At 43.7% G+C, this 107,798-nt stretch overlaps 3 protein-coding genes across 4 annotated transcripts; 2 read left to right on the top strand and 1 right to left on the bottom strand.

Moving 5' to 3' along the window:
• Positions 1 to 4,347: 4,347 nt before the first annotated feature.
• Positions 4,348 to 13,732, bottom strand: PPP1R3D (protein phosphatase 1 regulatory subunit 3D). The gene has a single exon (XM_073309191.2). The coding sequence runs from the start codon at positions 12,782 to 12,784 to the stop codon at positions 11,861 to 11,863; it is 924 nt and encodes a 307-aa protein (XP_073165292.1). The 5' UTR covers positions 12,785 to 13,732; the 3' UTR covers positions 4,348 to 11,860.
• A 6,696-nt stretch (positions 13,733 to 20,428) lies between these two features.
• FAM217B (family with sequence similarity 217 member B) lies at positions 20,429 to 29,846 on the top strand. Of its 2 annotated transcripts, none has more exons than XM_073309254.2 (4): positions 20,429 to 20,853; positions 22,221 to 22,332; positions 22,442 to 22,527; positions 24,757 to 29,846. In XM_073309254.2, exons 1-4 carry the CDS (start codon positions 20,834 to 20,836, stop codon positions 25,958 to 25,960), a joined length of 1,422 nt encoding a protein of 473 aa, XP_073165355.1. In that variant the 5' UTR covers positions 20,429 to 20,833; the 3' UTR covers positions 25,961 to 29,846. The 2 variants fall into 2 exon arrangements, with proteins under 2 accessions (XP_073165355.1, XP_073165354.1); XM_073309253.2 differs by having other exon boundaries at positions 20,429 to 20,858.
• A 23,033-nt stretch (positions 29,847 to 52,879) lies between these two features.
• CDH26 (cadherin 26) lies at positions 52,880 to 88,377 on the top strand. Its single transcript, XM_073309521.2, has 17 exons — positions 52,880 to 52,912; positions 63,224 to 63,301; positions 63,980 to 64,102; positions 65,414 to 65,575; positions 67,773 to 67,920; positions 69,890 to 70,056; positions 70,230 to 70,358; positions 74,250 to 74,435; positions 74,622 to 74,890; positions 75,773 to 75,915; positions 77,355 to 77,588; positions 78,258 to 78,473; positions 81,852 to 81,982; positions 83,912 to 83,980; positions 84,608 to 84,661; positions 85,382 to 85,468; positions 86,207 to 88,377. Exons 1-17 carry the CDS (start codon positions 52,880 to 52,882, stop codon positions 86,396 to 86,398), a joined length of 2,421 nt encoding a protein of 806 aa, XP_073165622.1. The 3' UTR covers positions 86,399 to 88,377.
• Positions 88,378 to 107,798: the final 19,421 nt, after the last annotated feature.

Here is a 107,798-nt window from a genome sequence, read left to right as displayed (position 1 = left end):
CCGAGACTCCAGTGCTGCCCCTCTTCGTCTGCTTCCGCCCTCGCAGACTCCTGTCCGTGAACCCATACTCTGCATGTCCTAAGCCTCCAACGGCCAGAAGCAGCCGATTTAGATCCTTCCCTCCGAAGCATCTGGCACCACCCCACTAGGATGCTGGGCTAGACGACTCATTGGTCTGACCCAGTATGGCCGTTCTTACGTTCTTCACCCTCCCCTCCTCACAAGCCCCCTCCCATTACATCCCTCTTTGTGTCTCCCCCTCCCTCCTTTTCTTTTGTGCCTCCATGACACCCCTTCTAGTGTGATACCCCACCATGAACCCCCTTTCCTCCTGTACCCCGTGAACCTCCTCATATGCCGTTCCCCTACCACGAAACCCTTTCCTCTGGTGACTCCACCAGGACTCCCCCTACTTCACCTCCACATCACTGGTTTTTCCTTGTCATCTCTGAATCTAAAGGGCTTAATATGTTTTGCAGATGCCATTCCCCAAAATGTCAAAAATTATGCACCAATCTTGTTGCCCGTCCTAAAGACACTAGCAGGCATCTGTATGTAGAATAACTGCCTTCCCTCCTAGCATCCTGATACTGTCTTCCATTACAATGGACCCTTTACCTTACTGAAATATGTTTCTGCCTGCTGTGAGTGAAAAGTCAAATTAAGGTGGCGTTCTATGTAGCATGGATTAAGTGAGAGAATAAGTAGCATTAGAAGGCTATTTCAGCAGGACTCAAACCGGTTTGTAAGAAGCTGACTGGTCTCAGGTTGCTGACTCATTTCCCTTGTTTTCAGGTGTTAATTAGCAATAAAGATTGCTAAGATATATTAAATATTTCCTTAGTGTTTTCTATAGAAACAGCTGCTGTAATTGCTTCAGCAATGTTATGTGATTGTGAATGGGAAGAGAGGTGATCTACATGATTGCAAAGGAGAGGGAAAGTGCTCCATGGGATGATTTTATTAATGTTGCAGCACATACAAAAATTTTTTTTTAAAATGTGACTACACTTTTAGGCCTGTAGATTGTATAAAAATTTGAAGGATAATGTTAAGATCAAAAAAATTGTGAACAAAGTTTGACTGTTTGACAGTATAACAGAAAAACTTTTGCAAAACAAATCCTTATGCAAGTGTTGAGTTCTGAGTATAATACTGTGAAAAAAGGATTTGTAGATTTTGTTCTTCCTACTCTAGTACTTCATGATCTTAAATATTCTAATGAGGAGTCAGCTCTACTGATGTGGAAAGACCTTATGAAAGGGCAAAGGTGTCTATGCCAAAAAGGTCCAGTATCAGGTGTCATATTGAATTACCTTAACAGAAATAGTTGTGGGTCTGAGATCATAGGCAGAATAGCTAATCAGGGAAGAAGCTGGTTCTAACCTTAGACTTGTGTTGACAAGTTTAGCCTTGCCCTTTTTCGTCTTTGTTTTTAACAAGTGAAGCTGGAAAGTATGCATAGTAAGATAAGAGACCTGAGATACTGATTATGCTCTAAAATAAGTATGGATATAACTGCCTCTTTATGAATTATTACTAAAAGCTAACAATTTTATTTCTCTTTTAAAGAAAAATAAAGGCAAATAAAGACAACGGGTTGGTAATTCAACGTAAAAGAATAACAGAAATATGTTTAGAACTATAAAACTACCACTGAAATAAAGCAGAAGGCTAGATTTTTACTTTATTGAAACATGAAGTCAGTGACTTAGAAAAACAGCTAATCTTAATGTTCTTGATACCTTTATAGCTCATTAACTGGAGCTATAAAACAGTGAGGCAACATAAATAGCATGGATCAATTTTTCAGTAAAAATAGAGCACTAAGGGCTGCAAAGGGATTACAGTTATACACAATTAGCGTTTACATTGATCTTTCAGAGCCAAAATACAGAAGTAAATAGCTTCTCTCTGCTTAGACAGATATTGTCATTTTATCAGCAAAGCTATGCTGCCATTTTATCACTCCTTAACAGTATGATGTCCTAAGCAACAAAATTGATTAAACTTGTGACTGATTTTACCATTGCTTATTATTTCTGCAAAGTACTAGAATACATGTGAAAAGTGCTATATGAAATCTGTGGACAAAAATCTGTTGTCTGGAATCACTTCATGGATACTTCGTGGACTTTAATAGCATTACTTTAGCTTTACATTAGTGTAACAGTGCAGACATTGGCCATATGTATAAAAACTGTGGGTGATATATGTCTGTGCAACTACCACATCCAGTCCCATCTCATTTCATCCAATAGATTTGCAGTATGCACATAATTTAAAGGAGACCAGTAGAGGGAAAGGGGTAAAGTGCATTCTGGTTTCATGTGAGCACTAAATAATGAGTTGTTTTTAGGGTAGTAGCATAGGAAAAGGGGAAGAGGAGAGTCATACAGACAGCATTATAATACTATGTATTTCTAAAAGCACTCTACTTTACATCCCCCCACCTTCAATGCAAATTTTTGTATGACAATTGCAAAGTGAAACTGACATTCTTAAACAAACTAGAATAATGTAAATACTATCATTTATTTGGTCTGTCATTTGTAATGTTTTCTTCTCCAAATAAATTTGACAATGCAATGTCAGAGTTATTAATGCTGATTAAAATGTATATTGATGATATACATCACAATTAATTTCAGGTTGTTCTTTTGCATTGCAAGAAGCCCTGCAATTGATGGGTCAAATATTTAATTATATCTACATACACACCTGACATATCTGAAATAAGTGTTTGCTCAGTGTTGAGGAAAAGGCATTTCAGATACAAGATAAATCTGAATTTGCATTTAATAATTACTACAGTTTTAAAGTAATCACTGTGCATATTAAGAGTATCTTAACATACCCTAGGTGGACAGATATTGAAGAACCATGTGACAGAAAACAATATGCTATGAGATGAGAAATACTGTATTTTAACCAGGATAACGTTTTTAAGGGTTTCAGGCAAATTTGAACCCTCACGTGACCTTAAAAGATAAAAAAGCCAGTACACTAACCCTCCCAAAAGATTTTTTTTAAGATATAGTATAACTTCATAAAACTGATGTAAAATGTATGCAACTTACATGGGCCAAATTCTGTCCTCATTAACATCAGTTGCAAAACTCTCACTGGCTTCAATGGGACAGGGATTTAGCTCACTACATCTTGCTTCTATTATTTTACTGTTCTGCTTTATCACAGTGGGGGTAGTTCTGTTTATTAGTGTAGAAACAAGATTCCTCCATCTGTATAAGTTCTTATTCACAAACACTACATCAAATAATATTTAAGGCCTGGAATATAAACATATCATGGAAATTGTTAACGGCAGAATATCCTCTGATAGTTAGGCACAAAGAGTATACCAAGAGATAAATATTACACAAAAAATAATTGACATGCCTTCCCTGTTTTGTACAATAATATCCTCATAAACCTATACACTTCTCCCATAATACAGTGCAATTTTTCCTTAACTGAAATTAATGTAATTAGTATGTGTAATACGAACAGAACTTGAGATGATGTCTATTAAGGTAAAGCAGTTTAAGAAACCATAGTGCCACATTGAAATAAAAAAGATGTAAGCATATCCCAGATATCCCACAGCAGCTATTTATCTTTTTCTCATTGGCACCAATTGCCAACATAAACAGGCTGTACAAATGATGAAGAAGAGTGAGGTCGTGTCTACTTTCATAGACGTTAAGACTAGTCCTACAGCTGCTGTGTGTATGGAACTCTCAATTGTTTTTTGTGAGAAAGGGCTGACCTGTCTCAGGCACCCAACTCCAAGAGAGGGTTCCTGGCTGTGAATCCCAAATGGAAATAGGTGCCTCCCTCCAGCCCACTTAGGACCCTAGCTCCCTTTGAGAGGTGGAGCTTAGACACCAACCCTCTCCTACTGGCTAGCTTAGGCAGCTCCTCACTCAGCTTGCTGGCTGCTCTGAATCCCATGGTTAGGATCCTAACTCCCCTCATGCATTGAAAAGGGAACCTGGAAATCTAACTCAGAGCTGAAGATTCAGCAGGGTGCCTAAAATAAGACAACAGAGCAATGCCTAAGTCCCCTTTGTGGATCTTGTCCACTGTCTGAAATTTCCATCTTTATTTGAATTGGTTGAATCAACTAACACCATCTTATTTATTTTCTAAGTAACCTGAGTCTGTCACTCTTTTAATAACAAAATAGTGCTAAACTGCATATTGAGGTTTCTAAACACTGTGTATTTACATACAACAAAAGTATCATTGACCAATGACAACATAAAACAGTGAAAAAGGAATGCTTTGGAACCACAATTTTTATAGTAAAATTATAAATTTCAATTTATTTATTTTAAACGGATAGAGCATTTTACAGAATATGTGCTATACACAAAACATTATTACATATACCAAAGCATTTTTTAGTGCAGTGGTAAATTTGTGATCAATTTTATTCTGTACAGTATTATGAGACATTTTACTGATAATGACAATGCCTTTATTCTCTTCTCATTGACACATATTCCATATTTAATTTTAAAAAATGAATCTGAAACATTGTTGCAAGATGTAAACTAACAGACATTCAGTTACTATGTGAACATTTTAAATATACAGTAATTTGATTGTTTTTAAAGTGCATTATGTGGCAATCTGTCTGTAAAGAATTCACTCTTACAAAATTTATACCACGAGATGGGAAACACTGAATTTGAAGATACCACATGTAGACAAGTTTAGTTGTCCTGTGAATTTACAAAGGTGGTCACAAGTTTGCCTTCACAATGCAACGAGAGGTGCTATGTACCCACCATGTACAGATCTTGGACTGGATGGCTCAAAACCAGTTGATGATCAGAATATGTGTAAAGAAAAATGATATAAGTAGGAGTATGTCATATATCATATGCAGCGGTAGGAACCATTAGTAGTGTGTGAATATTTATTTACTTAAAAGCATCTCAAAGAAAAGCCACTTCATTAAAGCAAGACTGCTCTCAGTTCTACTTCATGCTGGGCCAACTCAACCCACGTAGTCAGCAATGTTATACAGATAATTTAATAAGAGTCACTTTTAGCTTTTATTTATCCAGCAGTGCAAGCTACGTAAACTAACAGGCAAAACTGGACTTGATATTAGTGGGCAAATACTGCGGTTTTGCATGTGTAAATTCCTTCAATGCTGCGGAAGGGAGGAGACATAAAACTACCGTATGTTGAAAGCCCATACAGCTTAGTCACTCAGTTCTACCCTCTCCTCCAGATATTGCAATATATATGACATAACCTTTAAACTGAGAGCCTCAATTTTGCATAATCTGGCAGCACTATTACTGTGCACTGCCTGCACTCACACTAAGATTTTTTTAAACATTTACCAACAAACACTTAGCAGAATTTCTACCAGTGGAAGCCAGCAGTATATTTCTACCATAAACCAATGGTAAACAATGGGGTTTAGTAGCATCCATGATAAATTGGTGTTTAATTCAATACTCAAAAAAGAAAGATTTCTAGTGATTTACCTAGAGGCAATTCAGTGCTTCTTACAAATGGAAGAAAAGCAGTTATGATCAGAAAAAATGACGATGTAAAAGTGGCACTTTCTTGCTCAACATAAGTACTTCCTGCGTGTATTCCATTTCATCTGCTTACTTTTCTGACAAAAAATAAAGGCCCAGTTGAATAGTTCTTACCCACGTTGGCAAACACTTATGTGAGTAGTCCCAATTACTTTAATGAGACTACTCAAGTGAGAAAGTGTTTTGCATCATAATGGGTACACAGTTGGGCTCAAAGTGAGCAGATGTAATCTGGAGCCACTGAGAGACAATATGTTTTAGGATTAGAATGTGCTCAGCCTTATGTGGATACCCCCAGAGCCTTCCACTCTTCCTGGCATCCCTGCACAAGGGCTATACACAATCTGTCCTTTTCCTTGCAGAGCACAAGAGGTGCCACAGATTGTGTTAAAACCCGACTCCTCCGGCCTATATCTGGAGGACAGGAAACGTGGTCGGAAGCATGCCGTACCCTTTCAAAGTGCATACATTTGCAATCCCAGGAGCACTATGCTTGCCTCTGTAAGTTCCTGGCTCTGTGCCTTAAAGACACAATTTATATGTAAACTTGGAACCTCACAGTGGCAGTTTTACAGAATCATTTTTCAACGTATTACTGCATTTCATTTTCTTCTAATACTGTACAGGACCTTTAAGGTTGTGCTATAATTAAGACTAATATAGAAATTATGATTAAGGCTATGATTCTGTCATGGAGCTCACAGATGCTGTGACTTTCTAGGACCTCCAGGACTTCTTCTGGGGCAGAGACGGAGCAGCTGTCAGCTCTGGGGCAGCTGGAGCAGCAGCCACCGGAACAGTTGGCCATCGACCAGCCCTGAGGTCACTGGAACAGCTGACCATCAGCCAGCCCCAGGGCGCTGGAACAGCTGATTGGCGGACAGCCCCGGGACGCCAGAGTAGCGGCTGGGGTTGGGTCAGCCCCCCCTTGGGCTGAAGCAGAAGCAGTCAGCCCCTGCCGAAGGAGCAGTGGCAGGGCCAGAGCAACTGCAAGCCCCGACAGCGCTCTGTTTCCACCCCTCCCCTCCACAGGGTATTTTTAGTAGAAGACAGGGACAGGTTGTAGGCTTCCATGAATTTTTGTTTATTGCCTGTGACCTGTCTCTGACATTTACTAAAAATACCAGCGACAGAATCTTAACCTTAATTATGTTTTTTACAATGGGAAGCTTGGTAGTTTAACTCAGCATCCTTGTAATTGGAAATAATTTACATACACAATTTATAGAAAACATTGCTAGTAGCTTGAAGTTATTTATAATGAAGAGCTACACTCAGGGCTGGCCTGACTTTCAGAAGAGATGAGTAATTACAACTCCAGCTGAATTCAGTGGGAGGACAGATGCTTGGCACTTCTGATAGTCAGACAGACCCCTCATTGTATAAAGTGCATATTGTACTGAATAATACAGTACATTAGCAGAAACATTAAGTCATATTACTCAAGTCTTAGATTTTTGTTTGTTTTTCTCTGTTCAAAAGAACAAAAGGCACATAAGCAGAGGCTTCAGTAGTAGCATTTGCCAAAGCAAACTATCTGAGAAGCAAATTCAAATTATAGTATCAAATGCAATGCAGGTGGAAAATTTTGGTGAATAATTGTTTTCAAAGAAATCCCTCTCTCTTCCCTACCAAAACAATTTGTAAGCATTCAATATGGGAATTTTAACTACTCTGTAAGCTTGCCTAAACACCATAATGTTAAATTCCATAAAACTAACACTGATCTGAGAAATGTGAATTTTGTTTTGAAATTCAGACTGATTTTACAGCTATGTTCATAGGATTGTAGGTTGCAAAACTCAAACATTTGGCAATTCAGAATATAAAGAACAATACAGTCAAATACATAGGCCCAATTTAATTGGCAATCATTTGGTTCTATTCTGCAAAGTGAACACAGTCAACTCCCATTAGCTTAAACTGGAGTTGAGTTTTCTCAGCACTTTGCAAGAGGTGCTCAACAACTTACAGGAGTGAGCTCCATGACTTTACACTGTGATTTTCAAAGGAACCTAAGGAATCTGGGCACCTGATTCCCTTATACTCCTTTGAAAATCCTAGTTTTAGTTGTTAAATAGTTTATTATGAGGACTTCCCCCACTGCTAATTCTAAATTATTTGACCAGTTTTAGGCTATCATGATGATTATGTTACCACTGTAAATCAAGATATAACAGAATTGTTATATCAAATAAAGAATCCAGAAAGTGTACACCTGTTTATATAGTAATATAGTTTCTGGGTTTGTATCAAAAACAAAAGCTATGTTAGCCAAGCTTGAATGGTTTATTATTACATGACATCTACGATGAAAATACTGACTTCTGTACAACTAGCTGTATATTATTAATAAAAAAAAAATTCCTTAAACTTTTCTAGGTTTTTTTCAACTGCTATGTAAACCCTGGAGCCTTTCCCCTTTCAGTTTTACATTTTAGCCTGCCAATCTAGGTTTTCAATAGCTCTTACTAGCAGCTGTATAGGCTTTTAACTTTCAGTTCTTGTAAAAAATAGGTTTGAGACTAAGCTTAGATATCATTTATTTTCCCATGAGGGTTTCTCATGTTCCATCTCTAGCTTTATTTTTTTTTAAACCAGCTGGACAAATACCAGGCCCAAAAATGTTTCAGTTCTTGACTCTGCAAAGGTTAACTGGCATAGCTGGAGGCTCAGCATTGTCAGAGCAGAAATTTGGCCAGAAGACTGAGGCAAATCCTCACTTTTACCAACCACCAGGGAATCTTTAATGTCTACAAAGAGCAGCCAGGACTTCAGTTTTGAAGGCTGTTTTCAAAAGCCCTACATACATTAAACTACACAGTACTTAATAAAACTGCCTCATGTAGAAGGGTGAATCAACCCTCCTATTTCCAACTCTGTAATTCCAGGTGGTTCAGCACTTTCAACACTTTAACTTAAGCTTGTAGGCCATTCCTTCTAGCATGACAGTGCATTGCATTACTATAATATCACTGAACCAGCCCTGGCAATCTTTTAAAAATAGAAAATGAAAGATAAAACCTGGTGCAGTTCAAAAGACACTGAGCAGTGTGGATGCCTGATTGATTTTAAAAGTTTTGCATAGTTTGCCATAGGAGAGCTAGGAAAATCAAAATGAGCAAAAGAGCTTAGGTTAGTTTTGAAAGCCCTTGGCCTGTTAACACCCTGTCAAATAGGTACCAGCAACTGTGTGCAAACTTTTATTATTTTCAGCTGTTAGCTGTCAGCTGAGAAATTGTTGATTTAAAAAAAAAATTACATCTATTAGGACAGCAGATTCCTAGGGATTCTCAATTCAGCAAGTTCCTTTCTAAACAGATGTAGCAATGCAAAGGGGCCTTAAAGAGAGCAGAAAATCCCTCCTTCCTATAGGGCCTACTCAGTCAATGAAGAGTTGTCATAACAGCTCTACTCTGGCTCTCCTCCCAAACCTGGAAGGGGTAGTGTTGGGTGTGTAGCCAAAGTGCATTACAACCGTTTTCTGTTTTTCAGGACTCATAGAAGCAGGGCCCCAGCAATACCAAAAATATAGGTAGTTCAAAGGTGGCCTAAACGCACCTTTGCCATCTTATAAAATTCTGCCTATGAAGTAACTGAGAACCAGACCCCTTAGGCTATGCTACCATATTATAAACTGGGGGGAAACATTTCATTAAAGAAATATGCTTTAAGATGTTTCCCCAATTGATCAGAATGTAATTTCATGAAAGAAAAATTGTCTATTAGGTCTGACCTGTGCAGTAATACTAGATATTTGATGGTTTCGAGCTTGCCAGCCAATTAAATATATTAACTTTAATAATCAACTCACGTTGAAAGGATAGACATTCGGTATGTGCTCTTATTATAGATTATAATGCAGTTATTATAGAGAGCACCTCCTATACAAGGATATCAAAACCATTATAAAAATGGGTATTATTCCCACTTTACATAAGAGAAACAGATCATGGAGATGTTGAATGACTTGCCCAAAGTCATACAGAAAACCATAGAAGAGTGGGGACAGCACCCGGATTTTCAGATTGCCACTCTCTGCTCTTTCCACCAGTCAAATCTCCTCCTAATGATACTAATTGGAATAGCTCCCCCTATAGGATTTTTATATTTGAAGATGTACTTAACATTTGGCAACCAGCAGAGGAGAGTGGGAAATGTCACTTGTCAATTTCAGCTGGTGGTTGACAGCTGAAACTTGAAAATGAGGAATTCCGAGAGTTACCTACAGACTTTAGGTACCAGACGGTACATTTAAAAGCGCAGTTTTAAAGTTCTTTGGTCTCCAAAACTTGCTGTATTGACCTATTATCCACTTTGTTAAAATCAATGTTAGGACAGGATGTTAAAAGTGCTTAATTAAAAAAACAAACAAAGCTGATTAAGGTTAGAATGACATTTCCAGTCCAATTATTTTATGCACTTTTAAAAAAGTAATTGTTTCTTATTTATTTAATGAACTTTTTTTAAATAAAAAGCATTAATACTTTAAGTTGCACAGTAGCTGGATACCAATCACTTCTTAGGTGTTTAATGACATAAGGCTGCACTGCATAACTCAGGTGTGTGCGTATTTGTACTAGTATACACCTGGCTGTGTGTGTTGCTTATGGCCTTAATTTTCAGAAGTGATTAGTGATTTTGGTGCTTGAATTTTTCATATCCAACTTGAGACACCTTAAAGGGGCTCTGATTTTCAGGAAGTACTGAGCACCTCTCTTCTGAAAATCAGTCCCCTTTAAGGTGCCTTTAGCTGAGCACTCCAAATTCAGGCACCCAAGATCACGAGTCATTTTTTAATACTTAGGCTGTATTAACAAGGTATCTAGCTATCTGAGAAGTTTTTTACATGTTTTCATATCTCCTATTTTCCAAACTGAAGACTGCATATATCACAAAATATATCACAAAAATTTTATAGGATCAAAGCCTCTTCAACAAAGAGGCAGAACAACAGGCTAAGTATGGAGAAGGCCATTCTCTCCAAGTGGTTGCTGTGTTCCCACGCCCATAGAGGGGAGACTTCTGCCTGTGGATCCAAGCAGACATGGATTTACCAGCCATGCCATTGTCCCTCCCTGAAGACCCCACTTTTTGCTAGAGAGGAGGGAGCCGATAACTTCTTGTTCCACTGGTCAGAAGAGATCAGAACTAACTAATTTTAGGATTCAAAATACTATGGTGATAGTTAGGGTACTGGAACGGAGGGCTAGCAATCACAACTCCTGTGCTCTGTTCCATGGTTCTGTAAACTGATTCACTGTGTGGCCTTGGCACTCAACCTCTTGTGTCTGTTTCCATTTGTAAATAGGCACAATTATCTGTCTCACACAGGGGCAGTGAGGCTTTTTTCATTAACATTTGTATTGGGCTTTGAGATCCTCAGGTGGAAGATGCAATTAAAAGTGCAAAACTGCTCTGGTTTTGTTTAGTGAAAATAATTATGCAAGAAAGGAACAAGCTTATATTTTAAAACTTTATCCAAAGAACGGCTTGAACCTCACCTTGAAAATATCAGGCCTTCCCCAAGGGGGCCAGCCTTATGGCTTAAGAAACACATCTTAGCAAGAATCACTCTGACTGTATCAATGGCAAGCACTGGAGATTAAAAATAAAAAGAGAAAGAAAAAGAATCAGGTTAAAACCTTATTTATGGGGACCCCATCAGGTAGTTTCAGATCAATAGTTAGATTTTGTTAAATAATAATAAAACCAAATATCAGTATCAATATTTTTGTGTTTAAATAGGAATACAAATAATTTGGATATAAACATTGCCCTGCAGTGTTTGCACCCCAGCGTTTGCAGCACTGGAATTATGCCCAAGAACCAGTGTAATACTACAAACGAAACTAACAAAAAAGTAAAGCTAACCTATTTTCCAGTGAGTTAAGTGCAAAAAATTAAACAGTATAAAATGGTGACAAAGAAGTTGGAATTTTAAACTTTTTTGTTTATGTAATCTAAAGTATTAATAATAACAAATAATTTTCCTTTTGATATATTTAGCCTGACACAGTGTCCCTTTGAGCCAGTTCTGCCCTGATTTCTGTTCTATGAAATCTCCTTGAATCCCATGAAGTCACCTGGCATGTAAATCTGTGCAGGTTTTGGCCCTTTATCCTTTCTGAGGCTCTTACAAAAAAGCTTCGTACAGATCACAAGTTGTTACTCTCTTATTTTGAAACATCTTTGCCTCTAGAAAGATTTCTGTGGTGTCAGAGAAGCAGAGAGGAACACCAAGGAAGAAAAGGCCACTGTAGCCATTCCATATCCATATATCTTCTTCTTGGTCAGATGAAGTGGATCCAGCTCTCCTCACATTCCCTAGGCATCTTGAGAAGGTGACGCCTGCAGGTGAAGCTGTAGTTCTTACCCTGGTTGTTATCCCAGTACTCCTGCCCATTGACACGATATCTCACTGCAAACTGGACTACAGAGCACAACTGGAGGAGGAAAGGAGGCATGGGGAGAAAGAAAGTGAAGACATCAGCTTGGCCCTTCCCATCCTCCTCAGGATTGCTGTTGTGCCAGTGAGCACACACTTCATGCACGCTCTTCCACTGGTTGAAGGTGTAGCGCACAGACACCTGCTTCTCAAAGGCCACATTGAGAACTTGGACCGTGCCACTGAGCCCCAGGTCTGAGCTGGTCACACATTCTAGACACACCAGCTGCTGATGAAGGTGGGTGGAGAAGTCCACACAGTCCACAGGCTGCTGGAAGTCAGGCACCAAGCACTGCATGGTGATCTCCATATCCATCTGGCTGCAGCAAAGGTCCGAGTTGATGGAAAGCCTGGAGAGGACATGCAAGGGGATGGATGGGTCCTCCCCAACCTGAAAGACTTTCACTTCAGCCAGCTCCAAGCCCAATGCATCAGCAAATCTCACCCGGTTTATGCGGCTTCTGCTGCACCCAGGAACACGGCATGGTGCTGCTGTATTTTTCAACCTCTCAGGGGAGGTGGGCAAAGACCTGGCTCGTCGGCGTATGATAGGCTGGAGATGTGGGTCACAGCTGACAGTAGTGCTGCTCTGAAGATGACTTGGTTGTGGCTCCCTCTTGGGTAGGGTGCTCAGACTGGCCCTGCTGCCACGCAGTGGCTGGTGCTCCTGCCGCCACCGTCCTGGACCCAATCCTTCTTCAGCCCTTAGCATGTTCTGATACAGATCGGAGAGGTAACTGGGGCTTTTCTGAGGGACAGGTAGCTCCATTGTTTCCTGAAGGCAAGGTGATGAAGTTGATGCCGCAGCTACTGAAAACTGCCTCTTTTGTGACAGGGAGGGGGCTCCGGGATGACAGCAGTCGCGGAGGCAGTGACGGAGTATTTGAGGTTATTGCACTGGATGGTGTAACTAGCGTTGATTGAAGTGGTACAGGCTGTTGCAATGGATGACAGGAATCTGGAAGCTATTGCGCTAGCTGGAAGAGAATCTGAAGCTAATGCACTGGATGGAAGGATATATGTTGTCTCACTGGTAGAGAATTCAAGGCTAAAAGGCTATTACACTGAATGGTGGAGTACTCAAAGCAGTTGCACAGGCTTAGGTGGGATCAAGGCTGTCACACTGGATACTGGTGGACTTGAGGCTGTCACGAAAGCTGGAGACAGTTGTGCTGGACGCTGGCAGATTCAAGGCTCTTGCACCAGTTGAGGGCGGACTGCAAGCTCCTGCAGTGGGCACTATGGGGTTCGAGGCTGTCACACAGACTCAAGGAGGATTGGAGGCTGTTATGATGGATCTGAGACTCCTGCCCTGACTGGAGCAGGATTCGAGACAGTCCCACTTGACGCTGGATGGTTCGAGACTCCTGCACAGGCTAGAGGGGACTTGGAGGTCACTGGGCTGCAAGGAGGCTGTTGCACAGGCTGGAGCAGGTTGGAGGCTGTCAGGATGCCTGGTGGAGGAATCGATGCTGTGTCACTGGCTGGACAGGGAGGAATCTAGGTCTGCGGGGGAAGAGGCGGCGCTGCAGCCCACCTCCAACCCCGCCCCTCCCACTACTCTCCCACGGCGCCCGTCTGCTCCGGGCTGGTAGCCAAGACTCAGCCCCGCCACAGGCCGAGCGCTGGAAGCCGCCCAGCAACCAGGTCCCCGGGCGCTCAGGGGTGCAGCCGCCCCGCGCATCAGCTGACAGATGGTTGCAATCCAAATCTCCCTTGCAGCAGTTTGCAACAGGGGCACGCAGGCCACGCCCCCCTCTGACGCTCCCGTGCAACGCCCCTCCCCCCGTCTCCTCCAGTATGGTAGCACCTCCTCCCATGCAGCCTTCCCTCAGTGACCAATCGTACCACCGGGCCGCCCGCCTCTCGGCGCATGCGCATTAGCAGAAAGGAAGCCGCTGCGGCTTGGGCGGTGCCTTTCGGTTTGCCCGTAGGCCTTGGTGGGATCTGCTTGCAAGAGCAGGAAGAGGCGGGCAGGCGGAGGCGGGGCAAAGGGGGGGGGGAGAGCGAGAGGAAAAAGGCGGGAGTATTGTAGTGCGGGAAACTGCTCCCTGTAGGGATTTGCTACTTGTGGGGCACTGAGCATGGTGTGGGGACAGTACCGCGTGGCGCCTTGGCTGGCTGGGGTGGGGGAGAGAAAAAGGGGGGGGGGTGATCCCGGTGTGTTTTTCGCTCCGCAGCGCATTTACTTTCTCAACGCTCCAGCCCCCCTTCACTTCAAGAAGCAGTGGGCTTGCATTGCAGCACGGGCAGGTTAGGTTGGACATTAGGAAAAATTTCCTAACTGTCAGGGTGGTTAAGCACTGGAGTAAATTGCTGAGGGAGATTGTGGACTCTCCATCATTGGGGATTTTTAAGAGCAGGTTGGATAAACACCTGTCAGGGATGGTCTAATATTTAGTCCTGCCTTGATGGCAGGGGACTGGACTAGATGACCTCTCAAGGTCCCTTCCAGTTCTATGATTCCCCCTCCCTGGAGCAGAGGCAGCTACTGGAGGGGAAGGGGGGAGAGAAGGAGTGGCTGCCCTTGGGACAAGGGTGCTGGACAAGGAGGACGATAGGTAGGAAGCCAAGGGGGCCGCGATTGTGCCAGCGTGCTCATAGGACTCCTGTTCTGTCTGCGGCCTGATAGGCAGAGCAAGCTGCAGGAGGAGACAGCTGCTGCGTGTGCAGAGCAGGGGCATTTCTGCAAGTGTAAGTCACACTTGGTAGTGTACAAATCAGAGCATGCAGGCTTGTACTGTATGGCTTGCACGTGGCATAGTGATTACTTCTCCCAGTTTTCCCCATAAGAGTTCATCTTGACTTTCTTTTATTCTTTTAAGATCCTTCTAATCGTGTGTCATTTCTTCATAATTAAAAAGACTATTTCATTGTCAGCATGATTGCCTGTCAGAAAACAATATGTATGCCTGGACAGCACTGATTCTGGCAGTTTTTTGCCATCCTTTTTGTGTACAGCTGTGTTTTCGAATAGTGGCCTCTGCCTTAGGGATGAGCACATGGGTGGCCACTGGGTCAAGGGTAATCTTATACCCTCTTCATGGGCATAGGCAACACCTGGGGAAAGAAGTCTGTGCAGCTCAGAAAATGGTCCTTTCCTCCAAGCCCTTATTGGGGAAAAATGCAGTAACACAACACTGATATTCTTAATTTATCTCCGTTATCTGCTGCTACCACTTTCCCACCTTTTCATCTCCAACCAAGTTATGCCAAACATACTGTATACAGAAATAGGAGCGTAACAGAGGTGATTGTCTTTTGAGGAGACAGGGGAGGGAATATGCTGTTGGTCATCATGACCAATGTCCTGTAAAATGCCAGTTCAGAACCGCATGACATCTTGGTGCATATAACTGTGTCACTTGCTATGAGTCTAGGTGGCATTAGCTTGTCACCACATGCCAGCTTCAGTTACACTGTGATGATATTGCAACTGAAAAGCTTCATGGTACTGTTGCAGTGAATGGCATGTTATGTTCCTGTAGAAATTACCATAAAACTTCTCTCGCTGGGGGGTAAGGGGGTTAATTTAGAAAGGAGAATACCAGAATAAAGGAGCAAGTGGTATGTATACTTTCCCCCTCAATCTCGGAGTCTCTGCCCCTGCAAGGTGAGAACCTGCTTGACAGAAGCCTCAATGGAGTGAATTGAGGCAAGAGGAAAAATCATAGGCCTGCTACTGTGCTCCACCTATGTGAGATGGGGTCAAATTTCTAACAGCTAGAAGGTTAAATGCACACTGGGACTCGGAGCGGTGTGTGGCGCGGGAGCTGAATGCTAAACTGGGACATCTGCAGCCTTGGATGCCTTTATACCATTCCACAGTTTGTCAGCTTTCTAAAATAAACTAGAGCTGTCAAGCGATTAAGCAGATTAATCCCATGATTAAACAATAATAGAATTTATTTATTTGAATATTTTGGATGTTTTCTACATTTTCAAATATATTAATTTAAATTACAACACAGAATACTAAGTATACAGTGCTCACTTTATATTTATTTTTTATTACAAATATTTTCACTATAAAAAAACCCCAAAGAAATAGTATTTTTCAATTTACCTGAAACAAGTTTTGTAGTGCAATCTCTTTATCATGAAAGTTGAACTTACAAATGTAGAATTATGTACAAGAAAGACTGCATTAAAAAATAAAACAATGTAAAATTGTAGAGCCTGCAAGTCCACTCAGTGCTACTTCTTGTTCAGCCAATCGCTCAGACAAACAATTTTGTTTACATTTGCAGGAGATAATGCTGCTGGCACATAAATACCTTGAAATGTCATCTACAAAAGTGTCTTGCAAATGCCTGTTCTCACTTTCTAGTGACATTGTAAATAAGAAGAGGGCAGCATTATCTCCCGTAAATGTAAACAAACTTGTTTGTCTTAGCGATTGGCTGAACAAGCAGTAGGCCTGGGTGGACTTGTAGGCTCTGAAGTTTTCTATTGTTTTGTTTCTGAGTGCAGTTAAGTAACAACAAAAATCTACATTTGTAAGTTGTACTTTCAGGACAGAGATTGCATTATAGTACATGTATGAAGTGAATTGAAAAATACTATTTCTTTTGTTTATTTTTACAGTGCAAATATTTGTAATAAAAAATAATATACACTTTGATTTCAATTACAACACAGAATACAATACTTATGAAAATGTAGAAAAACATCCAAAATAGTTAATAAATTTCAATTGGTATTCTGTTGTTTAACAGTGCGATTAAAACTGTGATTAATCGCGATAAATTTTTTTAATTGCAATTAATTTTTTTGAGTTAATCACGTGAGTTACCTGTGATTAATTGACAGCCCTAAAATATACTGATGCAGTGTTAGTAATGGGGTGAATAATGCTTCAGTCAAAAGTGTGTGTGTGTAGGAGGAAGGGGAGAGAACTTAATCTAAATGTTAAGTATATGAAATGTTCATTAAAATGAAAAATAAACCTCTTTCATATCTATCCCTCAACACACCATGAGAGAAGAGGCTAAGTAATAATGTCAGTGCAGTTAAGCCAGGTTAATTCTTTTCTTGTAATGCTCATGTGTGATAGGGTTTGTATGTGTGGGTAAACTACAATGGGTGATTCCTGAAACTTAAATTGTTACAATGCAAATGCTGTTTGACTAGAGCAAAAAAGGTTGGCTTTTTACTTTTAGCATGAACATCCTCCAGTAATAATAATTAATAAACTGGGTAACATCTTAATATCCCTTAACTTTTTCTCAAAGGGTGGCTGCCAACCCATATCTTTTTAGATCTCAGTCTTTCCTCACAGTTCACCTGCTTCCCTCACTTCTACTGCAAAGGCAGCATCCTGCTGTTAACCCATCAATCAGATTTAAAGAGGGTTTCCTAATGGAGGTTCTTCCTTGGGTTCTTTCAAGTATGGCAGATGTACTTGTTAGACAAGCAAGACTAGTATGAATAATAATGCTGTAAATAAAATATATTATGGTTTTTCATATTTTTAAATGTTTTAAATCTGCCCCAGTTTCATACAAAAAAAATCAATTGAAGCCCTGGTAGTTCATATGAGAAATGTGAAGGGTGAGATAGTGTGAAGTTTTCCTTTTAGTGGGAGCAGCACCTGGCTGGTGTTTTGGCCAGCTTTGGCTTTTGTTAGCTATTTTTACCCACCGTGTTTAATTTTGTATTTTTCTTTTGTAATTTAATTTTACGTGCACTTGTGTGTGTTCTTTTTGCCCTTGGGCTACCATTGCTGGTACCCTAGTGGTAGCTACCTCCACCTGCAACTTAAACTCTTAAATAAAACCTGTGCTCGGCAGCTGTGCGCTGTGTCAAAGATAACTCCTGTGTCGATTGCCTGTTTTTTTACAATTGTTCCCCTGGGCGGCCCACAAACACATTTGGCGCCGGGCCGACAAAAAGTTAATGCGACTCTGCACTGTGATAGCACCTGGGAGCCCCAGTCCTGGACCATTGTGCAAGGCAGTCTATAAACACAGCAAAAAGGCTGGCCTTGCCCTGCCTCTGAGAGTTTAGCATTTGTTCATTGACAGATTCTTCCAATAACCATTTCAAAGCTAGTAGAGGAACTTGGATATTGCTTTGCAGCCGTTTTTAAGTTAGGTACCTTCCCCTCACTGATTTGATAATCTGGAGATCTTGCCATTATTTATTAATATCTTCGGCTGGTGTCCAAAGGCTCCAATTAAATTTGGGGTGCCTTTTTTTTTAGATGCTGCACAAATACAAAATAATTCATAGTCCCTGCCCCCAAAGAGCTAACAACGGAATGTATTTAACACTTAAAAGTTGTGTATACATTTACTCTCACAAAACAATAAAAGATTGCAAACAAAAAACCATAATTTATTATTTGTATTAAGAGGACAGGTGTGCAAGGATCTTCACGTGGTTTCTGCCCTGAAGCACTTATAGTTTAGAAGTTTAAAATGACAACAAAGGATGGAGAGAACAAATTATAGCGGAAAGGGATGAAATAGACAAGTTTAAATCCACATGATCATGTAACTCACTTCATGCAAATTTTTAGCAAACTTTTTTTAAGTTTACATTTTTATAGTTCACTTCTTTCAAGCTTTGTGGCAAAAGTGAATTTTTGGGAGAGAGTTAGACCAAGTTTGTCAAAAGTGACTTGATTTTCCATGGCTCAGTTTTTTGTGGGGTCCAACTTAAGACTGATTTTCAGAGATGAGTTTTCAGCATTTTCTTAAAATCAGGCCTCTTTAAGGTGTCTCAAGTTGGGCATTCAAAAAGGGAAGCATCCCAAATCACTAGCCACTTAGGAAAATTTCCCCACAGTGACTTGAAAAATAGGTTGTAGGAGAGTGTTCCAGGCATATTTGTAGAGATGGTGCAGAGATGTTTGTGTGTGGGGATGAAGGGATGTTAATAGTGGTGTCACTGGTAGAGCAGAAGGGGTAGAGGGAATGTGACAGACTAGTTAAGGACATTATTGACTGCCAAAATAATTGGCATGAATTAACAAGGGGATGAACATCTGCAGTTACCATTGCTACACTGGCCTTATGCCCCTGGAAATTCTGTATCATACTAGGAGAATCCCCAGCTGGCCACTTAGATCATCTTGAAGGCTGCTTTGTTAGCTGGAACGGCACAAAGTACTCTTACTGGGAGCAAGGATCTGGTCCTAATTTTTTTGTAATGACAGTATTTCAGTTTTTCTGGTGGGACAGCTATGGGAAAGGGACAGACACATAGACAGAAATCAGGGTAGGAATATTACTTTTAACTGGGCATCCTTGCCAACAGAATGTTCATCATTATACCTTTATAGAGTACCATTTAAAAATTATTCCCATCTGGAATATAATTAGAATTATTGAAACATTCCAAGTAAAATGTAATATTTACTAAAAGTAACAAAAAATCATCACTTTTAAAGCAAACAAGTGATGCAAAATTCTCAAAAGGGTGAGAGACTTGTCAAAATCTGCTCCCCTGTGGAACAGGGCCAAGAATAGATGAGGTGCAAATTATGAGATGTTTCGCTCTATCAGAAATTGCATCCCTTGAGAGGGCTGAGGACAAGTGGTTGAAACAATTGCTGAAGGATGGCAGAGAAACACATCAGAAATCTCATCCCCCACGTGTCCTCTGTCCTGGTCCAAGGGATGAGATTTCTTATGGAGAGGAGCGAAATGTTTAAGAAACATGATCAGAACTAAGGACAGGTGAGGGGATGGAATTTTGGAATTGGTTGTCTGTCACCTGGAAATTACATCACCTCCCTCTCTTTATTCCTGGTCCAGAGAATGCAATTTCAAGGGAATAAGAGAGAGCATCCATAGACTGCTCCAGTCCAGGCATTTTCGATATAGAATTCAGACTTTACTTAGGATTTAATTTTGGAAGGAGGAGCCAAAAATGAAATGGATGTAGTGTTAAAATTTGCCAGTGTCTACAAATATATACAAGGTCTATGCATTTTTTTTTTTACTAAAGGCTAGCTCAAAGGGAAAGCACAGGTGGCTGATCACCTGTTCGTGTTACTGTAAAAGCAGAGAGTTTTTGGGAAATGATACTCAGCTCCACCCAATGCTTCTGTGCAAGAGGAAATTAAATCACGACGGAGCGTACGAAGGGTCACGGTTCCAGGGCTGCTGTGCATTTAAATGCAGCCCTCTACCTTTACAAGTTATCGTGCAGAGCCATGTTTGTCAACAGATTCCCAGGGGCACTCATGCTTTGGGATGGTACTAGCGCAGCCTCCCCTAATCCAGGGTATGGTAGGCAGGAGTGAATGACAGGCTGTGTCTGATAAATATTGCAGCAGCAGCCACTGAGCTTCCTCTAGAAAAGTATGCGTATCTCCCTGCTGTCCTTGACCCACAATGCTTTGCAATTCTAATGGCCAACCTATTCCTCAGGGAGGGTGGAGGGGCACGGTGCTGCTCTCCATTCAATAGCCCTGGTGGTGACAGCCCAACAAAGATCAAAGATGAATAATGCAGCTGCTCCTTCAGCAAGCTTTGGGGGAGGGAAATGTTGTTTTCCAGTGCAGCTGGCTAGCTGAGTATTTTTATCCTACTGTTATAAAACATTAAATCACGTGTGTGTGTGGGGGGGGGGGTGCATGGTGTTTGCTTACTGCATCCACAGGATGTGGTGATATTTGTATCCACTCCACTCTATCTTATAGGCAGAAAAGGTTGGAGTCCTTTGTTTAAGATTGTGGAAAATGATGTAAAAAAAAAAAAAGGTGCAACTTGCAAATACTCTTTAAAAAGAATAATAATGGGACCAGGCATTCAAGATTACCTCTTACTACTGCAGCGAGGGACGCTGAAAAAGGACAGCCAAATCCATGAAACCCACAAAGGAATGGTAATGTAAGGAAATTATTTTTTCTCTTTGCTAGGGAAATATGTAATTACTGCAGATTAGTAGCTAACTGATTGTGTGATTCAGTGGGGTAGCTAGGATGACCAGACAGCATATGTGAAAAATCGGGATGGGATGGTGGGGTGCGGGGGTAATAGGAGCCTATATAAGAAAAAGACCCCAAAATCGGGACTGTCCCTATAAAATCAGGACATCTGGTCACCCTAGGGCTAGCCAGGTTGTCATTTACTTCCTTTTCATGTATCTATTTGTTTATTCACAACAGCACAGATGATCAAATAGTTTATGTGCAGGTCACAAAGTTAGAGGTGATTGTTTCCATGCTGGAGGGCCTGGGACTTCCTTTTATTATTTTATAACCCATTAAAGTGACAAAACATCATTTTTCCAAACAAAACACACTGTACTGACTTCAACTAAAAATGAGTACTATGTACTGACAGAAGTGAATTTTACTGCAATCCATCTGAAAGCAGACAGAATATGGTTGCTGTTTTGAAGTGACATTTTCAAGCATTCTTTTTTAAAATAAGGTATATTTCTCATGTGCAATGCAGATGCAACTTTTCTTATTCTTAGAGAATACATTATTTTAAATGTTAAAATATTTTTTTTCTAATGTGGCCCCAGAAAGAGTGTCTCTGATTTATTTAAGGGACTACTCTCTGGTTTATAATGTCAAATTGTCCAGATCAGTAGTGCATATCATTCATTTTGAACGTGTGTGGGATTTTTTTGCTCTTGATTTAAGCACCAACCTGTAATCACACAAAACTGTGAATTTTGCTTTGTGCCACTGTTGTGAAATAGCTTCTATTACTATTGTAACAAACTGCACATTCTGAGCCAAATTCTGCTTACATCCTCATGAGTAATCCCTTGAGCATCACTGGCACTATGCATATAAACAAGGCAAGCAAGATTTGGCTTTCTATATTCTTACTACTGCATATTATTATCATTACTTAAGTTGTATTGTGGAACCACCTAGTCCCAGTCATGAACCAGCTCCTCAATGTACTATGCAAAACAATAGTAATATGGTTAATTACTGACGTTTGTAAATTGCTTTGAGATCCTCAGAAAGTGCTTTAAAAGTGTGAAGTATTACTGTTGAATTATCTATTTGTGAATTAAGCACTTATGTGGCATGTAAATTAAAAGGGACCACCAAATATGCATGAAAAAGTTTTAGTGAAGCATAAATGAGAAATCCCATAAATCTAAGGAACACTTAAGTATAATTGACTCCATCTTTCTCGCCCCCTTTTTAAAACGAATCTGTACTGAAGCTGTGATTGTCAAGTATATTGTTATTTAATGACAATATCCTGTTTGTTTATTGCTAGTTCCAGTGGTGGAAAGGGACATCCAAGTACCAAAGGACTAGAAAAACCACTTCCCCATGTGAGACCTTCTTCCAGCAGATTAGGCAAAAGTATTTTAAATACCACGAAAAAGGTACATCAATTCAAATCCTTTGCATATATATAAAAAAATGTGCTTACATTTTATGTCAGATTTTTCTTTATTACAGTTTTAGGTACATATATTTACATATGTTTTCTAGACTTTCCATTGTGCCCAGGATGATAGTCAACCAAGTTTTCTTTACAAGGAAAGAAACAAGCTAGGTGAGGCTCATCAGCAAAACAGGTAAACATTTTTATATTGTCTATCTGAGGTCCATAGATTTTTGAAAGCTGCACATAAAAGTCTTCAGGTGAAATACTGGCTTTGAATTCAATAGAAGTGTTGCCTTTGACTTAATTGGGGCCATGATATCACCCTTCATGTTCAGTTATTAGGAACACAGATTTTAGTTACCAATATTGGAATCTTGCTAGCCTGCCTCAAAGAGCTTTATAGTCAAAATCAGATTCAAATGAAACAGGAGACAGCAAGAGGGGAAAAAAGTCAGTTGTATGTGTTTATAAAGACAACATTCCCCAACAGGAGCCACATGCTTACCACCATTATTTCCTGTTCTAAGCATAGTTAAAAACTGATCTCTCCAGTTCACCTCATGATACCCGTGGGCAAATGGTAGCTAACATCTGAATTTACTGGTTTAGGAGCTAAGAGTAAAAGTTTTCTAGTTTTTAACCATTTAACCACACAGAGGGCTAGCTCCTCAGCTGGTATAAGTTAGCAAAGCTCAGTTGAAGTCAAGGGAGCTACATCAGTTTACATCAGTTGGTGATAGGGCCCGGAAAGCCTAGCTATTTTATTTCTGTCTCAGATCTTCTTGCAAGAGCCTGCCTTTTCCTGCAGATCCAAATTTGCTTTCCTATACCCTGCACTTTACATAAAACACATTCGCAAAAAGAAAAGGAGTACTTGTGGCACCTTAGAGACTAACCAATTTATCTGAGCATGAGCTTTCATGAGCTACAGCTCACTTCATCGGATGCATACCGTGGAAACTGCAGCAGACTTTATATACACACAGAGATCATGAAACAATACCTCCTCCCACCCCACTGTCCTGCTGGTAATAGCTTATCTAAAGTGATCATCAAGTTGGGCCATTTCCAGCACAAATTCAGGTTTTCTCACCCTCCAACCCCCCCCACACAAACTCACTCTCCTGCTGGTAATAGCCCATCCAAAGTGACAACTCTCTACACAATGTGCATGATAATCAAGGTGGGCCATTTCCTGCACAAATCCAGGTTCTCTCACCCCCTCACCCCCCTCCAAAAAACACACACACGAACTCACTATGCTGCTGGTAATAGCTCATCCAAAGTGACCACTCTCCCTACAATGTGCATAGTAATCAAGGTGGGCCTTCTCACCCCCCCCCCTTTTTTTCCTGGGGACACACACAAACACACAAACTCACTCTCCTGCTGGCAATAGCTCATCCAAACTGACCACTCTCCAAGTTTACATCCAAGTTTAACCAGAACGTCGGGGGGGGGGGGGGGGGAAAGGAAAAAACAAGGGGAAATAGGCTACCTTGCATAATGACTTAGCCACTCCCAGTCTCTATTTAAGCCTAAATTAATAGTATCCAATTTGCTAATTAATTCCAATTCAGCAGTTTCTCGCTGGAGTCTGGATTTGAAGTTTTTTTGTTTTAAGATAGCGACCTTCATGTCTGTGATTGCGTGACCAGAGAGATTGAAGTGTTCTCTGACTAGTTTATGAATGTTATAATTCTTGACATCTGATTTGTGTCCATTTATTCTTTTACGTAGAGACTGTCCAGTTTGACCAATGTAAATGGCAGAGGGGCATTGCTGGCACATAATGGCATATATCACATTGGTGGATGTGCAGGTGAACGAGCCTCTGATAGTGTGGCTGATGTTATTAGGCCCTGTGATGGTGTCCCCTGAATAGATATGTGGGCACAGTTGGCAACGGGCTTTGTTGCAAGGATAAGTTCCTGGGTTAGTGGTTCTGTTGTGTGGTATGTGGTTGTTGGTGAGTATTTGCTTCAGGTTGCGGGGCTGTCTGTAGGCAAGGACTGGCCTGTCTCCCAAGATTTGTGAGAGTGTTGGGTCATCCTTTAGGATAGGTTGTAGATCCTTAATAATGTGCCACACTAAGGTGCCACAAGTACTCCTTTTCTTTTTGCGAATACAGACTAACATGGCTGTTACTCTAAAACACATATTGTAAGTTATGTACATCAAAATGGTCAAACCATGAAATGGGACATTAGGCAAGGTTATTTCTGCCAGCAGATATTAATTTAATCTCATTCATAGATTCTCAAGTCATACCACTTCTCTTATCTTTCATTTTCAGCTTTGACTCAGCTTGTGGACACAACTGGGGATCTAGAGGCTATGGAGTTAGCAAGCCCTGGGGTAGTTGGAGTTCCAAAGGGGTTCAATGATCTAACTGTAAATGCTTTTTCTTTTCATATAGAATGATGAGTGTTTGCACATCACTGTACAAAGTACGAGGGGCAAAGAAGGACCTCAAGGAAAGAAAGCAAAGTGAATCTGGACTATACAGAACCCCTTCCAATTTGAAGGGGAATTCACAAGGTGACTCCAGTAGGGAAGAAGATGGACTGATGCAAAGATTTTATTCCAATCAAAAAGGAGAATCTCAAAGAAGTCTTGGAGAGCATGTGACTGAAGCTGTCCCTTGCACTTCTAAACATCCAGGGACCTCTGTGAATGAGATGCTTCTTGACTTTGAATCAGTGAGAATTATTCAAGAGAATGCTGCTGAGGACAGTGCCAGTGACCTTTCTGACTCAGAAAGAATTCCCATTCCCCCTTCCCCCTGCACACCGCCGGAACTCAACCTCCGAGCTGAAGAAATTGACCCAGCATGTTTTGAACACCTCTTTGATGCGAGGTATAAAGAATCAATGTATTATTATCCTGACTTCCTCCCACCCCCTTTCAACTCCTGGGACCTGCAGCAGCTGGCAATGTTTGTTAACACAGAGTGTAAATCAGAATCTCGACCACAGCCAGCAGGATTTCTTGAGAAATATATCGATCGGCTTTTGCAGCTGGAGTGGCTGCAGGTGCAAACTATACAGAATGAGAAAGGAAAGACAGCCAAGGCTAGGCCTCAGACGGCTCCTAGTATCATTCGGACCCTAAAAAGCCCTGGCAAAGGCAAATCATTGCATAGCCTTTTGCCTAACAAGCAGTTAACTCCCCAAGAAAGTGTTATAAAGCTCCCCACCAGCCTTTCAGGTCACAGAAGAGATGTACACTGTGAAGAAAATAGCCAGTTAAATGCATATCCAAGTCACTCAAAAGTTGCTGAGGTGATGGGTGGCATGTCATCCCCACAGAGACGTGCCTATGAAATGAGGAATGAGGTAAAAAAGAGGTCAACCACCAAGCAGCAACTTCTCAATATGCAGCCCTGTGCAAGCAGCTCTAAGATTCAGGATGTTGGTATTCAGGATGTTGGTAACATTAGACCCCTCAAACACTCCCCCAAGTTCCATAGTTCAGCTGCCCCCATCCAGGGGAGAAACACACAGGCATGTTCAAATCTGAAGAATGGAAATGCTAATAATTATGTTCCTTCCAAGAAACCAACAGGGGACCGGAAGTTAAAAACAAATGGTGTGAAGCAAACATCATGTGCATTTAAATAATGAAGAATCATTTATTAGTAATTTGGCAATGCAATGCTGACTGCTGGAGAGCGGAGGGGCCGTGGTTTTTCCATCAGGAAATCCTGTAGAAAATTGTTCTTGATGCAAATTTCTGCACATTGGATCTTAAACTGGGCCAACAGGTAATATTTTTCTCTGAAGGCAAATGTCTTCCACTGGTCTTTCCTCAAAGGGTTGACACTTGCGTATGTAAGAGGATTCTATCTATTAAGGTTAGGAAAACATAAAGTGTCTGATTTCTTGTCACACTGACACCCATGTAACTTCACTGACTTCAGTGGAGTTACTCCTGATTTACACTGGTGTATGTGAGAGAAGAATCAAATCCATACATTCTCCATTGAGCAGACACACATGTGTGTCATATAAGGGGAAACAGATTTGCTTTTCTTTCTGATGGAGAAGAGCTTAGTTGATTTTAAAAGATAATGGAACTGGCCAGGCTCATCTATGCAAAGTCAAAGTCTCTCATTCATGAGGGAAGAGCAGGAAATCGGACTGTGAGGAGCAGAGAGAAGAGAATGTTTTGAAGTAATCTTCCGAGTCAGAAGAGATTCTACTAGTTAAAATCATACCACTGCTAAAGGATTGACATCTGCTCATCTAGGTACAGGCAAAGAATATGGCCTGGATATTTTTATACAGCTACCTTTGTTGTAGTGTTAGACCATTTTCCTTAAAGTCCACCTTGTAGGTCTTGCTGTTTTGTGTCATTTAGAAGGTGACCCTCTTCACGTTTTGAACTATTACCACTCAAGAAAGAGATCTTGGAGTCATCCTGGTTAGTTCTCTGAAAACATCTGCTCAGTGTGCAGTGGCAGCCAAAAAAGCTAATAGAATGGTAGGAACTGTTTGGAGAAGGACAGATAAGACAGAAAATATCATAATGCCACTATATAAATCCCTGGTACTCCCACACCTGGAATACTGCAGTTCTGGTCACCTGTAAGTGAGTGCACTCACCTCTCGTCAGTGCCCCCTTGGCCAAGTGCACACACTTGCACACTCTCGCTTTCTGATAGTCCCTCCTCTGGGATAGAGCAGCACCCCAGGGCTCCCACCCTGGAGACAATGTCTTTGCCCTCTTGGGACTTCCTGGCTGCAGCTCTCCATCTGGGTCACTATAGTTCAGTTCCCCCTCTGGGGTGCCTCACTGTCCAGGCCACTTCCCCCCAGTGGCTGATGGGGGATGAGGTGGGGGGACCCAGGCCCACTCACTACTCCGGGTCCCAGCCCAGGGATCCTGTAGATCGCAGCCATCTGCTGTGTCCCTTTAACTATGTTGTATGGCTTCTATAATTCCCTGGGCCACTTCCCCATGCTGTCTTCACCTTTACCTCAGGGCCTTGTCCTAATGGAGTCCCAGCAACCAGCTCATAGCTCCTTCTCACTCTCCCCAACTTATGATAGCGCTGCCCTGTCCGGGGTTCTGTAGCTCTGTCAGCCCACCACATATCACCCACACTCCTACAACTCCAGCAAGGAACTGATCTCCCTCTGGCTCTGCAGCTCTTCTTATACAAGGCTGCTGGGCCCTGACTGGTTGTATCCCACACAGCCACTCTAGGCAGCTTGGAGGACCCTCTCCACTGCCCTTCTGTGGGGGCAGGGTGTGGCTGGGCCATGAGGCCTCCAACAGGGGACCACAGAGGGTTTGGTATATCCCGTCACATCATCCCATCTCAAAAAAATTATTTAGAATTGGAAAAAGTACAGAGAACGACAACAAAAATGATTCAGGGTATGGAACTACTTCCATATCAGAAGGACTATAAAGACTGGAACTGTTCAGCTTAGAAAAGAGATGACTAAGCGGGGGATATGATAAACTTCTCTAAAATCATGAATGGTGTGGAGAAAGTGCATAACGAAGTGTTATTTGCTCCTTCACAAACAAGAACCAGGGGTCACGCAGTGAAATTAATAGGCAGCAGATTTAAAATGAACATAAGGAAGTATTTCTTTCCACAGTGCACAGTCAGCCTGTGGATCTCGTTGCCAGGGGATGTTGTGAAGGCCAGAAGTATAACTGGGTTCAAAAAAGAATTAGATAAATTAATGGAGGATAGGCCCATCCATGGCCAGTAGCTAAGAACGTCAGGGACACAACCCTGTCCTCTGGGTGCCCTTAAGCTTCTGCCTGTCAGGAGCTGGGACTGGATGACAGGGGATGGATCCCGTGATAATTGGCCTGTTCTGTTCATTCCCTCTGAAGCTTCTGATACTGGCCACTGTCAAGAGACAGGATACTGGGCTAGATGGGACTACAGATCTGACCCTATATGGCCATTCTTCTGGCTAGATGGGCTGGCTAGATGGGACTACAGATCTGACCCTATATGGCCATTCTTCTGTTCACTCTCTTGTGATTGGGCCCTTTATCTTGAAAGCTCCTGTTCATTCTCAGCTCCTAGTGATGGCAATGGAGGCTGAAGTTATTGAATAGTTTGCAGGACTGGGCCCACAATGGTTTAGAGAAAAAATGCATCTCTTCCCTTTCCAGTAAAGATAAGTTTGTTGTAAGACAACAGCCTGGTCTTGTCTACATAAAATCACATTCTTACGTGTGACAATAATTGGATTCAAACAACCCTTGAAAATATTTCCGCCCCCCCAATACTGGAAGCAAAATTAGGCCCAGTGGAGTAATGTTACCATTTCCCAGGAGCAGGAATGAGTTAAAGCACAGCTATTCCAGACTTCTCACTTCAATCAGCTCCTCTTTCATAGCTTTAAAAAGCGGAAGTGACTGTCATGCTGGTGAGAGGTGAACTGACAGCCCTAGGGAATGAAGCTATTGGTCTACACAGCCTGGGCAGTGAGAGTGGCAGTCTTCCCCTTTCAGCCCTCCTCTCCAGGTCTGTCTCCACTGTGGTGATTCAGTGTTTCAGACCATTCTTCCCTCTCATTGCTGGGGCTGCCATTTGTGGTGGTGGCTTTCATGACATGGACACCTGTCCCTGGGAACTGGAGTCTGTCTTTTTCATATCTTTCTTTAGTGTGATTTCTCCTACCTGGTCAGCCGGGAGAGATGACAGTTGTCAGGAGCAAGGTAGCTGAAGAATTATGGTAATTACACATTTATTTCAATTTCTAGACCAAAGACACAGAAGTAACCATTGCCCTATACCTTTGAAGTTACTGTGTCTTGTGGCATTGCTTTCCCTAGCTCTAAAGAATTTCTTTGGCTAAAACAAAGTGATCAGTGGATAGAAACGATGGAGGGTTTGGTGTAGCATTTTTCTAGTCGATCTGGGACAGCTGTAGATTGATTTTATGGTTACTCCTTCCTTGTCCAGAATGTCCCACATAAAATGGCTGAGGAAACCTTCAGGCTCACATGTGTGGCATCTATAATGATCTCTTAAGCCTTTTGTGTTGCCTGAACCTTTCCCCCCCCTTTCCCAATCATTTATACTCAAGGCCCTTTTTCCAGCCTACTCGGAAAATGTCTGAGAACCGGACAACTGGCTTATGGCTCTGTTGCGATTTCCTTTCCCTCTTTACACAAACTTTCTAGATGAAACTTCTGTACTTTCTGATCAGTTCCACATCTCCTGCAAGGTTTGAAGAATAAGGAAAAATGATGGATCCCATTAGATTGTGGCCTGATTTTCAAATGTGCTGAGCTCTGCAGCTCCCGTTGAAAATCAGGCTACTGGGGAGAGGGTTTAACATGATGTGTTCTACATGCTTTCTGCTGAAGCACTGATACATCTTTAGCCCCTTTTCAATCGCTTACTTACATCTCCACCTGCAGTCCGTAGCACTGGCCTGCAGTCCACTCTACTTCACCTTTCAGAGTAGCAGCCGTGTTAGTCTGTATTCGCAAAAAGAAAAGGAGGACTTGTGGCACCTTAGAGACTAACCAATTTATTAGAGCATAAGCTTTCGTGAGCTACAGCTCACTTCATCAGATGCATATCGTGGAAATGCATATGCATCTGATGAAGTGAGCTGTAGCTCACGAAAGCTTATGCTCTAATAAATTGGTTAGTCTCTAAGGTGCCACAAGTACTCCTTTTCTTTCTACTTCACCTTGTTTGGGTTCCAATTTCAGGAGTGGGTGAAATGACTCCATATCATGAAATCTGCTGTAATGTGAATCTGCAAAAAGTAACTCTACAGCCAGGATTGTGCACTGTTTCAGGACCATATTTGGGCTGCAGTGTTTGTTTTGGGAGAGTGGAATTCTGTGAAAGACAGGAAAGTAGAGAGATTAGCGTAACAGCTACCAAAGAATTGTAGGATGAGATCATCAGCTGGTGTAATTCCAAGCCCAGGAAATGACACAGATTTACGGCAGCTGAGGATACAGCCCTGCCTTTTCAAAACAAAGGAAAAAAATCTGAAAAAAGTTTGATACTTATTTTTAAAGAAGAAAATATTTATATAGCAGATGCTAAACTTCTGCTCCAGGGACAAGCATCAGAGCTGTTACTTGACATGTGACTAAGTCATGACTCTTCAGTAGCTCTTGCCTATTATGGTTTACATTAAGAAGCTGTAAATACAAGAGAACAAATTAAGCTATTTAAATTATGTTGCTATTGGTTGAACTCGCTATCTAAAATGCTGAGTTGTTTCTTTTTCGACATTGTGTGTTGCCTGACTTCAGCTCTGTAAACTTTTATAGCATGTATTTATAAGTACTTTGGAAAGATGAATGTTCATAAAAGTAGTAATAAAATAGAATATTTTACGGTACATTCCAAATGAAGTCATATGCTCAGGAATAGTTTGAGTGATTTTTAATGTTGTCTTCCTAGTCAACTCTAGGCCAAACATGTGCATCTCTGATAGAAGAAAAATCACTTTAAGATATCATAGTCTTTCCATTTTTAATAATCAAGCCAGGTTGCAATTATTTTTAAAACTACTGTAGTTGCATGTCATGACTGCATGTAGTCAGCTAAGGTGAAGTTCAAGTGCCTGTGCCCAAAAATCAAATAAATTGGCTTTATTAGAGGGGGTACTACCAGCAAGCTGCAGTACAACCCTTTTATCTGCTGGTCCATCTTTTTTCAGAGAGAGCATGACATTCCGCCTTTTGGCTTAAAGGGTCTCGAGTCCAAAGGGTGAGTTTCATCCTTTGGGCCCAATCCTGTAAACGTTCATTTGTATGAGTACTCCTTTACTCACATGAGTAATTCCCTGGAAGTCAGTGAAAGTACTCAAGAGTAAGGATTACATACATGAGTGAAGGTGTGCAGGAGCAGGGCCATAATCATTAATACTTATTTTAAAAGCCAAATTCCAGTAAAACCAGGAATCTGTCTTTCAGTGAGTATTACGAGAAACAAGATTCTCCTCTGAAAAGTGACTATATAAACTGCACTTATTTGATCGTTTGCATACACAGTTACACAAGTTAAGTATCCAGATACAAGTTGGCACTGACATTTTTAAAAGAAAATTTGCTATTAAAGTCCTTAGCTTTTAGCATTGAGATCAGTGTGGCAGTCTACACCTCTAAGAACCATTTCAATCTGCTTTAAACAGAGCTATGGTAGTTTACGCTGGAAGGGCTGGAAAGCTTTGTTTTCAAATAAAAGCTTGTATTCCGTAGTATCTGAATCTGTCACAGGACGCCAAATAAATTCATCAAGCAGGTAAGAATGGTGATGCCACTGGTGTAAGTCATAACATTTGTTAAATTACTGAACACCAGTTTGGCCTAATAAACACAAAAGTCTGGTCTCCTGTTATTCCTAACAAAGCCTCCTTTCCCCATTTATAGAACTAAAGTGTTGTGTTTTCTCTAAACAACAATTCTTACATTATTTATTTTTAGCACCATGTAATGGATCCAGACCAAAACAAACTAACAAAGCAAATATCCCCTTTAAGAAGATCTCAGGGAAAGAAGCAATCTTAACAGAGTTCATAAGGTCCTTACCTCAGATCCCTGGTTCAGAGCCTCCAAAGTTAGTAAGGAAACAAAATCTCTGGTCTTGCCCAAGAGGAGGCATTGAGACCACAGCCTACATAGCTTCTAACCCCCTTCATCCTGTTCCAGTTCCTTTTCTTGTTTAAATAACTCAACCCCAGGGCAGGGGGACCTTGATTACACCCAAACTAGTTTGGTTGTAGGCTTCAGCCTGTTCCTTAAAGGCATAATGGTTCCTCCACAGACCAGCAGATGGTGAGATTTGGACTTTATTCTCCAGCCCTTACTTGAATTTGATATGGAAGCCATTTTTTGTTTTCCACCTCTACTTCCATTTTAGCTTGTGCACATGCTGGGCCTACGATGAATGCAATCATTTATGCACAGGCTCAAAGTACACACTTCACTCATTTTGTATACATTTTCCGGACTTTTCATTCAGGGATATAGCCTTCAGGATCACAAGTAGAAAAGGAACAGACCAGTTTTTATTGAACTGAATTTATTGTGTTTGATTTTAAAATCATTCCTGTTTTTTATTGTTGTTACATTATGCTTATGTTAATGTCAAGAACACCTTTTGCAGATAATCTTAAAATTCAAAGATTTTTTTGAACATCAAATTTATCATGATTTGGAATATTTTACTAAGGTGATTTATTACAAGTTTAGGGAACCCAAGGTTCTAGCTGTTTATTTCCTTCTGAAATGAATACTCTGAGGTTTCACTGTAAATGTAGGGGGAGATTCTGCTTCCAGGTAAACTGATATAAACCTACAATAACGTCATTATCTTAAATGGAGTTATTCTGAGTTCAAACTAAACAGAATTTGGGCCCCAAATATTTTTAAGCACAAACATTTCCTTATCTACATTACCAATAATACCTCAAATGATTAACATTTAAAAATGTAAAACCAATTTGCTTTTTTCTATTTGTACATGTGTTTTTTTTCTGCATTTCCCTCATCTTGCGCAATGAAATTAACTTTTGCTTGTGGTCAGTTTCCCATCAATTTAACATTGATGTTCCAGTCTAGTAGTCCCTGCTTTTTATTGTACTAGTGAATTCAAAGCCTAACCCCTTTATATAAGTATGATGGCACTGCTATCCCTCTCCCATCACATGGGCAAGCTAACCAGCCGTGGAGGTCCAAATCCCAATCTTCCAAAATTTAGCATACTCTGGGATTTGAAGTCCTCTAGAGTGTAATGGACATTGCAGGTTAGAGGGCACAGAGCTACATGGGAGTGGGCAGTGGCAGTGCTTACTATAGAGACTGGAGATTATCTTTAAAATTGTCAGAGAAGATTGATGCTGGTCGTGGGGCTAGGGAGAAGAGGAAATTGCTAACTGGCGCAATGGAACTATTTGCTACATGGGTACAGTTGCCCAAAAATGTTGGGAACCACTGACCTAGATCACAGCTAACAAGAATCACTTGTAACTCTGTATCCTGCCCCAGCCTTCACTCCCCTAATTACTCTCCACCACATAGAATAACTCTGTATGGGCTTGATCCAAAGCACATTGAAGTCAATGTAAAAAATCTTATTGGCTTGAATGGGGTTTGGATCAAGCCTTATATCATTAAGATTTCTTAGATATGGCCTCAGTCCTAGAAGATGTTGAATACCTGCTACAAGGTGCTGAGCGTCCTCCATTCTTGTTGGATTCAGAGGGACCTGAAGGTGCATAACCTCACCATATTGACCTTAAAAGCAGAAAAGTCACACCAGAGCATGTCAACGTGAAAAGGCCAGAACATCTCACAAGGATCTATATGCAAAGAAAATCCTCTATGTATGGATCTCCTCTTTCTCATGTGGAATGGAGGATGTCAGATGCCTTATCAGCACCCTTCCTCCACCTTCCCCCCCCCCAACCACACACACTTTCTAGGCTCCTGTACATCACACACACCTCGGCAGGAAATTGACCTGGAAGTCAATACAGCCTGGAGTTCAACTTCTGAATAAAGAATGTTCACACTGTAGAACCCCCACCCAAGAGCAGGGGTCACAAGGGAAGAGCACGGTACTGATAGAAGAGCAGTGAAGAATAGCATGGAGGAGGTGTAGAAGCAGAATGGAGTGGGAGCATCTGTGTGAATGTCCCCCTGCCTCCATCATGTTCAACATGGGACTCAAGGGATACATGCAGAGGCTTTGGAATAATCCCATCCTCCCGAGCAGAATGATCTCATTGATGTTTTCTTCCCTCTGACCCCATACTGTGGGAATTTCTGTTTTTATAAGATAGAGGAGTGACTTGGCTCATAAATAGTACTGCATATAGGATCTGATTTTAACTTTAATTCAACCTTGTGAGCTGGACCTGTCATATAAGAAAAATGGCCACAAAACAAGTACAGTAGCCCTTATATATATATCCTTCAATAACCTGGCTATTTTTGCCCACTTAACTTCATATTTCCTAAACTTTACCTTAAAAATCAAAACCCCTGCATGCTCCCTTTGTATGTGATGGTCACTGCTGTTTCTGGGGCAATTTACATCTTGACGCTGTTATTTCAAGGATCTAGTACTAGCTACAGAACTTTTTCATGGTGTTTTTGATGAGAGGGGTTTGTAATATTCAGTGTACAGTGCCTTTTTCTATGTCTGTAAAATAGATAAAATTTCTACGATGTCGTTTAATGGCGTGATTTTCAAAGGTTTCGAATATCTGCAGCTCCCGTAGACATCAGGGAGATGTGTGGGTGTTCAGGCTTCCTGAAAATCAGGCCATAAATGTGATGTATATGAAACAATAGTAATATGTTAACTTTCTGATAACTTTGTAGCCTAGCTTCCTGTGTTTAGTAGATGTTTGGTTTTGCTAGTAATAGGAAAATGATCTTGCTAATTCAATATATATACTGTCCATTTATTTACATAAAAGGTGTGATACTGTACCTTTGTCATTTTTATGTATTTTTTTCGTCAGCCACAAGGTGGCAACCACAAGTTAATCTTTGATTGCCTGTCCACCTGAAGATCCTCAAATCAGTAGGAGGAATTTAGTTTCAGTATTGTGAAAATGTGTTGATTGAACTTGAAAAATATACTACCCAATCCAATGGCCTTCACATGCTCTGTGATAGCTTCACAGATACTTAGGCCCTGATCTTGCAAGCAAGTGAAGTATAAGCGTTTGCAAGGCATTAAAAACAGTTTTTTGGAGCCGCTGCTAGGTGTGGACAAACTTGTTTTGCTTAATTTCAAACCCATTCAAGCATTGTGGGTTCAAAACTTCTGCTCAGAGTGTATATTATTTGGGAAAAAGAGAGGAAATTATAATGCAAAAAAATAAATCCACTGGGCCTGATTATTCTCTTATGCCAGTTTACAGTGTGGAGTTATTAGTGACATATGCCAGTGAATTGAAAGTAGAATCAGGCTCAGCAAGTATATAATTCTGTGGTTTATGCGAGCTTAGATTGCTTTGGGGGTGGGGGGTCATATAAAGCTCAAACTTCACCTAGGTAGCAAAAATGTTTTGTCTCTCAAAACTGAGTCATTGTTGAAGTGTGGGGAAAGCTTGAGGGTTAGAATTTGGGCTTGAAAAATGGTTGTAAACTCAAAACATTTTTTCACATTCCCAAAGCCATTTGAGCTGTTTGGAAAAGTCCACAATATTTAACCAATCCTTGTTCTTTGTACTGTTATAAGTAGAATGACCAAACATTTGTTTCCAGGTCAAAGCTCTTGTGCATATTACACTTGAACCCATTTTGATGGAAGCGTTGGGGAAGTGTGATTTTTAGTATGTTTTGCACAAGATTGTAAAACCAAATTGTGTGTGAGGGGTTAATAAGTGCTTACTGCGATATATCACCTTTTCTGACCCATATGCCTTGCAAACTGTCAGTCCCTTCCCGCCTGAACTGACAATGATGAGGTCAGATAGTGGGAGCTGCACCATACAATTTTTGGTCTGTTAGTAATATTTTTAATTAAGATGCAAAGCTCATTACTGTGAATCCTGGCAGAGTGTCTGCTGATTGCAACCCAGCATCGCCTGCTAGTGTCCAAAGAGAGGACAAACACCCAAAATGAGAGACACCAAAGAAACAGGAACATGTAAATGAGGTGGAATTAATTTAATATAAAGAACAATGGGCCAACATTTGTGCTCATTTACGTTCTATATTCTCCTACAGAAGTCACATATGCCAGGGCGCAGAAAAGGAGTTAGGTGTTGTGACTCTGAGTATCACAGCACCTTAATGTCTAGAAAATCCCTGCAATTCACAAAGCCTGAGTCAGGCACCTAGACTCATGTACAATGAATAGGGAGAGATAGGTGCCTTACGCTGCAATTCACAAAAGCCAGCACATTAGGCAGGGAGCTGTCTAAGGCAGCCAGTGAGATATGTCCAGTTCAAGTCCCCCTCCACTTGACAGGGAGAAAGGATGGACTTTATCCCCTGTCAGGTGAGTGCCTGAACAACTGGGCTATGGAACATCCTGATGGCAGTGTGTGTGTGCCCTGAATCTCTATTGACGCTGTTGCATTGTGGATAAATACTTGGTGTCATTTGGGCCAGGCACAGAGAGTGAGTGAGTGACAGCACACACATGAGACTGACTCTCTAACCTGGTTAGAGCATTCAACAGGATGGAGGAGATCCAGGATCCCTACTCCAGTGACTCTTTAAGTCTTTGTCTAGTGGAACAGTTTCAACAGGAGAGAGTGAGACAGCCCCACATCAGCCTTATCCCAGTGGATAGAGCACTCACCTGAGAGGTGGCAGATCCCTGTTCAAATCCTTTCTTCCCCTCAGGCATATCCCAGGTGACTACCCTAACCACTAGGCTAGAAGTTATGAGGGAGGGCCTACTGCTGCCATATTGTGTGACTTTGCCTGTGGGGCCTGATCCAGTAGGCATGCTTAGAGTGCAACTACTGGATCGGGTCCTGCAAACAACTTTGGCAGCTGAACGTCTGTCGTCCCCCAGTTTGTGAATCGCTCGGGACTTGGGTGGGAAATAAACCTACAGGCACCTAGTGGCAGCACTGCATCTGTCCACAGGCAGAAACATAGGTACCTAGGAACTTTTACTGCAAAAATGTAAGCACTAAGTGAGTTTAGATGCCTATAGGATTCAGCAGGAGTTTTGTGAATTGAAGTAGTCCCGAAACTGGAAGTTAGCCCCCTAAGTGCCACAGGGAAGTCACATCAAAGTCAATAGGGTAGTGTGACAGGTTTCAATCAGTCCACCGAGCCCCGAGGGGGCGATGGAGAGCTAGGGTCCCGCGGGCAGGCCTTAGTCACACATTTCAGGCGCTGGGGAATTAGCAGAAAAGGTGTGCCGGCCGGAGCCCGTAGCGCACCCCTCAAGCCCCGGGGCACGCTGGCGCGAGTCTGCTACCCAAGGCAGGTTGGCCGGGGTAGGGAAACGCAGGCCCACCCAACTCCACTGCGTTCCAGCCCAGGGCCCTGACAGCAGCGGGAGGCGAAGGTCCCGCCGCTGGGTCAGCGGGGGGCCATCTGCGCCCTGCTGACCAAATACACCCACCCCACGGTGCAGTTCTGCCCCTGGGCTACTTCCTACCTGGTCTCTCAAGCGGGCCTCTCTGGTTCCTCCAGCTCATCCGGGTATTCAGCTGCTGGCAGCTCCAGCTCCCCCTCTGTGTCAGGCTCACGCTGGCCTGGGTTACAGCCGGGCCCCTCCAGGTCCCCCGGGTACTCAGCGGCTGGCAGTCCTGGTCGCCACAGGCCTTCCTCCTGGTCAGGTTCCTCCTGGCCCCTCCCCTGGGTCGGCAGCAGGGTCTGGAGGGAGCAGCCTGTGTCTGTCTCCCTCCCTGGTGCTTCTCTCACTGGGCAAAGGGCCCCGCCCTTTGTACTTCCTGTCCCACCCTTCCCCTTCTGGGGATTGGCGTAAGCTTGGTCTGGCCCTGCCCACTCAGGCTGACAGGGTGGCTCTTTATCCTCTGGTTCGGAGGGAAGCCACCCTGGCTCCCTATAGGTAGCGTGGGTGTGAAATCAACAGGAAACCTGTCTATAACATCAGCCTCATGACTGGGTATTTGGGATGTAAATAATTGAATTGTAAAAGTGAAAAAATACCAGATTTGCATGAGGTTGAGAAAAATTAGGCCTAAAATGGACGTGCTTCCTAATGACAAGATGGGGTGACAATCCTACGGCAAAAAAATTCATAGTACTTGGGCAAGTTCTGACCTCATATCCATATAAATTCATTGACATCTGTGGTTTAATACTGGGGTACCAAAGGGCAAAAATCTGCTCTTTCTTCACGATCAAAGGATTTTCTTACAGTAATTTTACCCATGCTGAGCCAACTTCTGCAAGCAGGTGTGAGTATGGGGGGAGGTCCCAAGTCAGTGAGATATCTGAGAACAGCACCAGGCTCTGCATTGATCTGCTCTGCTCTTTCAGGATGGGATTTTCAAATAGGTCAAAGAAGTAGGCACCCAAACTCCCCTTTGAAAAATCATCCCCCCTTCAGCTTCATATTGAACCTCACTTTGCTAATTCCATAATCCCTAGAACGAGAGATGCAGCCCCTCTTTCCAGCAAACAGCGCTGCACTCAGATCTAAGACTCTGCCTTCATACTACTGATAGCTGTGTATAGTTCAGTACATCTTAGTATGTGGTGCTGATTTTTAAAATCTTGTTTGTTCACTTAACTCACTTAACAAAGGGACAAATCCAGATCCCTGCAGAAGGCCCCTATACCGGGAAGCTGGTACATTTGTGCAGGGACAGGATTGTCATTGGAACACTATGGGCCAGTTCCTATTCCCAGTTAAATCAGTGGCAAAATTTCCATTGATTCTGATGCAAGCAAGATCAGCCCTCATGCTGTTAAAGTGGCCCTTCCACAAATGATCCTGCTCTTTTGAATTCAATGGAAGTTTTTTCCATAGACATAAATGGCAACAGGATGAGGCCAATTGTTAGGGCTTAATCCTGCAAGCTGCTGAGCTATTCCTGGGAGGTGCAGGAGTTGAGTGTGCTCAGTACGTTTGGAGAAGCTGTCAGTACCTTGCAAGTTTGGGCCTTAATTTGGGGCTATGCACTGCATTCCCATAAGCCTGACTCCCACTGACGTTTTTATTCTTTGGCTGGAGTAAGGGCCAATTCTACCCATTCTTACTCATATAAAGTTGAAGAACTGTCTTATGCAAGTAAGGAATTGTAGAATCAGTCTCTAGGTTTGCAAAAGAAATGGCTTTTGTCAGGACAAGTTAGTAATAAGTTGCAGTAAGACAAATACATGGGGACTAGAGGTTCACCCACTTATGACCGTCTGTGTAACTGGACACTGACCAGCTTGCTGCTGAATAGGCAAACGGCATCTACTATATTTCAAAACTTTGTATACCATCCGGGCCATACGATGTTTCTGCATAATAGCAAAGCAGAAGAATTTCTATTTACTATTTGCCTGTCCCATAATTGTCTTGTCAAATGCAGGAAACAAACTTTGTCATGAGATTTCAGTTGAGAACTAGATGCTGAATACTGTAAATGTAAATTGAACACATTATCTTTCTCTCCAGGTGTACAAGTGCATTTCCTAAATTTACTCATTTATGTTGCAATGTTCTTCATTTACCGCATACAGCTATGTTGCTTAAATGGGTTTATCATAATAAACCCATTTCACATGAGCGTGACAAGATAAATACAAAGCTCTCTCTCTCTCCCTCTCCGTGCCCACAGCAATTGTGTGGTACAGAAAATACTGTTGATTTTGTCACAAAAGAAAGAAAAGCAAACAATAACCAGAACTGTGCTCTGGCAAGCCAGGACAAGTATTTGTGAGCTGGATTAATGGTTGTCTTAATGGAGTTTTAAGATTTTAGAAGACCTGAAAATCCAGCTACTGGCTGAAATACGTGTTTGGGAGCAGTTGGGCCCTTCAGAAGGGAACATTTGCTGGCTAAAGGGTAATACTTTTTAATTGCTGTAACTCTTTCACATTTTGTTTCCTGGACGGGCGTACCCCACCCACTCTTTTGGTCCCAACACTGATCTCATGTTCCAGCAAAACCCAGACACCAATTAATCTAACTGATGGCCACCCCAGGGCTTTTAGTTGTAATGATTCCTGGTAGCTGATCCTCCATCTATCTTTTCCCCCTGATTGAGACTTGATGTATATCCCCATCCCAGTGATGTCCTCCTTTTGAGTTTAAGAGAAAGTCAAACTGCTGAAGACTCCTTGTTATTTACTAATAAGTAGCTACTAATGGGAATTGTGTGATCATGGGAGACTTTAACTTTCCAGATATAGACTGGAGGACAAGTGCTAGTAATAATAATAGGGCTCAGATTTTCCTGGATGCGATAGCTGATGGATTCCTTCACCAAGTAGTTGCTGAACCAACAAGAGGGGATGCCATTTTAGATTTGGTTTTGGTGAGCAGTGAGGACCTCATAGAAAAAATGGTTGTAGGGGACAACCTTGGTTCGAGCGATCATGAGCTAATTCAGTTCAAACTAAATGGAAGGATAAGAGATCTGTGACTAGGGTTTTTGATTTCAAAAGGGCTAACTTTAAAAAATTAAGGAAATTAGTTAGGGAAGTGGATTGGTCTGAAGAACTTGTGGATCTAAAGGTGGAGGAGGCCTGGAATTACTTCAAGTCAAGGTTGCAGAAATTATCAGAAGCCTGCATCCCAAGAAAGGGGAAAAAACTCATAGGCAGGAGTTGTAGACCAAGCTGGATGAGCAAGCATCTCAGAGAGGTGATTAAGAAAAAGCAAAAAGCCTACAATGAGTGGAAGATGGGAGGGATCAGCAAGGAAAGCTACCTCATTGGGGTCAGAACACGTAGGGATAAAGTGTGAAAGGCCAAAAGCCATGTAGAGTTGGACCTTGCAAAGGGAATTAAAACCAAGAGTAAAAAGTTCTATAGCCATATAAATAAGAAGAAAACAAAGAAAGAAGAAGTGGGACTCCTAAACACTGAGGATGGAGTGGAGGTTAAGGATAATTTAGGCATGGCCCAATATCTAAACAAATACTTTGCCTCAGTCTTTAATGAGGCTAATGAGGAGCTCAGGGATAATGGTAGGATGACAAATGGGAATGAGGATATGAAGGTAGATATTACCACATCCGAGATAGAAGACGAACTTGAACAGCTTAATGGGACGAAATCGGGGGACCCAGATAATCTTCATCCAAGAATATTAAAGGAACTGGCACATGAAATTGCAAGCCCATTAGCAAGAATTTTTAATGAATCTGTAAACTCAGGGGTTGTACCGTATGACTGGAGAATTGCTAACATCGCTCCTATTTTTAAGAAAGGGGAAAAAAGTGATCCTGGTAACTACAGGCCTGTTAGTTTGACATCTGTAGTATGCAAGGTCTTGGAAAAAATTTTGAAGGAGAAAGTAGTTAAGGACATGGAGGTTAATGGTAATTGGGACAAAATACAACATGGTTTTACAGAAGGTAGATTGTGTCAAACCAACCTGATCTCCTTCTTTGAGAAGGTAACAGATTTTTTTAGACATAGGAAATGCAGTGGATCTAATTTACCTTCACTTCAGTAAGGCTTTTGATACGGTTCCATATGGAGAATTATTAGCTAAATTGGAAAAGATGGGGATCAATATGAAAATTGAAAGGTGGATAAGGAACTGGTTAAAGGGGAGACTACAACGGGTCATATTGAAAGGTGGATAAGGAAGGAGGTTACTAGTAGAGTTCCTCAGGGATCAGTTTTGGGACCAATCTTATTTAATCTTTTTATTACTAACCTTGGCACAAAAAGTGGGAATGTGCTAATAAAGTTTGCGGATGTCACGAAGCTGGGAGGTATTGCCAATACAGAGAGGGATATCACACAGGAAGATCTGGATGACCTTGTAAACTGGAGTAATAGTAATAGTGAAAAGTGCAAGGTCATGCATTTAAGGATTAATAACAAGAATTTCTGTTATAAACTGGGGACGCATCACTTGGAAGTAACAGAGGAGGAGAAGGACCTCGGAGTATTCGTTGATCACAGGATGACAATGAGCCGCCAATGTGATATGGCTGTGAAAAAAGCTAATGCGGTCTTGGGATGCATCAGGCGAGGTATTTCCAGTAGAGATAAGGATAATAGTACCATTATACAAGGCACTGGTGAGACCTCACCTGGACTACTGTGTGCAGTTCTGGTCTCCCATGTTTAAGAAGGATGAATTCAAACTGGTACAGGAACAGAGAAGGGCTACTAGGATGATCCAGGGAATGGAAAACCTGTCTTATGAAAGGAGACTCAAAGAGCTTGGCTCGTTTAGCCTAACCAAAAGAAGGCTGAGGGGAGATATGATTGCTCTCTATAAATATATCAGAGGGATAAATACCACAGAGGGAGAGGAATTATTTAAACTCAGTACCAATGTGGACACAAGAACAAATGGAAGTCAGGAAGTTTAGACTTGAAATTAGACAAAGGTTCCTAACCATCAGAGGAGGAAGTTCTGGAATAGCGTTCTAAGGGGAGCAGTGGAGGCAAAAGACATATCTGGCTTCAAGACTAAGATTGATAAGTTTATGGAGGGGATGGTCTGATGGGATAGCCTAATTTTGGCAATTAATTGATCTTTGACTCTTAGCGGTAAATATGCCCTATGGCCTGTGATGGGACACTAGATAGGGTGGGATCTGAGTTACTACAGAGAATTTTTTCCTGGGTGTCTGGCTGGTGAGTCTTGCCCACATGCTCAGAGTTTAGCTGATTGCCATATTTGGGGTCAGGAAGGAATTTTCCTCCAGGGCAGATTAACATAAGAACATAAGAATGGCCATACTGGGTCAGATCAAAGGTCCATCCAGCCCAGTATCCTGTCTACCGACAGTGGCCAGTGCCAGGTGCCCCAGAGTTAGTGAACCTAACAGGTAATGATCTAGTGATCTCTCTCCTGGCATCCATCTCCACCCTCTGACAAACAGAGGCTAGGGACACCATTCCTTACCAATCCTGGCTAATAGCCATTAATGGACTTAACCTCCATGAATTTATCCAGTTCTCTTTTAAACCCTGTTATAGTCTTAGCCTTCACAACCTCCTCAGGCAAGGAGTTCCACAGGTTGACTGGGTGCTGAGTGAAGAAGAACTTCCTTTTATTTGTTTTAAACCTGGTGCCCATTAATTTCATTTGGTGGTCCCTAGTTCTTATATTATGCGAACAAGTAAATAAATTTTCCTTATTCACTTTCTCCACACCACTCATGATTTTATATACCTCTATCTTATCCCCCCTTAGTCTCCTCTTTTCCAAGCTGAAAAATCCTAGCCTCTTTAATCTCTCCTCATATGGGACCCATTCCAAACCCCTAATCAGAGGCCCTGGGGGGTTTTTCACCTTCCTTTGCACCATGGGGCACAGGTCACTTGCTGGAGGATTCTCTGCACCTTGAAGTCTTTAAAGCACGAGTTGAGGACTTCAGTAGCTCAGACATAGGTCAAGGGTTTGTTACAGGAGTGGGTGGGTGAGATTCTGTGGCCTGTGTTGTGCAGGAGGTCAGACTCGATGATCATAATGGTCCCTTCTGACCTTAAAGTCTATGAGTCTACTGACTTCTGCTGAGGTAAGTATTAATATTTATTCATACAAGGAGTAAATAAAAATGTCAAGCATACCAAGATGAAGCTGAAGTCAATATTTACCTCAAGGAAAATGAATCCTGTTCTTCTGCTGAAACAAGAAGTCTCTTGAGGTTTTGTTAGAAATATCAGAAAAATTAGAAGTTGTTGAGATTAGAAAAAGCTTGCTAACACAGTCCCTCTATTACCAGTGATAAAAATGTAACAGGTTTTCCATGGAAATTGGAAATCTAAAGGGGACAGGAAGATCCAGAAATTCTATGATTTACCTGAGGGGTAGTGAAAAATCATTTTTACAGGGCACGTTGCAGTCAAGATGTTTTTAACCACATATATGACCTACTTTACCTTACATCTCAGTATTATTTGTATCAAGGAAGTAAACCACAGAAAAATGACGACTCCCTTTTCCAGGAAGAGAATATTTTTCTGAGTGTACACAGTGCCTAACACAGTGGAGCTCTAAACATTATTATGCCTAGTAAGCATTGTCACAATACAAATCATAGTTGTTTTCAATAAATCACATACCAAGATGTTTTCTTGCCTTACTCAGCCATCACATTTGAGTTTCTTTGGCAAAAATCGTAATGCACTGGAATAAATGTCAGGACAAATCATTATGTTTGTTAAAAATTCAAATATTATTGCTTGCATCTGAACTATTCAGTGCCTGTTTTATTTAGTTACTATTCAGATTGTCTCTTGTATTTTACATGATTGTGACAGAGTGCAGGGAGTGAGTAAGTGAGCCTGCACTCTGATCACTTAGATGCTAATTAGTGCCCCAGGAGAAGCTGATTGGGGGTAATAATCTGCTCAGGCTGGTGGGCTGGATGGGGGAAAAACTTAATTGGCCCCATCAGCACCAGGCTGATAAAAGAGGCACAGGAAGGAAGTGGGGAAGGGAAAGGAACAGAACAGGGCTAGCTGAGTCTAGAAAAACAGAGGGCTGAGAGTTAGGAGACCCCTATTCCCCTCAGGTCTTGTTGAGAGGGCCTAAAGGTCAGCAAATATTGTAAATAGGTGGGAACATGGGAGACTGTGGTGATACTGGTGAAGGGGAATTGAAATAAAATTTCACAGAGAGCACACCTAGGAGAGTCCGTGCAGTTTCTGCAGGGAAAAGGACATGAGCATAAAAGGGCCCCGTTACAGTGATGTTACAAAAATTGTTTTATTTCGTATTTCCCTATATTAACAGTTGAGTTAAAGTATTTCAGAAGTTGAAGCACCAAGGACTTTCTCATTGTTTTTATTGGTGCATTATTATGTTTCATTGAAGTGCAACACAATCCCAGTGTTGTTTATGGCTATGTTGCATTAATGTATGACTTAATCAGTCACTTGAGCAGATGAGGTAACCTTCCATGTGGGCAGATAAAAAAATAGTTCAAGGGAAACAACTTACTTAAAACTACCATAAAAACCCTGTGACATCAAGTCATGTTTGTCTATCTTTTACAAAACAATTACTGTGAAGTTGTTTGGAAAGCGAATTTCCAAAGAACTCTGTGGAGGAAGACACCTCTTTTTTTCTGTCACTCAAGCTTATGTACAAGGTGCAATGAAGTTACAAAACACTAGAGCTACCCACACTAGTAGTTGTGATTTGGTTTTTTATCCATTTTCATTTAACAGTATCTCAATCATTGTTCGTTGAATTCCTATTTGATAAGAAATCTGCCAAGTCAGAAATGTCTGCTCATTGCCCAAAACAGCTCTAACAACCACAGAACTGTGGTGAACTAGTTACTGAAGAACTACCTGCTCCTTATGAGCCATTGTGTGAACTTCTTGGGGACAGTCCAATCGCTATGTAACTGCTGAAGGCCCAAGTATGTGTCCCCTAGATTAGCACAGTATGGAATCCTCCATGCACAAGTCTCCCATTGTTCTGTGCAGAATGGACGCTCAAACACCTCGATGGCATCATTTCCCACAACCCTTTGTATCTCAGTGGAATCCAGGGCCTGCACTGGAGGGGAATGGAAAGGGGTGGCGAGCTGCCAACAGGAGATGGCAGCAGTAGAGGGCCCTCTCCAGCACCATGGAGATTCCTTGGGAAAGACAATACAGCCATTTTCCACAGCCTCCCCCATGTTTTGGGGTCAGTCATAACCACAGGAAGTCTCTGTTAATACAGCTCTAGTGAAGCCATACTGCCAGGGAGCTTTTTTAATTAAAAAACTATTTTTTGCCCATGGATTGGAGGAGCTGCCAATAGCCAGCACCGGAAGGCTGACAAATATCCTTTTGTGCTGAAATGCACAAGTGCTTATTTCAAATCACAGACACAGATTTTTGAAATCTTCTCTCAGCTGCGGTTCAGATGGCTTCTGTACTATTTTCCCTCCCTTTGATAACAGTCCTTTGCACTTACACAGTACCTTACACCTGAAGGCCTGAAAGTACGGTAGAAAGGGGTTTTTTTTTTAGCTGAGTGTTAAGTAACTGTATCTGCAAAATTACTAAATTTATGATCTATAGAAACAAGAAATGGTCAGGCCAAATCTTAATAACTGTCTGTCTTCATACCCAGTCAAGAATGCGACTCCCATTATTTTAGTCACATGGGGTTCTTGCCATGCCTTAGTGGACACCACAAGAAAAACAAGCAAAATAATCACAATTACAGTATTAACTAGGAAAAAGAACAGGAGTACTTGTGGCACCTTAGAGACTAACAAATTTATTAGAGCATAAGCTTTCATGGGCTACAGCCCACTTCATCGGATGCATAGAATGGAACATATAGTAAAAAGATATATATATATATACATACAGATAAGTTGGAAGTTGCCATACAAACTGTGAGAGGCTAATTAGTTAAGATGAGCTATTATCAGCAGGAGAAAAAAACTTGTGTAGTGATAATCAAGAAGGCCCATTTACACAGTTGACAAGAAGGTGTGAGGATACTTAACTTAGGGAAACAGATTCAGTATGTGTAATGACCCAGCCAGTCCCAGTCTCTATTCAAACCCAAGTTAATGGTATCTAGTTTGCATATTAATTTAAGCCCAGCAGTTTCTCATTGGAGTCTGTTTTTGAAGCTTTTCTGTTGCAAAATTGCCACCTTTAAATCTTTTACTGAGTGGCCAGAGAGGCTGAAGTGTTCTCCTACTGGTTATTGAATGTTATGATTCCTGATGTCAGATTTGTGTCCATTTATTCTTTTGCGTAGAGACTGTCCGGTTTGGCCAATGTACGTGGCAGAGGGGCATTGCTGGCACATGATGGCATATATCACATTGGTAGATCTGCAGGTGAACGAGCCCCTGATGGCACAGCTAATGTGATTAGGTCCTATGATGGTGTCACTTGAATAAATATGTGGACAGAGTTGGCATCGGGCTTTGTTGCAAGGATAGGTTCCTGGGTTAGTGTTTTTGTTGTGTGGTGTGTGGTTGCTGCAGAGTATTTGCTTCAAGTTGGGGGGCTGTCTGTAAGCGAGGTCTGGTCTGTCTCCCAAGATCTGTGAGCGTGAGGGATCATTTTTCAGGATAGGTTGTAAATCTGTGATGATGTGCTGGAGAGGTTTTAGTTGGGGGCTGAAGATGACAGCTAGTGGCGTTCTGTTATTTTCTTTGTTGGGCCTGTCCTGTAGTAGGTGACTTCTGGGTACCCTTCTGGCTCTGTCAATCTGTTTTTTCACTTCAGCAGGTGGGTATGGTAGTTTTAAGAATGCTTGATAGAGATCTTGTAGGTGTTTCCCTGTCTCTGTCTGAGGGATTGGAGCAAATGTGGTTGTATCTTAGAGCTTGGCTGCAGACAATGGATTGTGTGGTGTGTCCTGGATGGAAACTGGAGGCATGTAGGTAAGTATAGTGGTCAGTAGGTTTCCGGTATAGGGTGGTGTTTATGTGACCATCGCTTATTAGCACAGTAGTGACCAGGAAATGGACCGCTTGTGTGGATTGGTCTAGGCTGAGGTTGGTGGTGGGATGGAAATTGTTGAAATCATGGTGGAATTCCTCAAGGGCTTCTTTTCCATGGCTCCAGATGATGAAGATGTCATCAATGTAGCGCAAGTAGAGTTGGGGTGTTAGGGGACGAGAACTAAGGAAGCGTTGTTCCAAGTCAGCCATAAAAATGTTGGCATATTGTGGGGCCATGCAGGTACCCATAGCAGTGCCGCTGACTTGAGGGTATATACTGTCCCCAAATGTGAAATAGTTGTGGGTGAGGACAAAGTCACAAAGGTCAGCCACCAGGTTTGCCGTGACATTATCAGGGATACTGTTCCTGACAGCTTGTAGTCCATCTTTGTGTGGAATTTTGGTGTCTAGGAGTGACAAGGTGGGTGATGTAATATATTTTATTGGAACAAGCTTTTGAGCAACACAGTGCTCTTGTTCAGATCACAAAGCTCTGTATAGCTCAAAAGTCTGTCTCTTCCACCACAGAAGTTGGTCCAATACATTACCTCACCTGCCTTATCTCTGATTTTAATTGATTTTAATTAAGTCTTATGGAACTAGAGAAAGTATCTAAATTTAAATTCAATTACTTATAAGAAGTCATTCCAGGAACTGTCCTGCGACAGACATATTAATTAGCATTAAGAATCTTAATATTCTAATTAAATCCACTTTTCTCTCGGTTTACTGAGTTAGCTTATGTCTCCTTGTTAGGAATACAGTCTAAATCTTTTTGGTCTTAAAGAGAAGCTATTACTGTCTTAAATTACAATAGCATTTCAATGTCCCATTAAAATCATTACAAGAAAAAATTAAACCTAGTTCCTTGGCCATGCTTTGGCAAACTTCTTCTCACCCCTCACGTTGGGGTCTTGGTGACAACATTATGCTGCAGAAGTAGTGCTTCTGATGCAGTAAGTGGCTTCTTTGTCTTCTTGCTGTTGTTTGCTTAATTGAAGGAGATGAGATGAGCAGGCTGAGTTGAGCGTGTTGAGACATTCGTGATGTTGAAGTTGAGATGGGAGCAGTGTGCTGCTTTCTTAATTCAGAGAGGTTTATAATCTTATTTCATAATTCCACTGGAGGTGCAAGACTCCTCCTTTGGGGCATGGCTGGATTTCACCCTTTCATTGGTTGATGGATGGTACAGATAGCCTCTTTAGCTCATGAATATGCATTTTGTTAATGTAAATGCAACAAGAGTTGTAACTGTCTGTTTAGTAGAGGGAAATCTCAGAACATCTGTTAAATTTAGAGTTTTAATTCTTTCTCATATTCAGTCCATTTTCTGAAATACTCTTTAGTTTCATTAGGCTTTCATGAGAGTTGAGGTTTTGTTCATGTAAGTCCAAAACCCCTTGTATCATCTATAAAAGCAATTTATTAGCTTTCAAAATAGTTTCTTCAAACTTGAATAATTGTTAAATAAAGTCTTTTACACTTACACAATCAAATAAATTATTGTCCCTTCTCTTAATCTTTTGAGAGGGGGCTCTTGTCTTTTTAAGTTTGATAGGGAAGTTGCTTAAGCACTGCCAGATACATAATTAAATTCCCCAATTAACAACAATATTTTATATGCAAATGGCTTTTATATATTAGTAACCAGTGATAGGACCAAGTGACCTTGCTATATCTGTGCATAAAACATCTATCTATATTTATATAAACACAAAACTTTAGTAAATAAACATCTCAGAGCAGCTTAAGCTGTTTCTAAGCATTTAAGGAATAAATGATTTTCTACATTTCCCAACAATACCTGTTTTCCTTAAAGTTATGTAAAGATTTCAGAGTGTTTATAGAAGGAATCAATTTTTAATTAAAATATTCCTAGAATTCTTTGTATGAGTTTTAAACTGAAATTTTTCCTCTGTGAAGAGAGAAGGAGAAGAGAAGAGGCTCCAGCCTTGGTCTTTGTGGCATTGACCAACAAGGTGCTACACACCACTTCTCTCTCAAATCTGAGAAAAAGAACATCTTCATGTTTCTTGACAAGTGGGCGGTGCCTGGCTCTTTGACAGACATTCCTCATGGATGTTGCCCTGTTATCTAAATAGTTCCAAAAAGTGGGATCTACAATAACTTCACCCACAGTTCACAATTAAAAACTCCTATGCAACAAACTCTGCAAAAACAAAGCTGCTTGTGCCTGTCACTTATTGGGAGAAATCAGAGATTTCTTCTGTTTTTTTTTTAATTAGCCTGAACACTTTAACAAAACAATCAACTGAAAACATAAGTATATAAATTATTTTCTAAGCACCATGTGTATACAAGTACTTACAAATACTGCTATTTCTTCAAATTTAGTTAAGGTGTGGAAAAGTTTGTAACAACCTAACATGATATGAATAAATTATAACTTTAATAATAACCATTTTTGTGTCAATATTGACGTTTATCTCTCACAGTGGGTATTGCCCCTATTTTACCAGTGAGGAAACAGACAAAGGCCCAGATCCTCAAAGGTATTTAGGCACCTAACTCCCATTAGGTCTTTGTCTAAATCAGCGGCTCCCAACCTTTCCAGACTACTGTACCCCTTTCAGGAGTCTGATTTGCCTTGTGTACCGCCAAGTTTCACCTCACTTAAAAACTACTTGCTTACAAAATCTGATATAAAAATACAGAAGTGTCACAGCACACTATCACTGAAAAATTGCTTACTTTCTCGTTTTTACCATATCATTGTAAAATAAATCAGTTGGATTATAAGTATTGTACTTACATTTCAATGTATAGTATATGGTGTGGTATAAACAAGTCATTGTCTGTATGGAGTTTTAGTTTGTACTGACTTCACTAGTGCTTTTTATGTAGCCTGTTGTAAAACTAGGCAAACGTCTAGATGAGTTGATGTACCCCCCTGGAAGATCTCTGGTCCCCCCAGAGGTACGTGTACCCCTGGTTGAGAACCTCTGGTCTAAATGACTTACTCAAAGTCACAGACGGCTCAACTGTGTTTGTAAGGGCCGGCAACTGGGCTACAGTCCTTTCCTGAGCTCACCTGTACACAGGGGGTTCACAGATTATGCTGTGATGCAGACTTCTTCCTTCAGTACCAAGGGACCATGCTCTCATAACTTTCCCAACCCTTTGAGGACGTCTGTCCACAGGCATGCACTGAGGAGGCAATCTACGGTCCCTTGACTGCAATTATCCCTGGATTTCACACATGGCATGCAATGGCTGCAGAAACTCAGTGTAAGGAGCTGATGATATGAGCTTTGCCTCATTTTATAGGCTGTATTTACCAAAGCAGCTGCATGAAATCATCTTAATTTCCTAGGAGACTCTTTGCATATAAACCCAGATTTTTTCTATGATTTTGGCCAGTTAAATTGAGGGTCGTATTTTCACCCTTTCTGCTGGTGAAGGCACCAGAATCCAAGCTCAGGAACAGACACTGGGTATCCATGTGTGAATGGTTAGGCTACTCAGTAAATGTAATATGTGATTCATCTACCACTACACTTGCTCCTGCACTGAACTATGGGGAATGGGGGCATTTCCTTGCCTACAGCAGGTCTCCTTTTTTGTGGCTTGGGTTCTTAGAGGAGAGGTAGTGTTTCATTTCCTTTGGTTCTGGGTCTGATTGATAAATGACAGACAGTACGATGCATTAACAGGTTGTGGTCTTTACTGTCCTGGTACATACCTCACTGATACAATGAGCTCAGAGTTACCAGCTAGAATTGTAGCATCAGCAGAAATGGTGCTCATTTAAACCACCAGTGGAGAAAGGCTAGAGCCAGTGTGGGACTGACATGGGTCAAGCTGCTCACGACGTGATTTGCTGTATTTCAATTTAGCTTGACATTAGAAGTGAAAGAGCATATTAAAGAAAATCACCTAGTCCTTGTCAGCATCAGGAATGTTTGCATCAGAGGGTGGCAGTGACGCTGATGTAGCTGTAATAGAGCAGCACACCCTGATCTACCTGCACTCTATTGGAAGTGACATTTTGAGGAGGGCAGCTTGGTGACAACCCTGTTTTACGCTGGTGAAATGAGTCTACACGAGGGGTTTGCCCCAGTGGAGCTACATCTGTTAAGCTACAATGGTACAAAAACTCCCTGATGCAGACAAGACCTTAGACCAGAGATCGGCAAGTTTTGGCATGCGGCCTGTCGGGGAAATCCGCTGGCAGGCCGGGACGGTTTGTTTACCTGCAGCATCCGCAGGTTTGGCCGATGGCAGCTCCCACTGGCTGCGGTTCGCTGCTCCAGGCCAATGGGGGCTGCGGGAAGCAGCGGCCAGCACATTCCTCGGCCCGCGCCACTTCCCGCAGCCCCCATTGGCCTGGAGCGGCGAACCGCGGCCAGTGGGAGCTGCGGTCGGCCGAACCTGCGGACGCGGCAGGTAAACAAACCGTCCTGGCCACCTGCCAAGGTTGCTGATCCCTGCCTTAGTCACTGTGGGCCAGGGCCTGGCAGGTGTTGAGCTCTCCCCGAGGCGCTGCGTGCCCTTGACTGAGGCTCGAAATAAGCTGGTACCAGCCTAGACAACACACTCCACCTTTCTGTAGATACTGTGTTGTTCTCCAGAATCTCAGGTTTCAGTCTTCTTCAAAGAAATCTCCACCTGGTGTGGCTGTGAAGAAAACCACAAAAAAGCGTCGCCCCCCCCCGCCCCAGCACCCATGCACCTAGGGTGCGTGTCTCATTTTAGCGCTACAAGTGGGTAGCGCTTTAGAGATTCCGCTACTTATTCCGCCACACTCAAGAAGCCAGGCAGAGCCCATGGGTACACTCAAGCACAGCCAAGGTGGAGCCCAGCAGAGCAGACTGCTGCCTGAGCCTACTTCAAACATCTGCATCATCTCCCCGGGGCGGAGCCTGCTGTTGTCCACAAGATGCCTGGGCACAGCCTGCCGGTAGGGGCACAGCTGACTCCCACCACCCTCCCTTCCTCACTCTCAGCCGCCCCGCTACAGCCAGGGGAAGTGTGTGTGTGTGTGTGTGTGGGGGGGGCACAATCACGCCGCGGGGGTGGGGCGTGGGCTCGGACAACGCCCCAGAAGAACGGCAGGGGCCCTGCCGCTTCCCCCGACCCCGCACCCCTTTCCCCGGGGGCGCTGTGTAGCGCGCCCACCCCCTTCTTCCCGGCGCTGGCCCCTGCACCGATGGGTCCCGGCCCCAAACTCTGCGTCCGAAGCGGAGCGTGTTGCCCGCACTTTGCAACCGGGGGCGGGGAGCTGCCCTGCCCCCCTAGCAACTGCTGACGAGGGCCGCGGGCATCTCCCCTGAGCCAGCGTGTGTGTGTGTGTGGGGGGGGGGGGGGGGGTAGGGGGAGGCGGGAGCTCCCCGCCCCCCCCATCGCTCCGCGGGCCCCCGCCTCTCCGGGGAGCGGCCGCGGTATCCCCGCAGGGGACGGAGGGGCGGCACCTGGCCGCCCAGGCGGCTCCTCCAGCCCGCTTCATAAGCGGGGAGGCTGCGGTGGCGCGGCTCAGCCCAGCTCGCGCTCCGGTCGCCGCCTCCTCTGCTGGCCATGGCGGGTCTGGCGCTGCTGCTTCTCCTGGCGGTAGGTGCGGGGGTGTCCGTGGGGGACAGGGCGCCCCGTGGTGGTTCGGGCACCGTGCGCTGGAAGAGGCTGGAGCTGTGCCCAGGCAGCGGATGCGGGAGCTGGGGAAGCTCCGGAGAAAGGCTCCGCAGCCTGCAGATGGGTCTCCCTTTCCCCCCGTGGAAAGGATACACGGAGTCTGCCTCGGCTTCCCCCGCACCGGTATGAGTTAATTCAGTGCCACCAGCAACCCCCCCACCCGGCATTAAACTCCCCCACTGTGGGAACGCCGCTTAGAGGGGGGAAGCCTTTGGAAATCAAAATCTTTGCCCTTGAAATTGTTTGCCTGTTAACCTACCTTCTTCAAAGATGTGCTGGTCTCCAAGAGGTAGGCTTGGCAGAATTTGTTGGTTTTTTTGTTCAATAATTTCCTTTTAAAACATTTTGACTGTTAATCAATTTAAATTTTCATAGTTGTGGGAAGTTAAGGAGGGGCCAGACACTAATTATTTAATGACAGTAGATGAGATTCAAAAAGTTAAGGCTTTATAACCATTAAAACACAAGTTGACAACAGTATATGTCAAAATATACAAGGTAAATATCCTTAAATCAAATACTAGTACATTTTGAATCAGAATTTTTCTTACATTGGCTAGCTGTAAATTTAAATGATCATGGATGGAAATGTGTCTGTTTGTGTAGGTACGGTGAACTCAACGTTTACCAACAAAAATCTAATCCTTCCAAGCCTACAAATGATCAATTCATCAACCACAGATTTCAGAGTAACAGCCGTGTTAGTCTGTATCCACAAAAAGGAGTACTTGTGGTACCTTAGAGACTAACAAATTTTTTTGAGCAGGTGCCACAAGTACTCCAATTCATCAGTGATATAGATAATGGCATAGAGAGTAAAGTTTGCCGCTGATACTAAGCTGTGGGGAGTTGTAAGTGCTCTGGAGGATAGGATTAAACTTCAAAATGATCTGGACAAACTGGAGAAATGGTCTGAAGTAAACAGGATGAAATTCAATAAGACAAATGCAAAGTACTCCACTTAGGAAGAATCAGTTGCACACATACCAAATGGGAAATGACTGCCTAGGAAGGAGTACTGCGGAAAGGGATCTGGGGTCATAGTGGATCACAAGCTAAATATGAGTGAACAGTGTAACGCTGTTGCAAAAAAAGCAATCATTTTGGGATGTATTAGCAGGAGTATTGTCAGCAAGACACGAGAAGTAATTCTTCAACTCTACTCTGTGCTAATTTGGCTTCAACTGGAGTATTGTGTCTAGTTCTGGGCACCACATTTCAGGAAAGATGTGGACAGATTGGAGAAGTCCAGAGAAGAGCAACAAAAATGATTAATGTCTAGAAAACATGACATATGAGGGAAGATTGAAAAAATTGGGTTTGTTTAGTCTGGAGAAGAGAAGACTGAGTGGGGACATAACAGTTTTCAAGTACGTAAAAGGTTGTTACAAGGAGGAGGGAGAAAAATTGTTCTCCTTAACCTCTGAGGATAGGACAAGAAGCAATGGGCTTAAATTGCAGCAAGGGTGGTTTAGGTTAGAAATTAGCAAAAACTTCCTGTCAGAGTGGTTAAGCACTGGAATAAATTGCCGACGGAGGTTGTGGCAGAACCACCCCGGGGGCGGAGGGGAGGCAAGTGGGGCAATTTGCCCCAGGCCCCGGGGCAATATACTATAGTATTGCAACTTTTTTTATGGAAGGGGCCCCCCAAATTGCTTTGCCCTAGGTCCCCTGAATCCTCTGGGTGGCACTGGGTTGTGGAAGCTCCATCACTGGGGATTTTAAAGAGCAGGTTGGACAAAAATCTGTCAGGGATAGTCTAAATAATACTTAGTCCTGCCTTGAGTGCAGGGGACTGGACTAGATGACCTCTCGAGGTCCCTTCCAGTTCTATGATTCTGTGAAATAGGTTCCTTTGTGCAAAACATAACCAAACAAGTTGGAAGGATATTGCTACAAGGTAAAACAATGGAAATAATACATAAAAAGTGTTGGTACCAATCTCAGTCCCCAGTTCTACAAAGAATTACTGTAAAGTATATGAATGGTCCCATTAAGTTGAGTGGAACTACAGCAGAACCTCAGGGTTACGAACACCAGAGTTACGAACCGACGGGTCAACAACATGCTTCACTTGGAACCGAAACTACACAATCAGGCAGCAGCAGAAATAAAAATTAAAAAAAGCAAATCTAGTACAGTACTGTGTTAAAGGTAAATGACTAAAAAAAAAAAAGGGGGGAAAGTTAAAAAAAGATTTCACAAGGTAAGGAAACTGTTTCTGTGGTTGTTTCATTTAAATTAAGATAGCTAAAAGCCACATTTTCTTCTGCATAGTAAAGTTTCAAAGCTGTATTAAGTCAATATTCAGTTGTAAACTTTTGAAAGAACAACCATAACATTTTGTTCAGACTTACGAACATTTCAGAATTACGAACTACCTTCATTCCCGAAGTGTTCGTAACCCTGAGGTTCTACTGTAGTGACATGCTTGAAGTTAAGCATTTGTGAAAGTCTCTGCAGAATCAGGGCCTTATTTAAACACAAGTGCATGTAGGAGAACCCACAGAATGCGAAATCAGTTGATTATCAATTAGTAAATACATGCGTATTTCACACCTGTTCATTTATAAACTACTAGCATTAATAGAAAAAACAGTACAATTTAATAATTCATACTTAGAACTACTGTAAATATATATATATATATATATTATATACTTGTACCAATTAGACAGACAACCTATATTTTTTATAATCTTCACATGTATATATACTGCCTATAATGCTGTTATAAAAATGCACTGATATAAATACTATAATTTCATTATCATACTATTTGGATAACATAAAGACTAGTATAAAATATACCCCTGTCTAAAAATAATAATGAAGTCCATTCCCTTTTTGTAGAACACTGATGCTAATACTTCTATACATATTTATGGTTTTGTGCTTGGAGTTCTTATTAGCTGATCCTGTGCAAGGTAACTGAAATAAGTTAGCTAGGTGTGTTGTTTTATATCTCCTTCTAAAGCATCTAGCATTGTCAGAGTTAGGACATCTGATTAGATGGACCAGTGGTCTAGTGTATTATTTTCTGGTGTTTAAAAATGTCTTCAGTGAAGTTTCTCAATTAAAAGTAGTTCAGCTATGCCCCAAATACTTGGCTCATGGGTTCAGGACCTTCAAATATGGTGGGTCAAATAATTCACAAGCTGTAGTTATTTTTACACTCTTCCTGGGCAGGGTTTCAGGGGATGCATCAATGACATGATGTTCTGTAACACTAGTGTTAGTCTTAATTTCATTAGTAGTGTCGGTGTAACCCCCATTTATTTTCTAATTTCATGGTGTAATTACAGCTGCTGTTTCTACTTGCTCTGAGTTGATATGGAAACGTTCCCAAACAAGGTGTTAGTATAGAGCCTTGAGTGACTGCAAAGTAGTAATTGTTATTTCATCACACTAGAGTGAGTGCAGGAAGTTAAAAGCCATGTCTGGTAGCTGTTTTGATGCTGGTGTAGAAGGCTTCATTAAGGGCAGACATTCCTGCATATACATACATCTCTCTCTCCCCCCATTAATTAGGGCAGACATTCCTGCATGTACACATACCCCCCACAGTTAGAAGCTCCTAGCCAATCCATATTGAGTTCTGTTGGGGTACAAAACTGGTGAACAGTTTGAGCACCAGTCAGATCCAGTCCAGCTCTGCAGGGAGAAGATAGAGCTGCCAAGGGTAACCCAGACCGAATCTGTGGGTTGGATCTCAGTGCAACAGAGCCCTGCTTGGATACACAATTGATATCCTTGGGTGCATATAGCCATGGATATAAAGCAGATATCTGCAGAGCTGCAGGGTTCTAGCGACAACGAGAGAGACCAGCAGGGCCATGGCCAGCGACCAGGCCAGGAACCATAGCAGTGAAAGCAGAAGTATGTTGGGCTGCCACTTGCAGAAGCCAGTACCCAGCTCGGTCAGCTCCTCCAGTGTGCCTGTCCCTTTTAAAATTACTGTGAGTGAATGTCTATTTGCATTGTAATGGATTTTCCAGAAGAGCAATTTGTTAAACAGTATTTAAGGTTCAAATCCTCATCTTTGAAGTCAAGGAAGCCCTGTTGTTGTATAGCCATGCAGGATCTGGGCTTGATTCTCTAGAGGGGGAAAGGTTTTTCCCTTTTTCTTCCCCTTGTAAGATTTTGTGAGAAACGATTGAATAGCTGTGTTACCTGAATATTTAAGAAATGGAGAGCTCTGCCAAATAACAGGACACAGCACTGGTGCTTACTGCAGAGCAAACTGATTGTTAAAGATGGCACCTGCTGAGGATGGGATCTGGAAGTGCTTCTCACAGCTTATCAGAAAATGTTTGGCAAATCTGTGGTGTGAAATCTATTAAATGCCACCCTACTCTGCGAGAGTGTCTGGAGTGGGTGGTAGTGAGGAATAATAATACAGATATATTCAGCAAACAGAGCAGAATTTCTAAGTCTTCTCTCAGAAGGAGCAGATACAGTAAGTCTGAGGGAAATGTTTACAGAGAAGGAAAGGCAGAAATTAAAGACCTGAGTCAATTAGGGCTTGGCTACACTTGCAAGTGAGAGTACGTTAAATCAGCTCCAGGAGCCATAACTCCTGAGGTGTCCACACTGGCAAGGCACTTAGAACGCCTGGATTCTGCAGCTGGAGCGCTCCTGGTAATCCACCTCCATGAGAAACAGAATGCTGTATATCTGCAAGTGTAGCCATAGCTTGAGTCTGTGTTGTAGAGTGAAAGGAAGGGTGTGGCTGGAACGATTATGGCTTTACCAGGCACAGATTGAGTTAAGGCCATATTCTGTTCCTGCTTGCTGAACACCTGAAGCCAGCACTTCTCAGGATTTGGTCCTGTTGAAACGGCAGAGAATGACTTGCCTGCGACATACACTGGAAGAGAGAGACAAATCAGCATGGTACGAAGTGGCTGTAGCTAAAAATAATGGGATGAAATGAAGAGGAGGGTAACCAGGGGAGCACATAGCTGAGCTGAACTTTACAAGATTGTGGAATAACTTCCCATAGAAAATGGTGAAAGCCCCATCCAGTTGGCCATATTGTTCAATCAGTTAATGAACAGCAATTGATATTAATAATGCATAGCACAATATAGCCCTGGGAGACACTTAAAATTAGCATGTGAAGCATTAGAATGTATACATTGGGGACCAATCCAGCATTCTCCCCAGGGGATAGACTAGATGACCTGATAACATGCCATGAAAGGGGGAACAATATTTCTCTGACAGGCGTTCACACCTTTGTATGGTGTTTAAGAGTGTGGACCTTGGAGTAATTTGGTTAATTTCAGTTGCAATAAAGCAGACCTTTGTGCCGATTGTGCTTAATGCCCTTTATAATAAAAACTTGGTCTTCCATGGAAAAGCTTGTTTGTGTTTGCAGATAACTAGTTCTACAGATTCCAGAGTAGCAGCCGTGTTAGTCTGTATTCACAAAAAGAAAAGGAGTACTTGTGGCACCTTAGAGACTAACAAATTTATTTGAGCATAAGCTTTTGTGAGCTACAGCTCACTTCATCGGATGCATAATATACTATTCTAAATAATGTACTTTCATATACTATTCTGATGTTCCCCTCTGGTGTTATCTGGACCGGTGATCTGCTAGGTCACTCCAATCCTTGACATTGGGAGCCAGCCTTACCCTGCTCTGCTGTGAGAACCCGCATTCCTGGGCTGTTCACACACAGCCTCTGGCACGTAAGCTGCTCCCAGCTACTTGCAACTGAATGACACTAGCCAATATCTCTGGTCCCAGACACAACCCTAGGAACCTCCGTCTTGCAGTGTCCAGTTATGCCAGCTGGACGCTGCAAGCTTATATGAGTTCATCAGTTTAACAAAGAAATTGATACCTACCAGGCTTGTTATCCCAAGGGGAGCCTCTGACATGCTTTAAACCAAACACACTGCTTCAGGTAGAACAAACAAACGAATGTATTAACTATAAAGATTATAAGTCAAAGCATACCAAGTCAGATTTGGTCAAAAGAAATGAAGGGTTCTGTTATTTGTTCAGATGCAGAACTCTGCCGGCTACCAACTGGGACAGTTTCCTTAATCCCTGACCCTCCTGCCCCTGCGCCTGAGGGCATGTTGCCTTCTGCTGGAAAGGAGCTAGTCTCAGCCCCTCCCATACTTGAACAGGTGCCACAAGGAAAATAGCAGAACACCACTGGCCATCACTTACAACCTCCAGCTAAAACCTCTCCAGCACATTATCAACGATCTACAACCTATCCTGGAAAACTATCCCTCACTCTCCCAGACCTTTGGAGACAGGCCAGTCCTCGCTTACAAACAGCCCCCCAACCTGAAGCAAATACTCACCAGAAACTACACACCACACCACAGAAACACTAACCCAGGAACCAATCCCTGTAGCAAACCTCATTGCCTACTTTATCCCCATATCTACTCTAGCGACACCATCTGAGGACCCAACCACATCAGCCACACCATCAGAGGCTCATTCACCTGCACATCTACTAATGTTATATATGCCATCATGTGCCAGCAATGCCCCTCTTCCATGTGCATTGGCCAAACCGGACAGTCCCTACGAAAAAGAATAAATACACACAAATCGGACATCAGGAATGGTAACATACAAAAGCCAGTGGGAGAACACTTCAATCTTCCTGGACATTCAATAACAGATTTGAAAGTAGCTATACTTGAACAAAAAAACCTTCAGAAACAGACTTTCAAAGAGAAACAGCAGAACTAAAATTCATTTGCAAATTTAACACCATTAATTTGGGCTTGAATAGGGATTGGGAGTGGCTGGCTCATTACACAAGCAGCTTTGCCTCTCCTGGAATTGACACCTCCTCATCTATTGTTGGGAGTGGACTACATCCATCCTGATCAAATTGGCCCTGTCAACACCGGTTCTCCACTTGTGAGGTAACTCCTTTCTCTTCATGTGTCAGTATATTTATGTCTGCATCTGTAATTTTCACTCCATGCATCTGAAGAAGTGGGGTTTGTACCCACAAAAGCCTATGCTCAAATAATCTGTTAGTCTTTAAGGTGCCACCGGACTCCTTGTTGTTTTTGTGGATACAGACTAACATGGCTACCCCCTGATACTTGCTTCCCTGTGTTACAGAGTCACAGGAATCCTCACTCACCTCAGTGGTTTCTGAGATCCCCTGCCCCTTCTCTGGGCTCTCCTCTGGGACACATTTCTTTATGCTCCCTAGAGCGGGGTTAATCTCTGGTTCAGCTGCAACCTGCTGGCAGCTAACAACCTGGACAGTTCTCTCCCTGGCAGGCATAACACCCCCATCCCTTCCTGATGTGGTGTTGCCTCCAGTTGCAGTGCAGAAGTTGGTCTCAACCACCCTCCCAGCTGGAAGCACACTGCTTCCCTGTGTTATAGAGTCCTAGCAATCCTCACCCACCCAAGGTTTCTGAGATTCCTTGCCCCTTCTCTGGGCTCTCCCCTGGGACACATTTCTCTCTCTCCTTTTCTTCCATAGCCCTTCTGTGTGCAGCCTCTTCTTCTTTGAGCCTCATTTCTGCCTGCCACATTTGAAACTCGCGTGCCTTTGCCGTCTCTTCTGCCTCCAGTCTGGCCAGCTCTAGTTTTGTAGCAGCCTCACTGGTAGCCATTTTTCTGCTTTCTTGTGCTTATTTCCTTCACCGGAAATAAACAGAAAATAATAAAACTGTGACCTCCTCCTGACTGTTCTTAGCCACTGCACTTAAGACTCACTTAAAATCACAAATATCAGTGCTTAAAGCATGAACTTCACTTGGAGTAACAAGCCATACATACACCCTGCTTGCTGAGCCACTGTGACTTCCCCTCTGGTGTCATCTGGATGGGTGGTCTGCTAGGTCATTCCAATCCTTGACTCTGGGAGCCAGCCTTACCCTGCTCTGCTGTGAGAACCCGCATTCCTGGGCTGTTCACACACAGCCTCTGGCATGTAAGCTGCTCCCAGCTACTTGCAACCTAATGACACTAGCCAATATCTCTAGACCCAGACACAACCCTAGGAACCTCAGTCTTGAAGTGTCCAGTTAAGCCTGCTGGACGCTGCAAGCTTATATGAGTTCATCAGTTTAACAAAGAAATTGATACCTACCAGGCTTGTTATCCTACGGGGAGCCTCTGACATGCTTCAAACCAAATGCACGGCTTCAGGTAGAATAAACAAACAAATTTATTAACTATAAAGATAGATTTTAAGTGATTATAAGTCAAAGCATAAAGCATAAGTCAGATTTGGTCAAATGAAATACAAGCAAAACGCATTCTGAGCTGATCTTAACCCTTTCAATGCCCTTACAAACTTAGATGCTTCTCACCACAGGCTGGCTGGTTGCTCTTCAGCCAGGCTGTCCCCTTTGATCAGCACTTCAGTCGTTTGGTGTGATGTCTGTAGATGTAGGTGGAAGAGAGAAAGAGAGCATGGCAAATGTCTCTCCCATTTATCATGTCCTTTCTTCTCTCTTGGCTTTGCCCCCCCGCTCCCTTCAGCGTCAGGTGAGTTCCTCATCGCAGTTCCAAACTGACCAAAGGAAGGGAGGTGACTCTCTCGAGAGTCTAAGGGCTTGTCTACACCATGCAGCTTTTGGCATCAAGGCAGTGTTGACACAGCCTTGTCGCTAAAAGTCAGCATGGGTAAATGCTCTTTGTTGGTACTTCGTCGGCACTTTTGCCAACAAAATATTTCCAGCCCTGCGAGCTGTGTTAGCTTTGTTAGCAGGAGAGAGCTCCTGCCAACAAAGCTGCATTCACACGGTCACCTGTGTCAGCAAAACTTTTGTCTTTAGCAGGGAGGGCTTTTTTAAAGTACCCGTGAAAGACAAAAGTTTTCTCAATAACTTTGCAGTGTAGACATACCCTAACAGATTCTTTTGTTGCTGCCTAGGCCAGCATTTTTTGTTCCTGTGAGGCTGGGCTGGGTTTGCCCCATACCTGCCCAGATAAGATGTGAACTGCCTCTCTGCTCTTGGAGAGTTTTTGTCTGGGCTTGCTTTGAGCCATAAGGATACATTTTCAGCCTCATAACTATATACATGAAATTATAACCCATAACATAACTATAACATCACTGTAACGACAATGCTCAGTACATGTTGAGGCTTCTGAAGACACCCAACATGACACTTTGCATTGGATACCACTCAGTCATTTTACAAGAATGAACATGGGGGTGCTGGGCGTTCCCCCGAGGTACAGAGTGTCACAACTCTAGAGACAGAAAGCTCTCAAAAGGATGGGCTTTCTTTTCTGGTCATAAACTGCACTCACAACACTTAATCCACAATTACATTGCAGTTGCAAATCAAGTAGTTTAGTGGCCTTGACTGCCTCTGCAAATAATTTTGCAGGCACAGAATTAAAATTTCCAGTTTTGTGGGTACAGATTACATCTGGAAAATGGAGCCTAAGTCTCAGCTTTGTTGAAAACATACCCCCACTTGTGAGCTCAACATTGAAAATGCCACAGCTGTGAAACTTGTTTTGTGGAACTGCTTTCCTTTAATTTGCAAAGGAGCCCAAGGGAGTTAGAAAGCTATTGAAATTCCAGGGGAGTTGGGGTCATGACTCCCTTAGTCTCCATTGAAAATCTCAACTGCAGACCAAATAGAGTGGGATTTTCAAAATTGTTCAGGGCTGGTGTTGTTGTTCTCCCAACAATACTGACATCAGTGGGAAGAGAGTTGAACCACCCCTGAGTGCTTTTGAAAATCCTACCTAATAAGTCCTTGTTTTAGGACCTAACACTTTAAGCCATAAAAGTCAACAAGCTCACTCTTTAAGCAAAGAAATAATTGACCACTTGCTTGCGTAAGAGTACCCTGTCCTATGGCAATTATCCTTTTAGGTTAAGTACTGGTATATTGTAGGACTGCGTATCAAAATATTAGTATTTCCTAGTCTTCATTTGGATTTGAAAAAAAACACACATTTATGGGGTCAGGTGTGAAGCAACATTACTAAAAGAAGATAAACAAATTTATGATACTAGCAACTTTTAGTAAGCTCTGGAGAGTAAAGAAACAGAATCCACTATAAATCAAACTCTGTTTTATACTTCACAATTTGGGAAATGCTTGATCAGAACTCCTCTTAGAGTCAGATGTCTTTTGGTTCCTTTTTCTGTCTGAAAAGGCAATGTACTTTCTGTTGGGTAAGTACAATATTACATAAGTCTCACAGACATTTTATAATTAGCCATCTCCCTAATTAAAACCATTTTGTTTTATAAGGTTACTGCTGCTGGCGACACCTCTCTTGAAAAGGACAGTGTCAGTCTAATAAAGACCATCCACAAGACAAGCAGCAAGGTTTGTTAATCTACTAATTTACTTAATAAATAATGTATTTACAATTGGGAGTAGAGTGTAAATTTTTAGGATTTGCAATGCTAGTCTTGGGCTTGCAAGAAATCAACATGATGTGAAAAGACAAGGAAGAATTAGTTGCATTATTAAAAGGCCAGGTCACACTCTTTGGTGAACCCTTTATGCTTGGTTTCAGAGTAACAGCCGTGTTAGTCTGTATTCGCAAAAAGAAAAGGAGTACTTGTGGCACCTTAGAGACTAACCAATTTATTTGAGCATAAGCTTTCGTGAGCTACAGCTCACTTCATCAGATGCATATCGTGGAAATATGCATATAGTGATGCAAGTAGAAATCATTTCTTGCCAATACTGCACTTATGGGAGGGACACAAAGGGGCGCACATGACCTCCCCACGTGAGCCTCTATGTGACTCCTCCCAGCCTGGGACCCCCACCCTCTCTCTGTCCCCTCTGACACCCCCCTTACCTGTCTAAAATTTTACAACTGCATCTGTTAAACAGTTCTGTTGAAAACTTTAATGATTTTAAAATATTAGATTTATACTCCGACTTCTTACATTTATAAAATAGTTTAATCATAAAAACAAAATCTGCAATTCACAATCTATTGAGAGAGTCATCTCCCACTTTTGTGACCTGAATACATTGTTATACCAACAGGGGCTGGATCTTTATCTGTCAGACAATCTTCGTCCTCTACGGCGTACAAAAAGGAGATGGATTATAACCACCTTTGAACTTGAAGAGGAGGACAAAGAACCATTCCCCAAACTTGTTGGAGAGGTAAAACAAAAGCTCTTAGCAAGGATATTCCTACTTTCCTCTATAGAATACATTCCATTGGAGATTGGGGCCTCCAATGTAATGGGGTGTAGAGGCTGCCACTCTTCCACTGTGGAGCATGATTGGTCCTCATTCGAGAGACTGGTACCTTCCTTCCACACCACATAAGATAGAAACATAAGAATTGCCACAGCAGGTTGGACGAGTGGTCCATCTAGGCCAGTATTCCTTCCCTGACAGTGATCATCCCCAGCTGCTTCAGAGGAAGAGAAGAAACCCATGGAAAACTCAGGAAAAAGTATCCATAGGAGTTGTTTCTTCCTATGAATTAGCGTTAAGTACATTAGAGTTTACATGGAGGAGAAAGTCCAATAGAAAACTAAAGTCTTTGTCTGTTCCTTATTTGATTAACATTTTGGTCTTTTTTAAAAAAAATTGTTTCTAATTCATGATAGGACATTGCCTCTCATTCCATGGCTACTTAGTCTCCTTAATAGCCTTTTGAAGGGATTTTGTCAAAGACTTTTTGAACGTCCAACTGGTTCTCCTTTATCTGCTGTTTTTTTTTTTCTGGACACACTAAAAGAATTGTGGTAGAGAGGTTTGATATTCCTTTACAGAAGCGGTGCTGGTTTGTCCCTGTTGTATCATGTTCATCTAGGCATTTTTTATAGTATTCATCTATTTTTAATTGTATTTTCAACAAGAGTACTTGATAATGAAGTAAGGTTCACTAGTCTGTAATTCTCAGGTTCTCAGAGTGATCATATCTTAAAGATAGGCATAACTTTTTGCTGTCCTCAGTATCTGCTTTTACAGTTGCTGCTTTTGATGAGTGATAATAGAATTTTGGTAACAGCTCATACCCTTTGTTCTTCAGTTCCTTCAGAACACTTGCGTCCAAGTTAACTGGGTCTGGGGATTTGTTGTTCTTTAATTTATGAGTTTGTCCTTGCTCTTAATATATTAGGGTCCAATCCAGCTGGCTTTCTATTAATTTCAATAGGATTTGGATCAAACCCTTAATTACAAAGGCTCCATAATTACTTTGAAGATCTCCCACTTCTGGTAAAAAATGCTTCTTTTCAAAAATTGGCATCACAATTTGAATTAACATAGTAGCTAGAAACATCCAATGATATTTACTCTCCCAGAATGTAGAGTCATATAACCATGACTACAGAAATGTACCAGATCAATATGTTGTCCTGAACTTTTAGCAGTATTTCTTTAAAACCTTTGAATCCTGGTGCTGAAACTTAATCCTTATGATACAGTTAGCATTTCACTAATACTCCATTTCTTTTGTAGCTGTTCAACAATGTGTCATATAATATGTCCATACGATATTTAATCAGTGGACCTGGTGTAAATGAATCTCCTGAGGTTGGGTTGTTTTCTATAGGAGACGATGCCAAAGGACATGTGTACGTACATCGTACCGTTGACAGAGAGAACACCCCCTATTTTAAGGTAAATAGAGTTTAGAAGAACAGTTAAGCATATGGCAACTCTAAATTACTCTCCTAGTGCTAAATGTTTCATGTGAAGGCGAAAATCCAGTAGTAAATTCAAGTCTGTATTTGTTTGTTACTTTCTAGCTTAACGCTTATGATAATAAATATCATAAGAGTTACCATAAATATGTCAATAAATATCTGCATGGCCAATGATCTCCATAAAATTGCTTAAATTATCTAAACATTGATCAGTGTCATTGTCTAGCCTTTGTGTCATGCTTGAAGTTCTGCAAACCCAGAATTTTACTCCTTGCATAGCTACAGTGGCATTGCTATGAAGCAGCATAAGCAGTTCTAAGGAAGCATGGCTGAACAAACATCCTGAAGTCTAAGGTTCTTGTTGTACACCTCATGATAAATATCAATTCTAGCAGCAAAGTATGAGTTGTAAAACCATAAACTATTGGCCTGTAGTACAATCCTATTGCACTGTTACTGTTTCTGGAAGCAAATTTTTGCTGATGTATAAAGGAAGTCAGTGATGAGCTGCCAAAATCTTAACAACCGGTTCCCTCTTCACCCCTCAAGGGGCTCGTGGCCCACCCCCGCCCCCCGGGACTCCTGCCCCATCCAACCTCCCGAGTTCCTTGACACCCCCCACCCCGGGACCCCTGCCCCATCTACCCCCCGTCTCGTCCCCTGACTGCCCCCATAACTGGGCAGGAGGGTCTCGTGGGCCACCGTAGTGGGTGCCCACCCTGGCCCTAAGAGCCAGGGACCTGCCAGGGGGCGAGGTGGGGAGTCCCAGGAAGCATCCGGCAGGTCCCTCTGGCTCCTAGGGGTGGGATAGCATAACTGGGGGGGAGCAGAGGGAGCAGCTGCTCTCCCGACTGATCACATCAAAAGTGGCGCCTTAGGCACTGACTTTGTGGGTGCTCTGGGGCTGGAGCACCCACGGGGAAAATCTGGTGGGTGCAGAGCCCCCACTGGCAGCTCTCTGCCCCATGCCTGGCCCCTGCTTACCTCTGCTCCGCCTTCTCCTCCTCCCCTGAACGCGCTGCCCTGCTCTGCTTCTTCACTCCCCTGGCTTCCCGCGAGAAAGCTGTTCGCGCAGGAAGCCGGGGAGGGCTGAGACGCCAGTGTTGCGCTCAGGTCCAGGGTGGCAGAGGTGAGCTGGGGCGGGGAGCAGTTCCCCTTGCCCCCCCTTCCCCCCCTGCTGCGGTGCAGGCGGCCCTCCTCGCACCCCCCGCCCCAGCTCACCTCTGCTCTGCCTCCGCCTCCCTGGGCCTGAGCGTGAAGCTGCCACTTGCTTCTCAGCCCTCCCAGGCTTCCCGCGTGAACAGCTGATTCGCGGGAAGCTGTGGGGGTGGAGAAGCGGGACAGCGCTTTCAGGGGAGCAGGCGGAGGTGAGCTGGGGCCGGGCGTGGGGCGGGGAGCTGCTGGTGGGTGCTCTGCACCCAACAAATTTTCTCCGTGGGTGCTCCAGCCCCGGAGCACCCACAGAGTCGGTGCCTAAGGTGCCACTTTTGGCCGGTTGTTAAATTTAGAAGCCCTTTTAGAATTGGTTGTCCCGGGCTTCTAAATTTAACAACCAGTTCCAGGGAACTGGTGCAAACCGGCTCCAGCTCACCACTGAAGGAAGAATTGATACTGGTCAACAGAAAATTCCTTCTCCACTTGTATGCAGATGTCAGAGCTCAGTGTTTAGGTACCATAACCAAAGGATGGCCTCTGTATGCAGGGAGGCTAGGCATTGTGAACCACCCTCCAGATGTAGAGTTGGGCCCTCTTCTACCACATGAGTTATTGTCTGGAGTGCTGCCCCATAAGCACAGTGTGGAGAGGAACCCAGGCCAAGCTGGTGCATAGTTGCAGCAACTCTGAATGGGCCAGAAAGAAGCCTGCCAAGCCTGGTCCACAATCTACACCATTTCTAACATTCATAAACCAGTTGGAGAACACTTCAATCTCTCTGGTCACTCGATGTCTGATCTCAAAGTGACTATCCTTCAACAAAAAAACTTCGAAAACAGACTCCAATGAGAGACTGCTGAATTGGAATTAAATTTGCAAATTGGATACAATTAACTTAGGCTTGAATAGAGACTGGGAATGGTTGATTCAGTATAAAAAGCAACCTATTTCCCCTTGTTTATTCCTGTGCAATTCTGATGGCTAACTTTGTTTCTGTATTGATATCCATTACTCAGATACGTTTTGATGTTGCACATAGAGTGACTGGGAAGATAGTGGACAGATCTTTAATTTTCATTATTAAGATTAAAGACATTAATGATAATGCACCCAAGTTTCCCAAGGAGGAATTTAACATTACTATAAAAGAAAACCACAATACAGGTAAGTGCTATCTAAAGAAGCAATTTTTAGTGGCTTGTGGGTTTTTTTCCTCATCTATAGTTTTTATTCCAATATACATTGGTTTAGGGATCGAAGGAACAATTTTCCATTTCTGTTGGAATCATAAGTAATGTACAGACAGGTCCAAATTTTGTAATCACCTAATAACAGGTACCTACAGACTATCATTATCACATTGCCTTCAGTACCATGGTACATGCTGTTGTTTTCAGGCTTGGGCCCTATAGTAATCCCTTTGCTACTATCACCTCTGATTGCAGTATGGCAATCGGATTTAAGTCTTACCTAAAGGAAGAATTGGTCTGAAATCAGTTTCTTGTAAAGAATGCAGCAAAAAAGGGAATGCAGTTTGGGGAGTCATTTTTATCATGCAGCTTAAATGGTGTTGCAAAGCTTGAGGCTTAAAGTCAGCTATTTTCCTAGACCAGAGAAGGTTCATAATGAAAGCCCTGCATGAAGTGTCTTAGTTTGCATCTGAGAAGCTATAATGCCAAAGTTATTGTCTACATTAACTTTAAATACACAATGGTAGCACGTTATACATAAACACCAAATATCTTTAGCAAAACCTCCAGAGTCCTTGGGTCTGGTACCTTTTTATCAGTCAAAACTTGCACAAAATTGTAGAGAACTTAAAGAGATGGGAAGTAGACAGGGCCAGCTCCAACCTGGAAATAAAAATCCCAGGTCGTACACTGCTGATGTCAATGGCAAAATTCACATTGATTAGTGGGAACAGGTTTAGATCCTTTGTACATAATTCCAATATCCCTTATCTCCATATGTTACACAGTCATTTTCAGCAGTAGAGCTTTCAGTGTTCCTGGCAGGCATTTAGTGGGCTAACTTCTGCTGTAGGACTTGGAAGCTGATAGGGCCCTGCTCCTTACAGGAGGTGCTGAGCATGTTGGAGGATTGGACCCTTTCATCCTTACAGATAAGAACATAAAAGCTGCCATACTGGGTGATATGATGGTCCACCTTGCCCAGTATCATTTCTCTGATAGTGGCCTGTACCAGAGCTTCAGGGGCAATGAAGAGAACAGGATAATTATGGAGTGATCCATCGTGTCTTTCATTCTTGGATTTGGGTAGTCAGAAATTTAAGGTCATCTTGAGTATGGGGTTACATTTCTGACCATCTTGCCAAATAGCCATTGACGGACATATCCTCCATGAACTTATGCAGTTCTTTTTGAACCATGTTATACTTTTGGCTATCAGAACATCCCATGGCAATGAGTTCCACTGGTTAGTTGTGCATTATGTGAAGAAGTACTTCCTCTTGTTTGCATTAAATCTGCTGCTTATTAACTTCATCAGGTGACCCCTGGTTTTTGTGTTGTTTGAAAGGATAAATAACACTTCTCTATTCACTCCTTCCACGCCATTTCTGATTTTATAGATCTCTATCATCCTCCCTCAGTCATCTCTTTTCAAAGCTAAGCAGCCCTAATATTTGTAGTTTTTTCCTTGCATGGAAGCCATCTCTGAACCTTTTCCAGTTCCACTAATGAACCAGATGATAAACAAAAAACAGAATGCGGTGTGCTTGGAAAGAACAGTGATGTGAACACACAGTGCGAGGCTGGCTGGCAGCACTGCTAGGTTAGAAACTAATGAATGTTTTGTAAAGAAATACAGAAATTCAATAAATATCTTTATAGTATAGATCTCTCCTTCAAATTTGTGTCCCTAAATGAGCTAGAGTAATTATAACAGCGGGAGAGGAGGCAGGAGCTGCAGAGGGAGAGAAACATAAGTGGCAAATCTCAGTCCAAATGTGGAGAGAATTTGTGGAGGCACAGAGGAGTCTAGTGGATATGCAGAAGGCCTGGGGTAATGAGGGGAGAGGGGAAGTAGTAGAGAGGGATAAAGGTCATTAGGTCCAAGCACATCCCTGTCAGTAGTGAGCTCGTGTAATAAATGCTTCAATTCGTCATCCTAGATGAGCCAGTTTTCCAAGTGACAGCCCTTGACAAAGATGAAGAAGACACGGCTAATTCTCGGGTGACCTATTCTCTTACTACACAGACACCCAATCTGAAAGAGCCCAGATTTAACATCGATCCTACCAGTGGTTTGATAGTGATTTCAGGATGCTTGGATTATCAGGTGAAGTACATAATATGATATATACTTGCCATGTGTAAATTTAGGTTCATATAGGAATCTGTGGAGTAGGGAGAGATTCACAAGTATAAATAGTTTAAAGGATCAATTTTGTAGCAATGACCAGACACTTTTTCCTAACCTATATTTTGGAAGTTAATTAACTTGTTTTTCAGACTGCCAGCTCTTTCAAACTTCTGATCAAAGCCAGAGACCATGGTACCCCACAAATGTCATCTCCTGCAACAGTTAACATTGCCATTGAAGATACAAACAACCACCTGCCTGTGTTTACCAAGGAAAATGTAAGGAAAAAGGGCAGCTACTTTACTGAACCATTCCAAGATGAGGAAATTTCAATCCTGCCAGGTGCCGAATACGCTCAATGGCAAATTAAGAGTGCTTGGCACCTTGCAAGATCAAGCTAAAGTATATATGGATGTGGGTTATTAACACAACAGCACTAAGATTTGGGGGTTGTGATGGATACTCAGCTGAACATGAGTTCCTAGTGCGACACTGTGGCCAAAAAAGCTAATGACATGCATAAACAGGGGAATCTCGAGTTGGAGTAGAGAGATTATTTTGCCTCTATATTTGGCAATGTGTTACTGCTGCCTGAATACTGTATCCAGTTCTGGTGCCCACAGTTCAAAAAGGATGTTGATAGATTGGAGTGGGTTCAGAGAAGAGCCATGACAATGATTAAAAGCTTAGAAAACCAGCCTTTAGTGATAGACTTAAGGAGCTCAATCTATTTGGCTTATCAAAGAGAAGGTTAAGGGGTGATTTGATTACATTCTATAAGTATCTATCTGAGGTAACACGTATATAATAATGGAGTCTTTAGTCTAGCAGAGAAAGGGATGATACGGCTGGAAGTTAAAGCTAGATAAATGCAGACTGGAAATAAGGCATACATTTTTATTGATGAGAGTAACTAAGCATTGGAACAATTCACTCCATTACTGACAATTTTTAAATCAAGATCAGATGTTTTTCTAAAAGATCTGCTCTAGGAATTATTTTGGGCCTGTTATATAGGAGGTCAGACTAGATGATCAGAATGGTCCCTTCTGGCCTCGGCATCTATGAATGGCAATAGAAATCTCATAAGTGTTGACAGGAAGACAATTGACAGGATGTCATCAATTTCAATGGATTCCCGTGTACTGATATTGGCTCCTCTAAAAGTTTTTGTGCCATTTCTGTAATTAGGTGCTATTAAAACAGAATTTACATGTTGTAGAAAAGTGGACTCACTGCTGTCACGCCCTCTTTTGGCTGGGCATGGCATAGCGGGCTCTCCTCATCTGTTACCCCTTACCAACAGCCTCTCCGACCCTGCAGCAGTCTGAGTCTTCTTGTGACTCAGCCCTCTGGCCAGGCCACATTTAGTCCCATGCCTTCTGGAGTAACAGAAAGTCTGATAAACAACGGAGCGGCAGCCTCAAGCCAAGTCTCCGTCCCAAGTCCTAACAAAGTAGTCCTTCCACACGTGGTCTCCAGGACCTTTTCTGGGGGCCAGTGTGAAACCAAGACCCTCCTTCCTCTCTGGGTTCAAGTCTAGGGACCCTGAAGAAAGCAGCCAAGCTCCATCTACTCAGATTCCTTGCTGCTTCCCCAGGACCACTTCCAATCTTAGCCTGTCCACAGACTTTTCCCACCAGCCCCTTTCTGCGCTCACTGTGCACTTGCATGCCTCTCAGGCACCCGCTTCTTTCAGGGCTGTGGCTTGTAGGATTCTTCCCTGGAGTTCTTCACCAAATCCCAAACCAAAAGTACATTCTGACTCACTTCCATCTCTCCCAGGCTTGAACGTTCGTCCTTCACAGGTCTTCCCTGGTACTTTACTTTTCAGCTGAACACTGACACCCCAGCGCTGCCTCCCAGGAATCTTGCCTCCATTTTGAGATGCACCACACAGACTAACTCCCCTCCTGCAGCTTTTCCCAATTCTCCTCTCTCCTGACTTCTATCAAACCATTCTCAGAGAGCAGGAACTCCCAGCCTCCTCTCTCCTGGCTCTCCCTCTGAGTTTTCTCAGTCCTGACTCTTTTCCAGGTGGATCTGCTAATTGACCTACTTAGCACCCCTCTTGGTTCCAGCTCCCAGGCTCTTGTTAATCCACTCAGTGCCAGTGTGGGGTTTACATTCTCAAATGCATGTTATAGAGTCAATTAATTTTAATATAGCCAAGAACCGGAAATGTTGATTGTGAACTGCTTACATAAAACAATTCTGGTTGTGATCCATAATGCCTTGTACCCCTGGCTACTTATGAACCCTCTGTATATCCCATTGTAGTAGTTAAGTTTTGCCGAGTTGTTTCTACTGTCAGTTCAGAGGATAAAACTCTCTCTAGTACCAGCAGCAGGGTGCTCTCAGGAGGAGGCTTGCTATGACAGTGGGGCCAATGAACCAAGCTTGCCTAAAGGAAAGTGACTGTTAAAAGGGCTATGGATTAATGAACAATTACCTTAGAATTCTGGAAAAGAGCTCAAACTTATGGCCAGAGTTAGTCTGAGGAAGATCTGATGTGTGATGAGAACCTTGTTTGTGAACTGGACGTGTTGATATGTATCTAGGCTGGTTTCTGAGTAAAGATTATTTTAGGTAGACGTAGTTCCTGGAAGACTCTGGAAGGAGCATAGTGCACAGCCTAGCCTGAGGGCTTTATAAAAAACCCAGAGTGATTTTGAGGAGAGTGGGGCCAGTTTGGGTGCTTATTGTTTTGTTTCAGAATCAGGATCTTCCCTTTCCTTTGTTTTTTTTTCTTCTTTCTTTCTGCTGAGTTACGAGTTTTACCAGGCTGATTACAACCTACTGGCATGCAGGCTAAATGTTATTTGTGTTTAACAATGCATCCTCCACTGTTGTGGATCTGGAAAGCATCAAATGTGTTCTCTGCTGGACCTGAGGCTGGGAGAGAGGCTACCTCGTCCAAGAACTAAGGAAGTCCAGAATTCTTCTCCTGAAGCAGGCTTCCTGCCCTCTAAGGGACCAGAAATACTCTTCTGCTTGAGAAGAAGCCATGACTTTAGTCTGAGCTGACAGTAATTATAGCCACCCAATCTGCAACCAGCACGCTGTTTCCATTTCCCCTCTGCTGTCTCCTCCTTTGTTGTTTGGTTTTGGGGAAAGAAATCTGAAAAGTTTATGAGTCAGCTGAGGATTTTAGGGTTCTAGTCCAGTTAATAAGAAAAGGTTAAAACTGGTTTTGTAACTTGCCTGTTCTAGTGAATGAAAGTGGGAGGCTTGACAGGGTATGTGTGGGTATTAAGAAGTTAAGGTGCAGACCAGGAGAAAAGGGTCTTACGTTGCTGCAGTGGCCACAAAGTGCACAAAAGAAACATCTGACTAAGACTTAGCCATGGCAGACCTCTGCCTGTGTAATTCACTCTCCCAGGATTGTTTGCTAGAGTTTGAAAGCTTCAGGGCATAGAGCAAAAATGCACCTGTTCCAGCAGGTTTCTGCGTGAGGTTTGGGCTTTGTGGGGGTAAAACATGCTGGTTAAGTTCTATGGTCCTTTGTAGCCATTGTGATTTGTTCACTCCAAATGGGTAACAGGGTTTGTATTTATGTGTGGTTTCAAATGGTATGAGAGGCACTGTGGGGTACATGGGGGTGGAGAAGCTGCAATGGTCTCTGGCAATGGATGGTGCTTTAGATAAGCTCTAGGATACAAGTGTAGATTCTACCACCCTTAGTCACATTGAGTAGGACCTTGTTTCATGAGTAGTTTAATTGATATAAGTGAGTCAGCTTGCAGAGTAAAATGCTATTTTGTGTGAGTAAGGGAGGCATCATTGAGCCCTAAACAAAAAATTAAAATTACCAGCAGAAGATACAGAATCTGATGGAAGTAACTATTATCATGGAGATATTTACACTGTGCAGAATTATGTCCCCACCCAGATCTTCAGAGATTACTCAACCTCAGGCCATATCCACAGAGCCGCTGCCATCCTGGGGAATGGGGTCCTGGAGGAAGCTGTAGGAGAGGCCCTAGTTTTGTGTCTACACTAGAGCTGCACTGCCAAGGAGTAGGACCCTAAAGCTAGGGCAGAGGAACAAGGCCTCTGTGAAGTGGATCTTCAGGGCTTGGAAGTGTGATGGGAACCTGGATTGATAGACTAGTTCAATGTGATGATTCCTGGTTAGACATTGCTGAGACAATCCTCTTTTTTTTCAGTATCAGCTGCAAATTGCAGAAGGCAAAGTAGGGACAGGAGTGTTAAGGCTCCAGGTGGAAGATCAAGATTCTCCAAACACACCTGCTTGGAGAGCAAAGTACAAAATAGTGAAAGGCAATGAAAAGGAACAGTTCATCATTGAGACTGATCCTGAAACAAATGAGGGCATTTTAAGTCTCATTAAGGTAATGTTACTGAAGCCATGGATTTGTTACAATATGGCATTTTGGAGCATGTACAGATTGATTGCAATGTTAGTAGTTGGAGCTGCTTGTAATTTGGGATCAGTTACTGCTCTCACTTTTCGAGAGATGATCTTTCCACAGGAAAAGCCATAATTTCTAATGGAAGCTTCTCTTTGGGGTTTGCAGCCTGTGGACTATGAAGGTGACTCAGAGAAGAGACTTGTCATTTCTGTTGAAAACGAAGAACCTTTATCTTCGTGTCATAAAGGAAAACCGAGGAGCCCTCCTGTATTCCCCATTAGTGCATCTGTGGCTGTGAAAGTCCTAGACACAAATGATGCTCCTGAATTTCACCCTCCCACGCTTGCTTTTCAAAAAGAAGAAGGCGTGAAGCCTGGGACAAGGCTTGGAGTATATTCTGCTGTAGATCCAGATGTGGTGCCAAATAAGATAAAGTGAGTGGAGACACTATAAATTCTGAGCTGGGGAAATTGTTAAGGAACATAAAGGAAAGAGCTTTTTAACTTTAACAAAGAAATCTCTACTTAGTGCAGCTGTTCTAAACTGTATATTGGATCACTAGACTGACTGGATACAGCCAACCCTCCAGACTTAGGGCTTGTCTACACGACCCACTGGATCGGCGGGCAGTGATCGATCCAGCGGGGGTAGATTTATCGCATCTAGTATAGATGCGATAAATTGATCACTGAGTGCTCTCCTGTCGACTCGGGTACTCCACCAGAATGAGGAGTGCAAGCGGAGTCGATGGGAGAGTGAGTGAAGACACTGCGGTAAGTAGATCTCCGTACGTCGACTTCAGCTACACTATTCAAGTAGCTGAAGTTGCGTATCTTAGATCGATCGCGCATGGTAGTGTAAACAAGTCCTTAGACAGGAAATATCTAGTTCTGCTTTTGGAAAAGTAAAAAGAATGATTCAAATCATACAGTGCTTGCTTGGTCAAAACTCCCATTGACTTCCTCACAATTGAACTGGAATGGAGACTAAACTATCGTCTCACCCTTAACAGTGGTCCCTCCAGGCTCTTAGGTGAGGCATATTAGCACTGGTGTGGGGAATCTTGCATTGCCACCAGCTACACTGCAAATGTTTTGGCTGATAAAAAAAATTGAGTCCCTAGTGAAGCCACCCCACCTCATCACTTTTCATCAACAAGAAACATTAAACAAACAAACAAACAAAAAAGTAAAGTCCCAGAGTGGAAATACCTGAGGCTTAAAAAGATACCAGGAGATGTAATGGAGCTTTTATTTGAGTGCCTAAGACATTTAAATAATTGTGTGGCCATGGGTTTTTTGTCTTGTTTTGTTCAGATACAAACTAGTTCATGATCCGTCAGGGTGGGTGACTGTTGATGAGAACTCTGGCATTGTTACTGCTGTGAAAGAACTTGATCGGGAATCCTCCTATGTGAACAACAGTGTTTACCTCATCATTGTTCATGCCATAGATGATGGTGAGTTTCTGCTCAGATGGTAGCAAATGAGACAGTTTCTGAGTATGTGCTGTGAGTGTTAGCATCGCTGTAGAGAGGGAAAAATAGTCCCCGTAGAGGAAGAGTGGGGATACTCAAGTCAGTTGCACAGTGATAAGGTCTTCAGTTGTTGATATGTGTCTGAAAGGGCTTGTCTACACTGGCAATTAACAGCACCAGTGTAAACAGTGCCCCAGCGCTGGGAGCTACGCCCCTCATCGAGGTGGTTTTTTTAGAGCGCTGGGAGAGCTCTCTCCCAGCGCTGCACCGCGACCACACCAGGCATGTTAAAACGCTGCCGGGGCAGGGCTTTAGTGTTGCCAGTGTAGACTAGCCCTAAGTCTGTCTTTTCAGGACTCCCTGCTTGTTTTGTATCCAGAATGCTGCTCATTTGCATATTTATTCGGAGGATCAGATTTTCAGTGACTCCTGTCAAATTCTCCACGCACATGTGTGAAGGATAAAGGCACAACTACCATCACAATATGGCAAATAAACATTCAAAGAAAAGAAATTTCCCAACACCCTCCCGCTTAAACCCTTCCTGCTCTAAAATGAGCTCTACTCTGTCTCCTAATCAGTGCCTCAAGTGAGCACCTGGGAAAACAGGTCAGACTTGTATTGTGCCCTAAAGTTCACCAGATCTGAGCTCTAGAGGACCAAGGGAACGTGACAAGTGGAGGCCCCCCTCAGTGAGAACGGCCCGCTTCTACCCTCGCTTAGCAGACAAGGTTGCTGTCAGCTCAGGCACTTCAGATGATTGTAACTGTGTTGGGATCTTACAGGGGGAGAGGTAGGGCATTGCAGGTCTCAATCGACACCTCTGATTTCACCCAGACACTAATCTGCTGCAGTACAGGTGATGGATTACAGGGTAGGGCAGTGCTACAATCCCGCATGTACTGATGGGAATGCAGGCACAGAGATGGACTGACTTGTCCAAGCTCACACAAGAAATCTATGGCAGAGCAGGTGTCCTAAGTACTGCACCCTCCACCTTCCTTTTGTACTTCCTTCTGTAATCTCATAACTGGGGCAGGAGATTGGGGGAATGAGAGAGAGGATATGTTCTAGTCCTGACTGTGACCTTGCTGTGTGCCTTTGGAAATGCATCTAACTCCTTGGTATCTCCCCTAAGAAGAAGAGGAAGATGATATGTATCTACTTGACAGAAGTATCAAGGGTTAATTGATTATTCCTGGTGAATTGATTATTACTAATAAAGCATATTCTCAGGTCAAAGACACACTATGAAATGACTGACCATGAATCTGAGTGGAGGATCAGTACAGAAAATCCTAATGTCCTTACATCTTGCTAATGTATTTACTTATACAGGGACTAATAGGAAACGAATTGGGTGGGGGAATCGTGTCAGACTCTTGCCAATATCTTGGCCAAGCTCTGTTTTCTCCACCTAGGCGTCCCGCCAAAGACGGGCACTGGTACCATTCTGCTCTATCTGTCTGACACCAATGACCGCATGCCAACATTAGTTACACGTTCCTTGGAAGTTTGTGACAAAGCGAGACTGACTCCTCTCATCGTAAAGGCGGAGGATGACGACTCCCATCCGTTTTCTGGTCCTTTTACATTTAAACTCGCTGATGACTCAAAAAATATAAAGCAAAACTGGAGATTAGGAAAGAGTTTTGGTAAGTTCTTCCTCCAACACATGCTGTGAAACCCCTGCTCACTTCGTCAGCCTGTCACCGTTTAACACAGGCATAGTCATATTTACCATCTGTTATTTATTCTCACTTCAGTGTTTTCAGTTCTGCACTCCTACCTCGGAATAGATTCAGAGTAAGTCCACTCTCACTTCAGTGGAGTCACTGGAGTAAACTGAGGTCAGAATCTGTCTTTTAATACAATTGTCCATGATTATAGGCTCAATAGGATTTTGTACCATTCAACTTCCTGCTTTGAGGCCTCTAAAATCTCACATATGGCAAGAAACGGTTTTCTGCTGGGATCATTGACACCGTCACTGTGGAACTGAAAGCATTACACATATTGGAAAGTGATCTATTTTATTGGATAGCGTTATCAGGTACAGGCAGGCACTAAAGAACTGGCACATGCAGTTATCCACTTTGTGCTCGCTGTCTGGGTAGCGGTGTGTGCAAATTAAACACCAAATAGTGAACCTAACCTCACTGACATTCTGTCCCTTTGTGCTTCCAATCAATTTCCCCACTCAGTTTGTATAATTCAGAAGGGCTCAAAATGGAAAAAAGCCACTCCTCCATCAACACTGTGCTTTCAGGCTGTTTATTGCTTTTTTATGTAAGGCTCAGGAGTTCTTGCCTTTCTTCTTTTAGGTGACTCAGTTGAACTTTTAATGTTGAGAAGCCTCCCACGTGGCAAGTATTTGGTGCCTCTCCTAATTCTGGACAGGCAGGGATTCTCGATGAAGCAGAATCTGTCTGTGAGGCTCTGCCATTGCCCAGATGGACGTGTATGTGAAGAACCGAACTCCGTGTCAGTGAGTCTTGGCGCCATTGCTGTGATTTTGGCAGCTCTCCTGTTATTTCTAGGCAAGATACCTCCTAAAATTTACCCCTCACTTACTCATCACCTGGGTATAAGATCTCATGGGAGCTGCAACCTATTAATACGTGGCATATTGCACCTGCCTTTAAACGAAACAAGTGGCAGTAAAATGGCCATTTGACTCTCTCAATATGTGTGAGTGCTGTAGCGGTGGAACTAAATAACTGCTCTTTTGTGTCACCACTATTCAGTGGTCTTATTACATTCTGGAGCCACCTTTGCCTTGCAGTGGGAACCATAGCTGTGCTCGTGTAATGACCACTGCAGTCTTCATCTCCAGCAACCAAGAGAATAGTCTGCTAAATGATTTGGCAGAAATGCCATGATGTGCAGCACAATGGCAGATGATATCCAGTGCTGACAAATGAAGGGTAATGGCTCATATGGATGGGGAGGGGGCACTCTAAATTAACTGTAGCGTCTTAGGAGAAGGACCTGGGCTTTATTGTGGAGAGCTCAATGGAAACCTGGGTCAGCATGCAGTCATGATCGGAAAAGCAAACAATATTCGGCTGTATGAAGAGTTGGTTAGAGAGTAACACAGTCAGTTCTACAATGGCATCACACAGAGAGCTTGGACACTTTCATCTGGAATAGTGTGTTCGTCTCAAAAATATAATGAAAACAGAAAGGGTCCAGAGATGAGCAGTGGAAATGAACAGTCCTGGAAAGTCTTCCATCTGAGGAGAGAGTGAAAAGCTCAGGGCTGCGTATTTTAGAGAGGAGATGAGATGAAGGCGGAGTGTGAAATGTATGTCACATGCTCCTGCTGACCCTTTCTCATATTAGTATGAGGGGACATCCAACGAAATGGAAAGGCAGGACACTTGAAATGGATAAAAGGGAATTCTCTCTTTTACAGCATGTAGTTAACCTCTGGAACTCACTGCCACTGATATCGTTGAGGCCAAGAAGAATTCTGTAGGGAGAGAGAAAGTTTCAGTAGAATATAGGCACCTATAAGGATAGTGAGAAGATTCCTGGATGAAGTTAAAACGTATAAGGATAAAACTTTTGGCATTCGCCAAGCCCTAATTAATTGGGAATAGATATGCAGTGTTGTTGTAGCTCTGTCAGTCCCAGGATATTAGAGAGAAAACACGGATGAGGTAATATCTCTTGTTGGGCCAACTTCTGTTGGTGAAAGAGCCGAACTTTTGACCTTACACAGAACTTTTGTTGAGGTCTAGGAAACATACGGAATGTCACAGCTAAGTACAAGGTGGAACAGATTGTTTAGCCTAAGTTCACACAGATTTCAAGGGACCTCCCATCACAGGGGGAAAGGAAAAGTGGGGGAAACTGGGAGTGGGGTAGGTTTTGTTGGTGGGTTAGAGATTGTTTTAATAAACCATACATCCAGTGTCTCTGTTCAATCCATGATTTTTAGTGTCTAGCAAAGTTATGAATTAAAGCTCCCAGGCTTGTCTTTAGATGGTGTTGTGCAGGTTTTCTTCGCAGATGAGGACTGAGAAGTCAGGTATAGCGTGATCACTTTGTGAAAGTAACCCCTTTTTTTTGGGCATAAGCTTTCATCCGATGAAGTGGGTTTTAGCCCACGAAAGCTTATGCCCAAATAAATTTGTTAGTCTCTAAGGTGCCACAAGTACCCTTCATTTTTTTTTGCTGACGCAGATTAACACGGCTACCACTCTGAAATTTGTGAAAAGTGTTATTACTGAGCATTTTAGTGCACTGAATGAGGTATACGACATATTATGATATCAGTGGAGGTAGGGGTTGATCATTGCAGCAGCGGAGATATGTCTGTGGGTTTTGCATCTGTTCTGACAGGGTCTGGTGCAGCTGTGAGTTGGTGTGTCCTAGTCTGTGGGGATCTTTCTTCTGATGATGAGCTTGGAGAGGCTGGGGGATTGTTTGAAGGCCAGAAGAGGGCTTTCAGGAAAGATTTAATTTAGGATGGGGTCCTACTGAGTATGGGTTGTAGTTATTTGATGCCTCTTATGGGTTCCAGTATGGGTGGTAGGTGACAGGAAGGGTTGTGTGGTCAGAGGGTGTTTTATTTCTGTATTGAAGCAGGTTCTTTCTGGGCGGGTTCAACGATGTGATCCTCCTCTCTGGTGGAGTGTTCTTGTTTGGTGAAGACAGTTTTCAGTGCGTTAAGGTGTATATCCTGGACTTTCTCCTTGGAGCATATTCTGTAGTATCTGAGTGCCTGGCTGTAGATAACAGCTTTCTTGGTGTATTTGAGGTGGTTGCTAGATTTGTGGAGGTAATCTGTGGATTTCTTGTACATAGTTGTCTGTAGGGTTCCATTGCTGAAACTGACTCTGGTGTCCAGGAAGTTGATGCTAGTGCGGGAGTGTTGCAAAGAAAGTATAATGGACAGATGGTGGCTGTTGAAGTTGTGGTGGAAATCTATGAGCGAGTTTAAGTCATTTATACAGAGGATGAAAATATTATAGACATATCTTAGGTTTATCAGTGGTTTTCTGATGCATTTGTCCAGAAACTCTTCTTCAAGTGGCCCATGAAGAGGATGGCATATTGGGGAGCCATCCTAGTACCCACGGCTGTTCCTATGGTTTGGGTAAAACATTTGTTGTTGAATGTAAAGTTGCTATGGGTCAGGATGAAATGGATGAGTTTGGCAATGGGTTCAGGTTGGAGATCTGAGTGTTGTCCAGTGGCAGCGATGCTGTCATTGTGGGGGATGTTGGTGTACAAGGAAGTGACATCCATGGTGGCAAAGATGGGGTCCTGAGGGAAATTGTTAATGTTGTGGAGTTTGTGGGTTGGTTGTGTCCTGGAGGAAGTCTTTTTGTGTGGTGACTGGTTTGAAGATGGTTTCTAGGAGTCTCAGTATTCCTTCACTGAGAGTACTGTTGCCAGATATGATGGGTCGGCCTGGGTTCCCTTGTTTGTGTACCTTGGGAAGCATGCAGAAGGTCCCAGTGGTGGGTTCTCTGGGGATGGGTTTGTAGAGTTTCTCTTGAAGTTGTTTGGGGAAAGGATTTGATGATATCCGTAAATTCCTGGGTAAACTGTGGTGTGGGGTCTTCTTTGAGTTCTTCATAGTAGGTGCTGTTGGAGAGTTGATTAGACAGAAATTTCCCATAGCGGCAGGTTACTCCACAATTGCCTGTTGTGGGGTTTCTTGCACCTTCCTTTGAAACATCTGGAGCTGACCATTGTCAGTGACAGGATGTTGAGCTAGCTGGACCCCTGGTCTAGTCCAGTCTGATGTTTTCTATGTCACCATTCATTCATTCATGTTTCAGAATAAAAAAGATCTGAAATCTGATCTCTATATTCATAGAGCTCAGTGAGGTGCCTGTGGGGCTGCTTTGAAAGGCTGTGAGGTGTCAGTGGCAATTCTGGTCATTCTTTTCCTGTTTCAGTGGCAGGCTGTCTTCTGCTGCAGTGTTCACGTGGGTCTGAAAGCAGGAAAAGCCAAGCCAATCTCCCTTTTGAAGAAGGCAACCAGACTTTAATCAAGTACAATGAAGAGAGTGAAAACTTTTTGTCTCAGGTGAGCAACTGAGCATGTATCCACCTTCCTATTGTGAGCATCCTGCCAACTCGATACCTGTCTGCCCAGATTATCAACCACCTGGTCTTATCACTCATGTCACCTGTCACTTGGTGTTGAGCAGAACACTCCTCCCTTTCTCAGCAGAATGTGGCAGGAAAATGACCATCAGTATTACCATGGAGTCATAGACAGTCCCCATAGAGTCTCCAGTCTATCTTGCCACCCAGACAAACTGGACTTTGTGATTAAAAGGTCACAAATCAAAAATACACCACATCAGGTTGCTCCCAGTCCCAAGAGACCAGTCACTTACCCCATATCAATAGGTACTCCAGATCATACACCAAAGACAACACTGGCAGCCAATTCTATAGTCAACTAACCACACCGCCAGTTTCCCAAAAGTCTTCTCAGGATACCCAGATTGTCTCATAGAATCATAGAATATCAGGGTTGGAAGGGACCTCAGGAAGTCATCTAGTCCAGTGGTTCTCAAAGCCGATCCACCGCTTGTTCAGGGAAAGCCCCTGGCAGGCCAGACCGGTTTGTTTACCTGCCGCGTCCGCAGGTTAGGCCGATCGCAGCTCCCACTGGCCACGATTCACCGCTCCAGGCCAATGGGGGCTGCGGGAAGGGCGGCCAGCTCTTCCTTTGGCCTGCACTGCTTCCCACAGCCTCCATTGGTCTGGAGCGGTGAACCGCAGCCAGTGGGAGCCGCGATCGGCCGAACCTGCAGACACGGCAGGTAAACAAACCGGTCTGGCGTGCCAGGGGCTTTCCCTGAACAAGCGGCGGACCGGCTTTGGGAACCACTGATCTAGTCCAACCCCCTGCTCAAAGCAGGACCACTCCGCAACTAAATCATCCCAGCTAGGGCTTTGTCAAGCCTGACCTTAAAAACCTCTAAGGAAGGAGATTCTGCCACCTCCCTAGGTAACCCATTCCAGTGCTTCACCACCCTCCTAGTGAAAAAGTTTTTCCTAATATCCAACCTAAACCTCCCCCATTGCAACTTAAGACCATTACTCCTCGTTCCGTCATCTGCCACCACTGAGAACAGTCTAGATCCATCCTCTTTGGAACTCCCTTTCAGGCAGTTGAAAGCAGCTATCAAATCCCCCCTCATTCTTCTCTTCTGCAGACTAAATAATCCCAGTTCCCTCAGCCTCTCCTCATTAGTCTGTGGCGATCTCTGCTTTGCATCTGGTACACTTCTCTGTACTCCAGAGATCAAGGATCTTTTCTTGAATCCATCTTTAATAGCTTCTCCTGACACAAAACAAGCTGACAGTGTCTCTACCCATTTGGGCTTTTCCTCTGACAGTGAGTAAGGAATGAATTTTGAGTCATTGACCTCCAGTCATCACATACTATGGCCACTTGCTTTGAAATTAGCACTTTTCTGTTAAAGTCCTTCATTAGCATTCCACAAAGCTTCTTTGAAGGGTTATTTAGTTACAGGGGTATTTACAATGTAAATGTTTGCTATTACATTATAACAGGCTACAGATAAGTTAAAAAAATGCATGTAACATCCCATTTTCATAATGCTTAAACACCAAATACATTCTTATACATTTAACAATTACTTTGATCAATACTAATACACAAGTGAATTGACGTGGGGCTTTGGCATGAGCTGGCACCTGGTCTGCCAACGTCACAGATGTGCCTAACACGCGGCCTATGACATGAACCGCAGTGAAAAGAATAACTTAAGACAGCCCCTATTTGAAAATAATAAACCTTTAACTAAAATGAGATTGCACTGCCATTCGAAGCACTGTGCTTAGTCACTGATCATTGTCTGAGGCTGACGTTTCTCAAGATTAGTCTCCATTCAGAATAAAACTATTTCCCCTTACAAGATTCTTACCTGTCCAGCCGGATAGTTTAGCAATGTGAGATTGTTGTTTGTCATTGTAGGATGTAAATGTAATGGCACCATCTCCCTCCCTTACATCCAGTCGAGGACACTGTGACCAAGGTCTATGTGTAAGTACACTCTACAAACTAGCATAGAGTATTTTGTGTGTGTGTGGGTGTTGGGTGGGCGGGGGGGATGAGAGGTTAACTGTGGTGGGTTTTATTAACCCAGGGATCTCAAACTCGAATCACCAGGAGGGCCACATGAGGACTAGTACACTGGCCTGAGGGCCGCATCACTGACACCCCCCGCCCCCGCTGCCCCCGGCCCCATCCCCATTCCACCCCTTCCATGAGGATCCACCCCTGCACCACCTCTTCCCACTCCTTCCCCATCCCCATTCCAGCCCCTTCCCGAAGTCCCCACCCCAACTCCACCCCCTCCCTGCCCCTATTCCAACCCCTTCCCCAAATCTCCACCCCTGCCCTGCCTCTTCTCCGCATCCTCCCCTGAGCACACAGCTCCCTGCTCCTCCCCCCTCCCTCCTGGAAAGCACTAAGTGCCGCCAAACAGCTGTTTGGCAGTGGGAAGTGCCTGGAGACAGGCAGAGGAGCGGGGACGCAGTGCGCTGGAGGGAGGGAGACCGGGGGAGCTTGGTGGCCTGCAGGAAATAACCGCGTGTTTGAGACCCCTGTATTTACCCCTAATAACTTTCCTGGAATCATGCAACAGTTCCCTGTTTTTAATTTTTAAAGGGTGCCAGCACAATGGTCCAGTCCAGACCAGTAAGCGGCAACCACAGTTCCCATGTAAGTAGAATGCCTTTCACTGTGTTATGCTCACTAATGGGCTCCACAAACTATCTCTGTCTGGGGACAGGTTAAAAAAAATGCAAAGCATAACGCCTTTATTTGGATAGCATAACCCTGAGTTGGTAAACTTCACTTAAAACACTAGGCCTTTGTGAGTAAGGACTACTTGTGTGAGTAAATATTGGCAGGATCAGGTCCTGCCTTTGGTGTCTTTAACTAAAAGGAATGCAGTGAATTCTTTTGATTCACCATGTTTATGATAGTCGTCCCAAAGGACCAACCAAGACTGGGGCCCCATCGTGCTTGGTGCTGTACAAACACAGTGTAGCAGATGGTGCCTGCCCAGATGAGCTTGCAATCTAAATAGACAAGACACGTGTAACGCTGACAGACCCCTGTCATCAGCAGGCAAGATCGAACCGGGGACCTCTGGAGTTTAGTACATGAGCCTCTACTGCATGAGCTAAAAGCCAACTGCCTGTTAGCTAAGGCTGTAGAGCAGACTCATTTTTACCCCTCTCTGTCGAAGTGGTCTTGGTGCCACTAGATGGGACAGGACACCACACCTAGGAGGTGTGTGGGTTACACATGCACAGGAGAAATGGCTATACCATACAGTGAGTGCCGAGGAATTTGTTCAGACCAGAATGACACTTGTAAAATCTTGATGCAGGGGCTATGGCCTTGCCGAGGTCCAAGGGTTTGTCTCTCTTTCAGGGGGTCCAGTATTCGAGGCACGTGGAAGCACTCCACAGAAGACCCCGCAATGAGATGGTACGAACAGCGGGTGACATGTTGAATCAGGTAGGGAATGGCTGGTTTGGAATGCCGTGGTATTGTCCGTGGGTCCTGGCTGTGGAGCACGGGCTGCCGTGGGAACTTTCCACTTTGGCTGAAGCCGCTCGTAGGGGAGACACACCTGCCGGGAATGGCAAAAGGGGCTAGGGTATGTAAAACGGGCATTAACTCGCAGCAGAATCCAAACCCCTGGCTAGGAGCAAGGTACAGAAGTGGGGGGAGTGTGAGGAGGGGCTACTTACAACGCTCTCTGAGCCTTTGCTGAAGAGTTCGTGTCTCCAGCACTTCTTGCTGTGCCATTCTGGTCACCTACAAGTTACCTGGACACTTGTCTGTCCGTCACATGTGCACCTTTTCCTTTCGGGACAGGCACTGGGCACTGCAGTGCTTCCCATTGCAGGTGCATAGGTAAAGCCAGGTTCCTTGCTCTTTCCGTTCTGTACTGGCGGGGGAACTTGTAATTTTTCATGCTTTTTGTATTTCTTATGATAGCTTCCCTGTGCTATTCTATTGCAGCGCTGCTCCCAGGGCGCTCTTTGGCATAGCCGATGTGCCTGTCTGCATACTGTGCCTTAAAGGGGCTGGCTGGTTGGGTGGGAGTGACGAGTATTTCTTATAGTATCACCATGGGACTTCTTGCTGACCTGCTACTTATGATGAATCCCACTGGTTTCCAAAGGGGTGTGAAAGACGGAGTCTCCAGGGAGATTTTGTTTTCTTATGTGTTCCCTTTCCCTTCCTCAGAGGCTCTATCACCTCAGCAACCTGGAGGAGAACATGGTCATGTACCAACCTCACATATATGCCGAGGAGGGAAAGCTAGAGATAAGCGGCTCCTTCAGTTCCCTGCTCACTGTTGACGATGAACTGCCCAAGGACTTCTTGGACACCCTGGGACCAAAGTTTGCTGCTTTGGATGAAATCTGCCGGAAATGATTTCAGTCGCAGCCGGTCTCATAGGAACAATGGAATGGTGGGGACCTTTTTCCTCCTGCCCCCATGAGATACAGAAAGACCTGTCATTATTATCAGCCTTCCCTTGTTTTGCCAGCGCTGAATATTGTGTCTTCATCTTCTGTGTGGAGGGGCTAGGGCAGCCCACGAATTGGAATGTCGGAGGAAACCAGGTCACCAATTGTTTGGGCCCTGTATCATTCTTGAGTCCTGCAGGTATTTGATCTCACCCCTCAGAGACCTAGAGATTGAAATAATCTAGAAATATGAAGGTGTTTTAAAATCCATGGTGTTTGACGCCCATGTAGGGCTGTAGAAATGGATGAAAAGACACCATCCTGATGATATTTACAGTAGATCTGCTGGGAGTTCAGATCACAAAGCAAGCACAAATTCTGGTAAATGCTAGGTTTTTGATTAATAAGAAAGCAAAGGTTGTTTCCAGCTAGTCCTGAATTTGAGAGGCAGCTGGCTCATCTCCCACCCACAGATGCTGGCTCGCACCCATTTTGTGTGGGCAAAGCCTGTCTTTGTACATTCAAAATAGGCATCAGTTCACTTCTGTGTGTCCAGGCCTGTTGCATAAGCAAGCATGCAGAATCTGGAGGTGGGCCCTGAAAGTTTCCCCTGTATGGCTAGAGAGGAGCAAAGTCCTAGCAGTGGCTCAGTACCTGGGGTGGTTTGCTTTGGCAGAGCAAACAGACGGAAGTGCCCACAAGGTTCCCAACCAGAGCATGCTAACTGAGTAACTTTCTGGCTGCACTGTTCCAGGGACATGCTGAGCTCTTCGCTGGGGCAGATGCATGTTGGTGAAATGGGAATCTTGGTACATGCATAAGATGATCTGAGGGTGCGGGAGAAAGGTCTCTCAAAGATTGCAGTAAAAATACATCCATTCAGTGAAATGCTAGTTTGTCAGAGTGTAATGGACTGGCCAGTGTGTGGGAGACCCACTTGAACGTACATACATGTGTTGCCTCCAGGGTCTGGAGACTCACAGGGGATATATCAGCAGCCAGTCAGGGGAGTAGGGGATTCTCCTTCAGCTCCTGTTGGATAGCCTGTATGTTGGGAGCAGGAGGAACAAAGCTCTGATCTGTGCTGCTTGGTGCAGCATGGCTGGTGGTTGCTTGCTGCGGGTATGTGACTTGTTACAATCTGACAACAGTGAGCGCAGAACTTAGTCTTGTTATGGACAGACGAGCACAGCGTCTTGTCCTGTCTGAACAAGGATCTGCCTGGGTGGGGAACATGTAACTCTTTTGGGGCAGGTGACTTTCTGAGTCTGGAAGTGGATTTTAATTGACACTAGTGAGTTTGTTAATGACTTAGATGTTTTCTTTTGTACATATACTTTGGGGAGTCTTGTTGGGAGATAACCTCATATGTTCACACACACACACACACGTATGTATACACATATATAAATATGTTGTAATACGTTATAGGCTATTTGAGGCCTTGTGTGAGTGAAGTGCGCTTGACATGAGTACGTGAGTTGTGTGCTGGCAACAGAAGCAAGGATTTAAGGTTGTGAGCGGCCAAGGACTGTTCGTGTGAAACAATTTGTTGTGTCCAGGGGAAAGATAAAGAATCAGCAGAAAAGGGAATAACAGTGGTGGTGTTGTCATAGCAATGTATCCGTTAGAGCCGTGGACAAAAATTGGGGGAAATGAAACACCTTGGATTATGCCCAGGATGGAGTTGTGGGTGAAAGGCCCAGTGAACAGAAACAAAGGGCTGTTGACATGATGGAATGGACTATACATCTATATACATCTGTAACTTGGAGTCAGACATCGATCCAGAGCCCTAATTTTGAAGAGGTGTGCAAGCCTGCTCCCCATGCCTTGATTGATTGGAGCGGACCTCAACTGGCCATTGGGACTTGGTTCTAATCTTCAGACTCTGGTGCAGTATGTTTAGGGTGTGAATGTGGAGTGAGTGAGATTTATATTGTAACCAATAAAAGTATTTAGAGTATTATATACGAACACTGTGTCCAGTATCTGCCTGCTCCCCTATCCTGTAGAGAGGCCTCTATCAGAGCCTAGCAGTCTGAATCGGGCTTTTTATGTATCTAAAATAAACATATGCTCCTGCTCGTGCACGACCCCTGACCTCCTCTCACAAGTGCCCCCATGTGGAATTCTCTTCTGCTTGATACCCACCCAGGTCCACCTTTGTTACACTTCAGGGCAAGACTCAACCCTTTATGTTCCTGTTCACATTGTCCTGTGTCTTTATGCTGTTTACTCTAGGTCCGACTGTCCTGCACACCTGCTGGAGAGGGTGCAGAGGGGCCACACAATAGGGACTCAACATCTCACTTCCATTTTGCCAGGGGTTGGCATCTTCTGTTTACAAATCTGTTTCTCAAATTCCCATCCGGTTTTAGCACCAGGTGACAGTGGAGTGGACTTGAAGTGAACACCATATGCTAGCACACCTCTGTGTCGCTTTGCAGAGACTCAATTTCTACCAAACGTGGGCATATCACTAAATGAAACAGCCACAGAACATAATGGCTGGCTACTTTGCTATAGGGCTTTTACACACACCCATTTCTGTGTTCTTGATTTAAGCTTTTCTATCCTCTTATCTAGTCTCATGAGTCATAGAGATAATGGCTCAGTGGTGTTGTGTCTCATTCAGAGCTTCAGTCTGCTGCAACACTAAGTGCTAAAAAATAAAACACTATGTCATGGTAGTATGTTACCCCTATAAATCCCAGGCCTCTTGTTGATGTTCCTACACTCACTGCTTGCACCTCTGCAGCAAGAGAGATCATCTGTTATCTGGAAAACCCATCTTTATAGTGAGAAACAAAAGGAGCGCAAACTAGTTACCTTATTAAAGAGAGCATAAGCAATGACTTGATCACAGTCAGGCATTATCTGACACCAAAGAACCTTTTTAATCTGGCAGACAAAGGCAAAAGAAGAGCCAGGGGCTGGAAGTCAAAGGCAGCAGAAGTCAGACGGGGAATAAGACACCGTTTTGAACAGAGAAGGTAACTAACCATTGGATCTAGTAGCCAGGGATATGATAAATGCTCCATTAGTGGGAGTTTTTAATTCAAGAGTGAATGCCTTTCTAAAACTCTACACTCTAGTTCAATCACAAGTGATTGACTAGATGCAGGAATCACTGGTGAAATTCTGTGGCCTGTGCTATACAGGAGGTCAGTTTAGAGGATCATAATGGTCTCTTCTGGCCTTGAAGTGTATGACTATCTAAGAGGCAACGTACTTCTACTGCTACTACAATTACAATTAATTTTATCCGATGCCTTTGCAGCATCTTCGAAAAATTATTTGAAAGGTTTGTAGCATCTCTGCCATATAGTATCAAATTGCAACATATTAATATGTAAAAAGAAAAGGAGTACTTGTGGCACCTTAGAGACTAACCAATTTATTTGAGCATGAGCTTTCGTGAGCTACAGCTCACTTCATCGGATGCATACCATGGAAACTGCAGCAGACATTATATACACACAGAGATCATGAAACAATACCTCCTCCCACCCCACTGTCCTGCTGGTAATAGCTTATCTAAAGTGATCATCAAGTTGGGCCATTTCCAGCACAAACCCAGGAACTTATCCTTGCAACAAAGCCCATTGCCAACTGTGCCCACATATCTATTCAGGGGACACCATCACAGGGCCTAATAACATCAGCCACACTATCAGAGGCTCATTCACCTGCACATCCACCAATGTGATATATGCCATCATGTGCCAGCAATGCCCCTCTGCCATTTACATTGGTCAAACTGGACAGTCTCCACGTAAAAGAATAAATGGACACAAACCAGATGTCAAGAATTATAACATTCATAAACCAGTTGGAGAACACTTCAATCTCTCTGGTCATGCAATCACAGACATGAAGGTCGCTATCTTAAAACAAAAAAACTTCAAATCCAGACTCCAGCGAGAAACTGCTGAATTGGAATTCATTTGCAAATTGGATACTATTAATTTAGGCTTAAATAGAGACTGGGAGTGGCTAAGTCATTATGCAAGGTAGCCTATTTCCCCTTGTTTTTTCCTACAACTCTCCCCCCCCCCCCAGACGTTCTGGTTAAACTTGGATTTAAACTTGGAGAGTGGTCAGTTTGGATGAGCTATTGCCAGCAGGAGAGTGAGTTTGTGTGTGTCCCCCCGGGAAAAAGGGGGGGGGTGAGAAAGCCTGGATTTGTGCTGGACATGGCCTACCTTGATTACCATGCACATTGTAGGGAGAGTGGTCATTTTGGATGAGCTATTACCAGCAGGAGAGTGAGTTTGTGTGTGTCGTTTTTGGAGGGGAGCGAGGGGGTGAGAGAACCTGGATTTGTGCAGGAAATGGCCCACCTTGATTATCATGCACATTGTGAAGAGAGTTGTCACTTTGGATGGGCTATTACCAGCAGGAGAGTGAGTTTGTGTGTGGGGGGGTGGAGGGTGAGAAAACCTGGATTTGTGCTGGAAATGGCCCAACTTGATGATCGCTTTAGATAAGCTATTACCAGCAGGACAGTGGGGTGGGAGGAGGTATTGTTTCATGATCTCTGTGTGTATATAATGTCTGCTGCAGTTTCCACGGTATGCATCCGATGAAGTGAGCTGTAGCTCACGAAAGCTCATGCTCAAATAAATTGGTTAGTCTCTAAGGTGCCACAAGTACTCCTTTTCTTTTTGTGAATACAGACTAACACGGCTGTTACTCTGAAACATATTAATACGTAGAGCTCTGAAAATCTGCAGATATCCACTTTATATCCACTGACCATGTTTGCAGATCGTGGATGGATGCAGATCCAAATTTTGTATCTAGAGCCCTGCAAAACTGTGGATAGCTGCTTTATATCCATGGATATCCATAGACCACGTCTGTGGATAGGATGCAGATACAAATTTTGTATCCGTGCAGGACTCTATTAATGTGCACTTTCTGCATTGTGATGTCACAGGTACGCTGCCACCTGGTGGTTGTCCATGTTGTTACACTTTTGTGAATGTAACGCTCTTAGTAAAAAGTGACTTGCTAAAGCTGCAAAAAGAAAAGGGGTATTTGTGGCACCTTAGAGACTAACAAATTTATGTGAGCATAAGCTTTCGTGAGCTACAGCTCACTTCATCGGATGCATGTAGTGGAAAATACAGTGGGGGGATTTATATACACAGAGAACATGAAACAATGGGTGTTACCATACACACTGTAACGAGAGTGATCAGGTAAGGTGAGCTATTACCAGCAGGAGAGCGGGGGTGGGGGGAGCCTTTTGTAGTGATAATCAAGGCAGGCCATTTCCAGGGTCTTTAAGGTGCCACAAATACTCCTTTTCTTTTTGCGGATACAGACTAACATGGCTACTACTCTGAAACTTGCTAAAGCTGCTGTTTTCTTAACGCTAAGAACCATGAACAGCAGCAGTGGGCATGACTGTCCGCTTTCTCCAAAACACCTGTTTACACAGAGAGAAACTACATGTTAATTGTGATGGAGAAAAAATGCAATAGGCTTCCTCATGCATCATTGCAAAACTCTTGATACTAATGGGAAAGCAAGAAAAGGATCATGGAGATTTCCTCAGGCTACACTGATAGTATATATTGTATAACAGTGTGCAGTGTACACAGATGCGTGCACACACACACGCACTCTAACATGACAGTGGAGCTGTGTTATGACACTGATGTTCATGAATGAGGAAAGGGAGGATATCTGCAAAAGCTACTCCACAGCCACGAGTGAATGAACATGTGCAGAAGATGGAGTCAGCTGTAACCTCACTTCTCTGTTGTGTTCTTTCTTCATGAGAAAAGCAAAATGCTCCATCAGAAGTAGATCTGAAGTCCAGTATCTCAGATCCCACACTCTCATTTCAGAGTTTACTCCACCTATCAATCCCTTCGCTCAGATGCCATTAATCCGATATTCAAAACTGAAAACCTTCAATCCAGTGTGATCAAAGAACTTTCACTGATGGGCAAGGAGCTAAAGTTTTCTAAATGCCCGAGGCAGGATCTGCTAATACAATAAATCATTACTCTGATAATTTGCCTGTAACTAATCATTGCAGCTGGGAGCCTTTAGATCAAGCCCAGTGCTTTAGTCAGCCTCCAGCAAATTATCAATACCTACGAGGGCTGTTTTATTACAAACTGTTCCCCTGGGAGTGAGATTTGAGTTGGGATGTCCTTTTTCTGTTTAGGGTGCTGAAAACTAAAATAAAATTAAAAACAAACAAACAAACACTCCCCCCCCCACACACACAATAAAGAAAGGCGTGTGTACGGTCACTATTCACATGTACTGGGTGTGTAGCATACTGTAGTCAGATATAACACACACAGACTCGATGGGCATAAGAGGGGGTCAAACCCACCATCTTTGAGCTAAGAGAAAGTACAGGGCTGTATAAATGACAGGGACCCACCATTACAGGCCATTCACCATCACGTGTACTATGCCAACCTTTACCTTCTCCATAAAATAATACCAGTGAGTGTTACAGTGCTCCCAGCAAAGGACCTCAAAGCCCTTTACACACGCTAAATCAATTTAACCTTCCAACAACTCAGTGAGCTATGGAAGTAACACCCCTACTACAGAGAATGGAAACTGAGGCAAAAACCAGATCCTTCCCTGGCCAAGGACACAGAACATGCCTGCGTCAAAGCCAGGAATGGAACTTGGCTCCCCCGACCCTCAGTCCTGGGTTTTAAGTACAAGACCTTTCTTTTCCTTTTCACAGTGACTAGAGCAGATTCCTTGCCTCTAATGCTGCCTCTTACAACCAGACTTTTTATCTGTCTAAGGTACTTACATGGGCTTCATTACTGTGGTGTCCAGGCACCTCACAATCTTTAGTGTACTTATCCGTGCAACGCTCCATTGAAGTAGGGCAGGGCGGTTATCTCCATGCTACAGGCAGGGAGCTGAGGCCCAAGAGTGAATGGCTTGCCCAAGGCCACAGGTGGAGTCTGCGGCAGAGTGGAGAACTGAGCCCAGATCTCCCACCCAGGAACCAGCACCACAAGACCGTCCTTCCTCTCAGGCCTGCCAGTTTTGTGCAGTTACATGTGCAAAATGGATTCCTACTCTGCTATCATCCATTTCTGATCACAAACTGGATAATTTCACACCTAAATGCATGCTGCTGGCCACACTGGTCCCTGATTTGTGCACATAATTGTGATAGTTACATGTGCAATTTAATCGCATAATTCGATGCTCAATTTATTTGAACATCTGTCAGTGTTCTTCCAAGTGGCTGTCTGCCTCTCACTAGTGACATCCACGTTTTCATCTAAGGATCTCAAATCACATTACAAACACCTACAAACGCCTCCCGACATTTCAGGGAAAGCAAATGAACACCGTCATCCCAGATACTGAAGCACAGACAGGTGAAGTGTCTTGCCCAAATGCTCATAGAGAGACAATGGCAAAGCTAAAGAGAAGTGGGATTCCCAGTTCGCTGCTCTAACCCCTGGACAACACTCCCTCCCTTATCAGTCAATGTGTGGATTTTGACTGAGCTGGCATTTGCTCTCAAAAGGGAGTCTAAATTATTCCATTAATCTCCTACTGGTCTAAAAACTAGCAACATCTGTTCAAGGCATGAGTGGCTTTTTAGCATAGTTTGGCAGCAGGGGAGCCCAAGCTGATGAGGTCTGTCCTCTCCACTCGATTACTACAATCAAAAAGGATTATTTGGAGGCTTTCGAGCAACATGATGATTAATAACTAGTGAGAAAGAGGCATAAATCAGGGCACATCTCACCCACATGACACATTTACATCCATCACGCTTTTGCAGACAAGACGGCAGGAAGCCAGTCAAGAAATGGCTCTTAATCATGGGAGACCGAGTAAGAATCTAGAGACAGGCATGTCTGGGGGCGCCTGGAGGCAGCACATTTTCTTGTGTCGCTTGCCACTCGATACATGTAGCTCTATTGGAAAGACATCCCCGTCTGTGCCTGTGAGACTGTTCGCACCATCAGCGGCTGTCCTGCTGCCTGTAATGATGATACAGGATCATCAGTCTCCCAAGCGCTGGGTGTGATCTCCTGGTTTTTTGTTTCAAGCTTCCAATCAAAGGCCTTTCTTTCTTTCTTTCTTTCTTTCTTTCTTTCTTTCTTTCTTTCTTTCTTTCTTTCTTTCTTTCTTTCTTTCTTTCTTTCTTTCTTTCTTTCTTTCTTTCTTTCTTTCTTTCTTTCCTTAAGCAAACACTGAAGTCCACCCCCAAGATCTAAAGTTCAAGACCCTGCTTTCTCATTCCCCATTAAAAGTCAGGGCTCCATATTCAGCAGGTCTCCTTTAACTGTGCCTAAAATATTTTTTGGCCCAGACATTTACATACACAAAACTCACATTTTTTCACAAAACTCACATTGTGTGAGACGGTCAGTCAGTTATATTCACTGCTGTTCACCGAATCAAAGGCCTAAAACCCCAGCTCAGCAAAGCACTTAAACATGCACTTAACTTCAATTAAATGGCTCACATGTTTAAAGGCAATAGGACTGTTCATGTGTTTAACATGCTTAAGCAGCTTGCTGAATCAGGGCCTATGCCTAATAGCTAGGAGCAGCAGCTGATCCATAAACCTCTTATATGGTCCTGCCGTTACAGGGGGACAAAGACCTACAATGTGCTGATGTGAATTCCACATGTTCCACACTGGGATGCAGGGCAATAATAAGGCTCCTCAGATCTTCCAAGGGAAAAGCTCCTCCTGTCCGCTCTTCTCCCACAGCCTTGCCTTTCTGTGTGGTGGCACAGACAGGGGATCTCTTAGGACCGTTAAGCTGCTGCTGTAGGACGAAGATTTTCCTCCATCAACTTGGAGTCATCTGCTCCCCTCTGAAGGAGCCATTTGTCCAAATTAAGAGATTACTACATCAGGAGCCATCCAAAGGACAACTAGATGATAATGACAGGTGGGTTTTTAAGCTGAGGGTGACCCAGGTGTGTGGTGAACTGTAATTAGTTTCCTCAATTAACATCTTGGCTGTTTTCATATTTCACTGTCTTAATAATTAAACACTTAACAACAGAGTGTTGAATTAGGGGTGGCATAAAAAGCACACCTAGGCCTGTGAGGATTTCTCCAAGGGTTTTCTGATAGTAAGAGGCAAACAGACTTTGCAGCGACTGTGCTAGTGGCAAAGATTCACAACTCAGTGCAAAGCCATTTAGCACCTTTAAAGAAACCAAAAATGGCATTTTTTCTTCTTTTTTGCATGTGTGCTGGGGCTGAAAATTGACAATAATGAGAAAGTTATTAAAAATGTGGCTTCCCAGCTTAGCGTGCAATTGCATTCTGATTGCAAAGCTGGCGAGTAAGGGAGTATAGCCCACATACGAGTCACTGGTGTAACATCACTTCTCTGTGCATTTTTTGTCTGATCTTTTTCTTCCCCTTTACTTTATGCATTTTGAAAATCATTAGTGTCTGACTGAAGCTGGAAATGCCTGGCTGAGGATGTACGAGCTGACAGTCTCCAGTGTCTACAGTTCAAAATGACCCGCCAAACGGGCTCTGGAAGTTTGTTCCCTGATGGGCTGGAGGGGACTTCCTGGTACTACAGCCAGGAACCAGCTCGCAGAGAATGCACAGCTGGGAATTTGTCACACAGACAATAGGTAAATAACCTGCTTGGTCACTGTGCCTCGGTCTTACTACCAGTTGGAGAGATGTTTCATCCCACACTGCATCAGGGATCTCTCCTCCCACAAAAGGGGGCAGCCGAGAATAATTAAGCCATGAGGTTGCAGTATTGACCCTCAGCACCCTAGGTGGGATAGGAGAGGACTCCCTACCCCTGGCCTGCTGTGCAACTTCCCACTTCCCTATGTTGACTCTGCTTACTGAAGCGTAGCCCACCGACCTTGATCACAGTGACACAGGGGGCACATCCTCCTTGTTCCAAAGTAAACGGTTATCAATGCTCCAAAATGCCTGTTGTCGTTATTTAACTGTATCCTAACAACCCCCCCCCCCCGGTACTGTACCGGGGACTGGGGCATTTCTCAGACTGCTGCTGGCACAGCGAACCACGGCCAGTGGGAGCTGCGATCGGCCGAACCTGCGGACGCTGCAGGTAAACAGACGGTCCCGGCCAGCCAGCAGATTTCCCTGACGGGCCGCGTGCCAAAGGTTGCCGATCCCTGCTATAGAAGGATCATCTCACCCCTACAGAAGTGCAGTCACTTCTGGCTTGCAACATATTCTTACGAGCTGGGTGGAAATTATTGTGATGAGTTGAGTTAAAACCCTAGTGAGATTGGTAGGTGCAAACTCACCTTTCAGTTAAGATCACTGTAAACATGAGCCCTACCTAAGACAAAAGAAGTGTGAGAATCCACCCATGGGGTTTTTTGGCTGAGTATTCTTTTGGGTAGGGGAGTGTGTGTGTGTGTAGAGAGAGATCACACAGAAACTGAGATCAGACAGGAACAGGCTGAGTGAGACAGACAACCTAAAGGAGCAGCTGAAAGCATGGTAGCTGACTTAGGAAGAAACCTGGAAAGAGGTTTTTGGGTTTGAGGTGCAGGCTGGAATGAGTGCTCTTGGTGTTGTGAGCAAAAGAAGCTGTTTCCTGTCATTTGAGTTCCTCTGTGCTCAGAGACACAGGACTTTGCACCTTCTTTGGAAATAAACAAAACTGCACCAAAGAAAATACCAGACTCCATCAATTTCTACTTCCCATTGGAACAACCTACTGGACCCTGAATTTTTGGCTGTTTAGCCACTTAGGCCAAAAATGGTAATATCATCAACGCTTTATTTCAGCAACACTACACATACATTTAGATCAGGAAGTGAAGTTCAGTATAGCCAACTGAAACCGTAGGGGGAGATTTTGATAGGCGGGATGTATTTACCTGACGCAGGATTTGGCCAGGGCACTAGGGAGAATACAAAAAATCCCACTGGATCTTTAATGACCACAAGTAGTCAGGGTCTCAGTTTCACATCTCCTCAGAGGCAGTACCCGCAGCTGCACAGAGACCCCCAACTCTGCGACACACCTAAAATTCCCAGCCGCACATAAAGAACAACTCTGTTCTATAGAGGTTCTTATACCAACCTGACATCTGTTACATGTGGTTTGTTCTTGCTCACCTTCTCTCAAAGGATAGAACGTCCAGCGATTTGGGATAATCTGGTGTCATATCCGAGAAAATGCCATCAATAAGATACACTGTAAATATTATCAAATTTGCACCATTTCTTAATGGGCAACGATGGGAAACATAGCAAAATTGTTGGACTCATACATTCAGAGCTGTCTTTGTAAAATATGATGATTACAGTATTCATAAATGCTGAATATGATTACATGCTACTAATAATTTTCTAATATTTCATTTGATCAACATGCTTAAAAATAAGGAAGGAAAACTATTTTTGGGATGTGATTTTTAGAAAATTCTTTAACAGCACTGATAAATACTAAAGCTTTGGACTACATAAAGCAGTCAAGTAAGTAACCAGAAGATGGCATCAGTAAACTGGATATGGAGGCTACTCAAGCAAGCAGCAGAAGCAAAGGAAGAATATTCACTGTTACTCAGTTTCAAAACAAACCTCTTTATAAAGAATATTCATTTGGGTAGGGAGGTTGCCTGGTGGGGGGGTTGGTTTTGTTAGGACACAGTCTCTCCTCTCACTGGCATCATCTGAAAAAATGGACCAATTTATAGAATCCAAGGCCAGAAGGGACCATTGTGATCATCTAGTTTGACCTCCTGGATACCACAAGCCATAAGGACTTTCTTGAAATAATTCCTATTTGAACTAGAATGGATCTTTTAGAAAAAACATCCAATCTTGGTCTAAAAATTGCCAGTGATGGAGAATCCACCATAACCCTTGGTAAATTGTTCCAGTGATTAATTAGCTTCACTGTTAAAAATTTATATCTTAATTAATAGGTGATACAGAGAAGGAAGGTGAGAAGCCCATTATGGTTTATTGGGGGTTTGAGCTGTGTGTTTGGGTTAGAGTTTGTCCTTTACACAAACAATCTTTTTGGTTGTCCAGCTTGTTCATATATTTCTGTTAAGTGGTAAGTTAGAATGACATAAAATGTCTCCCTCTATTTTCCTTTGAGACAGATGTGCTCAGGTTAGTGGCTTTAATTCTATTTGGTACTTTAAGAAATTTGTTTTTATGACTTTCAAAAATGCAGTGCTTATGGGAAAACAAGCAAATTACTATTTGTGGGTGGAAAAGGGGAACTTACGCTTGCAATTGCCCTGGAGCACACACATGTCCACATGTGGGATTTGAATGTGTCAATATGCAGTGTAAATTCCAGTGATTGGCACTATATAAATACCACAGAGCAACAGAGAAAATAAATGATGCTTCGCACAATACCACAATCGCTGGTACAAAGGTGCAATGGATAAAAGTTCAAATAGAGGGTGGTTCCCCCCCCTTCATTGTGTGTGTTTAAATTTGCAGTTCACAGCATTAAGTAGCCACATGATGGTGCAACACTGAAACTCAGCACAATGCAAGTATGCTCTACATTAGTCTGGACCTTGCCAAGTCAAAATCTGCTGCATGCATAAACTAAGGCTCCACACACGAGCAAACAAATGGGGAAATGCAATTAAACAAACATCCCTTCAGGACTAGGGTTCAAATCCCAGTGAGGCTGTGAGTGAAAATGAGCTTGGTGGTCTCCTCCTTGCCTCAGTTTTCCCACTAGTTTGCAAATTGTCACAGTTCACTGTAATTGGCAGCCTCTGCTTCCAAAAGGCTAAGAGCTGGATTAGCAGGTTTGCTGCGGGTCAGGATTGAGATGCCTGGGCTGAGCTGCGTGGGGAGGTTTGCACACGCCTGGCTTGGGGCCCTCACATTTCTAAACACTGGAGGAGGCAAGAAGGGGAACAAAGCTGGGGATTGGAAAGGATCTACATGCTAAACTGTAGGAGAGGGATGGTATGAAACAAACATCTGATTCTCTCCCAATTTAGTATGAATTAAATATTGGGGGGAAATCCTGCTGTCCTCCCTGCAGCTGTGGAAGGCACTGGATGCAACAGGATTGCTGCTGGGGAAGGAAGATTCAAGGAGCCTGCCCCAGGGGTCCATCCTTGCTTCCCAGCACAGACCACAGACAATGGTCTCCGTAGGGATTCTTTGCTCAGAGGTAGGATGTGGAACTGAGGAGCCAATGGATCCAGTGGAATGTGTGTGTATGGGGAGGGGGCAGCCCTGAAGCTACTTTGCTGCTGTGGGAAGAAGACTGATATTCATGTCACCCCCACCTGGATTTTTCCAACTAGGGCTGCCACCTCTCAGGTACAAAAACCCAGGACCTCCATGATGATCCTGAGCCCCTAAAACCAGACAGCTGGCAGTGTGTCCTGAGCCCCCCCCACAGATTCCCCAGGACAGCAACCTCATAAGGAACAATCCTGGTAAAGCCTGGACAGGTGGCAACCCTATTGCCAGCTTGTGGAGTGCCAGACTGAGCCTCTTTGGGGTCCTAGCAAAGGGGTTACAACTGTCATGGCTACCAGAGCCCTCTGACACCATCTCCCAGCAAGCTCAGCATCAGGGATGGAGACAGAATGGACTAGAAACTTCTGCTGAGGCCAACAGGCAGGCTTCTGCATGGGGTGCTCTGGACAAGCTGTTTGCTGGGCACACGATGAGCCAGGGCGGCTCAGCCCCTGGGGTGAGAGAACAGCCTGGCTAAGAGACTGTTTAGTTAAGTTTCAGCTCTGAGTTTGGGAGCTGCGAGAAGCAAAGCAGCTCAGGGAATCTCTGCTTGACTCCCCCTCACCCTGTGTGCAAAGGGGACATCTTTGCATTACTGTGGGATCCGGTTGCATGGGTCAGGCAGCTCCAGCCCAGCAGAGACCAGTGTCAGAGTGGCAGGGAACCAACCCAGGGCCAGCTACCAAGAGCCAGATGAGACCCCCATAGGACACGAGACCAGGAAGCCAGAAGAAGACCCTGCCCCACCCAGGGGCGGAGACACAGTAAATGGACCCTTCTTGTTTCAGCTGTTCACAGCCCTGTGGCACTTGTCTCCAGTGTTCCATTTGCCTGGCACCTTCCAGATGGGACAGGGAGGGGTTGGGAAGAGTTGTGGGGTTGGGAGGTAGGGAATGCATTGATGCTCAGTACCTGTCAGCCCTGACCCTTTTCTTCTCCAGAATCTATGTTCCTGCTCCCGGTAAAGGCCCCTTTGTTACACTGTTATTTTGGGTGTCATTCTTTTGCTGGGGTTTGTATTAATGTACTTTGGTGTTTCTTGTGCACTGGATTTTATACTTCTTGCCCGTTAGCGGCATTGTGCCGTATCCCAGTACCCCTTGTGTCCCGGGCCCAAGACTTGGGCGGAGGTGCCGGGAGTCAGAAAAATGAAGAACCCAGGACCCAGCCCATGTGAGGAGAGGGGAGAAGCTGCTACACATAGCAAGCACCAGGGAGAAGGCTTGAGCCAGGCCTTGGGGAAGGAGCTACAAACACTCACAGACCTGGCTCCTGCACAGCCCTGGTGAATGTGCTGGGGAGAGGAATTGGGTGGCATTTTGATATCTTTCCCTAGGTCACTTCTATGGCCCTTGTGACCACAGTCTTGGAGTGCTGCACACTTATTAATGGATTTTAGTCTCACAACACCTCAGTGAGGGAGGGCAGTGCAATGTCCCCCATTTTCCTAAGGCACGGTGACTTTGCCCAAGGTCACATAGGAAATCCCTGGCTTAGTGGGGAACTGAACCCAGTCCAATATCCCAACCCCAGGACAGGTACCTTAGAGATAGATTGAAAGGTCCCTGTTGGACCAAGATTGGTAGGATGTCTCTTTAACCTATTTTTCTTTAATGTCTCATTGCAAAGAATAAAAATGTCAGAACAAAGCTCTATCCTATGGAAAGCTATCTGCAAATTAGAAATATTAAACACGTGTACAGAGTGGGATAAATCAACCACCGCTGCACCTCGCTGACTTGACTGCTACTACTTCGAGCATGAATATGACTTATTGGGACCCTGCTGCAATGTATATGATCTGGGCCAGGACATTTTTGTTTTCTTTTTGAAGAGGTTAGTTATCAGCAACATTTTGGCAGTATAAAGGAAAATACCTGTGAAAATACCTCCACAAAATTCCTGTGTTGTTTGCAAGATCATTTACCCTGTCACACAATTTCAGGGTGGGGATTCTTAGTTCAAACAAAATGGGAGACACTTTCAAAAGCATATATGCCAGGGGTGGGCAAACTTTTTGGCCTGAAGGCCACATCGGGGTGCAAAACTGTATGGAGGGCCAGGTAGGGAAGGCTGTGCCTCCCTAAACAGCCTGGCCCCTACCCCTTATCTGCCCCCTCCCACTTTCCGCCCCCTTACTGCCCTCCTTGGAACCCCCGACCCATCCAACCCTGCACTGCTCCTTGTCCCTTGACCGCCCCCTACCCCTATCCAACCCTCCCTGCTCCCTGTCCCCTGACTTCACCGACCCCTATCCACACCTCCACCCCCTGACAGCCCACCCTGGGACTCCCATGCCTATCCAATCCCTCCTTTCCCCCATCCCCTGACTGCCTCCCCAGAACCTCTGCCCCATCCAACCGCCGCCTGATCACACCCCCCCAGAACCTCTGCTTCCTGCTCCCTGTCCCCTGACTGCCCCCTGAGAACCCTGCCCCTTATTCACCCCCCCCACTCCCTGCCCCCTTACCATGTGGCTCAGAGCAGCAGGAGCTCACAGCCCTGCCACCCAGCTGGAGCCAGCCATGCCGCCATGCTGCCCGGCAGAAGCGGCGGGCCAGAGTGCTGGTGGTGCGGCGAGGTGAGGCTGCAGGGGAGGGGGGACAGCAGGGGAGGGGCCAGGGGTGAGCCTCCCCAGCCGGGAGCTCAAGGGCCAGGCAGGACAGTCCTGCGGGCCAGATGTGGCCCGCGGGCTGTAGTTTGCCCACCTCTGATATATGCAGTCAGGTGCCAAACTCCCAGTGAAAGTCAATGAATTGTAAACATGCTTATTTAGTATGCTCTTGGGGAGGGGGAATAATCTTTTTGTTCTGTGTTTGTACAGCACCTAGCGCAATGGGGTCTTGGTCCATGACTAGGGCTCCCAGATGCTACCACTTTATAAATAATATTGGGAGTTAGGTGCTTACCTGCCATTGGTGCCTTTGAAAATCTCCCCCAATGTGTTTTGCAGGCAGTATGAGGACGCATACCATGTCCTGTATTGTGTGCTGCCTGCCCTGGACAGTTTCTCTTCATTACCAGAGATGAGAATTTAAAAAAAAAAAAAGTTTCCTGCTATATTTGGTCAAAGAAATCCCTGCCGCGATCACGGCTCTCAGAAAAAGAACACAACTCTTTCCAGTTCAGCCTGTCATCTTGCCAAGAATGCTGTTTAGATTAATACAAACACCATCAGTCTATTTAATTGAATTGCATTTAGAAGAGACATGGGCGAGAATGAAAAGTGATTTGTGGATGCTGTACCAACAAATGTTCCAGAGAACACATGACACATTTTTACACAACAAAGGAGCGGCGAGGGCAGTATGAGGAACCAGCAGAGACACTGTACCTAGGAAAAAAAACAACCTAGAGAAGCGGCTTTTAGTGTAGAAACTAGAGTGTATTCAAGCTCCTGCAAAGCTGCTGACACAGGCAGCCGCTGATGGAAATCCAACAGAACCTGTTATCTCCATGTTATAATATTGACAGTGTAAAGGATCTTTTCATTTAGAAATTCATTTTAAAGTGATAGTGATGAGTGAGTCCCTATTTCTGAAATCCATTAGAGCTTGAGAGAATTCCCTTCTTCAGGCCCTGATATGGCTTTTGCTTATGCTAGGAGAAATCTGGAGTGACTCCACTGAAGCCAATGGACTTGGCTGGTACAGATGAGAGGATGATCAGGCCCACAGTTATCTTGGTCACAAAGCAACTTTGAAGGAGTGAACATGCCCATATGCTGAGAGCTGCCAGCGTTACACCAATCAAATCAAATGGTCTCCTTACGGGCAGGGTGATGGGGGACAAAGGGGGTACAAAAGCAGCAAACTTCCTAAGTGATTGCAGGAGCTGGAGGAGGTATGGTTCATAGAATCTGGGCTGAATGAAGCAGGGTCTCTTGGCAATTTCTTACCCACAGGGCCCTTGCAATCTCGCTACAAAAATGGATCTCTTCAAAGCTGTATATTCTAAGGGACCAAACAAGGAATTCTGGAGTTACTCAGACTGTAATGTCTAAGCCCATAATAAATCATAGAGGGCTTGACTGTGCCCTGTAGGCACAGCACTGTGTTGGGGAAGGGACAGTGCTGCATTGCTTCGGGGGGAGCCCAGACACACTGGGAGGCAGACTGCCTCCTGGAGCTTCGCAGTGCATACAGGTGAGCACAGACTGTTACATTCCTTTTTAACACCCCTAGCCCCTGTGTGCGGGACTGGCTGGGGTACTAGAAGGGGGAACCATGGCTCCAGCTGCTCTTCCTCACCTCATTTGGGCATCCCAGTGGGCAGAATTAGGGATCATTTCTGCCTGGCTTTCACATGGGCAACACAAATGGAAAGGCTCTTCTTCCCCTCCCCTGAATGCTCATACAAGGGCTAGGCCAAAATCTAGGAAATCCAGGCATAAATGACCTCCTCTGAATGTACCGGTATAACACACGGCCTGCCTGCGAAGCAGGGTCGCAGAATAGCGCACTGTACAATCAAATGAATGTGTATGTTCAGCTCCTACAGCACAAATGCATAAATCCTTTGCACTATCGTAAAAATGCCAAAAAAATATTTAAAAAAAATCAGGCTGAATGTCTAATAAGCACACAGGGCTTGGTTCTGCGCCCCCTTACTGGCCACAAGTAGTCTCACCGATCGCAAGGAGAGTACTCTGAGACCCAGGTACTACTCAGCAGGAGGAAACGGGACAGGATCACGCCTGTAATAAAGAAATCAGGGAAGGATGGTTCAGCTGTGAGGGTGCTAGACTGGGACTTTGGAGACCCATATTCAATTTCCTGCGGCACCATCAACTTGCTGTGTGGCCCTGGGCAAGTCACTTAGTCTCTCTGAACCTCAGTTCCCCAGCTGAGAAATGAGGGCAGCAGCAGTGTCCTATCTCACAGGGGTCTGGTGAGGTTAACAGGTTAAAGGATGCAAGATGCTCTGATTATACAGCAACAGGAGACATATAAGTATCATAGATAAAAATATAAAGTCTCTCTGAACCGATGCTGTGTTAATGTACTGAATAAATATTGTTCTTAGGTGTTGCAACTGCCAGGTTTATGAGCCAAATGAAAGCAAAGCCCAGGAAGATATTTTTAGTGTGCTGAATAAATATTAAGCAAGATACACGTTTTTAAACTTAGCTTATGCCCAAATAAATTTGTTAGTCTCTAAGGCACCACAAAGACTCCTCGTTGTTTTTAAACTAAACACCCAATAGTATACTTTCTACCTTTTTTGTGCAGAAAAAGCTAGTTTCCCTAGGAGAGAGGAAGAGGAGGACTGCACTCTGCTACCAAGTCATAGGAAATACCACAACAAGAACATGACTAGGGCCAAATCCTCCTCACCTTCTCCACGTTAATGGTCTCATTGACTCTAATGGAAAACAGGGGTGGGTGCTCAACACCTCCGAAAAATTCAGGACCTTCATTTAGGTACCCAAGTGGATTTAGGTGGCTAACTGTAGGCACCCACATTAGAAAATACAGGCCCAAGCACTTGCTGAGTGCCACACACTGGAAGAGTGACAAAGATGGGAACAGAACCCAGGTCGCCCGACTCAAAAACAATCTGATAGCCTTGCTGCTGAACCCCCTGTCCCCGCAATACCTCTGTGGCTAGCACTCAAACATTTGTAGAGCTGTTTTTCTATGTTCGATCTCATGGGATCGAAGATGGTCCTGACCCAAAGCCCACTGAAATTAATGGGCGTCTTTCTAGTCACCTCAATGGAGCAAAGCCCATCAGGCTTATACAGTAGTAGAATTTAAGAGGCTCCAAAAGGAGTTTGCATTGTTTGTACTGGGTCCTGTATGTGTGTTGCTAAAATTACAATTTTTTCCAGGAGATAAGAATTTGGTATTTCACGTTATGCCCCCACATCTACAAAGGTTCCAGCACCCTTGGCTGGTGCTACTCAGAACTGGACTCTAATGGCCTCCGTGCCCAGGCCCTATCGGGTCAGGTATGTTTTAACCCAGGGGAGAATATTGCTGCTGGGGATTGTGTCTCATACTCACAATGAAGGTTACATTCCACCCACTTTCTGGTTTACTGATCTCCCAGCTGAATACAGAACAGAAAATGAGACTGAGCCTGTTGTAATAGGTGAGAATGTAGAGGCACCGCAGTCAGAATCAAACAGGGCCGCTGAAGGTGGAAAAATACAAAGGAACATGAAGGGAAGGGAAGGGAAGGGAAGACACAATAGTCTGGCTGGTTACTTGACATCTGAATTACAGCAATTACCCACCTACTCCTTTATCACTTTGCAGCTCCATCCTGCCCTCCTTACACGGGCACAACTCCAAAATGAAATCAGTGGGAGTTTCGCCAGAATAAAGAAAGGGAGGATTAACCCCCTCAGGTGCCAAGGGCCCACATGTGCTACCAGAAGGCAAATGAGGGACACAAATCCCATTGGCTTGGCTAGAATTGCCAGTGGGCTCACAAGAAGGAGAGGAATGAAATATTTTCATTGCATCTTCCTCATTTATTTTTAATGTATGGGCCTGTAGAGGGGGTTCGTCGGGGTTCATCCCTCTCCGGGGCAGAGGGGAACTACACTGCCACCCTTAGTCCTTGCATGGCCCCTCGGGGAATTGGTCTGGCTGCAGGAGTCCTGGCTCAAGCCATCTGGCAGGGGGCTAATCACACACAGGTAACCATTAGCCCTGGGCCCTGGGTCAGGGCGGGGCAGTAAAGAGTCACAGCTCAGGCCCTCAGGCAGGGGCTGAACAGCAGTTTATATAGTCAACAGGCCCAGGCCCTAGGTCAGGGCGGGGCAGCAATGAGTTCAAGGCTCAGGCAGGGGCTGAGCAAACTCAGGTAGATAGCACACCCAGGCTTCAGGCTCCGAGCGGCCTGGGAGAGGGAGAGACTGCCACCCACGCATCAAGGTGTTATCCTCAGGGGTGTCAATCACCATTGGATCCTTGGGGTAGCTGGCGAGGGATAGGCTCAGTGACTCTTCTGGGTAGCAGGCAAGGGGTAGGCTTGGCAACTCTCCCACACGCTGATCTGCGTCGAGTATTGGCCAGTCAGGCCAGTCTCCAGGTCCACCGCTGGTTGCTGGAGTCTCCCCAGCGGGAGCTGGGACGGAGGCATCTGGCCTCTCAAGTAAGCTCTGGGGGTGGGCTCTTCCTGTCCAGCCTCTGACCATCTGAGGGGCGCGCTTGGAGTGCTCTGGTGTCTGGCGGAGCTCGTCCCTCTCCGGGGCACTGGGGAACCACACTGCCTCCCTACAGGGCCATTAAGGCTAACCTGGGACACCAACTGGCTCCAATCCTAACCCTAGCCCAAGCCCACAATCTGGCCCCAAGCCATTCCTTAAAAAAAACCCTGTTGAATTTAATAGAAAAAGGTAGCCATTCTATAGACCCTTTGAATAATCCTGTTTTACCTAATAGCGAATTCTATCCCTGCTATAGAAGTCCATAGATTTCCACAGAATTCCACTTCCTTCCTATAGAAGGAATCCCATTCTCTATTAAATTCTCCAGGTGTTTGGAGTAGTTTCTATGGAATCCTCTCTATTGAATGCTATAGGACTTTTCCATAAGGGATTATTCCCCTAGAACTTTTTCTATCTTTTATCTTTATTTTCAGTCTAAGCATGCCCTGCCTGTGAAGCTGGTCCTGCAGAGGAGGAAAATAAAACATGCTTAGGAGAGAGAGTAAAAGAACTGTGTCCCAGAGCAGGTAAGGAAAGTAAACTCTGCATTTTGCATGGGCTCGTTCGCCATGGTTATGTCGACAGTGTAGTCAGAAGGTGGGATTGCAGCATGTGTAAGCACACCTCAGCTAGCTTTTCATAGAATAGAATATCAGGGTTGGAAGGGACCTCAGAAGGTCATCTATTCCAACCCCCTGCTTAACGCAGGACTAATCCCCAATTTTTGCCCCAGATCCTTAAATGGCCCCCTCAAGGATTGAACTCACAACCCTGGGTTTAGCAGGCTAATGCTCAAACCACTGAGCTATCCCTCCCCGCTTGATCTAGAGGCGGCTGCTCCAGTGTGTACCCAGAGTCCTGGGTGGGTGGGGCTAAGTCCTGCATCCACCTTTGCTGCCAGTGTGACTGCTATTGCTACTAATCTAGCCAACCCAAAGCTAGCTTGGGTATGTCTATATGTCCTGCAGTAAC

This window comes from Lepidochelys kempii, chromosome 13 (genome assembly GCF_965140285.1).
Source record: "Lepidochelys kempii isolate rLepKem1 chromosome 13, rLepKem1.hap1, whole genome shotgun sequence".
Classification (NCBI taxonomy): Eukaryota; Metazoa; Chordata; order Testudines; family Cheloniidae; genus Lepidochelys; species Lepidochelys kempii.
Note: the sequence above shows the minus strand (reverse complement) of the source record. Positions and strands in the feature narration are given on the sequence as shown.

What these genes read in the sequence shown, in the direction of transcription:
- PPP1R3D (XM_073309191.2), bottom strand. Translation starts at nt 12,784, where the DNA reads ATGGAGCTACCTGTCCCTCAGAAAAGCCCCAGTTACCTCTCCGATCTG.
- FAM217B (XM_073309253.2), top strand. Translation starts at nt 20,764, where the DNA reads ATGGGACCAGGCATTCAAGATTACCTCTTACTACTGCAGCGAGGGACG. An exon ending in ACCCACAAAGGAATGGTAAT is followed by an intron (nt 20,859 to 22,220) that starts GTAAGGAAATTA and finishes GTTTATTGCTAG; the next exon opens with TTCCAGTGGTGGAAAGGGAC. An exon ending in TTTTAAATACCACGAAAAAG is followed by an intron (nt 22,333 to 22,441) that starts GTACATCAATTC and finishes TATGTTTTCTAG; the next exon opens with ACTTTCCATTGTGCCCAGGA.
- CDH26 (XM_073309521.2), top strand. Translation starts at nt 52,880, where the DNA reads ATGGCGGGTCTGGCGCTGCTGCTTCTCCTGGCG. An exon ending in GAGATTAGGAAAGAGTTTTG is followed by an intron (nt 77,589 to 78,257) that starts GTAAGTTCTTCC and finishes TTCTTCTTTTAG; the next exon opens with GTGACTCAGTTGAACTTTTA. An exon ending in ACTGTGACCAAGGTCTATGT is followed by an intron (nt 83,981 to 84,607) that starts GTAAGTACACTC and finishes TAATTTTTAAAG; the next exon opens with GGTGCCAGCACAATGGTCCA.